At 42.4% G+C, this 104,181-nt stretch overlaps 10 protein-coding genes and 1 long non-coding RNA gene across 21 annotated transcripts; 4 read left to right on the top strand and 7 right to left on the bottom strand.

Annotated features, from left to right (window-relative positions):
• Positions 1 to 6,214: 6,214 nt before the first annotated feature.
• On the bottom strand, positions 6,215 to 19,653 carry mmp14b (matrix metallopeptidase 14b (membrane-inserted)). The gene is made up of 10 exons (XM_044220146.1): positions 19,039 to 19,653; positions 12,024 to 12,172; positions 11,764 to 11,886; positions 11,197 to 11,504; positions 10,570 to 10,731; positions 9,991 to 10,151; positions 9,770 to 9,908; positions 9,454 to 9,604; positions 8,203 to 8,318; positions 6,215 to 8,075 (listed from the first exon to the last, which is right to left on the bottom strand). Exons 1-10 carry the CDS (start codon positions 19,135 to 19,137, stop codon positions 7,603 to 7,605), a joined length of 1,881 nt encoding a protein of 626 aa, XP_044076081.1. The 5' UTR covers positions 19,138 to 19,653; the 3' UTR covers positions 6,215 to 7,602.
• Positions 19,654 to 22,366: 2,713 nt separating this feature from the next.
• sall2 (spalt-like transcription factor 2) lies at positions 22,367 to 32,337 on the bottom strand. Its single transcript, XM_044220142.1, has 4 exons — positions 31,795 to 32,337; positions 30,010 to 30,156; positions 24,192 to 28,066; positions 22,367 to 23,814 (listed from the first exon to the last, which is right to left on the bottom strand). The coding sequence occupies exons 2-4, from the start codon at positions 30,083 to 30,085 to the stop codon at positions 23,503 to 23,505; spliced, it is 4,263 nt and encodes a 1,420-aa protein (XP_044076077.1). The 5' UTR covers positions 30,086 to 30,156; positions 31,795 to 32,337; the 3' UTR covers positions 22,367 to 23,502.
• Positions 32,338 to 34,388: 2,051 nt separating this feature from the next.
• LOC122887186 (ovarian cancer G-protein coupled receptor 1-like) lies at positions 34,389 to 36,588 on the bottom strand. The gene is made up of 2 exons (XM_044220156.1): positions 36,577 to 36,588; positions 34,389 to 36,467 (listed from the first exon to the last, which is right to left on the bottom strand). Exon 2 carries the CDS (start codon positions 36,317 to 36,319, stop codon positions 35,366 to 35,368), a length of 954 nt encoding a protein of 317 aa, XP_044076091.1. The 5' UTR covers positions 36,320 to 36,467; positions 36,577 to 36,588; the 3' UTR covers positions 34,389 to 35,365.
• A 3,763-nt stretch (positions 36,589 to 40,351) lies between these two features.
• Positions 40,352 to 44,892, top strand: trim110 (tripartite motif containing 110). Its single transcript, XM_044220158.1, has 6 exons — positions 40,352 to 40,505; positions 41,205 to 41,755; positions 41,842 to 41,937; positions 42,188 to 42,421; positions 44,036 to 44,181; positions 44,758 to 44,892. The coding sequence occupies exons 2-5, from the start codon at positions 41,267 to 41,269 to the stop codon at positions 44,126 to 44,128; spliced, it is 912 nt and encodes a 303-aa protein (XP_044076093.1). The 5' UTR covers positions 40,352 to 40,505; positions 41,205 to 41,266; the 3' UTR covers positions 44,129 to 44,181; positions 44,758 to 44,892.
• Positions 44,893 to 46,322: 1,430 nt separating this feature from the next.
• Positions 46,323 to 50,110, top strand: cbln12 (cerebellin 12). The gene is made up of 4 exons (XM_044220159.1): positions 46,323 to 47,109; positions 47,850 to 48,504; positions 49,148 to 49,267; positions 49,354 to 50,110. Exons 2-4 carry the CDS (start codon positions 48,223 to 48,225, stop codon positions 49,549 to 49,551), a joined length of 600 nt encoding a protein of 199 aa, XP_044076094.1. The 5' UTR covers positions 46,323 to 47,109; positions 47,850 to 48,222; the 3' UTR covers positions 49,552 to 50,110.
• LOC122887189 lies at positions 49,864 to 51,735 on the bottom strand. The gene is made up of 2 exons (XR_006380485.1): positions 51,522 to 51,735; positions 49,864 to 50,620 (listed from the first exon to the last, which is right to left on the bottom strand). It is a non-coding gene; the product is annotated as an uncharacterized LOC122887189 (long non-coding RNA).
• Positions 51,736 to 51,869: 134 nt separating this feature from the next.
• On the top strand, positions 51,870 to 70,788 carry chd8 (chromodomain helicase DNA binding protein 8). Of its 4 annotated transcripts, XM_044220141.1 has the most exons (40): positions 51,870 to 52,017; positions 53,187 to 53,984; positions 54,069 to 54,236; positions 54,443 to 54,751; positions 56,021 to 56,134; positions 56,247 to 56,749; positions 56,909 to 57,020; positions 57,795 to 58,001; positions 58,187 to 58,255; positions 58,356 to 58,411; positions 58,516 to 58,633; positions 58,745 to 58,828; positions 59,015 to 59,152; positions 59,985 to 60,106; positions 60,390 to 60,633; positions 60,728 to 60,904; positions 61,045 to 61,188; positions 61,323 to 61,421; positions 61,532 to 61,691; positions 62,181 to 62,391; positions 62,516 to 62,711; positions 62,915 to 63,085; positions 63,222 to 63,512; positions 63,668 to 63,888; positions 64,012 to 64,214; positions 64,454 to 64,610; positions 64,710 to 64,799; positions 64,919 to 65,022; positions 65,261 to 65,384; positions 65,607 to 65,682; positions 65,813 to 66,084; positions 66,724 to 66,956; positions 67,273 to 67,932; positions 68,016 to 68,122; positions 68,212 to 68,433; positions 68,653 to 68,748; positions 68,865 to 68,978; positions 69,119 to 69,220; positions 69,316 to 69,420; positions 69,647 to 70,788. In XM_044220141.1, exons 2-40 carry the CDS (start codon positions 53,286 to 53,288, stop codon positions 70,013 to 70,015), a joined length of 7,647 nt encoding a protein of 2,548 aa, XP_044076076.1. In that variant the 5' UTR covers positions 51,870 to 52,017; positions 53,187 to 53,285; the 3' UTR covers positions 70,016 to 70,788. The 4 variants fall into 4 exon arrangements, with proteins under 4 accessions (XP_044076076.1, XP_044076074.1, XP_044076075.1 ...); XM_044220139.1 differs by having other exon boundaries at positions 53,187 to 54,236; positions 57,798 to 58,001; XM_044220140.1 differs by having other exon boundaries at positions 53,187 to 54,236; positions 68,019 to 68,122.
• Positions 70,789 to 73,359: 2,571 nt separating this feature from the next.
• Positions 73,360 to 78,697, top strand: tox4a (TOX high mobility group box family member 4 a). Of its 2 annotated transcripts, none has more exons than XM_044220145.1 (9): positions 73,360 to 73,882; positions 73,985 to 74,050; positions 74,177 to 74,467; positions 74,589 to 74,834; positions 74,989 to 75,327; positions 75,464 to 75,544; positions 75,653 to 76,372; positions 77,571 to 77,713; positions 77,796 to 78,697. In XM_044220145.1, the coding sequence occupies exons 1-9, from the start codon at positions 73,778 to 73,780 to the stop codon at positions 77,851 to 77,853; spliced, it is 2,049 nt and encodes a 682-aa protein (XP_044076080.1). In that variant the 5' UTR covers positions 73,360 to 73,777; the 3' UTR covers positions 77,854 to 78,697. The 2 variants fall into 2 exon arrangements, with proteins under 2 accessions (XP_044076080.1, XP_044076079.1); XM_044220144.1 differs by having other exon boundaries at positions 73,361 to 73,882; positions 74,174 to 74,467.
• A 422-nt stretch (positions 78,698 to 79,119) lies between these two features.
• LOC122887185 (E3 ubiquitin/ISG15 ligase TRIM25-like) lies at positions 79,120 to 86,178 on the bottom strand. Of its 6 annotated transcripts, none has more exons than XM_044220155.1 (10): positions 85,793 to 86,178; positions 85,291 to 85,381; positions 85,008 to 85,119; positions 84,584 to 84,834; positions 84,083 to 84,400; positions 83,414 to 83,506; positions 83,238 to 83,313; positions 83,063 to 83,152; positions 81,723 to 81,779; positions 79,120 to 80,158 (listed from the first exon to the last, which is right to left on the bottom strand). In XM_044220155.1, the coding sequence occupies exons 4-10, from the start codon at positions 84,821 to 84,823 to the stop codon at positions 79,626 to 79,628; spliced, it is 1,407 nt and encodes a 468-aa protein (XP_044076090.1). In that variant the 5' UTR covers positions 84,824 to 84,834; positions 85,008 to 85,119; positions 85,291 to 85,381; positions 85,793 to 86,178; the 3' UTR covers positions 79,120 to 79,625. The 6 variants fall into 6 exon arrangements, with proteins under 6 accessions (XP_044076090.1, XP_044076087.1, XP_044076085.1 ...); XM_044220152.1 differs by having other exon boundaries at positions 84,083 to 84,403; positions 84,566 to 84,834; positions 85,008 to 85,152; positions 85,793 to 86,177; XM_044220150.1 differs by having other exon boundaries at positions 84,083 to 84,403; positions 84,566 to 84,834; positions 85,793 to 86,177.
• Positions 86,179 to 86,420: 242 nt separating this feature from the next.
• On the bottom strand, positions 86,421 to 91,753 carry si:rp71-1g18.1 (uncharacterized protein LOC559922 homolog). Of its 2 annotated transcripts, none has more exons than XM_044220148.1 (4): positions 91,323 to 91,753; positions 90,837 to 91,009; positions 90,608 to 90,701; positions 86,421 to 88,395 (listed from the first exon to the last, which is right to left on the bottom strand). In XM_044220148.1, the coding sequence occupies exons 1-4, from the start codon at positions 91,579 to 91,581 to the stop codon at positions 87,437 to 87,439; spliced, it is 1,485 nt and encodes a 494-aa protein (XP_044076083.1). In that variant the 5' UTR covers positions 91,582 to 91,753; the 3' UTR covers positions 86,421 to 87,436. The 2 variants fall into 2 exon arrangements, with proteins under 2 accessions (XP_044076083.1, XP_044076084.1); XM_044220149.1 differs by having other exon boundaries at positions 90,855 to 91,009; positions 91,323 to 91,749.
• A 1,210-nt stretch (positions 91,754 to 92,963) lies between these two features.
• Positions 92,964 to 103,032, bottom strand: casq1a (calsequestrin 1a). Its single transcript, XM_044220206.1, has 11 exons — positions 102,590 to 103,032; positions 98,752 to 98,845; positions 98,366 to 98,466; positions 98,064 to 98,175; positions 97,719 to 97,792; positions 96,132 to 96,262; positions 95,980 to 96,025; positions 95,774 to 95,828; positions 95,350 to 95,450; positions 95,100 to 95,174; positions 92,964 to 94,009 (listed from the first exon to the last, which is right to left on the bottom strand). The coding sequence occupies exons 1-11, from the start codon at positions 102,824 to 102,826 to the stop codon at positions 93,671 to 93,673; spliced, it is 1,365 nt and encodes a 454-aa protein (XP_044076141.1). The 5' UTR covers positions 102,827 to 103,032; the 3' UTR covers positions 92,964 to 93,670.
• Between the last annotated feature and the right edge of the window lie 1,149 nt (positions 103,033 to 104,181).

Below are 104,181 nucleotides of genomic sequence, written 5' to 3'. Positions count from 1 at the left end.
GCAACTCTGTGTGTCTGGACTCTGTGAGGACCAGTGAATCCTTCACCCTGGCATCTCTGGCAGCCCAAGAACAAATTTCTAACTTAGGTAGCCTAGTTGGAATGAGATTGCTGGAGAACGATTTTGTCTTTTATCTGTAATGTTTATCTAGCATGCAGGGGATACTTTTGTTAGGAGAAAAGCATGTATGTGAGCATCTGTGTGTTGGTTTGTGCCAGGCAGTTTGAGCTTTTGAAGATAAGTTGAACTTAAGGGCAAAGTCATGTCCCAAACGGAAAGTTAGAAAAGAGAGTTTCTGGTGATATTGAGGATAGAGTGTGTTAAAGTTAAAAGCAACAATATTGAGGTAAGTTTTCTCAATGAAAATGACATTTGAGAATAATGGTCGAAAGGCCTGCCACATCTTATTCATTACACCCACCTTAAAGGCACAGTTCACTGAAACAGCTCACAACAAGGTCTGTGAATTATCTTGAGTAACCGGGTCATGATTTCTGGAAAGAGACATTGCTGTTGAGTTTTTCAAATGTGTTTTTTTGGCGCTTTGAGCACCACGAGCCGAGTGCCATATAGTCCCATTATTTTCCAAAAATGCAGACATCTCTGCGGCCGATATCTCCAAAACTCAGAAACTCACACCAAAACAATCTAGATGGATAAATAGCGCTACAGGTAAGAGGAAAAATATGTATTTTTGATTTTGGGGTGAGCTGTCCCTTTAAGGGTTGGATGGACGAACAACGTACTATATTGCTGCTAGGGAGGGGTTACGCATTTGAAGTTTGTTTTTGAGTGGGGGATTAGAGGAAAGGGCTTGGGGTTATTCAAATAAAAAAAAAAGCATTGTCCTCTTTAGAGAATGAATTTGTTCAGCAAATTTCATGGCTGTTAGATTGTGAGGTACCTTGTATAAAAGTTGACATAAAGGCTTAGGGTTGGCACTAATGGAGAAGCTCATGAAATGTCCAAACTAGAAATAGATCATCCTCTGGAGAGCATAAATGTACCTGAAAAATGATCATAGCAATATGCCAATTAGATTTTCATGTGTGTAAAAGAACACACTGTAGGAAGACTGGCTGAAACTTAGCAAAAACTGTCACACCACCACCTTTTTGCTCGCCATTCTTCTTTTGTTTATTTACTAATATGTGTCCCTAGGGTGACACACAAGTGAAGTCATCAGTCCAAATATCAAACATGTTTAAAAATAAATATGAGAACGACTGGCAGCGACTTGATCTGAAGACTTAAGATTAGACTCTTTACGTATCTCACACTATGTGATTTTATCTGCCGACTGTCGACACCAACTGACCCAGACTGCAACAGACCCGGTCCAACTTGGTCCCATCAGTCATCACGCCCAAATCATATTCATAATCTGCTCAACAGTCATCATGTGTGTCCCCGCCTTGACAGGAAATGACAAAATCTAATAGTCTCCAGGCACTACTAAGAAGAATTTTAGTTTGCTAATTCCACATTGTGAATACTGAAGTCCTAACATTTCAAAATGCAAAACAGCTTTAACCCAGGATGAGCAGAGTTCTCTCAGTTCAGCTCATGACCAGGAAGGGCAGTACCGGACCTGCCCAGCTCCGTGGAATACCAGATTTGGTAAAGATCCTTGATCCCAGCAAATCTAAAGTGGAACAGCTGGGCAGCACTGTGTCCACAGATGAAGAGATGACTCAAAACATTGTTTCTACAGTTGTGGGTCTTTTACAGAACCACTAGTGACAGCTGGAGGACCACAGCAGACCACCTGTGTCTGGTGTAGAGCTCAGGTAAAGGCCTCCATGACCAGCCAGTCAGCTGAGCAAGGCAACTCTTGAGCTGATGAGTGGGCAGTAAAAACAATATGTTTTCGCTCTGTAAGCAGCCGCCACCTCCTCCCCCCCTTCCTCCCAGCCCTCCCCTCTTCAGTGTAACCACATAGGTCTTTGTGTCCAGCACTGTTAGGAACTCAGCACAGAGGCCCGCTAAGCTCCACTTTCAAAGGCAACCTCTGATGTGGCCTTTCTGATCTCTGCATGTCTCACTGACTTTCCTCTTACTCCTGGCCTGGAGTTTTTCTTGCTCTGTCTGTATCAAATTTACCCATGGTTTCCATCACTGTTGCTCACATGCACCCTTGCTCTTATAGATTTCTTTTTAGTCTTTGACTGAAGGGAATCTGGCCGTGTAATGAAAACGTATGTGAGAAGAGTTTGGAGAGATGATGAAAGACAGCGACATCTTGACAGTCAGTCTTACCACTCCTTGAAGTTCAAACTTCCTTGATATATACCCCCTCAGTCCTCCCCTCTTTTCTGCCCCCTCCTCTTCTTTGCAATGACATGTATGTGCTTATGGAAACCAGATGTGCCCTGTTGCAATGGAAGAGGCGGTGAGAGAAAGAAATACCAAGCATGAGCTTGTATGATACTTCATTAACAGGCTGCAGGAGATGTGGGGAGGGTGAGGAGGAAGAATAAGGAGTTTTGGGGTCTCAAGAGTTCAGTCAGTGACTGTATATATATTTAGATGTCAGATGAAATGTGCAGATTATCCTGACCAGGCCCTGAGCGAAGCAGGGCGGCTTCCTTGCGGATATGGCTGGGTCAGGGCGAGAGTAGCTGGGCTTGGAGAGCCTGAATCAGCATCTCCTATGATGGAGGTGTTTTTCTGCAGGGCTTGGGAAACCACGCCATATGAGGCAGGGCGTTTGGAAAAAAAAAAAAAAAAAAAAAAAAAGCAACTTTAAGAAGTTGAATTGTTGATTGTTCAACTTCCTTGCACCTGTATTTTTTTCAACCACACAATACCTCCCTCCGACATTTAAAAGAAGCTGCTCCCACTGCACCACACCCGATTCAAAGTGCAGACATTGTGTTAAGTGTAACAAAAGCAGGCACATAGCTTTTAACTGATGGCTTTAAGCAGATTCAGCACTGAGTGGCAGACAATGGCAAAACTGCATGGCTAAGAAAACAGATCAGAAAACAAACAGTTGGTAAAATCCATGAAGAAACAGAGAAAATTGAAAAATTGAGATTGGGACATCTGGGGCACACAAAAGTTATGTTTAACTAATGGGGAAAGTTATTTTCCATGCAAAGCTCTGTGTAGCTAAATGGAATCATAAGATGCAGACATAACGGGAAAAAAGTATTAGGTATTGATCCCTCTTTCACTGGCAGTTTACACCACAAATAAACCCTGTGTGTGTGTGTGTGTGTGGTTGCAGCAACTATGAACAAGAAAGCACTTGAATAGAGAGCAAACCTCCACTGAGGCTCAATAGATCTTTTCACAACATTTTGACGTGTCATAGCAGGGAACGCACAGGTGTAATTAATAAATGGAATGGGGCGATCGTCAGTGTTGTTGGTTACACCTGTACTTCTGCTATGACATGTCAGAATATCTGCTGTGGAAACGGTCTATAATCTCTCCAGTAAGTCACTCTGTTCACTGTCATCACTGTATTGGGTCAGTATATCACAGCGATGCATATGATGTCCTATGAGAAGCACACATTTTCATATCAAATCAACTTTTCATGGCATAGCTAAGAAAATTGGTTAAACATATGTACTATAATGTGTCAAAGCACTTCAAAATTGCCACTACATCTATTTGGTAAGGTTTTTGAGTTTAGGTTGGGTCAAATAATTTGGGTAAAAGACACATTTTGTAATGTTTAGAATATTTGAATGCTCTATCATATACCAATTCAATACTTAAAACAAGAGTCTATAGCCAGGCTAGCGGCTCTGTGAGGCTGTACTTAGGCACAGTGGTGCTATGAGCTAAATGCTAACCCAGCAAGGACCCAGCCCTGTGCATGGTGCGGGCGCTCTACCAGGAGAGCCACCAGGGTGTCTGCCAGCAGACCGGTTTATTACTCATGACGGTCCTTCCCAGTTGTTCTTGGTCACAATCAAACAAAAGGCAACTACCTCACCTCTGCCCTTTGGTGGAGGAAGTGTACACTGCATCAAGCTCAAGCTCTTTTGTCTGCCTATCAGTGCATGTGTGTTTGGTTGTGTGAGAGAGTAAGAGACAGATACTCCAGAAAGAAACCCTCTGTTCCTGTTTGTTGTATTAGTGCTTGGTGCAGGATGTGGCAGAGCTTTAACTGATGCAAATGAAAACCATGTGTAACCTATATAGCTACTCACCAGTTCCCCTAAGAAATGCCCCTTTCCATCATCCCACGTCCTTGTTACCAGGCAGAGTGCAACACTAACCGTTCTCTGTTAATCATTCATTCTCATTTAATGGGAAATTTAAATTCTCTCTGAGAGTTGTCCTGCAATTACAGTATGATGTTCGGGTTGGCTATTATGAGACACAATAGCCAAGAGCGGGACTTCCCCTATTTGGAAGTTTCCATTCATCAGCCTGCAGGCTGCACACATGCCAACTGAAACAGGCACAGGAAGTGTCCAGCACAGTCAAAGACAGAAACATAAAAGGAGCTTGTTAATGACGTTTGTTGAGGAGAGTTTAATGTAGACAGAGATATTGAGATTAGTGGATGTGATGTGAGGAGTTTTTGTTTGTAGATTAGAAAGTGGACAGAAACACTGGAATCAGGACTAGAAATGACCTTTTCATTTATCTGGGTGAAATGTGAGAGCCAGAGGAGCGGAGATGGCTGGAAGAGGCTGGGGCACTGTGGTGTGGTCTTTTGTTGGGCTTTGTGAAAAAGAAGTGAGTCATTTCGCAGACAGTGAAGAAAAGCTCTCCAGTTACACAGAGAGAGGAGACAAGAGAGGACTGTGGGGAAGAATTATGCTGAGGCGAATCTTTTCTTCACTCTGCAGAATCAGCTGGGGAAGACAGAAAACATCAAATAGAGACCCACAGCTAAATGTCTGACTTGTGTGCAGGTCACGGAGATGCTTTGAGCAAGGAAAACATCATGCACAAATAAAGACACATACTGAAACCTGCTGAGGAGAAAGAAAAGTCCAAAAACACACGATTTTTTTCTTTACATATCCTTTATTGTGACCTTCATATAGTCAAAAGAGCCAATTAAACAAATCCAAACCAACTCCCATCCCCCATCCCTTCATTGCCGCGTCCTGCTGTGTGTCTGGCCTACATGATGCAGTTGGAATTCCAGATGTTGCTCATGGAATTCTGCTCCATCTCTGGCCTCCAAATGTGATTTAACCCTCCTCACTCCTCCTTCATCTCCTCCTCCTCCTCCTCCTCCTCCCTCCTCTCCCCAGGCCCAGCTCTTCAAAACACTGCAGCAAAGTGGAGACAAATGGGCGCCCTAAATCTTTTCGGCACAATAGGAAAATACCTCATCATTTTAATTCCATAAAGCCCCATTTCTGTAAGCATAACATATCATAGAGGCGCTGACCCCCACCCACTCTCTTTCTCTCGCAGTCAGTCTTATTTACAGTGAGACTAATGTGGCTGTATGGCAGTTGTTCATTAGCAGGATCGTTAAGGAGTGGGGAGACGCCTACGTTTGCTGTTTGAGCTTTTATTGGCTCATGGTGGATGGGAGCGCACACATACACAGTGCATAATGCACAAATAAAGCCATTTATAGCTGTGCAAAACATGCATGAGAGCATGTTCGTATTGCTATACGTGTGAGGACCTGCGTTGACCAAATTCACTCACTCATGAAATCTCTCTCGATAATCTCTTGTCGAACACTAAATCCAAATCTTAAACCTTGAAGAAAAGAATGTCCTCCACTTTGCATGATATACCTCATCTTCCTACTCTTGTGAAGGATTTTTGGCCCTCATAAGTATGGAAACACAAGAACACACACACCCTCTCTCTCTAGCTGTATAGCTGAGATATGTTTTCCTGCTGTGCAGCAACAGCTTCACACAATCGTCTTCATCCCTGTTTCTACTTAAGCTTTGGATCCACTCCGCGTTTTCCGACCCAGTTTCTGGCCTGCCATTTTCCGAGCCCCAGTAACGCAGAGTGGTGCAGTTGGGGAGCAAGAAACCTGGAGGTCCAGGAAGACTGGGGAAGACCAAACGGAGGAGCGATGTGATCGATATGAGAAGTAAAGGTGAAGAGTCCAGGTAAGAGCTGGATTACAGGAAAGCAGTTAGGCCTAAACTGAAATATAACTACATTAAAGGGAGTGAGTGGCTCCAGTTTCGCTAAAAGCAGTTCACAGAAAGATGGCATAAAGGGAGAAAGATTAAGTTAAGTGAAAATCAAAGCCCAGAAAGCCTTTTGAAATTACTTTATTTTGTAAGAAAAGCTTAAAAATATAAGTGAGTAAGAACACACACACAATCTCATTGAGAAAACTAGAGCATTATCATTATTATCATTATCACTAGTATCATTATCATTGTTGTTAAACTGCTTATAACCCCTGACTAATGTAGCACCATGATTTGAAAACTGTAAACAAGTACAATGACAAAAAGGAGTCATTTTCAGATCTTCAATTTATTTTCATTTGAGATGGTAAAAAAAAAAAAACAATCAAGTTTCAAGAATACATAACCCCCTTCCCCATTCACTGTCCCCACATATATAAAATTAAGGCCACTTTCAAAACTGTATGTCACTGTCCAGCAGGACTTTTTAATGACAATGTACAAAAACACATTCTTTACACAGAGGACAACAACAATAATAGTAATAGTCATAATAATAATGACAACATCATTTATAATAATAATCAGCACTAAAGACATTGATATAAAAAAGGAAAAGACACAGTTGTATTTATTGCTTTACTCTGATGAACATAACTGCCAACACTCCTGTTTTCCCGGGTTTCTCCCGTATTTCAAGGCCATCTCCCGGCGCCCTCCTGTTTTGTTGTTTCTCCCGGGAAACTCCCGTAATTTGCATGGCCCTCAAACTTTTTTATGAATACACAGATCAAAGGATGTTTGTCTGATGTCACCCAAGTTGCCAGATCGTCTATGAAACACATTGAGTCGTGTGCGCAGCTGCGCCCCCCCACACACACACAAAAAAACTCCCGTATTTTGAAACCGAAATGTTGGCAGGAATGCTGATGAGTGTATCTCGTGCTTCATGAGGACTTAAGCTATTGTTTTGTTTCACGTTTATGGTCCATACTGGCTCTGACATGTTACTTTACTGGAAGATAAAGAAACACAATGACTATGCCACTGTGGTTTCCAAATGTGTGTGTTAATGCGAGTGTGTGCGATCAAACACGCTCTTTGCTTACTCGAAGGAACATGCTAGAATGGGCGTCATGAAGATGCAGGTTTGAAGCGGAAATTCACAAGGACACAAACACTGACCACTGACAAAAACTAAAAATAAGACATTGAAAAAGGCTAAAACAAACAGCAATGAGCTGGCGTCAGTAACCACGAGGAGTGAGGCGGAGACAGAAGGGAGAGAGAAAAAATGGAAGGATGAAGTGGTTGAGAGATAGAGCAAAAGGAATCTGGCAGTGGTAAGAATATTTTAAAATGCAAGTCTGGTGCTTTTCCTTCTGCTCTTTCTCCAGTTTTATCTCTTTCTCTCCTGCTCTTATTTAATCCGTGTTCAACATTTCCTTCCACGTTTTTTTCTCGTTCTCTCCCTGTCTTTCTCTCCTCTCTCCCTCCCCTCTTCCCCCGTCTACACCTTGTCCAGTAAAGATCGTTGGCAGTAGAGGAGGCGGCGTGGGGTACCGTAGCGACGGAAAAACACCAAGGCTGCCAGCGTCGCAATCACACACACTAACAAGAACAATGGCACCACCACCGCCGCTGCTCCACTGCCACCACCTACCCTTTCCTCCTCATCCACTTCAATAATAATGACCTCAGTGTCCTCCTCTTTCTCTTTCTCTTTCTCCGTCTCCTTCTCCCTTTCTCTGTTCCTTTCTCTATCTCTAGTTCTGTCCTTATCCTCCCGCTCCTTGTCCTTCTCCTTCTCCCTCTCCTTGTCCCTGTCGTGTCCGCCTCCTCCTCTTCCTCCGTCAGTCTTGGGGTCTTCATTGGGGCAGCCCATCCAGTCCCGAAGGGCTGATTTGGGATATCCCGGCTCCACACGCATCACCTGATTGTTGAACTTCCAGTACTTGTTGGCTTTGTAGAAGTAGGTGTACGCTGAGGGGTGGAAGAAAGAAATGTGAGAAACAAAGCTGAACTGAAAAGAAGAGCAACTTCTACAAGTATTGGTCCACACTAAGATGTGAGAAATGAATCTAGGTAATATCATACACACCACCCTTACCTTGATCTTTGCTCATGAAGGCCGCCTTGATGTTGTCAGGCACTCCCTGCCACACACTAACAGATTTTGGATAGCCATCGTCAACGGTTTGTGATTCTTCGTTGAAACGGTAATACCTTAACAAAGAATGAGAGGAACAGGGAAAGAGAGGAACAGCTATGGTGAGTTAATGGTCACAGTTAGAGCCCCGAAAGACTTAAATATTAACTTGCACTTTGATTATAAAGACTTGTGACTTGGACTTGTCTCGAAATACTCATGACTTTTCTTGGACTTGTCCTAAAAGATTTGAGACTTGACTTGAGACTTGGACTTGTCTTGAATTACTCAAGACCTGACTTGGACTTGACCTAAAAGACATTTTAGACTTGACTTAAGACTTGTTTTGACACTCTTGCCCTAAAAGACTTAAGACATGATTTGAGACTTGTTCTGACAGACTTGACTTGGACTTGACTTGGTCACGAATGATTTGAGACTTTACTTTTGTTTGGCCTAAAGGATTTGGGACTTGACTTGGACCTGGCCTACAGGACTTGAGCTTTGCCTTAGACCTCCTCTGAAGGACTTGTGACTCGTTCTGACACACTTGAGACTTGACTTGGAGTTGTCTTGATTGACTTGAGACCTGACTTAGACTTGCCCTAAAGGATTTCAGATTTGACTGGCGACTTGTTCTGACAAAATTCAGATTCAGATTCAGCGTGTTTCTGCTGAACTAAACCACTAGGCAGACAAAATTTGTGTTGCTTCTGCAGAAATGTGGCAGATGGATTGGTGTTAATTCTTCCAACAGCCAGACTAGGGCTGAAAAAACTAAGACAAGGAAAAAAGGTGTTGTCTGGTCTTAGGGCATGTGCAATCTCACTTGTTGTTGTTTTTTAATAAAAGCATACACTTGTCATGGACTTTGCTTATGTAGGTAGCTGTCTGCACTGTAATCACTGGCTGCCACATTTTGCCCAACTTTTTTATAACTATGACTATGGTGTAAATATAGGGGGGCTTATCAAGCTTTAAAGTTCCTCAATGTTTGTTTTAATGTTTGAATGAGAAGCAGGTTTGTAATTCAGGTTACTGTAAGTGACTGACTTCAAGTGTTTAGACCTTATATGGTCAACATTATCATAACATATCTTTTGGTGGTGGTGACGCAAATGGATTTTCCTTGGAATCAGTAGTTTATAAAGTTCAGCACAGTTTCTTTGTGGGATATGATACACACAAACACACATGCAGAAGATTACTAACTTGTTTGCTCTGAAGAAAAATGTCTGTCCAGTGGGGGTGTAGTAGAGAGCAGCGTCTATTCGATCTTTCGGAATCCCAGTGCCCATTTCTTTTAGACTCTTAGGGTAACCAGAATCCAGAATTGATTCAGTGAACACCCAATACCTGTCCCCTGGAGAGAGAGAAAGGCAGAACGAGGCAGAGTGGGGACAGACAGACACAGAAACAGAGGACGAAAACATGTGAGATAACTGCAAGATGTTGCCTCTTTGATGACGACTGCTTTTAAAAGGGAAATCTTGTAAAACTTTTGTTAATATACTATAGCCAGATTTACCTTTAAAGAAAGCAAATTTCCCATCTTCCCTTTCAAAAGCGGCATTGACATGAGTGGGCAATCCCCTCCAAAAGTGTCCAATCGGCATGGGATATCCATCCAGAACATGGTTGTTACGTACCCTCCAGAACCATTTATCCTGAAAGAGAAAAGAGATTTATTAACAGCCTGCTAGACAAACCATGTCATATCAAAAGTCCAACAAGGTTGTGTGGGTTTACCTTGAACACAAACATTTCTCCTCTGAGGATGGCGATGGTGTCGAAGTGGCCATCACAGATGTTGGGGCCAAAGCGAGGCTTGTCTGGTGAATATGTGGGCTGGGGGTTGTGGTACGGTGTACGGGGTGTTACAGGAGGGGGCTGTGGGCCTGATCCAGACCCTATGTGAACAAGGTCATATGGAAATTATTGTCGTAGACCTAACCTTAACCTTGACGCAACATCTAATGCTGGTCATGTTAGATCAAATGAAACTCAGTGATCCCCCATGCAGAAAATAGGTTATTGTAGCAGCAGACGGCAGAGAGAAAACAAAAGTATCAAGGATTAATCAAACAAAAAATCAACAAAAAACAAAAGGGGTTTGGAGCAAAAGTTAGGTTTTGGACAAAGGTTTGATACATCATTGGAAAGATGCAACGTTTTGCATCTACTTTTCAAGTCTACAGATTTCTGGTGTTGTATCACTTAAGTTCTTTATGCTTCAAAAATTTGATAGTGAGAATTGCAACCATGAACTAAAGACAGAGCTCTTTCTTTTTTGACAGTGCTTTGGATCATGAACTGTCGATAACGCACCATAAAGTTGCTGTACGCCTCTGCGATCGTCGTCAGGAAGTTGGAAGTTCTCGGTGTCCATCCACTGGTAGAAGGGAGCCATGATGGCTGAAGGGTCATTGGAGTGCTCCAGACCCAGAGCATGGCCCAATTCATGCACCGCAACCAGGAATATATCATTACCTGAAACCAAAATGCCATTTAATATGATTTTTTTCCCCCAAATAAATGAAAGTAAAAAGGAGACATGAAAAAAGAGGAATCTCATCTTATGTTGATGAGATAATGAGTACTAAAGGAGAAGGAGTAAATGTTGCTGTTTCCTCATTGTGACTCAAACACACACAAATACTTATCACATCAGTAAATCAAAAATAAAATGATCTGCAGGTCATGTGAAGATGTGTCTGACTCAAACAGCTGAGAGCTGACAAAAATAAACACTTCTCCATTTCTGCAGTCTTCCCGTAGCCCAAGGCTTTCACTCCCTCAAATGTACTGACACAAGACCGAACCTGTTGATGCTTGTGTTTTGCTCACAACAGCAAAATTAAGAGCCCTGACTCCCAACATACTGAGTAACTCCGGTTTAAGGGAATCACTAAAGAAAAAAATGTCAGTTTCAACATTGATTCACCAGAGCCTCACCTAACAGATCCCTGTTTCCGATAGTCCATGGCTCAGCTGCATCAAAGTGGGTGTCCCCACCGATGCCATTCCCGGGGAAATAGGCATGTGCCAAGAAACCCCCCTCGCCATCGAACGGGCTGCTGTCACCATGGAAACCCTCGGCGAAGAAGATCATAATGTCGGCAAACTCCTCCACCTTGTCCCGTATGTAACTGTAGGGGATTTCCCGGAAACGAAGCGGGGTGACGCTCTCCCACACCTTGAAGGCCTTCCTGATGGCCTCGTGGGTCTCGTACTCACCCACCTTAGGGGTGTAGTTCTGTATACTGAAGAGTGTGTAATTGTGTGTGTGGGTGTGTGAGGGGGGAGGGTGGGAAAGGTAAGACATGGAGTTATTTACTCTTCATAGGAAAACCATTTCAGTTGCTCAGTAGTTACCTCATCAGTTTGGGTTTTCTCACATCAGTTAATTGGGTACAAAGATAAAATGAAGCCAAAAGAAATCATAGTGTAAAATAGCTTTAAATACTGTTCCATCATGCCTCTGCAAATGCAGCACATTCACTTGGAGCTTTGCTGACTTACGAGAAAGTGATGTCATTCTTGTTCCACTTTAGGCCCTGGATGGCATAGCGCTTCCTCCTCAGGTTGCTCTTCAGCTCGGCACCAAACTTATCTGGCACACCACAGCGTGGTCGCTTCATGGCCCTGCCAAAGACAAGACATAGTCCACTCAAAACACGGTAATAAATACTACTTTTAATTTGAATATTGACTTGCAGGTGACCCTGTTTGGATGTTGTACTTTTACTGCATGTAGAATAAAACTGTTTGAAGGTGCTCACTCAATGGTGTTGGCGTCAAAGGTGCCGGAGACAGTGAGGCCGTAGAACCTCTGCATGGCGGCGATGGCTGAGGAGACGGAGTGAGGGGAGCGGAGGGAGTGGGTCCTCATGTCCCCTGGGGGCAGGTAACCGTACTGCTGCAGCCATGACTTTAAAGCAAAGCAAAAATGGGGACAACAGTGTGACTCATGAGATATATTGCAAAATGAAAGCAAGGAAACTCCAGTCTCAGGGAAAGAAAAAGTGAAGTCACATTTATTTCGATAGCACATTTAAAACAACATGGATTGACCAAAGTGCTTTACAAACATCATTTAATTTAACATATAAAAAAGGTTAAATTAGACACAGAAACATATCATATCTCAGGTGATTTTGTTGTTGAACCAGGGTAAAGGAACTCTTTGGTATGATGTTGATTATGAGTTACAGGGACTACAAGTTCAGAATGTTTTTTATGCAATTGCAGCAAAAACACATTGCTCACTGACAGCGAAAATAAGCTCTTGAATAATGTCTTTCTGTGTTTTGGTATCTGGATATTTGGACAGCAACATCATTTTAAGCACCTGGCACATCTCCATTTAATGACTAAACACAAAAGCTATTCAAGCATCAACATTCGGCTCTCCAGTGAGGACCATAGTTAATTGAAACTATGGACAACATGACAGAATAACAGCAAGCTTAAGCCCAAAAAAAGCTTCAAACAAAGACAGTTCAGGTTTCAACTAAAACTCTACGAGCAACCCCCCTCAAAGTGTTAAAGATTAACTTCAGTTTCTACATTGAAGTTAATCTGTAGCTACTTGTTTGTGTTTCAGTGCAGATTGCGACACTCATCCCTGTTGTTGAGTTTGTACATGAGGAAAGTATTAGTTTAAAGCCCTTCAAGCACCTATTGTGATGATCACTGAGTTCTTCAGGCCTTCAGATCCCTCAGTCTCAGCTTAGCTTGACCTTACTTTCCCCTGGAAACCCATTTCACCGCGGTGCTGGTTTGACATCTGGACCTGTGCCAGCGGCTTTGCTCCGCACCTCTCCCACACAGCTTCTCCTCAACTCTTTCCCTCTAAAAACTAGAGCTGAAAAATAACACTGAGGCCATTGTGAGTGCAGTGAAAACCAAGACCACTGTGATATTCTGCTGTACACAGTCACTTTGTGAGCTTGTAATGCACTTTTAGGTTGTGTTTTATTGTTTGGATATAGTATGGGCTTGACTGATAAAGGTTACCTATCAAAAATACGCTAGGGCTTGATGTGACGTAATTTAATGTGATCTGTTGTTTTGGATAGTTTGGATTAAAAACTATAGGCATAGTGGGTGTTTGTGCAGAAAAGGGGAATGAGAGAGAGAAGAGAGAAAGATAGGGAGTGTCCCAGGGTGAGACTCAGGCCTTGGGCAACCTCAGCCGATGTCTCCAGTCGAGCAGCAGCGTCAGTCAGTAATTTAACTGGGAATTTCTTCCTTGTCGCATCCAAACCTCAAAGTCTAACTCTTCCCCCCACGTCCATGTCTCTGTCTTCGCCTCTTCACTCCACCCCTTCTCTCCTCTCCCTCATCCCTCTCTTATGGAAAAGCCAGGGACTTGAGGGTAAATACTTACGAACAACCACACCCAGAGCCACTCAATTATTGCTGTATATCTGCTGCTAAAAGTTGCTAAATACAATGAAGGCAAAACATGTTTAACTGTCTTGTTTCAGCATTTTTCCACTAATGACGTGCATTACAAAGCAAATGTGAATACGTGCTCAGGTCTAGGTTTATGTTTACGCAAGACTATACTGGTGTGAGTTTGGGAGGGAGTGACTAGCAGAATGGCATTTTGGAGGCCCTCGAAGGTCTAATCTCTCCCTCTCTGTCTGTCCTTGGGAGACATGGAGGTCTCGCTGTTTAGACTTCACCCTTGAATGAGCCCTTTCTGGTTGTGACTCACCCATGGAGCTCCAGTGGACACATAAAGACTCACTGTTTGCCACTGTTACAGCACATCCACATGAGCGGGAAAGTCAAACACAAACTTTAGCATCTCAGAATTGGATGTATTTCGCTGTGAATATAAGAAAAAGGGTGTTTAAGGCTTGATTTGACTGCTTTAAACCTTATTCTTCTCTTTTACGCATTCACTATGTTTTTGTTCTTTGCCCTCAGCTCAGTCAAAAGACTGCTGTTGAGTGACACTGAACATTTGTTGTAACTTTAAGGCACCCACACCTCTTTCATGGGTCCCTCAGGTGACTTGACAAAGTCTTATTCACGGTCGCACTCGGCTATTTTTGACCACACTAATGGGCTGAGTAACTAAAGCAGTAGCAGGAAGAGGAAATGGTCACTATTTACAGTGGCATAGGAGATGACAGCCCCAGCTAATACAGTCTTTTGATGTAGAGACGCGGTTCCCAACGTTACTGGTCAGTTGTACCCAGAATGCACCTTGGCCCAAAAACAAAACAACTCTTTCTCTATCTCTTATTGTTTCTTAATGTAGTACTTGATGCAGTTCAGCATATTTGATGACGTTGACTTGCATGATTCTTGCAATTTGGGGTTATAGCCACATGGTTGAATGCACTTATGGTAAGTCACTTTGGATAAAAGTGTCAGCTAAATAAATGTAATGTAATGTACCACCACAGCGCTGTCCAATGAACTCAAATAGCCTTTCATTGACAACCCATAATTTCAATTATTTATCCATTACTTTAAGCTAGCTATTTCTACTGTTTATTCATTACCATTAGCTATCTATTTTAACCATTTATTCATGACTATTAGCTATTTCACCATTTATCCATTACTTTTAGCTAACTATTTTAACCATTTATCCATTACCTTAAGCTAACTATTTTAACCATTTATCCATTACTTTAAGCTAACTATTTTAACCATTTATCCATTACTTTTAGCTAACTATTTTAACCATTTATCCATTACTTTAAGCTAACTATTTTAACCTGCTTGCTTGTTAACTAGTTTTCCAGTACTCTTAAAACCCAGTGTTCACATATTACAGCTGACTCTGAGGATTTTCTTTTTCATTCAAACCATTTCTTTTTTTTTATTAGTTGAGCTACTCCACAATCTTTCCCGGTTAGGAATTACCGATGCAGAATACTAAAAACTGCTGCATGGAAACATTATATAGTTAAAGTCACTCTGCATCCCTTGATTTTTAACAATGCAAAAACTTAGAGAAGCACAGAGCAAAGGTACTTTTTGGAAGCCAAATCTGGGATTTTGAGGTAATGGGTGCAGCTCGCTCCTATGCAGTGATGTGGGTTTATTGTTTAATGGAAGATCTACAAAAATCAAACAACGGTTGCTATGGATGTCAGGAGGAAGAGCGCTCATTTTGCATAGGATGAGAGAGGGAGAAGGAGGGATTGCATTTCAGAAAATAAAGAGAGTCAGTTGTTCCGTTTGATGAGGGCCAATGGAAAGAAACTCTGGTCAACAGCGATGGGAGTCCAACTGAAGCATGCTGGGTATATAGCACACACACACACACAGATCCTCATTACACATCCACTCAGTCTATCCAGAGAGCTGCAGTATTATGTCAGATGTCATAAACATATGAAATTATCGCTCCCACTTCACTTGCAACAGCTCATTATCGGCTGTTAGCGTGAACCCTGCTCATTTAGGAAGACAATTAGGAAGAGCTCCACCACACACAAGTAAAAAATGTCTTTAAATGTGTACGTGTCTATGTCCCCAGCTGCGTGTCTATGTCCCCAGCTGCGTGTCTATGTCCCCAGCTGCTGTCTATTAAAACAACCATTCTCCAGCCAACAACAATAAGACCAATGACAAATGAGTAGAAAAACACACATCTCTGAAAAACTAAGAAAAAAGCTTCCCCCGAAATTTGGCTCATTACTCACTTCCTTTATGAACAGGAAATTAGGTAATGACTTTGCATATTACCTTATTTCCTGTAACACGTCCTTCCTTTCCTCAGGAAGGCTGCCCTCAGGCCACCCACTGGTGATCTTTAGGATGTGGCTTTGTCTGAAAACTACGCACCTTCCTTCCTTCCTTTCTTCCTCTAAATGACTATTAAGACATCAAGATGGGACTGGTGTAAAGTTACCAGTTTAACCAATCTGAATTCTCTTAAATCAATGCTTGCTCTCATTCGGAGCAGAAGGAAAACGACATAAGATACAAAGCCTCTTCACAGCAATTAGTAGCCTGAATTATGTACATGCGATCTCTGCACCTAAGCACTTTGTGTATTTGGCATTCAGCTGTCTTCATCTGAAGTGAGCTCACATTTGTACTGTTTGTCCCTGTGATCTGTCTAAATTGTTGCATTATCTGATTATGTTTTTTTATGATGAATGTGTTTGTATATCTGGCTGCAACTACATTTCCCCTGTTGGAATAATAAAGTTTGCCTTGACTTATATTCATACAGGTTGTGTGCATGACAGCTATGATTTACATCCTGTCCTATTCATCTGGATAATTGCTTCATTTTCCATCTACACATTTCCCAGATTGCATCACTCCCATCACCACAATGCCTTCCTTTCTTGTCATCTACAGCCTCCTCACTGTCTTCTCTGCTTTGCTTTCATCATTTCATTTCATTTCATGTCCATTTATCTTCCTTTGTAGTGAATGACCTCAGCTTGTAGCCATTTCTGTGTGTGTGCGTTTGTTCATAAGAAAAGATCTGTGCACATATGGTGTGTGTGTGTGTCACAGACAGGTGGGTGCTGACACACCAAGGTATTTTAGTGGCGAAACAAAAACCCACTGCCCACGTCCTGTCTCTGCCACAGACCACAGGACATGACCTCTGCATCCTGAAGATCCCTGTCTGTTTATCTCACCAGCACACAACCGCTCACTTAATTAGACTTACTGTTAATTAAAACACAAACATCCTACTCAGTAGCAGAACTGTGCATTGATACTGGTGACTTGTGGGTTTGTGGAGGCAACATATGAGATCACACACATTCCCTTTTTGAATGAAGTAAATAAAGACACAGGAAGCAGTGGTTTTATAAAAACAGAGGAGGTGAATCACTAAATGAATTGGAACTTTTTGAACCAACACACTTTCCGGAGAACTTCAGGCAAAGCCTGTCCCTGCATTTTGGTGCAAATTTCCGCAGAAACTTGATAGTCTTTCTACTTGATCAACTCAAAACGAAAGGACCTATTTCCAAAGTAACAATTAACTTGCCGCTCATCTCCATGTTTCAGTTTCTACATTCAGTTCATGGTTGATAACTTTTACACTCTTGCTGCCTTCCACCCAGATCAATTGCAGGGAAAAAACCTAACTTGTGTGACTACCTTCTTTATTCTCTTAGGCTTAGATGTTGTTTTAAGTGCTTGATCTGCCTAGCATGTTCAGTCTCATCTAATTTATGTCGTTGTTTAGCGTAAGTTGCTTAGCATTACTTGCTACAATAAATATTTTGTGCTTGTCTCGCCATTTGTCAAATAACATCAAAAGGGAGTCGGAGCACCGCAAATTTAAGTGAAAGCATTATTTTGTTAATAGAATTTTAATAAAGTTTATTTAGTTTATTGCTGAAATACCTAATTCACTTGGATTTTGCTGTGATTCGTTTAGAAACACTGTTATTCTGGAAAAACATGCACTTTGTGTTGCGTCTTTTTTTCCACAATTAACCGACTGATTGTTGACACATCTAACAATCGATTGAGGAACTGCCTTGAACTTGCATTCCCCAGTATAGCTCCTGCAGCCACTAGCTACATATATACTCCTATGAACATATATCAAATAATAGAAATGACTCTAACATATGTCATTTAAGATTTTAATTTATAGAGAAAACAGTATATTGTTGTGTATTTCTTCATTGTTCTTCACCACACACACACACACACACAAACACACACACACACACACAGTATTTACTCATGGTACTGAAGGAAGCAGGTGTGTAGGGGTATCATAACAATGTCACTTCCTGCAACATTAACACAGAGCTTCCTAATGCTGCACTGGCTGTGGGGTTGGAGGACTGCTGATACCGCAGACCAGAACAGGAAAATCTCTGCTAAGTCTTCTCTGATCTACAACACTACCTGCTACCTCAGCTCAGTGGGTTATTGGAAGCCTTTAATGTACAGAACTAGAGTTCAAACTGTAGTATTTTTCCACAGCTGATCATGGCTGAGATGCTGCAGAACCTCTCAGATTGTAAACCCCCCCCCGCCCCCCAGTCCGCTGAGCCATAACTCAGCACAGATGTCAACAATTACATCTCCCCCATCCCTCTCAATATAACTGTACCCACAGCTATCAATCCCCCCCCCCTCCATTCCCACAAAAATTACCTCTGTCTCTGCCCCGACCACAATACAAGCTCATGCATTTCTCCTCATTTGCTTTTTCTCTTGCTCTCCTGATTTTGCCCTCTCAGCGCTTCTCGGTGTTTTCACGAGCGCTATCATCATTATGGGCTGCTTCCTCTAACTCAGGGTCAAAGCCCTTCCCATATCCCTGCGCCAACAACAGGCAACTGTTGAAATTACTACCCACCAGGGTGCAATGTGTTGACAATCAGATTTATTTATTTTTGTCAAATCAGTTATTGAAATTAGTAGCAGGAAAGATCCTTCACTCTTACATATGAGGATACTCGTGATTTAAACTAAACTCTCAATGTATTTCCTTATCCTAGCTTTCTTTATCTTATATTTCTCACATAATCATTTGTTTGCCTTTATTCCTCAACTCTAGATTTATTTATCAGGTTTTAATGATCTATTTTAGATATATTTATCTGGCTTATTCCTCTATTCTGCATTTATTTTTTCTGGCTTTATTGCTAGATTCTTGATTACTTTATATGGCTTTATTCCTTGATTCTGGATTTATTTATCTGGCTTTTTATTGCTAGACTCTGGATTAATGTATCTGGCATTACTCCTCTATTCTGGAATTATCCTTCACCTTTGGTTTACTCCTCACCTCTTCCTTTATTCCTCACCTCTGGCTTTATTCCTCACCTCTGGATTGATTTGTCGCTCCGTCGCTCCCTGTGCGCTCAGCTCCCACACCACCGCCAGCAGCAGCAGTCGGACAAGCGATTTGAGCTGTGTCGCCATCACTTGACTCTCCAAAAAACAATAAAAAAACGGACAGATTCGCGCGATCTTCACTTTGCTAGTTGTCAAAACATTATCTGTGAAAAAACGTATCCCATAAACGAATTTCCGGGATCGAGATCGACTTGGCGCAAAGCACAAAAAGAGTTTCCAGAAGATATGCAGCTGTGCGTCTCTGCAACTTACTTACTTACTTGAGTTACTTAAACCACGAGAGGTATTTGTCCAGTCTGTGCATTCTTCTCGCGTTTTGGTGAATTTTATTCCTGCTTTACTGGAAGCAGGAAATCTGAAGGGGGGGCTCTGGAGCTGCAGGCTGTGCGTATTTTATGTCCAAATTCAGCTTGCGCTTTGCTCCAGATGTTGCAGCCGACTTTGTTATCATGAAGCAGTCTTAACTCCTTGCTGTCCTCTCTTCCCTATCTTCCAGTCGGCTTATTTTGATCCCCTCTCCTCTTCCCTTCTCTCCCCGCTGCAGACGTGGTAGTTTGATACTCCCCGGAGACCTGTAGCTGGAAAGTAGAGGGCTGTGAACCTCCCCCTCCTAAATCAGCCCGCCCCACTGACATGGAGGCCTGGAATCAACTTGGTGACCCTCGCATCAGACTTGGCACGGTTTGCTCTTACCCTTAGGCTGTGATTAAATGCCTTTATGCTCCTTAAAATGTATGAGGCTGTTATTATCAACAGAGAAGAGATCACAAACACTGAGCTGAATGATAAATTGGTCAACAAATTACGCAACTAAAAACGATTTGGAACACAATGACCTCACGTGAAGTTTCTACAGCAATATTTTGAAGATGCGTCAGGGTGATTTATCAATACAGCCATCTGCTCCTATGATAGAAATATGGCTTCACCATAACATACAACTCAGCCATGTGTTAAGACATTTCTGCCACTATAAAAACTATTTTTTACCCTTAACCTTCTTTTCAAGCCCAAGGCAACAACCAGATCGTGTTAAGCTATTATTTTCATAATGTTATACTGTTTAGGTTTTAAACATGGGGAACATTTTATTACTGGCTGTCCTTACTGTAATGGGTTTTACAGATTAATACTCCTGTCTCACACTGATTCTTAATGGGTGCTGCACATAACATAGGCCCAAACATACTGTATACAATATGCAGCATTAAATTGTGTTTAAAAAGGGGAATTGCGCCCTCTAATGCACATGCTGCACATACATTTAAACAGTAACATGTCAGATGAAGTATATAACCTCCTACTATACATACATGCCTTACACTGACCTTGGATTATTTTGTCTTGCATGTTGCTTTCTGCTTTCTTTAAGAGGGAAATACTCTTAAAAATACTCCATTACAAGTAAAGTCCTGCATTGAAAAAGTATGTAAGTATTATCTGCAAAATGTACATAAAATATTACAAGTAAAAGTACTCCAGTTAGAAAAAATACTTTTGAATGTGTGAATACTTGTACTTTTACTTGTGAATACCTTTATATATTATATCATTAGATTATTATTACTCATGTATTAATGTGTATGCAGCATTTTACTGTTGTAGTTGGTTGAGGTGGAGCTAATTTTAAACTATTTTGTATAGGACTGCAACTAGTGATTATTTTTTAATCTGCTGATTATTTTCTCCATTAATCGATCGATTGTTTGGTTTGTAAAAATTCTGAAAATAGTGAGAAATGCCGTCACAATTACCCAGACACCTTCACAATGCTTGTTTTTGTCCAACCAATAGTACAAACCTCAAAATTATTCAAATGAATAAAATAATTAAAAGGAAAAGCATCAAATCCTCACATTTGAGAAGCTGGAACCATAAAATGTTTGGTATTTTTGAATGAAAAATGACAAACGATTATCAAAAATATTGGCAGTTAATTTTGATTGTTGATCGTCTGATTGATTGAGTAATTGTTTCAACTCTACTTGTAGTTTAATCTATAACAAAACAGCATATTTTATAAACTTTTCATATGTTTTGTATGGAAAAATCTTAATTTGTATAGTAACTAGTGACTAAAGCTGTCAAGTTAGTGAAGAAAAAAGTACATTAGTTTGCTCTGAATTGTTGTGGAGTAGACGTATAAAGTAGCATGAAAAAAAATGCTCAAGTAAAGCACAGGTACTTCAAAAATTGTACTTAAGTACAGTACTTGTGTAATTGTACTGAGTTACATTCCACCACTGCCAATTATCAACTGACGAAGTGTGCTCATTGCCATGCATGTGCCACAAGCACTAATTTGTTTAGTATATTTGTATAGATTTCACATCACATAGGATGGCTGCTGTGGGCATGATGCTTACTAGCAGGTATGTGTGCACATGCATACAGAGACAGTGGAGATTGTTGTGGATTACAGAAAGAGCCCAGCCCCACCCACCCCCATCACCGTGTGTGACTCCCCTGTAGACACTATAGAGTCCTTCCACTTCCTGGGCACCATCATCACCCAGGACCTCACCAAGAAAGCCCAGCAGAAGACCTACTTATTGCCGCAGCTGAAGAAATTCAACCTGCAAAGACAATGATGGTGCACTTCTACACCATCCATCCTCACCTACTCCATCACCACCTGGTACGCTGCTGCCACTGCCAAGGACAAAGGCAGACTGCAGTGTATCATTGATTGAAAGATTGTGGCTGACCCCTCCCACCCTGGACACAAACTGTTTCAGACACTCCCCTCTGGCAGGAGGCTGCAAAACCTCACGCCACAATTCTTTCTGTCTGCAGGTGGCCTCATCAACAAGGCCTGGGACCCCCACTGACACTGACTCTCATAACCCACCCCCACCCCCCATAGTACAGTATACTCATACTGTAAATGTTTGCACATTCCCATGTAAATATTTTCCACATTGCATAAACTGTCATTCTGATTCTGAAATGTATAAATGTATAAATACATACACACGTAGAGAAAATTGTTGAAGACTTGAGACACACACATTTCCTGTAACCTGCCTTATGTGCACACAGAAGAAAGACAGCTGGCCCCCTCCACTCCCCTTGTCCTCTGGGTTGATGTGACACAAGAGAGGGGAGCTTTGATTGTCTTGGCAGAGAGCAGAGATCAATGACGTGTGGCTGTAAGGGATCATGGACATTATAACTGAACACACAAATGCCTTCAAGCATGCATCCATGCTGTGTCTACAGAAAAAAACAAGTCAGTACACCAGTTACAACATATTTAATTGTGTAAAATTCTGTTAAACATGACTGAGCAAGATTTTGTTTTTCCAAATTGGTTTTTAATATGGAGATACTGAAAGTACAGCTTACAACAAACAGACATAGACTTTTGATATATATAGTAACTTAGAGTTTTAGTAACTGAGAAAGTGTTACAGATATTACTTTGGGACCAAACAACAATCATAATATTCACAAAGCTGAAGGTCAAAGGTCACACACAAGACCATGTCCTCACTGGGTTCACAAACACTGCAGCTGTGCTTCTGGTTTGACAGGACAATATAGTGAAAAGTAAACCACAATGACATGAGTGAGTAGTTTATCTGAACCACAAGATGGGGGACAAAAGACTTAATACACATTCAGTTTGTTGGACTTGCTTGCTCATGCAAAACAAAGTATTGCTTTGCAAAACAAAGTTAGGTAAATTAGGTAAGCAAAACAAGCAAAACTTTGTGTTGCTTACCTAATTTCCTCATTTATGTCAGTTCCCTCTGTAACCGAAGGGAAGAATCTTTTAGATATAAAACAGACCTAGGTCAGGAAGCATTTGCAAAGCAATCTTCTTTTGGTTAGCATGGGCCTCATTTGGTGCCAGTTGGATCAGATTTGGTATATGACACAACACGATGAGTCCCAAAATGTTTACATATATTTTAAACTATTCTTTTAGTGTAAATTGTGACTCACAAATTAGCTGATGATATTTAATTTGTTCAAATGTGGTAAACCTTACCTATCTGTGCCTGGTAAGTAAATAAATGACAAAAAAATATATACTGATAACTATTTGACCCAGGTCTGATATGAAACATTAACACAACAGGGATACTCTTTTTTTGTTAGAATTTGCATCAAACTATTAACAACTTCAGCCAGACAAAGGTAGTGTCACTTTTTATCAAATCCAGCAAAAACTGGACTCACTTTGTTACTTCTTGAATATTTTAACCTTTATTTGTATAATAGGTGTCTCTTTTTTTAACACAAGACCAAGCTGGTTGACTCACAACTTTCACATACAAACATTTTACTTTGACTATCAAACTGACAGGCTACTTGAAATGTGTTGAGGAAGCAGTACTACGCAAATGCCCATACAGTTTCACCAACAGGTAAACATTGATTGAAAACACCAGAATATTATCCAGCCAATCACGCTGACTCGAGTTATGACCCTTCACTAGACTCTTCCCTAGCTTCATCAGGGGTTCTTGGATCCATCTGAGATCGAACAGGTGATTTTGCAGACCGTGCCAACTCATTCTCTCCTTGGCTGCCAGCGGTTGGGTCATCAGTTGGCTCGTTACTGGTGTTGAGGAAGGCTTGGTACTGGTTCCAGAAGCCTGCTGAGCTCCTGGTGGCAGGAATGTTCAAGGAAGTCATAGATGTAGAAGAAGGAAGTTGGTCAGCAGAGGAACGACTACTCCGGGCTGCTGGACGTGTTGTTTTGGTTACCACGCCATGGTGCTTCATGTGCCCCTGGGAACATAAAGGGTTAGGGTTAGGCTAGGTATAACTATCAAACATACCCAGTATAATGCAGTGTAGAGTAAAATCCATGGGTAGTTTAGTCTGACATATGAGTGGAGCTTGCAGCTTTTCTGTTTATGGTCCACATGGACTAATTTCTTATGGACTAATATTTCAACACAGTGTGAGTCTTCTTCAGGTTTCCATGATGAAGATGCTCATTGTATTGAAATATTAGTCCCTTGCAAGATATAGTTCTGTACCAAAGAGGTAAAATATTGTTTAAACCTCCTGAAAGCTTTGTACTACAACAATTACTCTGCTAACATATCCATACATCTCATCAAAAGAAGTTATTTTTATATCAAATCATTTTTTTTCCTCACCTTCAGTCCACTGCGACTGGCATACTCTTTTCCACACTCAGCACAGCAATAGGTCTTCTTCTCAGGACGAGACATCGGAGATGGGAGGGTTGGGGCGAGGCTGATGGGAACAGAAGCATCCAGTGCTTCACCTGGAGCCAATCCACTAATCTTAACACCTTCCACCCGGTCTTCTTTCCCATACGAACCAAAATGAAAGCTCTGACGTGTCTCCCTTACAAAAGTGTCAGCTCTCTGTGATGCACCCCTTACCTCAGCACCAATAGTGTCAGCAGTCTCCAAAGTGGACGTAATTTTGGGGTCCTCATCAGGCACAGTTACTTGGTCTTGCTTTGGTGTTGCTGGTGGAGGAGACTGATCTTTGTCTTCTTCCATGGGTTCTGGTGATTGGGGCCTTGGGGAGACTGAGTCTGATTCCAAGGTTGGTGTTGCATTAACATTAAGAACATCTTGACTCAGGATGGGGTTAGAGGAGGTACTGGGACAGGTGTAAGCAAAGGGGGCACCAAGGGCAGGTGTACTTTGTAAGTCCTCCAGGTTTGATCTGGAGCCAAGGAAGGCATCAGCGGAGGTAGATGCTTCATCCTCTCCACAGTCCACTACCATAGCAATAGATGACACTGTGGTTTTAGTGGAGGAAATTGGTAAGGGGGTGGATTTAGGAAGATGAACATCAACAGTGGCTTGTTGTTCAACTTGGTTGTCTTTGCCAACTGGGGAAGCTTGATCTGACTGCTGGGAGGCTGGCAAGGGGGCACTGACACAAAGGACAGGGGGGTCTACACTGCCTGGTGGTGGAGTTTGTGTGGTGGGATTCATGAAGGGGTCAGGGCTAAGGTCAGAGGGGGGGATGAGGTCTGGGCTGGAGGACCCAGATTTGCTGGAAGTTTTGGTGAATTCAACTGATTTCATACTGCCAGAGACAGGGACCGAGCCAACTGCTGGAGTTTGAAATTGTGAGCTTGGGACTGGGCTCTTAGAGTGGCCTGCTAGAGGAGGTGTTTTACTAGATGCAGTATTTGGGTCAGTGGACTGGGATTGAGATTGTGACAAGGCATTGGCATTAGATTCAGCTGGCATCTCATGTGCAGAATCCTCAGTGCCATCTGTGGGCAACTGTCCACCAAGGTGCATACGGATGTGGTGCTGGAGCACTAGGGCATTAGTGAACTTACGCTGGCACAGGGGGCAAGAGTTCTGGACACGTGCATTGGGTGGTCGGGCATGATGGGTGGCCAGATGTGACCGCAAGCTGCCTTTGGTAGAGAAGGATCTGCCACATATCTTACACGGAAAAGGGCGTTCTCCAAGGTGTGTAGCCTGGTGCAGACGCAGTGCTCTGGGACAGCTCAGCACCCGTAGACACACCCCACACTGATTGGTTGTCAGGTTGCCAGCTGGACCTATGATGCTTAGTGATGGTAGCAAGCCCCCTGCCATGGCTCTAGCTCCATTGGCACTCATGCCGAGGGCAGCAACCATCTCACGGGTGAAGTTTGAAACAGAAGTGGAAACAAGAGTCGAAGATGGTGGGGACGCCATGACATATGTGGTAGAAGTGCTGGCATTTGTGAAACGACTGTTGGCTGGACTTGCTGAAGAGGTAGTGGTACTGCTAGCCAACATCTCCAGCATGGAAGAGGAAGTAGAGGAAGAAGTCCATGGAGAAGAGGAGCAGGGAGGCACCTTCTCTAGCTTCTCCAACAGCCTCTGCAGCTTGGAGGTTTCAGATGTAGGAGTGGAGGTTGCCATGGAGGAAGGCAGGGAGGATGGAGTGGTGGTGGGTAGACCTGGGACTTTGGGAAAGGAAGAGAAAGGGAACGAAAGCTGAGAATGGCTGGAAGGAGCAAGTTGGTGGGAGCCTGGAGTAGACGGTAGCGGGGTGCGTAGCAAGCCCAAGGCTGGATGGTTGTAGAGGGATGAGTGTGCAGCAGCAGTAGCGGAAGAAGTGGAGACAGATGGGAAAAGGAGCTTAGGCAGGTGGGCTAGCTGGGAGTAGGCTGCAGGTGAAAGCATTGGGGCATGAGGGGGAGTATTCTCATCAAAGTGCTGCTGCTTGGCACCCTTGAATAACTCTGTGATGGTGGAAGACGAAGACAAGGAAGGGTTGGAGAGGAGAGATGTAGCCAAAGAAGAGGTGGAGGCTGAAGAGGAGGAGGATGAGCCGGAGGTGATAGAGGCTGCAGCGGCTACAGCTGCAGCCCTATTGAGCTGCAGGAGAGAGTGGGAAATCAAAGCCAGATCCACACTAGGGGCCAGGGGTAGGGTAGAAGGGGTAGATCCTCCAGAGGCCCCCAGAGAAAAGCCAGTGCTGGCACCACCGACCTCCATATGATCTCCACATGTTTCATCCTCAGGCCTGCTTTTTGGCTTCTTCTGTATCATATTCATGCCACTCGTGCTGCCACCACTGCTCATGGTCTGTCCCATATCTGATCCCCCAGTGGCCCCTAATGCTACCCCAAACAAAGAAGGTGGCAGGAGTGAAAGTGAGAGCTCAGGGTTTTGCTCACGATGGCGTAGGAAGTGCACCTTGAGGTTGCCTCGTGTGGTGAAGCGGCTGAGGCACACAGGACACTGGTAGGGTCGTTCTCCTGTGTGTGAACGTAGATGTATCTGTAGGGAAGAGTCACTGCTGAACATTTTTCCACAAAAGCGGCAGGCATGTTGGAGGCGGCTACTAGTGGTGGAGCTGGATGCAGAGGAAGAGTCTGCTCCTCCAGAGACAGATTGCAGAGCATGTTGGGAGTTTGGGACCATAGATACTGATGTGGGGAGGGATGAGTTTAGGAAAGACCGGCCACTGTTTCCACTCACTGAAGTAGTATTTGGAGATTTCTCATGAAGATAGCGGTTGGGCAGAGCTAAAGACAGAGCTAGCGGATAAGTGGAGGAAGCCATGGAGATGGCAGCAGAGGAAGAGGTACAGGGAACTGAGGTTCGAGAACTCACCCTCAGATAACCATGAGCCCCTGCAGTCCCTCCTGTTCCTTCAATCTGGGGATTGTGGGGCTGCAGGATTTGAGACAGGGAACTGCTTGGCTTTGTGGTTTTGTTAGCTGCCTGAGAAGGGAGCAGGGAGGAGAAACATGCCAGGAGAGGAGCCACTGAAGTGGAAGGCTGAGGTGTAGTTGGCTGAGTAGTTGGGCTGGCTGCCCTTTTGCTGCCTTCCAGGCAGAGCTGAGGCAGAGGAGGGAGGAGATGCTGGGAAGGTGTGTCTATGGTATAGGAGGCTCCACCGAGGCGTAGCACCTGTCTACAGATCTCCTCTGTTATCTGCATCTGGTGGATCTGCCTTTGCTGCAGCACCCGCAGCTCCTCCAGGATCAGGGCAATGCTCAGTTGGGCCCTAGAAGGTGCAGCTGAGGCAGATGTCACTCCTGGGCTGGGAGTGGGAGTAACAGGACTTGGGGGGCCCTCAGGCACACGGCTGGGGCTTCCAGGGTGCGGTGGAGGACATAGGGAGGCAGAGGACGATGAGGAGGAAGAAGAGGTGGTGGTGGTGGCTGAAAGCCCCAACTTGGGAGAGGCCATGTGTGCGCTTCGGGAAGGGTGGATGAGGGCACTTGTAGAAGACGTAGGATTGCAATCAGACAGTTGAAGGGCAGGTGGATGTTGAGTTTGGGAAGAGAGAGAAGAATAAGGGAAATCAGGGGAGGGGGAGGGCTGTGGGTCTTTGACGGGCTGGTGGGAGGGCTGGCTTGGTGAGCAGGATAGCAGTGGACCCTCAGTGGGTAGCGAGGGGGTCTGAGAGCCCTTGAGAGATGAACGGAGTGCGAGGGGCGGCTCGGAGCTTTGAGGAGACGAGGATGGAGAGCACAATGGAGAATCCAGGATAAATGGAAAGGATTTTGACTTCACTGCCAAGTTGTCATCTATGGAAATTGAAAGAAGAAAATCTAAATGTAATTATATCATCATTATTGGTAAAAAAAAAAAAAAATCCCCCAAAAAATCACAGTTTTGGTCTACAATCTTTTATAAGACAGCTTTTTAAAAAACAAAATAAAATAAAGTAAAAATCCACATTTCAGGGCACTTAGAAACAACTTACAAAAACCAGCAGTGACATGTAAAGGATGTTATTAGGTGGTTACTTGATGTCTAGGAAATGGAAGAATTCAGTTGTCTATGAGGTGACTTTTAACCTCTGGGTTTAATTTCCACCACCTTGTCATCCACCACTGCTTTCTTTTCCTCTTTGTCCTGTCTATCCTCATCAACTGCAGCCTCCCCACCACTGTCGCCACACACACGAACACACACAGATTCCACTGATCTGCAAGAATACACTGCTCACCCATAGAGGAGCCTACCTTGTTTCCAGGGTAACACGCACAAGACAATGGACTTTACCTCACTCCCCCCCCCAATAAAGCCACATCCACACTCTAAGATACTCTTCCATCCCTGCCTCTCTCTCTCTCTTTCTTTCTTTGTTTTCTTCCTCCTCTATTCAATCAGCCTTTCTTTCATCTTCTTAAGAGCCCTTCCCCCAGTAGCCCAATGGGGTGCTAAGGGTTAGGTCCTGGTTGGGTACTGGACACTGTACTGAGTGCCTGATTGGCTGGCAGACTTGACCTTAAACACTCTGAGGTCGCATTCCTGATACGTTTTAGGACCAGGCAGAGGAAGAGAGGTGGTGTGCAAAGAAAACAAACAGCCCCGCAGACAGACATGATGACTCACAGACCATCAACAAGCTAACTTAGCCCAGAAAAGCACAGAGGGACAGAGGTGAAAGCACATACACATAGCATACCTGTAAATGCACAACACACAGACACACAAAAAGTGAACACGTTGTATGCACAGGGTTGCTCATGCACACGCAAACACATACAGAACTTACTGCTGTTTGCTTGAAAGCTACAATTTTATGACACAATGTGGGCCCTATTCCTGTAACTGGAGTGGATTGACAGACAAATACACACATTTGCGTACACACACACACACACACACACACACTGTCACATACACACTTCTTCATGGGTATGTTCATGCTTCACTGCCCAGCAACAAAGCTGAAAGGGGACAATGGGGTCTAATGCTATTGCAGTTAGAACACCTTATACAGTGCCTCACAAAGTTTCCTTTTCCTTGACCTTCTCATGCTCATCTCTTTGCTTCTACCAAACATGTATCTTGCTTTTCGTTATCATTTTCAAATTCCCAATATGTTCTTTTTCACCAATGTTTCTCTGGGGATTTACTGTATATCACCCTCTTCTGGGTGGTCTGTGTCTTTGAACGTGGCAGTGATGAGGAGTGAAGACATTTGGGTTTTACAGGGCAAAGAAAGCAGCTAATGGCTGCAACCACAGAGAATGAATTAAAGACTCTGTAGACCAATAATTCCAACAACCCTTCTTTTTCTTAGTGTGCAAGTATAACATGCACCTAAATATAGTCTACTTTTCAAATGCAAATTAAGCAAATTGAACTGTTTAATAATTATGTTAAGAACCCATTTATAAATTACGGTTGAGATGACATCTTAATCAACAAAATAAAAAACACGTCTTAACAGCCCCCTAAGTCCATAATAAAATTTCGGTTCAAACTCCAAAACTGCTATTTCCCATATGAGGTATATAAGTCATCCTAGGTCAAAAGTTACCTGTGTTAGAATGACACAGGATATACCATGAAATAATATGTCCACACTGTTACACTAATAACACTATGGACTATTAACTGGCACAATCTTTGCATGTTGAGGAAAAGTGAGTTTTGAAGTCTAAACTTCCCAACCAATGTCAATCCAATCCTACTGAAGAACCAGTATTGATTTGATATATTGTCTATTTCTCACCATGCTCAAGTATCCGACAGGCACCGAGGGTCAGGCTCATAAGTTGCTGGGGTCGTTTCTGTTTCCGACGGGACATGCTTCTGCAGGATGGGACCGACGCAGGGGCGCATTGGCCAACACACAACTTTTATTCTGTCTCCCTGCACACTGAAAAAAGTAGGTATCTAAATTACTTAAAGGGGAAAAAAATGGAAAAACTAAAGTATCATCTCCAAAAATGTGACAACGGATGCTCCAGGCTGATGAGTCTCAATAAAGCGTGTCCATGTAGGTGACATTGTGGTGCAGAGAAAGAAAAATAGAACTAAAGTGCCATGTGACAGTTTCTCTCGACAAGTCTTCCTTTTCTCCAAACTCACCGTTGGCCCTCCTTCTCTCCACGCACACACACACACACACGCACACACACACACACAGCTCACTTGTTCACCCACTACTTTGCATTCAAATGGCGTGTGAACACCCCTTCTTTTGAGCCAAGAGTCCACTGCCTCCCTTTAGTAACCCCTCATACATTGGCGCTCAAGTTAATAACATAATGGCCCTTGCCTGGGCTTCCATTACTGATACGAGTCTATAAAATCTAAACCTCACCGTGTGTGTCTTCACAGGCGGGCGTAAAAGCCAACGCCAGCTCTGTTAAAAGAATTCAGTTTTTTTGTTTTTGTTTGTACATTAAACCAAACATATTGTGTCACCGGCCACCGTGTCGCACACACACACACACACACACACACACACACACTATTCAAATCTATTCAAGGTTTGTGGTAGGCCTATGTGTGTGAGATTTCACGATGCCCTCGCCGCGTCTACACAGGCTCCTGTGTGAGCTCAGTAAACAGAGCGGCTGAAATGAGGTGGAATTTGCAACAATGGCGTTGAGGGAGCACAGCTGAGTGAACATCACCCTCTCAGAGCCTCTCCAACACATAAGGCCACTGACTGGAGGCACAATGCTCCCTTTTCACCCTCATCCCGACTGCTTACCACGTGGAGAGAGGTAATGAAAGAAAGACACAGCCGGGGTGAGGAGGAAAATCATTTTTCACCCGAGCCCTGTGGCACCCTCCTCAACACCCCCCCTCCGTCTCTTTGAGGCTTGGATAGAATAATAAAATGCATCCGATGTTTGATACAAAGTCTGGACGTTTTAGGTCCTCACAGTGAAATCAGGTAATGATTTGTGTCTGAATTATTTAAAACAGGCCTTCCTTTGTTGGACAGTGGAAGTCCTGTTCATTTAATATAATAGACAGTTTAACAGCGGGCTCATATCATTTCTGTGGGCCTACGGACACTTTTCTATGCAAACCCAGCAGTGATTTTCGAACAATATAAAAGGATTAAAAAGAAATAATTAGCTATAAACGTTTGCGTCACTGCGTAATCGATCAGATTTTGTCAAAGAGAAAGAAGTGATAACTCGAATAGTTATCAAACAATCGAAACAGAGAATAATATCATCGTTTTGAGAAAAGAACTCTATTGTGCCAACAACGCATTCGTATTTTTCGTGCCATCTTGCCAATATGTTCGCGTATACGACGGTCGGACGTTCTAACACCAATGTTTGGAAACAAGCGCAAAATACAGCGGTGAGATGCGCGTCCCCGCTACTGTACGGCGACCTGTTGCACGCCACGCGCGCTCCCACATCATAACAAGTTATGATTCATAAAATATTATGACTTCCACAAAAAATACAGTCCCGGATGTGCATTTCCCCCACAGGCCGCTCGTCGCCGACACAATCCCTTTAAATATAACACAAAAACAACTTACCATGTTTGAAACGATGATTTTTTGCAGCGATATTGTGTAATGACAAGGGGGGGGGGAGAAGCTCAGGAGCTTATGTTGGGTAAGATCGGCTCCGTCTCTCAGCCGGGACACTGGCGCAGCATTTCCCTATTCACTCCCAGGGATGCGCAGTCGGGCAGCCGCATTTTTTTCAATTATTTATCTCCGTCGCAAATCGCGTTTCTTTCTCTTATGACAAAGGGTTATTATGCCTGAATGTATTTACTCATAGTCCTCTGGCAGGAGGAGAAGCGGGGCGGTGCAGATAGCTGTAGGCTACTCGCTACAAGGGGAGGATTATTTTTCTTGGCCGTGCGTGCTGCTCTTCCTCCTCTCTTTGTATTTGTCGGGGCCTGCTCCTGTCAGTCCTGTCTGCGCTCTCTGCGGTACTGTCTGTCTGTCTGTCTGTCTGTCTGGTTAGCTGGCCAGCTGTCTGTCTCCCTGTCTCTTATAATTAATGGCCCTCGCCGGCAGACGGTCCTCTGGGAAACAGTGACCACGGTTACCTCCACACTGGCTCTCAGTGTGCATCTCACACTCACAGGAGTGCAGGCCCGGGCACACACACACACACACACACCTCTAACGCAGGGCTGAGTCAGTCAGATGGTGATTTAAGATTTGCACAGGTGTGCATGATTGCCCCCCCATAAAGAACGTCATAATTCATAGTTTTCATATATCAATAATCAATCATATATTTGGTCTCAGTGACAACAGAATTTGTTTTAAACGTTGGATTAGTGGCACTGCACATGTTATCCCTAAAGATGCAGTGGGTTCTCATTACAGTCTTTAATGGGCTATTTTGGGTCTTTGACTCACACTGTAGGAAGCACACATTATTTAAAAGCCAAAATGACCTTGTTTGTCACCCAATGCAACCATTTCCACAGACAAAGGCAGGTACTTGGACCTCTTCACCATCATATTTTGGTCATTTGGAGACAATATACTGAAAATATATAGAAGTGAATTTGAGCTAGGTTCCTCGGGGCGTCTGTTACAGGGCCTCCAGTATGCTTTGACACTAATTTTAAGCTCTGAAGACAAAAACATCTTATTTCAGGTTTTAGTTTTTTGGCTTGTATATATATATTCTTAACTTTATTTTGGGATAAAAATATCTAATTTCAAGGTTTAAACTGTCTTTCAATTTCAAATTTGTTTTTTTTAACCTGTCACGTGGATAACAGTAGTGCTTCAGATGATTTACGTCCCATTCAGTACAATGCAAAACTACAGTCTCAGAATAATCATTAGGCCTAACACCCTTCTCTGAGGATGAAAATAATATAAACCAGAATAGCACATATCGTCATCTACAGCAAGACAGATTATACATGTGCCGGGCACAGACAAAATGATGTAGACACTTGAAAAAGGACTTTGAAGTAACTCCATCATTACTGGCCAATGCTTAACATGCTAATATTTGTTAATTATTTGTTAATTAGTACCAAACTACAACTAACGCTGATGGGAATGTCATTAGATTTGCAGATATTTGGTCATAAACCAAAGTATTGGGCAAATTAAAATTTTGACCTGATGATGACCCACTGATTGACATTGTCATGGCCAGAGCTACAGCACCAGTACACAGTTGGCATGGTGGCTCAGTGGTTAGCACACGTCTCCTCACCTCTTAGGGTGAGTCTCTGTACAAGTGTTACCTGGTATAGGTTTGGATATCTAGAAACAAGAATAGGACTAATCTAATTTCAAGTAACTTGATCTTGCTTTAAGACTTCTGGTAGCTGGACATCCTGACTTATTTTAAGACATCTTATCAAGTGAAAATCACTTGCTGCACTCACAGCCAGATTTACTTGTTTCAAGCAAAAGAACGCTCATGTCTAAAATATTTTCACTTAAATTTGATAGGGCATTTTTTTCAGTGATCATACATTCATTCATTCATTCACTCAGCCTACTGAATATGTTGCTGAAAGGCTACTATCTGTGATGGCATGTTAATGTCTACAGATGACAATTTAGTCAAGATCATTCACCCACCTCCTCCTCTGCAGTACTGCTGAACTGTGTAAGAGGGTGCTAAAACACCATATGTGTCTGTCTTAGAGTTACGTGCAGGGCACACTATTGAATTTGTCAGCTAATGATGGTGCTGTGGCAGGACAGGCAGTCTGGTTAGTGAACACCTTCTTGGGCAATTTTCCAACTTGACACTTAAAAAAAAAAAAAATTACCATTATATTGACTGGACATGTTGTCTTATCAACTCACAACCATGTCTCATGGCACACTGTATCTGACAGCTGCTTTGTTTTTTGTCCTACATCAGTAAATCCACTAGGTGTCTCTCAAAGACAGAAATTAGAGGCATGATGCAATGAATTCATTTCAATTCAATTCAATTCAGTTTAATTTATGTAGCGCCAGTTCATAACAAGTTATCTCACAGCACTTTTCCTATAGAGCAGGTCTAGACCGTGCATGAGTACCTTTTATTTAAATGTTGCTAATGTTTCACGTGACTATTTTAATAATAACATTAAAGATGTGGAGATAATGCACATATTATATATATTTGTTAATCATTTAATGTATCACAGAAAAAATACTGTAAAAAGAGATAATAAGTAAATATATTTCTATTCTAATTTACAAATAACGTCCCTCTATAAAGACAGTTTCTTCAGCTTATGCTGACAGGAATGTTCAGTTGTTCAGACAATGTGTGTGTGTGTGTGTGTGTGTGTGTGTGTGTGTGTGTGTGTGTGTGTGTGTCTGAGTCTTAGTTTAAATGCACCCAAATAAACCCTGAAACTACTCTTTCTGAAGTTCACATTCCAGGTTTCCAGTTTTAAACTTGTTTTTATGGAGAACGTTCTAGCAAACAGTTCTCTATTTACATATCAGACACGGAGTAACATTTGCATTCAGCCTACTTGACAAATATAAGTCCAATGTTCACTTTCCTTTTAGCTCTGTTGGCCCTCCACCAACTCCTGAGAAAAATAGGTGCTCCTTTAGCTGCTAAATGCTCTAATATGCTCACCAGGTAGTTGCTAATTTTGTTTTCCTGCCGTTTGGTGCGATTTTTGCTAAAAACAGCTGCCTGCTACATCTAGAAACTACTCTAATGACAGCGGTGAGAGGGAACCAAAACAGCAAAGTTGTGAGCAGTAAAACCAAAACAATGGGCTGAAAGATGCTAAAACATTCCATAGAGCTGAGGGTAACTGCAGAGTCGGGTGCTAATTCTTTGTTGGTTTGTCACTATAAGCAACAACTTTCACATTACACATAGTTGATCTATTGTTCACAAAAATATTTATAGGTGCGGCTTTAATTTAACACACCTTTACTTGGTTTCACCTGTGTATAATAATCATTATTCCATTCGCTTATTCAGCTCTTTTACACTGGGGTAGACGATGAAGGGTTGAAACTTGTGCAGCATTATTACAGTGGTTTGGGGTTTCTTCAGGACATTTTCCAGCTGACTTATGATTCAGTCTAAGCCACAATACAAGGGGTGTGATTAAAAACTCCCTCTTAGATGCACTTCCCATTATTAAATTAATTATAAAGCCGTCTCTGTCTGGAAAGTGTCTGTTAGCCTGTCCTGAAACTCTTTGAGCTTCATCAGAGGCGTTTTGCAGCAGGGAAATGCTTCCACTGTGTCCCTTATGTCCCTCCTAATGAAAATATAGATTAAAGCGTCTATCAAAGGGCTAAGATAGACCAGAGCGCTGGTCAAAACACCAGACAAATCCCTGACCGAGTCCTCTGCGTCTGAGGCATCGTCACCTTTAAGAGAGTAGTAGAGGTTCCTGAAACTAAAGGGGAAGAAAAAAACTGTGAATGTCCCCAACACCAGACTCAGAACCCCCAAAACTCTTCTCCTGTTCTTCGTTTCATGTTTCATGGCCATACTCTTGTGGAGGGCTTTCCACGTGGCTATGAAGAGACTCAGAAGAAATGGGGCAGGGAGGAGGCAGATGATAGACAGTAGCAACAAGGAGAATCTGGTGTGGATCAAGAAGACATAATCCAAAGTGGAGTAGGCCAGTGAAAGGGTCCACATGCAAACTGAGATCAGGATGGATAACTTTGCACTGTTCTTTGTGTGGTACCACAGTGGCCAAGCCACCATTAAATACCTCTCTGCAGAAATCAGCAGCATGAAACCCAAATTGGAGGTCAGGCCCAAGCGAACAAACAGTCGTGCGATGCAGCGGGCCCTGATGAAGGGCTGGAAGGTGGCATCAAAAAACCTACTCACGATAAAGACTACTGTGATCCCGATTTGAATGAGATCTGACAGGAGCAGGTTTATGGCGAAGATCGGAGCTGCACTGTCCGTCTTGACTAGACACAGGAGAGCGTAGCAGGCCAGGCAGACTTCAGGTAGTCCAACGAGGAATATCACCCAGTCCACCACAATACCTATGGTATTTGTGTAATAGACAGGGTCTTTACCACAGAGAAGTGAAGCATTTTCATGTATCCCAGTCATCTTGCTGTTGTTGGACATCTGTAGAGTATTGACCTTGATGCTTTCAGCTCTGCAGTTTTTCACAGTGAAGTTGTATTTTTTGCTATTTCCCCTTCATCAGTGTCCACTCATGGTGAGAGAGCATGACCGGCAGATATTATACTGCGTGTCACTTTCTGCGAACATCCTGACATAAAAACAAATGTTTGATGAAGTGATACACTGATATTACAAACTTAGGAACTACCAAGACAATGTATCCGAAGAGGTTGAGTTTCTTTAATTGAATTACTTACCTTTGCATCCACCTCTGTTTCCTGCAGTGAAGTTATTTGCTGTCATTCAGTCAAGCAGTCAGAGGTTTTTATAACCTTATAAACTTTGATCCACCCATCTCATGGGAGAGGAATTATGCAAACCAGGAGTATCTGTCTTGAATAATATTACAATGTGAATATATATGGGGAAGTCTATGTGTAAACATACACAGTGGAGACATAACGCCTATCTCACTGTGATATGCAAAACAAGGCATAACAGGCGAGCAGGTGATGCAGAAAGACAGAGCTGCAGGTTGATTAGTAACAACATGTATTCATATCTCAATTAAAAAACACAAAGGACAACTTTTTATTTTGCATTTTAATTTGAGCAAATATTCAAAACTACACACATACAGTAAATACAGTGTACACACAAGCAATGAATGTAACCACATACATGCTTCCACACACAAATAAAGCATAATACATTGAAATCTTTGGCCAACAAGTCACACTTTCTGGTAAATCACAAAATATAGCTTTACATACCATATGTAGAGAAGTGTCAGAAATGCATAAATGTTTTTCTTTGTTGGATTAGCTAGAACAAGTTTTTTTTCCCCACATGTGGCTCATTGTACCATTTCGTTTCCATTTTTGAAAACAAGGGGGTGTAAATTTCCATTCCCTTAAATTTCCCGGAGGTGGATAGTTTAGCATAAAGACTGGAAGCAGTGTTACATGTTATATCTCTTTTGTTTAATCTGTACAAATACTGAACTGTAAAAATGACAAGTTGTGGTTTTACCAGGAATTATGTGCAAAACTATTTCTGGCCCGGTGGATTTTTCTTACCTTTGGACAGAGCCAGGCTAGCTGTTTTTCCCTGCTTCCAGTCTTCATGCTAAGCTAAGCTAAATGGTTGCACATGAGAGTGGTATCGATCTTCTCATCTAACTCTTATGAGAATAAGCATATTTCCCAAAATGTCAAACTATTCCTTTAAACTGAAGAAGACCAGTCTTCCTTAGTTACCCATGTTTGTCTGGACACACTTTCATACTTTGGACATTCACAAATTCAGATGCAATGAAACTTGTTATACTTTCATTAAACCAAAGATAAATGATACATTGTACAGTTTATATACAATATGAATAGATTAAGACTTAAAAATAACAGAATAATACACCCAGTTGCTCCGCTGCCCTGCGCTAAATCCTACCTCCATGAAGGTTACAATGATCAGTTTTTGCTGAAACTGTTTTAAAGAGGTGTTGATTCAACTTTATGGTCATTTTGGAGGCTGCAGTTTGTGATGCTGTTAAACTGTTACACATTTTAAACCAAAGTAATGGACAAATTTGAACATTTTTGACCTGATGATGGCGCTAGAGAAAAAGTCAGATCACCACCAAAGCTATTACAATTCATCCTAAGGGCTACATGAATGTCTGTACAAAATTCCATGACAATCCATTCAATAGTTGTGACATTTCACTCAAAACTACCAAAGTCAACCTTATGGTGGTGCTAGAGTAAAACTTCAAGGAATCTTCAAAATCATTCTGGGGACCACAAATATCTGCACAAATTTTGTGCCAAATTAGATGCTGCGATATCTCACAGGATGACTGGAAAACTTTGACCTGCTGCTGGCACTGGAAAAGTCGGGGGCTCATCAAAGCCATAGGCATTCATCCTCTGGGGACCATGAATGTCTGCACAAAATTTCACAGAAATCCATCCAATAGTTACTGAGATATTTTTGTCTGGACTAAAGTGGTGGCGACCGACTGACTAGCTAGCGTGGCTAAAAACATCACTGCAATAAGAAACTAAGAAAAACCAAGAGTTTTGAAATGTACCACTTTAAGTGAACATATTTTACGAAGAAATAAAATAACACAGTTACTATATGGGGGTTCAGATATGCTTCTGGCCTTCTCTTGCCTGACTAGTATCCTCCTAATCCTCTCTCCCTTTGCAAAAATCCTCAAACATCTGAACAAGAGACTACCGTGGTGGTGACATAGTCTCCACAAGGTCTGTCCCAGTTTCCTCTTCTTCCCACTTGTCTGTCTCACTTGCAGTAAGATGGAGGACGCTCTTCCACGCCACCATCCACTCAATCTTTTCAAGAAGTCTTGTGGCCTGTGCCGAATCATCGGCCTTGATGTTGAAGCTGTGGTACCTGTTGTTACCTTTCCTCAGCAGCAACTGGAGGGCGCTGCCTTCACTCTCTATGAACAGCTCCATAGTGGTTTCTCCCATGCTGTCACACCAGGTGAAGAGTACAAAAGTGTGTCTCCAAACATCAGGAGCCAGAAGGCTCATGTGCTCCCAGATGAACCTCAAGTGGGCCTTGGTGAAAGCAACAGTGGCGGAGACCACCAAGATGATGACGTGGGGCCCTTGAGTACAGAGAGAAACCCCTCTTGTTATCTCCTGCTTCACCATCTGGAGTGTCTTTGAGGGAGATGAACCATGACCAGCTGGGAGTTTCTACCAGTCGGACTGTCCATCGACCCACCTGGCTTTGTTTCGCCTCACTGTGGTGGGTTCTCCTCCTTTCTCCTAGCAGGATGCCCAGTATGGTGTCCCCTACCCAGGATTTCCCAGACAGGAACCAGCCGGCCAGAAGAAGCCTGATCTCTGCTAGATGATAAACCTCATCTGGCGATAAGAGATAAAGATAGAACAATCAAGAGCATCATCAATCAAGCATCACTTGGATGTGGGGAGAAACAGATCACTTCATAGCCTACCTTTGTAAGTTTCCCTGAGGGCATCTCGCTCAGCTTTGACACTCATCTCTCTCTCCTTTGTTTTCTCATTAACATCTTTCATTCTTCTCTCCACATCTTGTGCAACTGCAGCATCCGTTACAAACAGTTTTCCACTATTTGCAGCCACCATTTTCTCTTTTTTCTTACTTTTTCAAGCAGCGCTATTACCTGTGTTCTTGAACCTTTATTGTTATTGTTGAGGATGTGATATCTTCTCCCGCATTTCTCCACAATCTTACGAAGAACCTTCCCTCTCATTTCCATGTACTCTTTAATAGTGGTATACATCTCCTGCCAGACGCCATACTTCAGCAGAACCAGGGTGTGATTCCATACTCCATCTCCCAGAAGCTCCAGGTGCTCCTGTACTGACTTTCTGCTCTTCTCTTCCAGTATGCTATCCAAGTCAACAACCAGCAGGAGGGTGTGTGGTCCAGGGGCGCACAGGGACACGCTTTGGATCAACACCATCACTTTGGTGATCCGTTAACCATCATCAGGTCACATTTTCAATTTTTCCAACACTTTGGTTTATGACTAAATACCTGCAAAACTAATGACATTCCTATCAACCTCAGCTGTACTTTGTGTGCTCATTAGCAAATGTAAGAATGCAAACACACTAAAGTAAGATGGTAAACATTATCTCTGCTTACCATCAGCATTATCATTATGAGCATGTTAACGTTTAGCTCAAAGCACTGCTATGTCTAAGTACAGCCTCACAGATCTGCAAGCGTGGCTGTAGACACTTAGCAGGCATCAAGACAGCCCTGTGTTAAAACAATGTTACTTCAATGACACTGACACAGGATTTTACAGTTTATCACATCCCTTAAATGATCAAACACTGTGCAGTTAAGCTAACTCACCATTTTCTTCTTCAGTACTCGCGCTTTTCATTTCTCCTGGGTGTCGCCCAAAAACAACAGCAAAAATGTTACCTTGGCAAAACTTAGATTCAAGTTTCCCCATGCCCCCCTCCCACCTCAGGGTCATGTGACCTCTCTGAGTCTGGTGCCATGGTTGAAGCAGACAGTGTGTGTGTGTGTGTGTGTGTGTGTGTGTGTGGGGTGAATCTGTTGGGATTAGCCTCCACAGTCAACATACTGACCGCACATAACACATATGCTCACCGATGGCCACAGGCTGCAAACACCAGGACACCAACAGGTAAGAAATCCCATTTTTGCTCTACACATTTATTTAAAATTCTCATTAAATTCATCTGAGATGTAAATGTATGAGTCGGTGGAAAAACATGTAAAAGCAGAGCACATGTAGAGTAAATCAGGCCAACAAGCTGTCAAGGATGATCTCCTGATCCCCTGTGCTTGGGTCTGAGTCGAGTTAATGCTCATCTAGGGTCCGTGTTACAACCCTTTACTCTTACCGTGATAACCTGCAAGTCATATTTTTTGATCATCTACTGTTTTATTGTTGTGTATCCCCTTACATTAGGTTATGCAGTGTTTCTGTTATTTTTGTCCACCCTCTGTCCATTTTCCAAGTAACAGTGGTTACATTGTTAAGTACTCTATTCATAGAGCACAGTAGGCAAAAGCCCAGTAGACAGGATTACTGGTCTGAGTGCACAGTTGGAGTGAAACAAGTACTTCCTCTGCTCAATACTAGCTGTGTCTTATTACTCGTCACGGCATTAGCACTTCTTACATGTAACAGCGGCACGTAACTTGTGCAAATGCTGTCTTTCATTTGGTACTGCAGGGGCCCACAACATGATATCTGGTTACATTTTCTCAGCATGTACAATCACTGACCGCAATCCAAATCATCTGTGCATTTTGTTAGGAGGTTTTGTATGCGTATGTAATTTAATCAGTGTGTTTTTGATTTCTCTATTGTGTATAGATCAACTGTTTAGTTAGTAGCCTTGAGTGACACACACATCAGGGACCCTTCATCCACTCACTATGGCATCCCTGGAGGAAGAGCTGACCTGCTCTATGTGCCGAGACTTTTTCAGCCAAGCCCACCCCCTGCCCTGTGGTCACAGCTTCTGCTCCGCCTGCATCCGCGAGGCCTGGGGCAGCCAGGTTGAGGGCAAAAGTCGCTTTACCTGCCCCCAATGTCAGGAGGAGCATGGTGAAGTGCTGTGTGACTGCTGCCCTCCCGAGGCAGCAGAAGGACAGCCATCGTTGGCTATCAAGACCTGCCTGAGGTGTGAAGTGTCGCTGTGTGCCGAACACCTCCAACCCCATCTGGAGAGACCGGCGTTTAGCACCCACCTGTTGGTGGATCCGCTGGGGGACCTCTCCCAGCGAAGGTGCCCAACACACACAGAGATATTGCGCTACTACTGTGCCGATGAGAGGGTGTACGTGTGTGGTGACTGTCTGCTGGAGGGAGGCCATGCTCAGCACAAAGTGAAGGCGCTGAGAAAGGTGGAAGAGGATCTGAAGGTCAGCTGGAAGACTCTACAGTATGTGTGTTTTTATGTTTGTTTGTGCATGAGTGTGTGGTTGCTCATATATGTGTGACTCCACAGGTCATTCTCCAGACCCTGTTCAGAAAAGCAGAGGAGAAGCTGAAAGATGGAGAGCGAATCCTCAGAGAACATGAGAATATTGATTCCACCATGGCGGTGAGTAAAAATATTTAAACTGCAGGGGAAATGCCACATAGAAGTAGTAATCTCTCAGTAGAAGATGTTCTGTACACCCTGTACTGCCCACGTTATGACCTACAAGGGATCACAAATTTAAATACTTTCCATGTTTAACCCTCAGACTGGCCTTGTACTACTGATACATTTTTTCAAATGATCAGATGGTTTGATTATGTCTCAATCACTGATCTGGCACCAACCACCAATCTGTCATGACTGGGTGTAGGACTCTCTGAAGCAGGATGACATCCAGGTGGAGCGGCTGGGCTCAGACCTGCAGGTCCAGGTGAAGAAGCTGGTGGTCGCTTTGAGGGAGATAACCAAGAGGGAGAGACAGCAGGTCATAGAGCGTATGCATGAAGACTGCTCCAAGGTGAGAGACGACATGAGCCAGACACTAAGCATCCAGCACTACCTGGCCTCGCTGCTGGCAGAGAAGGACCCCTTCCTGCTCATCTGGGTAAGACTTGGTGCTGAACAGACACTCTGCTGTACATTGCCAGATTTGTTGAGAGCTAGGTCATAGAAATGCATACAATTCTGATTATGATTGGAATCGTATTATTGTATGAGTAGAGTAGCTGCTGTGAATAATGATGATACAATCCTCTCAGTTGTGGAAATGAAACACTGATACAGTTAAGCTTCTGGTGTACTAAGCAAATTATCTCATCCCAGCTGAATCAGTCCAGCTAACCATTTTTAGCCATGCTAGTGGCATGGCTACAAGGAAGGCTACAATGTCGGTCGGTCCATCACTTTTGTCCAGACTACAGTATCTCAACAGCTATTGAATGGATTGCCATGGAATTTTGTACAGGCATCCATGTTCCCCTCAGGATAAATTGTAATTACTAGTGATTCCAACTTTTCCTCTAGTGCCGTCATCAGGTCAAACTTGACAATGTGTCCAGTACTTTCGTTTATGATCAAATACCTGTAAAACTGACATTCCCATCAGCCGTACTTTATGTTTAGTGCTTATTAACAAATGATAGCATGCTAACACGCTAAACTGAACATTACACCTGCTAAATATCAGTATGTTATTGTGAGCATGTTGCCATCTTAGCGTTAGCATTTAGCACAAACTGCTGTGCCTAAGTACAGTGCTGCTAGCCTGGCTGTAGATTCTTAGTCTTGTTTGGTTTCCCACCTGTGTCTTGGTAAATACTAAACAGACACAACTTGTTGGTATTTCCTATGTTGTCCTATGTGGCATATCTCACATCATCTCAACAGAGGACAATTCTGACAAGTTCTTCACATTGCAGTCAACAGGGGGAAAAGCCCCTGAAAACTTGTTTTTAGTATTTTTCAGTATTTCTCTGTAACATTAAATCTTAAAGACAGTTTAACACTCAAAAACCCTCATTAATCTGTTTCATCCGGACTGTATGGGTGTGGTTTGATCAGATTTGATTGACATCGGCAAACAACTCACTGTCATCAGATCCTGATTCAGATGTTGCTAAATCATGTTTAGTGCACTATGTGATGTCACCATTTTCCAACTGAGCCCAATCCAGTGAGAAGAGAACAGACACAATACAGCACAGACTGTAATCTCTGATGAGAAGAAACCAAAACTGGCAGGAAGTACAGTGTTAATGTAGGACCCTATCACTAGTGGTAAGATGCTGATGGAGAAAAAAGATTTTCAGGGCCTTGAAACTGTCTACTTTCTTATCCAGCTGGGCAGATTCACAGGGACATTTGTAATTCTTTCTGTAAATGATTTGTTTTATGCCATGTTTTTCTCAGCTGTCCTTGACACTTCTTTCCTCAGGCCTTTCAATCAGATGACACAAAGTAAGTCCAGAACAAGTCAATGACACTGTGTGATGTTAGGTCCTTAGGTGACCTTAGGCTATGTCCCTAGATGTGTTGATGTGTGTGTGTAGGTAGACAGTCTGTATATGTATGTGGGAGAAGACAGTGAGACATAAAGGGAGGAAAAAATGAACAGATTAATGCAATTATTTCATTACACAAGCCTTTGATCTATATGTGCTCATTTCTTAAAACAAGATCATTTTCCTCCTACAGTATGTGTTGTGCTCTTGCATTCTAGGTTACTAGCAGACCTGAACAGCCCACTTTTCATCCCCGATGCCGTCAGTCTAGACAGGAAACACATCTTGGAGGACATAGAGAGCAAGTATAGAGAGTTCATCACTGCCACCCTCCGCTGCCTCAGTGGACTCAAGAGGGAACTCTGTGAGTGGCAGATGGGCGACACACGCCTCTCCCATTTATTTAACTTTCTGAAAGGATGGTTTGAAATTTTGGATAATATACTTATTCTCTTTCTTTGCTGAAAGATAGATAAGAAGCTTGAAACCACTCTTATATCTGTCTGTTAAATGTGAAGCTACAGTCAGCAGTCGGTTAGCTTAGCTTAGCATAAATACTGGAAATGGGGAAACAGCTAGCCTGGCTCTGTCCAAAGTCCCGTACATAACCCTCCGTAAAACCACACCTTGTTTATTATTTTTACACTTCGTTTTTTGTATGAATTAAACAAACGAGATACAATGTTTTAATTAGTGAGCTTGTAGCCTTTATGCTAAGCTAAGCTAACTGTCTCCTGGCTTAGCTTCATATTTACGGTAATGACATGGGAGTGGTATTGATCTTATCATTTAACTTCCGAAAATGTCAAATGTCAAGGATGATAACATCATCTTTCAAATTTTGAAGAAAGAAAACTTTGTTGTTTTTCCATGATCATAACTGTAACTCAACTAAATATATGTTAATTTAACTTTATTGTTTTATTTCCCTCTGAAACAGTAAGCAGTCCCTTGACTCTGGACACTAACACGGCCCATCCTCTGTTGAGCATCTCTGATGACCTTCGCTCAGTGACACGGGTTAAAAGCCGCTTACCCTGCTCTGCTCACCCAGAGCGTTTCGACCACTGGCCGCAGGTCCTCGCCGTCCAGACCCTCTCCTCTGGGACTCACTACTGGGAGCTGGAGGCTGAGGGATTCTGGGACATCGGCGTCTGCTATAAAAGTATTGGACGGAAGGGGAAAGAGGGCAATGCTTTTGGGAACAACAAGGTATATATGCCACCTACAGTAGTTAGTTTGGTTGATACAGTAGCATTTATCCATTTAAAGGTGATATATGTCACATTTTTAGCATTAATTAGTTGTTTTTGTAAATAAATGAGGATGATAGGAGAAACTCGTTCATTTGCGCTCAACAACAGAACCCTCTTCCTGTGTTGTGCTCTAAAAGTATCTTCCTTCTGTGCCCTAAAACAACTCAACATTTTTACATCAAGTGCTATGGGGTGACACACAATGTAAGCTGCAGCACCATTGCTTGTGGAGACTGCCAGCCAAATAAGCACTTTCTGTCACTTATAGTAATGTTTCAAAATTGACATGGCGTGGAATTTGGAGAAAATCGGCAAAAGAAAATGTGAATGAATGTGCTTTTCCTTCCTCTACCGTTATGCAAAAATTGGGAGTTGGTTTGTCGAGATAAGCAGCTGGTGATGCTAATTTTCCAGTGGGGTTAAACCATTGCTGAAAAGAAGAGGGTGCAACAAGATAGAAAAAATTACTTAAACAACTAACAACTTGTTGCCGATTCATTTTCCATTCATGCCAATCAAGTAATCGACAATTTTTTTCAGCTCTAGTTTCAGCCAAAAGGAAAACATGTTCCTTGATTAAAATGCCTTTGTTAAATTTCCAGGTATCATGGAGCTTGACACAGCAGCATGACAGGAAGCTGGCTGCCTGGCACAACCGCAGGAAGACCCGCCTCACGAACCAAATGACTGGCAACCGCGTTGCCGTCGCTGTGGACTACGGCGCAGGCACCATCACCTTCTCCGAGGTGGAACCATCTAGTAACCTGACCCACCTCCACACTTTCTCAACCACGTTCACTCAGCCGGTGTGCTTGGGCTTTGGACTCTACAAAGCTGAGCTCAACAGCTGCATCACTATCATCAAAGTCTGAGGTGGAGAAAAGGGAAAGGAGAACAGAGAAAATAACGCTGATGGGCACTTGGCTGGTTCAACTTAGACAAAGCCATGCCAAAATAAAGTGGTGTTGATTTATTTCCCCAAGTCTGGAAACACGCAACCATTTGATGAAACCTTCGCCATGAGCCTCTCTGATGTTTCTCTCCCCTCAGAGCTCAGGCTGAGATCAGGTGATATTGAAAGTGAGAATGGAGCATTTGATGAGTGACTATGAATGGATCCTAGCGGGACAGCGGATGAAGAGGCACCATTGAAAGATTGTTATGTGCTTTTCATTCCACGGTGATAAGAAATGCAGATGACTGGTGATTTAAAGATATTACAATAATGTAAAAGAAGGTTGTAAATGTTGGTAACTTTTAATGCCAGAAATTATTTTGTCAGATGTTTTTGAAACTGGACACAACTCATCCCATCCTTTCAAGTATCTCCGATGGTCTACCTCAGTTTGACTGAAAGCTACATTGTATTGAATACCAAAATATGTGTGTCTAGACGTTAGGTGTATCTTCATCAGGCTGGTTTATGTGTTCATATGCTCAAAACAGAACACAAAAACTGAGGAAGAAGGAAAAAGAGGAATTAGCACTTAAATCCTGTTTATCCAGTCTGATATCTGCTTTAATGTCTTAAAAAAGAAGCTACCCAGCTACATAAAGCATTGGAGGTGTAAATGTTTTCACATGAAAGTACACAAGCAACAAAAGCAGGAGCATTTGATCCTTTTTAACTCAGAATGAAGACACACAAGAAGGAATCATTGATTTGATTGGATATTAAAGAAAAAAGGAAAACAACTGCCACTTAATCGCTAGCTTTGCTCTTTGAAGCAGCTCAGATGCACCAATTATCTTCCCATTTTCTTTATTTCACTGTAAAGGTGAGTGGGCGGATGTAACATAGAGGGTGAGAAAGAAGCAGACGGAAAGGGGGGTTGGCTGAGAGAGAGAGAGAAAGACAGAGAAAGAGAGAGAGAGATCAGAGCATACTCTGGCTTGGTTACGATCAGACTGACTGCCGTGCTGTGAGATCATGTGAGCAGGTGAGCAGGATTTTTGACCATATTTTGATACTCCAGCCGGGAGGAAACAACAGTTTTCACCTGATATGGAATACAAGATTGTTCAGACGGAAACAGGTGATCATCTATTTTTTTTATTCTCTTCAAATATTAGGATTGTACTGCACAGCGACAATAGTTGGGTCATTTTAGAACACTTATTCACTAAGGTGAATAATTGATCATTTTGCAATAATGTGAATCCTTCTCCAACCAAAAAGTAACTGTGTTTGTGAGTGATGAAATAAGTTTCGTTAAAGCTAGAGAGAGATGTTTTCAGACATGCATGCTTGGTCAAAGATAAATGAATGGTATTTAAAAATGTACTGTTTGATACTTAATGGCGCTAATCCCCAACTTGATGTTTAATTTCTATGAGTTAAACAACAGAAAGGCTGTTGAATTTGGAGAGAAAATAAAATAAAAACGCAAAAAGTGACATCTTTTTTTTTATGTATAGCTACTATATGTGTGAAACAAAAGCACAAGTGAGAGAGAGAGAGTGTGTGTCGTGTGAGCGGTGTGTGGGGGAGGGGGGGTAACATGTAAAAGACAGATGGTCACTCAGTGGAGTTGTTCCCCCACTCCCTCTCTCTTTCTCACTCCCTTCTGGGTCCTACATCTTTTCCCTGTCACCTCTCCAGAACCTTACCTCATCTGTTTTTTTCCCCTTCACCTCTCCTCAGCATCTTTTATCATCTCATCCCTCTCTCCATCAGTTAAAGTCTGAACTTGGATCTTCACTCACTGTGCTGCACCTTATCTTTTCAACCCCTTTCTTCCCTTTGCCAGCTACTTCTCTTCTGCCCTCTTGTCAGGTTTTTTGCTGAAGAAATCAACTTGAAAATACCAAGAGATTTTGTTGTGATTCTGGCCCCTGCTGACACAGCACGTAGGCCACTGAAGAGATTTGGGATTTGTGAGGGCAAACAAGCAAACAGAAAGGGAGTGATTGACAGCTATGGCCCATGAACAATTCTGAGTTTTTTCTGAATATTATTTGGTTCTGAGGTGCATATTAATGTACGTTAGCTGCTACAAGCCAAAACTACATAGAGATTAAAGTCAAATTTTCACAAAGACAATTTGTTTCACCATAGCATGTTTGCTTTCATTTCAAGTTGTCCAAAGTGACACTTCTATATAGTAGAATCAATCAGAGATATTCGACTAAACATCCCAGGTTCAGTCATGCATCCCAGGTCAGTCACCTTCGACCTCCCCATACTGTTGGGTGTGCTCCTGTTTTGGGGACCTATGGAGTCTAGGGGCCAGAATGACACAGAGCCCATCATCCTTGAGGGGAAATGCTTGGTCGTATGTGACTCCACTCCTTCGTCCGAGCCCGCCGGTAACGCCCTGGGCATGTCGGTCCGCTCCGGCTCCGGCCGGGTGGCCTTCTCCGCCAGCCGCCAGACCAACCACGAGCCCACGGACATGAGCAACCGCACCATGATCATCTACTTTGATAATGTGAGTATGTCAAATAAAGCCCATTCTTGACATGAGAGGACAAATTCCTTTGAAGTATTGTCTATAATTCAGAGATCACAATAGGTCAAACTGTGTTTCAACAAAGTTCTCCACTGTAGTTTCATCTAAGACCTCTCTCTATTTCACAGAATAGGATCTTTTTACAGTGCCATGATAAAACAACGTTCATCAGTTTTCCCCACACAGCATCTGTAAGCTGTATTCCCAGTATTATGTAGTCAGAAGTCTGCCAATAAGATGCACATGTGATTAGAGTTCTGACAGTGAGGAAAAATGCTAATGAGGTAAACACTCAACTTTTAGACTCACAGTGCAGCCTGCATGGGCTGCATTTACATGGACATTTTGGGCTTTTTTGGAAATGGAAATGTAAAAATATGACTCAGTATTTTGGGAGAAGTCTGAGATCTAACTGCATGGACAATGACCATGACTCTGGAGTGAGCAGGTACATATGCAGTTAGGGGAGACATCTTTTGACAATAGCCCCACTGTTTTTCATCACTGGTTTTCCAACATTTTTTATTCTCTGCCATACCTCGTAAACCCTTTATAGTTTCATGTGTATATCACATATCATCTTGCCTTCCTCCCTTTCCTCCCTCCCTTGCTGTTGCATCAGATTTTGGTGAATGTGGGCACTCATTTTGACCAAGAGAGCAGTGTTTTCCTGGCACCAAGAAGAGGCGTGTACAGCTTCAACTTCCATGTTGTAAAGGCCTACAATAGACAAACTATCCAGGTACAATACCTCAACTATGGCACTTATAATTTTCATTGCAGTGAATCAACATGCTCTCTCTGAAGCCTTTATTTGCTCTCTCTTAGGTCAGCTTAATGCTGAACGGCTGGCCAATGATTTCAGCTTTTGCCGGGGACCAGGACGTGACCAGAGAAGCTGCCACTAACGCCGGCCTGGTGATTATGGAGAAGGGGGACAAGGCCTACCTCAGACTGGAGAGAGGCAACCTGATGGGAGGCTGGAAGTACTCCACCTTCTCTGGGTTCCTGGTTTTTCCCTTGTGAGAAAGGCGGAGGGAGAGCAGGTTGAGGTGTTGGAAGGGTGATAGAGCAGTAGTGACAACGAGTGAGAGAAAAATGAAAAGTGGTAGGAGAAAAGGAAGGCTTCAATCTTTAACTCTTTATACAGTGCATGAAAGGATGTGTTTTGTGCAAAGGTGAGATGAAGATTGTGCAAATTAAGATAATTCTCACATGAAACCAAAAGAAAAGGACGGGAAAACATTCAGCAAACATGATGTCTGTGGATTTAATTTGCTCTGTTTCTGTGTAGAAATATTTATTGGGTTTGTATAAGAGATATTTTAATTGTGACAAAACTATCAAGTAGCCATGTGCAATGTGGGCTTCTGTGCTAAGAGTAGATTTTTTTTTTCATTCAAAATGTTTGAAAAACACTGCTATGCTCCACATGGCATCCTGTCTAGCTAACAAACTTGCCCTTTATTCTGCAGTGTCGTATGACTGATGCTCCTCTATATGCCTGTTAGTCTCCTGCAACAAATGTTTATTTACACAGAAATTTCTATTGAGGAGAAAATATTAAAATATTATCAAATAAAAATGGCTCAGTCGCTTTTATTAAGTGTACAGGAATGCATGCATTGTCAAATATACCTTTCCACAAACATTTTATGAATCAGTGCTAGACTAACATACAGAAATAACTGAGCTGATATTGTAATGTATTAGGAGTGTGACAGTTTAACCTGCTCATGCAAAACAGTGTTTCTCTCCCCTCTCATGGTACTCTACCCAGTGCCACGGCAGCTGTTTGTAAATATAGCTCTCACCAGCAGAGTTGGCGTTGGCGTGGACCAAGCAGACCAGCATGGGGCAGAGTGTAAGTGTGGTGAATAGCGGATACTCCTCGCAGGGCCGCAGACAGATGGAGGCTTTGGCGAGCAGGCAGGCTCTTCTCTACAGGGCTGCCATGGATAAAGTGTGGTGTGCTGTCACATGTAGTCACTTACGCTTCCCTGGTTCATGACCACCATCTCTCTCTCTTTCTCTGTCTGTCGGTCTTATGTCAGGATTACACTCTCAGGATTTTAGGACAGGCCAGTAACTATTCCTGGAAATGGAGAACCAAGACATTAATTCATGGTGTCACATTAATGCACTGACTGAAGAAGCGTTAATGGTAATAGATGGGAGACTTTGTGGACATACTGTATACTCATCATAGTGACCTCAGTTCCTATGCAGAAAATGAGGGCCTCTCCTGATTTTTTTTTATAGCTCATACATCATTGTGACATTTTAAGCTGAGGAGAATAGAAATGGTAAATATGATATAAAAATCAAGGTTGGATTACCAACCGCGCAAAAAGGGGGAACTTGCTCAGGGGCCCCAGACTGCGAGGGACTTGCAAAAGCTGCAGGTTCCCTGTGCGGTAACTGGTCTGTGGTAATATCATTAATTGTAACGTTGTTTGGGAATTTGCTCTACTAAAATACAACATCATCTGACATGAGAAGGGCCTTCACGTGGGCTTTATTACCTGGTCTTGAGGCCCTGTCTTTAAGAGAGGCCCTGTATCTAGTTGTGAGATTTTCATTATTTCAGCTTATTTTGTGCTTACATGGTGCATATTCCATTGCCAAACAACAAACCTGCTGGTACCATACACAATGCACAAAAAGTAGAGGGAACAGTGGGTTAATAGGGGCCCATTCTTGCCCAGGTGCCCCCCTAGCAGGATAATCTGGCCATTCTATAAATAAAAACTGAGAATCTCAAAAATAAAACAGCCAAAACGGATTATAATCATATTTCAGTCGGTGGGCACTAGAGAGCGCCAAAACCCCAATCACACAGAACTGAATCACTTATGCAAGCACACAAGTCATCACATTGGTACCTAGAAGAAAGCTGTTTGTACCTCAAAATGTAATAATAATCAACAAAAATCGATCAATGTGCCTATGGGGTCTGGGTGTATATTTTTTAGAAAGTAATAAAGCAATATCACCAGACGAAGATGATTCCTGAGCTGTAGCCAATAAAACCCTAAAAAAAAACTGACAGTGTCATTCACAAACAGGCCTGTTGGGTTGTGCACTCCATTAACCCTTTGAGATGATTAAAACACCGTCTATTTTTCTCCAGTCAGCTCTAAAAGGCGTGCGCTTTCTAATGTGAGCATCTATGGCAGTAAAAACAGCAATGTTGAAGATCACTCAGTCAAATGATCCCAGCTAGGCCGCATTTATTGTTTTCTCAACCTAACTATGGCTCTCATCCCGCCCAGACGCGGCCGTATATATAAGGGATAGCTCGTTCAGCCAATGAAATAGCCGTATGGTGCCGGCTTGGAAGAAAACGGACCAATCATCGTTTGATAAAGTCCGAGGGGAACGCTTTCTACGCTTTCTCTGGCAAGAATGTTAGTTCCTGCTCTTCCCTGGCCGTTTCCTGTAATCGTACAGTGTTGTGAGACGGAGAAAGCCATGTGTGTCGATGCAAAGGTAAATTTAGCACCCCGAAATTATTACTGTGAGAGTTAGAACAGTGGTTATGATGGTTATTTTCAGGTATTTTTGCCGAAAAATAGACGCAGACCAATCGAAACAGTATTGCGGCCTAACCCGTGTCTGAACGTTGACGGGCAATGGTTATTGTGGCACGTTGCTTTGGTTTGGTCCGGTTTGTTGATGAGATTGAAGGAGTCCGGTAGACTGAATGGTTAGTAGTAAATGACAGAGAAGAGAGGTAACGTTTCCAAACATACAATACACCGTGTTTATAAACCTGAATATGTTTTCGGTGCCACACGCTTTTGTAATAGGCACATCTTCGTCGCGGTACAAGCTAATGCTAGCCGACGGTTTTATGAGAAAGACCGCAACATACGACCAGAGAGGAAAGCATCCTACCTCTTCAGCATCAGTACCCTCCTCGTCTGACTTCACTACCAACTATTTTCACTCACTGAATCTTCCCTGGGTAGTCTAGCTTTGTATGTTACTATTGAAAGTGCCTATTTGTATTTGTATTTTTTTTTCTAAACCTTTAATATCACACTGAACCCGTTTTTTGGACAAGGTGGCCACCAGTTAGATGTTATATTCAGAAACTATTTTTTATTATCCAGTGGCAGTCATTAACGTTAGTTTACTGGGCGTTATATGACCTTTTAAACTTTTTGTTTTACTCAATATTTGTTAAATGAATTAGTGGGGTGATGCACTTAACTCACAATGGAGTAAACTGAAAGTAATCATTTCAGTCACAGCTCTTAAGTATATAAATGTAAGTGTGTTCATATGGAAGTTTTCTGTGATCTCGTAAACTATGCACGTTCTTTCCGTGGAATAGGAATCAAACTTAAAATTAATGATGATGGTAAGCATCAAAGAAACAGAGAAACATATTTTGGAGCTGAGAAAGAAACAAGGACCTGAAGTTACAGGATTGCCTTTTGCCACATAGGGCCACCTTTGCCAAGCTCCTGTCTGCTCCTTGCTATTTTTGTACACTTAAACACACTTGTACTAACCATTGAATGAAGCCCACCAAATTTCAGTTGTTGTATACAGGTTTGAGCTATGTAATAAGCAGTACAGCATTTGTTTAATAATGTCAAAGTCATTAACTTGTGCTTCAATGACATCAGTGTTTCTCCTCTTTTTACCAGCTGTTTACTTAAAAGCTGAGAAGAACTGGTCTGCGACTATTTAACTTCTTCTAGAGTCTTTTTATCATTGTGCCCGTCTCCCTGTGTGGAGTGGGCAAGATGGCAGACCCCATCATGGACCTCTTTGAGGACACACCCCTGTTTAACCTGGATGCCCTACCAGATGATTCCTTCTCTCAGGGCTCCTCAGATCCTGTGGAGGAGGCCCTTAAGCTGGCGTTGGGCCAAGTGGATCCGCCAGCCGAGCCTGAGCTCACAGTCAACGCGGGCCTTAATGTTCCTGTAGCAGCTCCTGCCATTCCAGACCCTGCCCCCATTCAAGTTCCTACACAGCAGCCAGTGGCGACTGCTCAGACTGTTTCCATAGCTGCAGCTCCCACTGTAGCCCCGGCTCCTGCCCCTGTTGATACTGTACCTCAAATTCAGGCCCAGACCACCATACCCATTTCCAGCAACACCAGCGGGGCCACCAGTAGCACTGTCCTGCTGAGCTCACCTCTGACTGTTTCCAGCTCCCCGGCCACCACCACCGCCACCACACAGCAGCTCACACAGATAACTCACCAGCTCACTCCACAGCAGTTAGCTGCCATCACACAGCAGGCGGGTGGAAAAATTGTCATTCTCAAAGGTCCCCAGGGTCAAGCCCAGGTGCTGCAGACTGTATCAGGAGCCACAGGTCAGACCAGTGGAAAGGTCATCCGTGTGTTGTCTGGCACTCCTCTTAAACCTGGCATGTCCATACTGCAGGGGGGGACAGTCTTGAATCAGGCGAGCCCAGGACAAGCTCAAGTCAAGGTGGGTGCTGCAGGGGTGCAGAGGCTGCTGCAGTCTCCCAATGGGCCAGTGAAACAGATGCTCCTGACCTCCATGCCTCAGCAGGTGCAGCAGACGCAAGGCCAGGCGATTCAGGTGCAGATCCCAGCCCAAGCACAGATGGCTCAAGGCCAGACTCAAGTCCAAGTCCAGCCCCAGGCCCAGGCTGCCCAGATCCAGGTCCAGGCTCAGGGCCAGGTGCAGCTCCAGCCAGCCATGCAGGCCCAAACACAGGTAAGCACCACCTCTTCTGCTACAGCAGGCAGACCGCAAAGTGTCACCCTTACAGCTGTACCACAGCAGGTGACACTTGGACTAGTTTTTTATATGTATATGCTATGCGGGTTGTTGCAGATTTTCCAAAGCTGTATTTTTAGGTCAGTCGTTTTCCTGAGTGTCATAATGTCATAATGAGTTTCATTCTGTGTATCTGATTCTAGGGTGGCGAAGCAAAGCGGATCACTCTGGTTCTCCAGCAGCCCTCTCAAGCTGGCTCTGCTGTCCCAGCAGGTCAAGCTGTTACACCCCAGCAGCAGGTCACACAAGTCCAGCAGGTTCAGACAGCCCAAGGGGGGCAGCAGCCCCAAACCCCAGCTAGACTAGTGCTGGGTCAGCTTCCCGGAGGCAAACTGGTGATCCAGGGAAGCCAGCTAGCAGCCCTGACCCAGGCTCGCACTGGAGGGCAGCCCAAAGTCCTCACAATTCAGCTGCAGGTGCAGCAGCAGCCCAACCAACAAGGAGGAGTTAAGGTGAGGATTGTTGGAAGTACGTGTTTGTTTAAGCAGATTAGGGTTTTCCTATTGTACATGTAGTGTCTTGTCACTCTTGTTTTTCCTCTTTTCTTCACCTGTTTGTGTTTTGTGATAAAGTGTTGCACGTGTTGAAGGTCTTGAATGTTACTGATAAATATCAGTATATGAATTTTCCCACTACTCAATATTGATATTAGTCAATTATTTCAAATGGTATATTCTGAAATCTGACCCCCCTTTGCCATACAGCTGCCTGGCAAAATGCCCCCAGCTACCACAACAAATGTGTTCTGTGTGACTAATATTTTAGTTTGCTAACATTTGTGTTGGACCAGAGCAAACTTGTGCATGTGCAAACTTACTATTCCATGACAAAAGAACAATAGCTACTTTTGTGTAGCTGAGTGAGATCAGTCCAAATGATGATCATTCCCACATTGGCTCTGCTAACTTGTAACCATTAGCATTTAATGTTAACGCTGGCTTCTTTTATTATCCATATAAGGACATTCGTTGTTTTGAATGACACCTTGTATCAAGACACTGTAGCCAGTGAATATAAAGAAAACAGTAGGAATTGTATATCAGATTTCCCCTTGCCCTTGTTACATAAGACTGAATGGCTTCAGGTTAAAAGTCTGAAATCTGGCTTTTGTATATCGAGCAGTAGAGTCAAATTGATTGTTGGCTCTTGAAAGTTACATATCCTCCAAACAATGTTTCACGTAACTTTTCCACATAGCCATTAATTGTAATGAAGTTGCTAAATTATCACAACATCATTCAGGATATAAATATGCATCATACATACGCTGGGTGTTTTTTCTGTTTAGTTTATTGCTGTTTTATACTGTCATAGCTGTATTTGTAACCACCTTAAAGCAACATGGTAGCATTTTTGGAAATATGTTTGTTTGCTGTCTTATTCAGAGTTGAAAATAACTGAGATTGGTCCAGGATGTGTTTATCCTAGCTTAGCACAAAGTTTGAAAGCAGAGGGAAACAGTTAGCCTAACTCTGTCAAAGATGTCTTTCACTACTCAAAAGCTGTCAAGCCTAAAAACACCCTGGACTGATATCTGTGCTAGAGAACAAAGATGAAATTGCTACTGCTCTTATCTGTCTGTTGATAAGATGCCAAACAAGCAGATCATATACTGTAACTGTTTTACTGTGTTGCATCTAACCTGACATTTTGTAATCTACTTCTTTGGTTATTTAGAAAACAGACTGTGACTTGACCTGTCTCTTCTTTCGCTCTCACAGTACCAGCTGGTCTCAGGAGCTGGCAATACTGGCAGCCCACAGGTGTTGCAGATCTCACAGGGACAAGGAGGACAGAGAGTTGCGGTGCCACTCAAAATGCTTCTGCAGCCACAGGTAGACTTCCAGATGTGCATAGACATTATCTTATTTTTTTTCTTATAAGAAAAAATAAATAAAAGTGGAAGAAAACTCAAACTTTTCTGCACAAACATTCTCCTTCACACAGACAAGCTCAGCATCCTCGTCTGGCGGCACAGTCTCTGTGGTGAAGGTCATCAACACGTCCACTGCAGGCCCCTCCACTACAACCACCACTCCGTCCCAGGCCATCCGCATCACCAAGGCCCCTGGCGAGCCTGCCTCTGTGCGACGAGTGGAGATCCTGTGCAAGCAGGAGAAAGCAAACCGCATTGTGGCTGAAGCTATAGCCCGGGCCAAAGCACGTGGTGAGAAGAACCTGCCCAGAGTCCTGAACCAGGATGAGCTTCCATCCACACAGACCTCCCCAGAAACAGGGGGCACTCTGACTGTGGTGTCTGCTGCTAAGAAAAAGACCAGCGGAGGAGGAAGCAAGAAGAAAAGTCCTGTAGCTGGAGGAACAACGCCCAAAACCGCAGGAGGGGCCGACAAAAAGAGCAAAGCGAAAACACCAGGAGGGACAACTGGAGTGGCTGGAGGCACAGTAATACCTGGGGCTGGAAACAAGAGCAAAAGCAAGACTAAGACAAAGTAAGTGATATGTATGTGAGGAGCAGGTGAGGGAGGTAATCATTTGAATGTAACATATCTCTGTATGTTTGGAAATGTTGCCTTGTATAAAACAATATTTACTACTGTTTTTTTTGTATTCTGTCTTTGTCTTTCTTCTCTTCCCCCACCTTCCTGCAGCACTATTACTCTAGTGGGAGCAAATAAAAGAAAGAGAAATGTGTCCTCAGACCACTCTGATGGGGAATTGAGCCCTGCCTCACCTGCTGCGCTGGAGGATGACTTGATTATGGTACAAACACATACATGGTCACGTAAATAAGATCAGCGCACTCTTGGAAATCCCCCAAATCTTAAGAATAGCCAACACAACCAATAACGGAGCATACAGCTCTGTTATTGCTTAAGTGTGAAAGCTGCAAAATCCAGGAAGTTAAGTGTCATTAAAGCTCATCCTTTGTTAAAACATGACAAGCTTCAATGTTTTTGCAAAGCCGTACTTTATTTCTGGTTGTACTAATTAGCCATGCATGTATTCTGACATTTGCGACAGCAAAACATTTTTAGCTCAACAAAAAGAAAGGAGCAAGAAGGTTGTGTGGACAAGTTTTCCAGTTTTGCCTTTGTTATGCACAGACCAATTTGGCTGTTTGGGCAGCAGCAGGGTCGCAGCCTTGTTGTCTCCCCGTGAGAGGGTTGGCACATGATACAACAAGCCAAAATGTCACACTTGCCAATGTTAAAAAGTAGATTAATGGTCAGGTAAAGTGAACATACCTCTGATGAACCTAGTGATGCTTGGTCTGCATGCAGTACTTCAGTATTCTTGTGGGAGAATTCAATGGTGACTGTAATTAGTTTACATTCTGAATGCTCTAAAGGATGATATTGTCTCAAATGACGAAGCTGATTTGTAGTGAAACCTGTTTTATCTGGGGTAGATCTACACAATTTACAAAGCATGCTTCTGGTGTGCCCATGTGGATTTGTGTTTTCATCAGCTTGAAGTTTTTGCTTGACCTTTTTTTTTAAAAAGACTCAATTTACACCTTTGTCCTCTGGCCAGAAGAGGCGCTCCAATCGTGTGGTGAAGAGAAAGAAGTACACAGAGGACCTGGATATCAAGATAACCGATGATGAGGATGAGCAAGAAGATGTAGATGTTACTACAACCGCGGCAGCTGTGGCTTCCATCAGTGGGGGGACAGCAGCGCAGCTTAAACAGGAAATGGAGCTCGATGTTGACGGACAGCCTAGCATGCAGTTCTTTGTGGTGAGTGTGGAACTATTGTAACAAAGTTATTTCTTCTCTGGTGAGATTGAAAGGATCGTCATAAAAAGATGGACGCTGATTGAAATGGGGTGGGTTTGTTGATTTATACATAATGTGTATTTGAAATGTTGGATGTAAATATGTAGGTCAACAGTCTTCAGTGTATTACTCTTTTATTTTTACAGGAAAACCCAAGTGAGGAAGATGCTGCCATTGTAGACAAAGTTCTGTCTATGAGGTTAACAAAGAAGGAAGTATGTATATTCCATTTATTACATTCCTGTACAATCCTTTAATTAATTTAATCTAATTTTGAGAATCATAAAACACCAAAAACCTGTTCTTCTCTTCAAGGTGTCCCAGGGCCAGTACACTAATGTTGAGGAATTCTTTGTGAAATACAAGAACTAGTAAGTTTCAATATCTCAATGAATAAGTTTGGCCTGAGGACTAGACTATTTTTGTTTCTTGAGGAGACATCCAAATGAGTAAAACTTGACTCTCTTGTTCTCAGTTCATATTTACACTGTGAGTGGGCCACTTTGGAGCAGCTGGAGAGAGATAAGAGGATTCATCAAAAGATCAAGAGGTTCAAGACCAAGCACGCACAGATGAGGCACCTCTTCCAGGAGGTGAGAGGGAAGCACATGCTGAAACTTCTTATTTTAGGCGGTTTTATGTGGTTCAGCTGCTTAAACTATAACTTACATTTCTACTGTTTCTGACCCTGTGGTTCTCTTCAGGATGAGGAGTCTTTTAACCCAGACTATGTAGAGGTGGACAGGATCCTAGACGTTTCCCACAGTGTGGACAAGGACAATGGCGAGGTGAGAGACCAGGCCTTGTCAAGAAATCACTTTCACAGCTGTTCAAAAGAGATTAACTGTTTCTCTCTTGACTGTGTAGCTGAACTCTTGTGATGTTTTTTTCTTTCAGAAATATGATAGTTTCTTCTTTTTATGAAGTAGCATGTTTGCAATAGTTAAATACTTGCTTTCACTCTTTCTCTGTAGCCCGTTATCTACTACTTGGTGAAGTGGTGCTCTCTGCCTTATGAAGACGCCACTTGGGAACTGAAGGAGGACGTGGACGAGGGCAAGGTTGAAGAGTTCAGTAAAATCCAAAACCGACAACCTCGCCTGAAGAGAACGGTGAGCAGTCAAGTGGAGGATAGCCAGAAGCCATTTTTAACTTAAGTTTATTTCTAATCCCCTGTTTCTATGCACATTATGAATTTGCTCATAACAAAAAAACTGAGAAAAAGGCAAAGACTTGACACTTGTCTCAAGTGGAAAGCGTGGTGCATCAATAAAGAGAAGATGCAATGAATATGGATGGAAAAGATCTTTTCGAATACAAAAAGTATGCTGCAGTACCAGCTTGTTTCTATTGAAAGCAAGGCATCGATGTCCAAGACCAAAAAGTAAAGCGTTCAGGTGGCCGTGGAGTCCCCTGTTCAGATCTAGCTGTCATCCCCTTCTGTCGCGATCTGTCCCATCATTGTTTTTGTGAACTGTCCAACAAAAAAAACTATACAGCAAAATGCCAACAAAATAATCTTTAAAAAAGAATCCACCACAAGATGGACAGGTGGACAGAAACAATACATTAATTACAATGACTAAAATACCATATTGCCCCCCTGTTGACACATACAGACTCAAACACTGGAGATGTAACAGGCTGCCATTCATTGTGAGTTGAACCTGGGAAACTCGAGATCCGTCCAGTGGCAGAATCTGGAGAGGTGGACAAAGATTCAACTGGCTTAAACAACTTTTAGCAGATTTCCTTCCTTCCAACTTAGGACACATTGATTTAAAAAAAAAAAAAAAATAATAATAATAATAATAACTTGGTTACATATGTCAGAAACCTGTGTAACGTGAAAAACATAGGTATGTTTCTTGTCGTCATGCCTTTTTTTTTTCTTTTTTTTTTTTTCTTTTTTTTTCTCATTAATTTTTCCTTCTCTCCCTTAAGCCACGGCCATCTGCCAGTTCATGGAAGAAGTTGGAGGAGTCCAGAGAGTACACAAATGGCAACACACTCAGAGAGTACCAGCTTGAAGGAGTCAACTGGCTGCTCTTCAACTGGTACAACAGGTATTGATCACACGCAGGCACATACTACACTCCATGGTCACCTGTAGCGAAGTGCATTTTGAAGTCTCAGTCAAACTGGATTAGTTTTACTGGGTAAGGTGCTGTAATTAAAGTAGTAGCAGGTGCAACTTTAGTATTATGATTGTATTAGAGCATAATTTGAAGGGACAATGTGATGTAGCATTGTGTCATCTATATTCTGGAAAAAGTTAGTCCATTTGGAATGATTCTTGTTAATTGCTTCTTCTTCTTCACTAATTACTCCCTGTTTTTTGTCTCTCAGACAGAACTGTATCCTGGCAGATGAGATGGGTCTGGGGAAGACCATCCAGTCCATCGCACTGCTGTCCGAGATTTACGCTGCTGGCATCCAAGGCCCTTTCCTGGTCATTGCTCCCCTCTCCACCATCACCAACTGGGAGAGGGAGTTCTCCACATGGACTCACATGAACGCCATCGTCTACCACGGCAGCCTGGCCAGCCGACAGATGATCCAGCAGTATGAGATGTACTGCAAGGATGACAAGGTAGAGTTATTGTTTCTGATTTATTTTATTTTTTATTTTTTTAATTAACTTTACTGATGTTAAACGTGTCTAATGAACACCCTTCTGTCTACAGGAGCACTTGATCCCAGGTGCATACAAGTTTGACGCCCTCATCACAACCTTTGAGATGGTGTTATCTGACTGCCCAGAGCTGAGGGAGATCTCCTGGCGTTGTGTGATCATCGATGAGGCTCACCGCCTCAAGAATCGCAACTGCAAGCTGTTGGACAGCTTGAAGATGCTGGATGTGGTAAGTGGGCCATAGACTAATGTGGATTTTGGAACAAAACCAATGGTTAAATGTTGCACTTAGGAAATACATGCAGTTTGCCTCTCCTTCCTCTGTACTTCTCTACCTATGTTCTATTTGTGTTCTGTGGTTTCTCTCAGGAACACAAGGTGTTGTTGACGGGCACTCCTCTCCAGAACACTGTGGAGGAACTCTTCAGTCTGCTTCATTTCCTGGAGCCTGCTCAGTTCCCTTCCGAGACTGAATTCCTCAGAGACTTTGGAGACCTCAAAACAGAGGAACAGGTGTGAAATATACAGTGGCACTGACACTCATATTCAGACACACACACACACACCTATCAATGTTCTTTCTTATTGGTATTGTATAGGTGACACTGAGCAAATCTTTTTTTTTTTTTTTTTTTTTGGGTCCATAGGTTCAGAAGCTGCAGGCCATCTTGAAACCCATGATGTTACGAAGGCTCAAAGAGGACGTTGAGAAGAACTTGGCGCCCAAACAGGAGACCATCATTGAGGTTAGTGTAAATAGAGCACATTCGATGAAAACTCTGTGCTGTGTTAGAAGATCTGAATGACACAAATAAACAAGGCAACAATTTGATTCTTTGACTGTGCTTTCTCTCAGGTTGAGTTGACTGATGTCCAGAAGAAGTACTACCGGGCCATCCTGGAGAGGAACTTCAGTTTCCTCAGTTTAGGGGCAAACAGTAACAGCAATGTCCCCAACCTGCTCAACACTATGATGGAGCTACGCAAGTGCTGCAACCACCCCTACCTCATCAATGGTACTGCATCACAATTTTATCTCAGTCTTCTGCAGGCAAAGTCATTGCATAATATATGCTGTGTGAACAAGAAATGTAAATTAAATGATGAAAAACGCAATTAGCATTTATTTTTTTAAATAGATTAATTTATTTTTGGAAATTTAAAAGGCTTCCTTCATGATTGACCTTCACAGTTGTAATATGATTGCACCTTGAAAAGTCAGAGACCATATAAAATCTAACTTTGTGGGAAAACAAAGGCTAAAGTTATTGCAAAGTGATTCCTCTAGTGATCACATGTAGAAAGCCTAATCCAGACATTTTACAGTCGTGAATTATTCAGGGAAAATTGAAATTTCATGCACATGAGTCTTTTGTTTTTGTTTGGTTAACATTCAGCGTGACTGCTGGTGACTTAACCAAGTTGATGATGATGCCATTCCACTTGTGAAAAACTAGCATAATTGAATAGCGTAGTAAAATGTAATCTGTCTCTGTCTTGTCCAGGCGCGGAGGAGAAGATCGTAGCAGAGTTACGGGAGGTGTATGACCCCCTGGCTCCCGACTTCCATTTGCAGGCCCTGATTCGGTCAGCCGGCAAGCTGGTGCTACTGGACAAGCTGCTGCCACGCCTCAAGGCTGGTGGCCACAAAGTGCTCATCTTCTCCCAGATGGTGCGCTGCTTAGACATTCTGGAGGACTACCTCATCAACAAGAGGTAAGAGGGCCAGAGTGTATTTAAATGCATCTGATGATTTTTAAAAACTTAGAAAAATGTTCAAAGTATTTTGAGGGCTTATGTGATCTGTTAATGTAAGGTATGTTAACTTATTTTTTTACAGATACCTTTATGAGCGAATTGATGGCAGAGTGCGTGGGAACTTACGACAGGCTGCCATCGATCGCTTCAGCAAGCCTGACTCGGACCGCTTTGTCTTCCTGCTGTGTACCCGTGCTGGCGGCCTGGGTATTAACCTCACTGCTGCTGACACCTGTGTTATATTTGACTCTGACTGGAACCCTCAAAATGACCTGCAGGTACAAGATTGTGCTTTACTATACTGGTATAAAATTACAGACTACAAGAACAACAAACCATCTTTACATTTATTTCTTTGTTCACAGACTGTTTTATATGTATGTTTTTACGTTTTATGTTCAGAACTTGTAACCATTTTCATCTTTTTATGTCAGCAGCTGCATATGATGCTCTTTTGACCCTTCTGTCATTCTTCCATCAGGCCCAAGCACGGTGTCATCGTATTGGCCAGTCTAAGGCGGTCAAGGTCTACCGTCTGATCACTAGGAACTCCTATGAGAGGGAGATGCTGGATAAAGCAAGTCTGAAGCTTGGCCTGGACCGTGCCGTCCTGCAGAGCATGAGTGGCAACAAAGACAGCAACGTCAACGGGGTGAGAAAAACTTACCGGTCATTAAATCAGTTTTCATTTTTAGGTTGGTCAGCTGTATTACTTATTTTGAAAAATGAGTTTGTTTCATCCAGTTTGGGCCACTTGTGTAAATGACTTTCTGCGTTTCCTTTAACAGATCCAGCAGTTTTCCAAGAAGGAGATTGAAGACCTGCTGAGGAAGGGAGCCTACGCTGCCATCATGGATGAGAATGATGAAGGCAGTCGCTTCTGCGAGGAGGACATCGACCAGATCCTTCAGCGAAGAGCCACCACCATCACCATCGAGAGCGAGGGCAAGGGCTCCACGTTCTCCAAGGCCAGCTTTGTGGCCTCTGAGAACCGCAATGACATTGCCCTCGATGACCCTGAATTCTGGCAGAAGTGGGCCAAGAAAGCCGACATAGACATGGACTCCCTCAACCGAAAGGTAAGTGCAAGATCAACCAAGGCTTACAATGGTGATTACCACAGCATGTAAAGTGCTGTAGATTTGATCTAGTTGTATTCTTGTTTATAGGCTTGTATATTGCTTGGAGTAATATGTAATTGACTTGAATTGAAAAGTTACTTCTCCCCCTACAGAACACCCTGGTGATCGACACTCCCAGAGTCCGCAAGCAGACCCGCCAGTACTCCAGTTTACGAGGTGAAGGTGGAGACCTGTCTGAACTGGACAGCGACGATGAGTATCCACCTGCTAATTCCAGACAGTCGCGTGCCTCCCGACGCTCCGACCGCCACAGTGGAGGGGGTTACGGCCGCACTGACTGTTTCCGGGTGGAGAAACACCTGCTTGTCTATGGGTACATAGACGTCGCTAATAGTTTTCTGTGCTTGATAGAATTTTTCAAATATCAATTTGTCAATTTATACTCTTTATTCTTGTCCCTTGTTCTCACTCTATTACCGGTTTTCTTCTTCTCCAGTTGGGGTCGCTGGCGGGACATCTTATCCCATGCTAGATGTAAGCGTCGTCTGAGTGAACGCGACGTGGAGACGATCTGCCGTGTCATCCTGGTTTTTTGTCTGCTCCACTACCGTGGCGATGAGAACATCAAGAGTTTCATCTGGGAGCTCATCACTCCGCCAGAGAACGGACGTGAACCCCAAACACTACTCAACCACTCTGGTATGAGCTGCACACAGATTCACTCTCAAAATGTTTTAAATGGGAGGTCAATTTTCTCAAACTGAAAAAGAGGATAAATGAGTTTCTTTGGAGGAGAAAAAACACATTCCTACTTAATCCATAACCTCTCTCATATAGTAAGCGCTGGTGCATGCTGAAGACATTTCCTTGTTTTAAGTTGTCTGTTGAAATGTCTATTATTGAAATGTTTATTAACTGTATATTTTTTCCCTGCTTAGGCCTGTCTATTCCTGTTCCAAGAGGCAGGAAGGGTAAGAGGGTAAAGGCCCAGAGCACATTTGATGTTCAGAAGGTGGAGTGGATCCGCAAGTACAACCCTGACACCCTGCTTCTGGACGACAGCTACCGCAAACACCTCAAGCACCAGTGCAACAAGTCAGTGAAGCCCAGTCAGCTGTGTTTTGCTGCATGTGTACGTGTGAAAGCATTGTCATCCATGTTCAAACACTTAAAACCTCTCTTCTCCCACTTCAGGGTGTTGCTGAGGGTGCGTATGCTCTACTATCTGAAACAGGAGGTGATTGGAGAACATGCCGACTCTGTCCTGAAGGGGGCTGACATCAGGTATCTAATAATGCGCTTTGTACATTAAGCCAAATGCAGACACACACACAGGCTTAATTACTGAAGTTCACTGTCATACACTTAAACACAATATGCCATGCATTCATTTTTTTCCCCAGGGATGTTGATATCTGGATGCCTGAAATGGAGCAGCAGGAGGTACCTGCAGGATGGTGGGATGGTGAGGCAGATCGCTCACTGCTTGCTGGTGTATTTAAACATGGTAGGTGTTCTCTTATATAAGCTCATAACATTTAGGAGAAGGGCGTGAGGATTTGTTACGTCTTAAATACAAAATCGTGTCTTGCTCAGTGGTGGTCATGTTCACCATTATCGTAACGTCTCAAGCTGTTCCAGTTGCCTCAGATCTGGAACTTGTCAATGCACAATCTGTCAAGATTTATTTTTTAAATTTATTTTTTTTATTCATTTAACAACCATGACTGTGTCTCTGTTGCCAGGTTATGAGATGTACACCACTATGCGTGCTGATCCCTGCTTCTGCTTCCTGGAGCGAGCTGGTCGGCCTGATGACAAGGCCATTGATGCCGAGCAGCATACTGGTGACGCCGAGCTGGGAGACGAGTGAGTAATCCAGGGCCAATTAAAACGTATTTGTCTATAGATTTATAGCAGACTTACACGTTAAGTGGACATTGAAACTGACATAAATGTCTACAAAGTTTCAGTGTCATAGCTTTAATTAAAATGGTCAGAGTCTTATGTATTGGAAAGGGGTACCCCTTGACTGGACACATGTCTCGCCCTTTTCCTACTTAATGGTGCTTTATTGTTTGTGTTGTACAGTGCTGACTATGATAAGTACTCAGAGGATCCGGAGTTCAAGCCTGCATCAAGACACGCCAAAGATCTTTTTGAAGAGGTACGAATCTGAGCCATGACATTGAAGTGGTTCTGTCTGCACTAGTCGATTTGCAAAGACTTGGTTGAATATTTTGGAACTGAGCAATATTGAACAATTGAATGAGTCTTTATTTGATCTTGTCCTCCAGCCTGACTCCATGAACGTGGACGATGAGATTTCTGTGGAAGACAAGGTGGGGCCGGTGATCACAGAAAGCTTATCCAGTCACAGCGGTGCGTGTGACTGGCCCTCCAGCTCATCACTTACAGCGCGGTTGCGGCGGCTGATCACAGCTTACCAACGCACCTACAGGCAGGAGCAGCTGAAGATTGAAGCGGAGGCTAAGGGTGACCGCAGGCGCAGGCGGTGTGAACAGGCCAGCAAGCTGAAGGAGATTGCGCGGCAGGAACGCCAGCAGAGGTACGCTGGTGGTAAATTATTTTCTGTCCCCAGTGGCTCAGGAAAATTATGATTTTATACTTTAACCTATAATTAAGTTTTCCACAGGCTAATTATTGTCTCAATTCAAGGCTTTTACTATTGTAAGAGTGTGTAGCAGTCATAGTAATTTTGGCTTTAATTTGTTGATTCAGGCTATCAATTCTGGCTATTTCCTCTTTCTATTCTGTCATATACATTTGTTCACATGTAATTCTTACTTTGTCAATGGTACTTAATGGTGTGCACAGTGGAGTTTTCTTGTAAACAAACAAGTTATGTTTTGTATCCTTGAGGTCTAACAAACATAAATGCATTTCTCATTTCCTCACAAAACATTTGCAAAGCCAATTTTTCTCAAATTTGAAACCTGTATTGTTTAACATTTAAGTTTACTAGCAAGCAGTCTTCGTCTCCCCTGCCTTTGTTGACACATTGCTACATATCTTGACGTGTTACAGTCACCTGTAGATCAGTGGAATAATGGGAAATTATTGGCAGGAATGTGTGTAGCGTCACCCCCGTGTGTGTTCATTTTTTTTATTTTTTTTTAAGTGGATACAAATATTCAATATTTTTCTTCCCATCCTTCACTTCACTCGCCTTCTGTCTTTCTCCCAGGTGGACACGTAGGGAAGAATGTGACTTCTACCGTGTGGTATCGACTTTTGGTGTGGAAAAGATAAAAAAGGAGGCAGGTCTTCCCGAGGGCGGAGACCCTGATTTTGACTGGAATCGCTTCCGTACCTTTGCTCGTCTGGATAAAAAAACCGATGAGAGCCTCAGCCGATACTTCCGCTCTTTTGTTGCCATGTGCCGGAGAGTTTGCCACCTGCGCCCAGGCCGTGGTGAAGGTAACTACTGCTACACATGCTGTCAAAATAGACTCGACTTAGCTACTCGAGCAGCAGTTAAAGTGTTGGATGCTTACTTTTTGTGGGGGGTCACAATGGTCAATCCAGCACCATGTAATTAGGCTACAGTATTAAACTCTTCCCTTGGTTTAAAGTATATATTTTAACGAGTGACTTCAATATTTATGAACAGGCCATTTTTGATAAATCCAGGCTTTTATACTCTTATGTTAAAGTTTTCCTTTTGTTTTCTAAAAGCAGAGAGCAGAGTTTACAGTCACATAACAGTAAATATCTCTTCTCTCATCCTGCTCAGAACCCTCAGAGCTTTCCCAGACTGTTGCCCCCATCACTGAGGAGCGTGCTTCCCGTACCCTTTACCGTATTAGCCTCCTGCGTCGCCTCCGTGAGCGAGTCCTGCCCCACCCCTCCCTGGAGGAGCGTCTGCCTCTGGCTCCGCCCAGCTCCGAGCTGCCAGCTTGGTGGAATATAGGTGACCACGATCGTCAGCTGATGCTGGGCGCTGCACTGCATGGTGTCAGCCGCACTGAGCTCTCCATCTTTTCAGATCCACAGTTCACCTTCAGTCAGGCTCGAGAAGAGTTCATCCAGAACCAGCAGGCCCCACCCCCTCCCCCTCCACCTCAGGCACCGTCCATCATGCCCCTTAGCCAGCCGAAGACTGAGGAGGACGTGCCTGGTGTAAAGGAGGAGGGAGCTGAAGACCATGCCCGGTTGCTTGGAGGTGAAATCGGTGCCAACCTACAGAGTACGCCCTTGAGTCACCATGACAGCAAGGCACAAGGGCAGGGCTGGAGCTTGAAGAGGAGCAGGGGGAGGGTCGGAAAAACAGGAGGAGGACGGAAGGGAGAGGGAGGGTCGGATTCGGATTCCGATTCCGATTCGGGTTCATCGTCATCCGAGCGATCAGGCAGCAGTGACGAAAGTGGAGAGAGTGAGGAAGAGGTGGAAGGAGGTAAGTTGGTCATTAAAGAGAAAAATGTTTAATGCTGCAAGAATAAAGATAACAAATTGAACTATTTTCCCTTTTTTTCTTAGCAGGCATGAAGCTGTGTGACGTGGATGAAGATAATAGTTTACTCTCTATGACTCCATCTCAGGATGGCATTCCTCCTCCTGATCCTCTCAGAGTTGATTGGCCCAAGGTAATTAATGTACAGTTTACTAAATGTACTTCTAACCTTGATTCAAATTTCAGGAATAAACCACGTGTTTATTTTCCTCTCTCTCTCAGGACCGTGTGTTGATCAACCGTCTGGATAGTTTGTGTACGCTGGTGCTGACTGGTCAGTGGCCCTCGGGGCGGCGCTACGTGTCTGAGGCTCAGCTCAACCCGAGCTCGGAGCTGGCGGGAGACGAGATGGCCTACACAAGGGTGAGCCGTAAACCCACTGGCACGCCTGGTGGCCCTGGGACAGATGGAGATGATGGAGAGTTCACTGTCAAGCTCCTTAAGGTGAGAATGCAGTGGAGGATGAGATAATATTTGACGCATAGGCAGGCATTTGAAAATATGAAAAAAAACTAACATTCTGTTGCTTTTTGTTTGCTATTAAAGTCATTTCACATGTATGAATCTGAGAGGTTTTAAGTGCAAAAATGGACACTACAAGGTGCAGCTGTGATGTGTAGTTCATGGCTAAATTAGAGGCCTCTCTGTCTGTCACCCTGTCAGGAGGAGGGGCTGAAGCTGACCTTCTCTAAGCAGGCCCTGATGCCCAATGGGTCTGGGGGAGAGAGCAGCAGCCGCAAGAGGCGCAAGGACCAAGAGGTACATGTATCAGGTTTACATGTGTTCCCCTATAGTACAGGACGAGTTGGATGCAAAAACTGCTTTGGATTTAGTTCGACAACTTTTTTTTAAATTTTATTTTTTGTCTCTTTTAGTTATCAGACCCAGATGGACTCCATGATCCACTGGAGCGTACTCCTCGGCGCAGGGACCCTCCCACCTGGTTGAAGGAGAACCCAGATTATGAGGTGGAGGGCGACATGCTGGAGGTACATTTGTGACACTTATCAGTTATAGAACAAGACGAACTGTTTCGTCAATTCATATTGCCCTGCTTTTAATAAGGCCCTGAAACAAAATGTCTATACCATGTTTCTGCTTTATCACGTAATTTGTCGCATTTCCGCAGCTTCTTGTGAACAGGAGCAAGAGGAAGAGGAGGAGGAGGGCAGATAAAGCCCTGTCAGGCAGTGAGAAGGTCAAAGTCATTAACATGAGGACAGGAAAGAAGGTGAGACATATTGTAATTGGTTTCATACACTTGATTTGTTGGCTGTGTGTTATCTCTTGCTAACAGACAAACATCCAAATGGTTCTCCTCTGTAGGTTGGAGCTGCTTTCTGTCCGAATCTGCAAGACCTGAGGGAATATCTGGAGGAGAATCCTGATAATGCTGTAGCACCTGAGTGGTCTGAAACTGTTAAGAACTCTGTACGTACTCAAGTTATTATATTTTTACAATGCAGTGTTGTTTAGAAAGGTGACTTTATTCATTAAACAGTTTTCTCTCTGATACTCTATTTACTAAAAGTTTTTCTCCCTGATTGGTAAATTTTGCCCTTTTAAGACTGTGGAAACACTGAAAATACATCCTGCACTCTTGTTTTTTTCATAATAGACTTTCCAATGTGTCTAATAATATTTATTCTCCTCACAGGGCTTCCTGCCCGAGACCCTCTACCACCGACTGCTGACCGAGCACTCAGAGATCCCGAAGAAAAGCCGCCGCCACCACCACCACCACCACCACCACCACCATCATCACCACACTCAGCCCACCCCTGAAGACCCCAACCTGGACGGCGCTGAAGAGGAGACTCTGGTCTCAGACGGAGCCTACATGATGGATGAGGAAGACCTGGAGACCTCCCATCACTTCCTCACCAGTCCAGACTTTGACGTTAAAATGGAGGGCGGCGACAGCCTTTCCCAAGGGGACTATGACAGCTCAGATCAAGAGGCGTTATTGGACGATGTCATCATAGCACAGAAGGACTCTGATTCCTCATCAAGCTCAGAGGATTGACTGAACCCCCCTCTCCGAACACATCTGACTTAGTCCCCTTCTCAACAATGAATCATGTTATTCCTCATTTATTTTTACCATATTATGTATCAAATTATGGATGAATGTGTTTGTTTTTTTTGTTGCTACTTTTATTCATTTATTTTATATAGGGATTTTTTCCATGAAAAGAGCAGGTTTGCACCCATCTGTTTTCTTTTTCATCATCACAATTGTGTTCATCTTTGTCTCCTCGATCCTCCTCTCTAACCTGTGACAAAATGGCAAAAAGCTGAGCTTTCTTACTTCTCGACTCGTCATCCTCCTCCTCTTCCACCAAGCCCATTCTTTCCCATCACATTCCCAGCCATGACCAAAAGGGGACCCCTGCTGTACAGATACCCTTTTCTTATCTAAGAACCTCAATGCTGGTCCTCTAGCGCTACATGAAACTGGACATGTGTACTGAGCAGAGCCTGGATCCAGATCCCATAATCCCTTGATCTCGTTTGGTCATATCTCCTGTGTCCAGACGAGTCTGTGAACTAAAAGGGGATCCAGTGTGTGGATGTACTGTTATTGTTTTCACTCTATGGGAGGGGTGGGGGTTGGGAGGGAGGGAGGGGAAAGTGACGTATTAGTTACTAAAGCAGTGCTAGGAGGATTGGGTGTATTGTACAATGTAGAGCTGGTCAATTGTGTACTATGGTGCAAAGATGACGGCAATGAGTTACTATTCTTGTTTTATGATCTGAGTGTATCTGTGAAATGAATAACAGCAATCTACAGTGAAAGCAAGTTTGTGTGTATTATTGTGACTTTCACCAAGCAGAAGCAGTAAGCTTTACTGTTTGTACAAGCTTTCTTATTTCCATTTCTTAACAGATAATATAGCATAGCATGTTAAATGATTCCCCTTCATTATGAACTACAAATTAGTCATGACAGTCATGTCTACATACACTGCATTCTTCAGACCTATGAAGTACTTAATAGTACTAGATAGGAACAGTACTACATCAAATTATTTAGAATAAAGCAGATGTCCTGCCCTACATAGCCACTGTTCATCACTTGATTTTATTTTATTTTTTATTGATTGATCTTTCTGAAACATGGTAGCTGAGATATGTTCAAAACAAAATGAGGTACGTATATACAGTATTAAATCTGAAAATAACGATGGCAACAAGCTTAGAATATGTGTAGAATACCACTATATCAACAAAAATTGGAAAGAAGGCTACACTGTTGAACACAGGGCAGGACTTGAGCTTTCATTAGAGACAGGATTTCTCCTGAATCCAAGGGATGGGCCATGATTGGGATTAGTAACGAGGCGGTGTTCGGGTACCAGTCATCCTGAGAAGAGGACCGTCCTGCAGCCTGAAAGGCTTGACTCGGGGCAGCAAAGTTCCACAACCCCGATGTGGTAGACTTGATGAATTAAAAGCCATTAGAAGTGGAATGATACAACTCACTAAACTGACGATGGAGGTAAGACTTCTTTGTCTTTTATATTGTCCGCATACTTGAAGGCGCGTCTGAATGTGTAGAATAGACAGGTGTAGCACAGTTTCTATAGCATAGTCAAATCTGAAACTTGCGTGCAAATAATATCACAGCAGAATAAAAAATATGAGTTAATCGAGGACGTTTAAACCTGCAACAAGCTCCGCTGCTGCTGACTGTCTAAAATATTAAACATACAGGCTTAACACGTACTACTTTGTGGTGTTGTATTCCACGTGTTATTAATGATGCGTCATTTCAGATTCTGAGCCTATTTTTCTCTTGGTTTTGGACTATTTAAAGTAAATGTATATGTTTTTGTTTTCTGTGCCATTAATTTGCTATGGCCGGTTGCGTTTAGCAGCTCATCTAAACTTTCAGCTGGGGTGCATGGCAATATACTCAGGTAGAAAACCATACATATGTTGTTATCCGTCAATTTTACCATGTTTCATACTTGAATCACAACGGAATAATTCATCCACAAGCACTTGAACAGAAACTGTTAAAATAATTTTCATCAGATTATTTAAAAAGGTAAAATTATATTTCCGGTGTTTGACCCCCCACTTGCGCTAAACTAATGCAATAAAGTAGACCTCCTCCAATCAGAGACCAGTGAGCTGGTGCCGTCCATTGGCTGAGTGACTCAGCTCTTTGTGCAGGGATAGGTTGATCACAGAATACAGTAAATGTAGGTTTTTGCTGTTGTTTTGTGTTATGTTGTAATAAAAGAAGAAAGAAGGAAAGTTCAAGAACTCATCTATTCTTTAATTGAATTTCCAGACTCTCCCTGATAAATGGGGTAACAACTTGATCTCTCTAAAAATGATTAGATTATAGACTGTACACATTCCTGTGTCTACATTTCAGTACGTGCCTGTTATATTAATAGAATTAGTATTACTAACAGGTACGGCCTACATAATAGGAGTACAGTAGGCTATATGCAACTCATCTTTCAAGAATCAGTATCAGCTGTGACAGGCTGTAGCTGAAATGAGATAAGTGCTAATGCACGATGGGTGTCCTGGTATAAGAATGCCAAACAATGAAGCACAGAAGATAAAGGAGCGGAGCAGGTTGGAATATTTCTTCAGTCCTGCATACATTAGGCCAAAATGAAGACTGCAGATGCAACATGCATCCCTGCTGCTGTTTAATCAAAGGACTTTATACACTCCACAAACAGTTGCGAATGATAATGTGAAAAAGTGTCCCACAAAAAAAAAAAAGATATAACCTTAAAGAGACAGCAAGGTTTGGCAGTTTCGTGTAGATTTACAATATACACACAATATGATAGAAATGTACTGTTTTCCATTGAATCACCATGAACAACTTTGTAACAAAGTACATTTACTCAAGCACTGTACTTAAGTACTATTTTGAGGTACTTGTACTTTGCTTTAGTATTTCCATTTTCTGATATTTTATCTGTTTGTTGACGTCTAATAAACTTTTCAACCACATAGCCTACCTGCTGGCTTTTGCTTAAAGATATATTACTTCCATTCAACTATTTTAACTGGCATTTACCATTCAACTAAAGGGGAATTAAAGTCATTTTAAGTAATGTATGCAATTGAAGCCTCGGGGCTTTTCGTTTGCTCGTACATGGAAACCTGCTGTTTCATTTTAGACTTCAAACGAAAATGGGGTGCATCTGACCTTTACCTGGCTGTTTCAATTGGCCAAGCAAAACGTTGAGCAAACAAAAATAGTTGTAAATACCAGTTTTACCTTCGTTGGTTAAGAAAGCTACCGTGCTATTTGTTCCTTAAACGTCACATCTCAGCAAGTCACAAGCTAGCGGAAAGTTAGGTTTACAAATACTTTAGTTGTGTTTCAAGTAAAAATCGCACATTTTCCGACATCCCGTGAATCCAACACAATGCGTCCGGCTCGGACTGGGCGGTAGCATCACTCCAGCATATGAATGGGTTTGTGTTGGGCCTCCAGTAAGCTTTGCGCCCCGGGGAGCTGATATGTAGTATTTTGACAACAGTGTGATTATTTGGCAGTGAACAGCCTCAAATCACTCCCTTGTCCCAGTTCTCCCTAGGGCTTCAAAGCTAAGTTAGCTTAGCATCATCTCCTCGACCTTAACGTTATGCTAACGCAGTGATTAGCCAGCTAGCTAGCTAGCTGCTAGCAGCTTTAGTTAATGTAGGGATAGTTGATATAAATGGGTAGGAAATTAAGAAATTCGGTTTGTCAACAAAGAATTCAATCTGTGTAATAGTTTTTTTTAGAGTAAATAATTTCAAAATGGACCTAAATTTTTACTCTGACCTGTCGGATGGTTGTGCTCAAAGTGTTGATTCGGAGTTTTTGGACACCCAGGCATATGGTGGATACTCCGAGGAAAATAAGGTAACCTAACGTTAAGCAGTGTTTAATTTGAAAGGTAAGCTTTGGCTAATGGATATGTTGAAGTTGCACGTTAGTTTGTTAAATGCTAACTGTGTGTTTCAGTTCCCAGAAGGCAGCGACAGTTATCTCACCATCAGTGGAGCGGGCCACCCTTTTTTGTCCGCTGAGGTCAGTGAGTTAATACAAACAACATAGTAGTGCGGTGTAAAAAAACCGTCTTCATTGTATTGATCGTTACACACGTGTCTCAGTTCAATAAGGACTAACCCATTATTCTTTCTCCACATATAGCAGACATTTCATACCCCCAGCCTCGGGGATGAGGTTTTTGAGATTCCCCCCATCTCCCTTGATCCAGACCCAACTCTGAGCATCAGTGATGCTGTGTCCCATTTTGAACTGACAGATGGGTCAGACGGCACCAGGGGACCTTCAGGCTCCCGTAGCCTTGTTAGCAACCTGGTGGTCGAGGCCAATGACCCTTCCTTCGCTTCCACCTTTGTGAACTCTCAAGGCCTGGAGCAGCTGAACCTTGGGGCAATGGGCCAGGCTGGAGGAGGAGCCCTGCTGAGCTCTTCTGCATTGGTGAGTGCTTAATCTGTGGACCCTCACACACAATGCTGTTTGGTGTGTTTAAATGTTGTTAATGAATGCAGTTAAGATGGGGTTTATATTAGCATTTTTTTGTATTCTAATCCCTCTGCAGGAACTGGGGAATTCCAGTGGTTCACATTTCAGCAGTTCATCCCCCATGACCATTGATGTCCAACTTGGTGACATCGGTCATGGTCTTTTGGGAAGCAGTCAGCTGTCCACTATTAACCAGTCTGAGCTGGCACTGGGTCTTGGGGGTGAAAACATCAGGCATCATTCAGAGACACCTGAGCAGCCGCTGTCTGCAACACCATCTCCAGCTGGCTCCCTGCAGGATGAGGACATGGATGACTTCAAGGTGAGGGGTTACACCTGCAAAGGCCTACATCGGTGTTTGCTTGCATGCATTCGTGCGGTCTTGTATAAATGTGTTTTGGATTCCATGCTATGCTTTACATCCTGCAGCTAATACGTCCTCTCCCGTCTCTTCCGCTTTTCCTCTCCCTACTCAGAGGAGTGTGCTGGTAGACTCCCCCATGTCTTTCTCCTCTTCGTCTGCCCTCTCCCACATGTCCTCCCACCAAACTCCTACATCTTCTGTGTCCCTGGCTACAGCCAGGAGGGGCGGGGGGAAGCCGACCACGCTGGCCTCAGTAGCTGGGGCGGTGGGCACTAAGAAAGGAAGGAAGAAGAAAGACCCAAATGAACCACAGAAGCCCGTTTCAGCGTACGCCCTGTTCTTCAGAGACACCCAGGCAGCCATTAAAGGCCAGAACCCCAACGCGTCTTTTGGGGAGGTATCAAAGATAGTGGCTTCCATGTGGGACAGCCTGGCTGAGGAACAGAAACAGGTATAAGAACACATGCTTATACACAGTATATTAATATCCTGTGTCAGTCTTGGGGGTGAAAAAAATGTTTGGTGGTGGTAATGTACAGACAAAATACATAAATTTACAACAGTGGTACTCGTTTTGTCTCCACTAGGTGTATAAGAGAAAGACAGAAGCAGCCAAAAAGGAGTATTTGAAAGCACTGGCAGCTTATAGAGCCAACCAGCTCTCACAGGTAAGATCATGTTGTCCTCTACAGGAAAACCTGTTGATTGCTGTATGGGATTTTAATTCGTATGACTTTTCTGATTTATTTATTTTTTTTAATCCGTCTTCACCACAGCCTGCCATTGAGGAGATGGAGACCGCCCCTTCGCCACCTCCACCGGTGGTCAACCCGCCACATGCAGCCCTTCCCTCTGCTGGTCACCAGGCCATCCGCCTGGCTAACAACATCAACCTGGAAGAGAACACCATCACCAACATTTGTGCCTCCAACATCATCCTGGACGTCCCGGAGATGACCACACGTTCCCGCACGGGGGCAAACAAAGCCTCCCCTCCAGCAGCTGTAGTACCCCCGGCCCAGACCATAACCAAGATCATAATCCCAAAGCACATTTTGCAGGCGGGTGGCCAGGTGGTGACCGTGTTACCCGGAGGGGTCCGCGCTTTGCAGCCTACACTGGTGGTGTCGGGTGCCTCTCGTCAGCCACCTCCACTGCAGCAGATGCAAAACGCACCGCCTCCGCCACGGCTCCAGCAGATGGCACCAGCACCTCCACCCTTACAGGCCAAGCCCCGCGAGGGAAGCACCACGCCAGTTCTCCCTGTGTCTATCATGGCTACACCTCCACCTCCGCTCCAGATAAAAATAGTCCCAACTTCCTTGCAGGGCAAAGAGGCCCTGCCAATTATTGTCCCTAATACAGCAGCTGCGTCATCTACTCCGACTACATCTGTCCAATCTGCACCCATGGTGTCAGTGCAGGTGGTGAACTCGACTGATACGCCAAGCAATACAGACGACGATGAAGTTACAGAAGTGCTACCTTCAGAAGAGGTAAATGTTCTTCTTAATTCATTACTATTGTTTTTGTGTGAGACTGGGACCTTGTTTATCCACAGACAACTCTGTTTGATTTTGATTGTTCATGATTTGACCAAATGTTTTGATATTTCAGTTTGAAGCGCCAAGCTGCTGTCATAGCAACAGATTCATAACTTTCAGGAGCGCAGACTATTCAGATTTAACTTGGTCAAAGTTTTAAAGTAACTGCCAAAGTCAGAAGATGTTACATTTTATCCCCCCTACTTACTGTTACAATAGTGCCTATAAATCCTGGACTTTTTATGATTATTTTGTTTGTTCGTTTTACAGCATTGAATACAAAGCCCACATGAAATTATTATAGAAGTATTCGCCACAAGTACTTATTATGACACAACTAAATTAGAACCGGTACAGCCAAAGGTTTTTAGGAGGTTGAATGGAAATCATCTGTGGTTTTTAGGTTCAGACACCTGTATCTGAAAGGTCCAACATCTGGTCGGTTCATTTCCAGTCAGAAACAACACTATGAAGACAAAGGAACAATCCTAAAAATCTAGTAGCGAGACCACCAACAGGCTTACGGCAGCTCTGAAGTAGCTTCATGTTTCATGAGATGGGTTGCCTGGGTGTTTTACTAGTTTCATAGCAGAGTGGCAAAGAGAAAGCCACAGCTGAAGACACTCGCATGACATCGGGGTAGTGAAAATTGCCCTTCACTCAATCCATGCAAACTGACACAGCTGGAGCAGTTTCACACAGACGATTGGGGGGGGGAAATGCACTTTCCAGATGTACATAGATGATACAGACCTATTTACATAGACCCAAAGCTGTAACTGCTGTCAAAGGTGCCTCTACTAAACATTAACTTGAAGAGGGTGGATACTTATGCCATCAGTTCTTTTGTGTTTTATATCTGTTGACTTTGACATGAAATCTTTTACTCTTGGTTAGTGCAAAAAATCCCATTTACATCCACTGTGATTCAAAGTTCTAAAACAATAATACCTAAAGTCCAAGAGGGTGAATATTTATATAGGCATCATATTTATTTGTATTCACACATTTGCTTTCACTGTGTCATACGATGTTGTGGAGAAAATGACACCGGTGTAATATGATCACCTACTGTGCCTAGGTCAGTGTGCAGAAAGTACCGGGTACCAATATTAATGATGCTCTTCCAAATCTTTCCTCCTATTTTCAGGATGAGATGGAGGTGAATGGGTCCACTGATGCTGCAACTATGAAGAGTGTGTGTGTGAGGGTGGGCTGTAACAACCCAGTCGTAGAGAGTGAAGACTGGGACAAGGAATACTGCAGCAACGAATGTGTGGCCACTCACTGCAGGTGTGTAGAGGTTTGAAACATGCACTTGTTTCATTGTGGTTTCCAGCAGACCTTCTGAACTCCAATATTTTCTGTTTTTCAGAGATATTTTCAGGTCGTGGTGCTCGATCAGGAATCAGACCATGGGAACAGTGAAATAAAGAGCAGCTGCTACCAATCACATCAGCAGAATACTTGTTTTTCACTAAGAGCGAGTGTTCATAGTTGAAGGACGGATGCAGAACTGGTACTGTACAGAAAGGTCAAAAATGTATTTCACCGCAGTGTCATAGTCCTCTCATTGTTTTGTACATGTACTTTAGGTTTGACAGTTGCTGTTCAGGACAATAAACAAGTAGTATTGCTAAATGGCACTAAATTAAGACAGTGATTCCATGTTGGTATTTTTGGCACACAGACTATTCTAATGAAATGTCTGCAGTGTGGATAATGTTATGTTTTATTATGTATACAGCTTTTAGCCAGGCATCAAGGGACTTCAAGGCAGCTAGAGAAAAGATCAGCACAATGAAGTATGTAAGTTGGTCAAGACGACGGTATTCTGTCTTTTTTTTTTTTTTTTAAAGCCTACACCGGTCAGTTTATACTTGTTAACTGTAAATTGTTGGGAAAATCTGTTTCTCAAAACACTGACAAAGAGGATCAACATTTCATTTTTACAGCAGTTTGAGACATGATTGTACAGTGCTCACTGTCTGATTTGATATACATGCTCTGAAATGTCTTGGTGTTTCATGCCTCGTGCCATAAGCAAAAGAACCAATTCTAATTCTTTCTTTTCTTAGCTGAAATATGCCTTAGTTTGAGTGGGAAAACAGTTTGTATCACTAAATACCTTTTTTTTTGTACTGTGGCACTACAGAGACCTTCTAGGTTTATTATTGCCTTCATTTTTTTTTTTTGGTAAAACATTCTGTTCAGATCATTGTCAGTTGTTAAAAAATGCTCGACTTTAATGTTTTCTTAATAAATGAGCAAAATTGATCAATCTAGTGATTTTTCTCTTTTTGCTGTGTCTCTTAAAGTGATACTTTTGTAAGTAAAACAGGCCTTTGCTCACTTCAGTACACACAGGGGTTTTAACTGCTACAGCCTGACTGGTCTGGTATGACCAGTAGCTTATGGTGGCTAATGTTAGCAACCTTTAGATAGTAATGTCAGTTACGACTTTCTGACTCTACTTACATAACTGTAAAGCTATATTTTGGCAATTACCATTATCCTGTACTTGTCACTTGTACCTAAAATGGCTGTTCAGCAAAAGTTACATAAACTGAGATTGTTTTCAGTTCCTTTATCTCTTAGACTGGAATAGAGAAGCTCAAATTCTATTAACTCCACATTGAATCATTAAATGTAGACTCAAGAAGCTGAACATGTTTGCTCCAAAAAAAAACAAACAAGGAAAAGTTGTATGTATATAATATACATTTGTATCTTTGTTCTTTTGAAATATATTACAAGGATAGTTTTTTAAATATTGAGTTAATATCTTTGTTTTTGGTGTGGTAAGACTGATTTCATCAGTTAAAAGGCCCCCAACAGAGAGATGTAATAAAACCTTTTCTAGTCTTACAGTATATCATAGCCCTTTGTCACATTCTATTACAAAAAGCCAATCAGAGAGCCCATCCTTATAAACATTGCGTATAAAATACTGTACATTGCAGGTACATTTATACTGAAATAAAAGATCCACAATAAAAGCATCAATCAGTTAATCACACATACCTTAAAACACCTTGCTATATTAAAATATATTATTGAGGCAAATGTTCTATTTTTTTTGGCTTTGGCTTAGTCAGGTCTCCACTTTTAGTACAAGTCACCCTTAGTTCTCCTTGATTACAGCTGGATTTAAGTCAGTGTGGATCCAGTGTTGGCTGAATATTGTGACAGTTTGTAGGATTATTCACAAAGCTTTGACAATAGATGCTCTACTGGGTGGATTCACATGGTAAAGCCCCAAACCCAGGCACACTGGCTGCGTCAGTTTAGCTTTGAACGCATGCAGGCGTGTGAACGTAGACTCCACAGCACCGAATGTGATGCTGCCGTTCTTAAAATTAACTATCACTGCTATTCGGCCGCTGTGCAATGTTCCAGAGAGAACAGTTTTTCTTTTATTATGGTAGGCAGACAGCTTGCCTTTGCCATTGTGGGTAAGGCTCCAGGACTCTACGTTGTTTCCGAAGGCGCTGCTGAACTTGCTCTTACGTTGGATGCTCTTGTAGGACACGGCGATGTCCCAGTATCCCTCAGCCTCCACCATCCAGCTGTGGGTACCAGTGGAGAAGCACTGCGCGGAGAGGACCTGTGGGGCTTTATCGAAGCGGCTGTTACTGTTGGGATAGTCCAGCTTGGTTTTCACTCGCTCTACTGTTTGGAGGTCTGCGGAGACTCCAAGGAAAGGACTGGCTGTGCCCCGATCCAACATAAGACATCCTGAGAGACAGACAGACCACTTGGATTTACATACTCAATTTTTATGCTACCCCAATTTATAATACATGCCCATGGAAATTAAAGTGGTAGTTAGCAAGACCATTACTACTTGGATTTTAGGGGATTCAATTGCTGCGGTGTCCCCTGACATGTCTGCTGTGTCATTTTACTGTCTTTGTACTTGAATTTTTGGTTGATTACATGTGACTCAATGGAACAAATATTACCTTTATAAACCACATAGGCTTTCATTGACAACTGTGTCAGAGTATCTCCATATGCATTATAGTGTAAGATGTGCAAATTTAAAGTGTAACTTCAGAAAGAAGAAATAAATTTCTTTTACAAATGAAAAGTTAATCAAAGATAAGCAATATGCTCAATTTAATACACTCAGGGGTTTTGCTGCTGCTGCCTAACTCAGTCTGGTATGACTAGTAGTTTATGGTATATTGCTCTGTAGCTAATACTATTCAGCCAGTTTCTTTACGAATCGTCTTTTACTTCTGCCACTGTTACGTTATGTTTTAGCATTTATCATTATCCTGTAATTGTCACTTGTTTTGCTTTTCAGCATAAGTTACATAGTCTCACTTTGAAATCATAATGCTCAGTATTTGTGTAGTATATGTGTGTGCTGTCCTTCATATCACATATTTTCTGTGCATTTTCAGAATGTTTGAGACTCTGGGCAGTACAACAATCAGTGCGTTTTAAATGCACACTAGTATCCCTGTTATGATCGGGTTTTTGGAGTGTCCGATTATGTGTTTGTGCATGTAAACACCATATTCTGGTTTCAGAAACCTAGAGCTGTAAATCCTTATCCCAGTTTTGAGATACCTGGATATGCAAGCTGGATGTAAACAATGTAATGTTTGTAATGTAAACACTTCATCCAGGTTTCTGATCATTTTTTGCCATGCTCACAGGTAGTAAGTAAGTCAGTAAAGCAAAAACAATAAGATGATTAACAATGTAATGATGGCGTACATAGTGAAATAAAGGTGAAAGTATAACAATAGTGATGCAAATTATACATTTATTGTTGCTCTCATCTTCCATTACTGAAGATTAGATGAAGCTAAATCCAGAGTGGTAAATGCAGCCAGAGTCCAGGCAGCCAGAACCCAAACTGAGTTCATCCTCAATTATTAAGGCATCTTAGTTGGTACAGAAACGATGCAGACGATTAGAAACCTGGATAATAGAGAGACCTGGTTATTCATATCACTGTTAACATGACTATGTTCCATGTTAACATCATAATCCGAATAGGATCAAAACCAGGATAAAACTCAAAAACCTGCATATTAATGTGCATGTAAACATACTCATTGTCTGCCTGTCTGTCTTTAATATGACATTAGAGACAAATCAATGACTTTCTACATTGTCAGCATCACACTAACAGTAGACAGGGTTCTCTCACTTTAAAATCTTAAATTATATCCATCAGTCTAGTCAGTGTGATCCAACACAAATAAGAGAATGGTAGTTCTCTGATTTATTTTAATTAACATTTCCATTCTAATCCCATGTTTCAACACTCATTTTTTTGTACCTCGATCTTCTCTCTCTGGAGGTATGTGGCTCTTCATTGGATGATCAACCAAGAGTTCTATGTAGGGATAAAAAAAATAAGTTAAAAAATCAGATTAGATAGATAGAGTTATAGTTATGGATTTTCATTGAAAGAAACAGTGAAAGATTATAAGGATTATACAGGTTGGCTCCTGTAGGAGTTCCTAAGGAGTTTGCCCTAAGTGGAGCATCAGATCAGAGAATAGTGCTGTTGACATCAAACTTGTGTCCTTGAGAAAGTGTCTGAACACCCACGTGCTCCAGATGCACCTTCATTTTTTAAACTCAACCTCCTTGTGAAACCATGGAAGGATTATATTAACAAATCAACAAAAGTGGGGCTCTCAACTCTATTTGATATTACTATTTAAATGTTTTAAACAACCTGATGCAGATATCTCTGTGGATTGAAATGTTTTGCGGAGCAGGGGAACTTTCTTTCTTGTACACATTTTGGCTCAGGACCAAGAATGGAGATGGTGAATTTCTACCATATGTACTACCATTAGGCTATTAAAGAAGTAGTTTGACATTTTGGGAAATAAATGCTGTCTTGCCACGAGTTAGATGAGAAGAACAAAGCCATTCTCAAGTCGAGTACGATGCTGTAAATATGAAGGTACAGCCACCAGCTTAGCTCTTAGCTTAGCTTAGCATAAAGACTGAAAGCAGGGGGAAACAGCTAACCTGGCAATCAGCAAAGACTCACAGGAAGTCACTGTGCCTGACCGAGAAATGGTCCAACTAATAATCCCCTGTAAAACCACTACTTGTTTTTACACTTAGTTTTTGTATGGATTAAACAAACAAGGTGTGTGTTAATTAGTGAGATTTAGAGGTGTTGGTAGGTGGATTTTGTTACTTTCAGACAGAACCAGGCCAGCTGTTTCCCCCTGCTTCCAGTCTTCATGCTAAGCTAAGCTAACATCTGCTGGCAGTAGCTTCATATTTAACGGAAAAATATGAGAGTGGGTTTTCTCTTCTCAACTAGCTAGCGAATGGACGTGTTTCCCAAAATGTTGACCTATTCCTTTAACATCGTAGAAAAGGTTTCAGTCGTAGTCATCTGGACACTGTTTTCAGAATCAAGACGTTTCGGCTCCCATTAGGGAAGTCATTCTCAATTGTGAAAATAAATTCCTTTAACACCCATATTCACACATCCATTAGCAAACGTTGAGATGTGCTGAACACAATAGACAAAGACTGTGAGCCAAAGTGTGTTATCATGGGTTTATCATTAAACCAAATATTGTTGAATTCCCTGTTTTTGTTGCAGTCATGTGAGCAGCAGTGGGGATCCGAGGCCTCCCTTCTTACCTGCAATGGTGGAATAAATGTGATGCATGCTGTGCTGCTGCTTGTCCAGCGCGTCTGTTAACGTCTGGTTCTCCACAGAGTAGTTGTAGGCTGGTTGGAAACAGACATAGACATCAGTGAGCTCATGTCCACACATACAAGACAAACACGATAGTAGGGTTTTGCATTGTCTTACCATAATACAGAACAATGAACCACAGACAGAGCAGCACCACTGTGACACTGTTGAGGGAAGGGTTGACTTTGTGTTTCTGTCAGGAGGAAAATACATATTACATTTGAAAAGTGTTGGAAACAAACTGTAAACCCTTTAAAATCACAGATATTGAGAATTTAGATAATACAGCTTACTTCACGTTGGAGGTCTTCTTGCAGTTTTTTTACGGACTCATTGGATTCCTTAATTTGCTTCGTGAGTATTTTGAAGTGCTGGTCCATGTACTCCTGTTGAATGCACACACAGTTATACTACTACACAGTTAAACCCCTTAACATCCAGTTTTGTCCTTTTATTTTCCCTTAGGTAGCTGAAAAAAAAATCTTCTTATTCTACATCATATATATTCTGCATCAGCTTTTTACAGCTCTTCATTAAAGCTATGATGTTTTCACTAAGTGAAATATTTAAACTCAAGACAATAATATAAAATATTCTGGATGTTTTGGGCACAATTTTATACATATTTTCCAAAAGTTCAGCCTGACATATTTGGTATCTTTGGACACTCGGGGATCCCCACTAGAATTTAAAATAAAGTTCTGTGGGTTTGCGCACTGTGAACGTTTTCTGCACAGCCTGAATTTGTATTGACTGATCCATGGGGTTTAAAAGGTGAATGAATGAGGTGGAGTTAGGATGGTAGGTAAAAGTCTTTCCGATTCTCAGGGACCAGAAAATCCTGTTTCTCAGCAACACAGTCAGCAACAGGAATTTCCTCCCTCATGTTTTCTTATTGACATAATGATGCAAACATTTTCCCTGCGTAATATAGTGTAAAAAGAGTGTTATTCAAAACTCACAGTGAGCTGTCTCCGCAGGACGTTCGAGGCCTCAGTGGCCAGGTTGTCCCGCTTGCTCTCCAGGGCGCACACGTTGCAGATGTAGCGTCTGGACGTGTTGCAGTAGTACCTCAGCACCTCATCATCGTGCTGCGGGCATCGCCTCTCCAGGAGGTCGCTCAGAGGCCTGACCAAGGGGTGTCCCGTGAACACTGGCAGCTCCAGGTGGTCCTTGGCGTGCTCTTTGCACAGCAACACCTCACACTTCAGACAAGTTTTAAAGGCCAGAGTTTTTTTCTCCGGGCAAAAGTCGCAGTACACACTTTTTGTCAGCTCGTCCTGCTTACAAAAATCAGATATTGAGATGTGAGAAAAGGTGTGTTAGACATTTGTCCACTTTTGAGGATTAGTTTTAACATTCCACAACTATTAGTTTATTCTCTACATCTTTTAAGTGGCACGATTAAAGAGATTGTAGGTGAAAAAAGTGCTTATAGCAGATACCTTCCTCCTCTTGTTCACCTTGAAGTCCTCTGCGATGCTGGCCAGTGCGTAGCTCTTCTGTATCCTAATGATCTGTCCAAAATATTCCCTACAGACTGGGCAAGGGAAGGGTGTGTCTAAAGAGTGATCCATCATGTTTTCCAGACAGCCCATACACATGCTGTGTCCACAGGGCAGCTGCCGAGGATCCTTAAAGATGTCCCGGCACACTGGGCACGTCAGCATCTCCTCAAGCTTTGTTTTCTCAGTTTCTTCCATTCTTGAGCCCTCTTTTTCAAAGAGTGCCAGCGAGCATGAAAAGAGGAGACAGGAGGGCGTTAACTGCAGAGTTTGTACAGCACTCGGCTGCTGCCTTTGTAAACAGTTCCTATTTCGTTTGTTATGAATAACCCATGAGCTTAAGCACAAGAGCAGGGATGCTAATTAGTAAAATGATTCCTACCTTTAAAGTTAAAGCTAAGTAAAGACCTCAGTATCGCTTGTCTTCTGTACACACATTGCTGAAAGTGAAAGCACTGCTGAGTTTATATTTGTTCTTCCTGGTGGGGCGTGGCCTAAGAGGAAGCGGATCGAGAGTAACGTGGCCTCTAAATATGAGATATCAATTTAAAAGTTTAATACAGGATTATATTATCCAAATATCGTTATTAGACATTACAAAATAGGACACTAATTGTTAAAACTGCTCATTTTTTTATTCATAAAGAGTGTTGTGGGCTGATTACCTCCTCCGAGGCTGACCTTGGTTGTAGCTAGTTTGAGAATTTGTTCAGGTCACCGACCTCTGTAGTCCTTTTCCCACAGAGGACGTCTGGGCTAGTCAAATACATATGAAATGATTAACAAAGTCTCTGTTCAATTAAAGTGTTCAAAGTCCAGTCGTGCTATTTGTGCATGGCACAACTAACTAAATGGTACAGAGCCATTAGTTATTGTTCCCACTAGTGGGGTTCCAATGTAACTGAAAACACCCGTGTAGGAGCTTTACAACAATCTTAAACTGTAAATAATGTCATGTAATGCAACCTTCTGGTGAATAGGTATAAAATACTGTATTTGTTTTTTCTGCTTCGCCCCACTAAAGACCCCCGTGAGCTTGAAACTGGTCGACATTTTAAACCCTTAATCCTTTTCTGAGTGACGAAAATTTGCGTCAGAAGTCGCACCCCGTCTTCTCGCGACATAACGTTGTCATGACATAAAATTAAAACATAATATGTTACTTACTTAACGCTTTCTTTCCGTTTCTCCCGTGTCCAGCGAGATTAAACGTTCACAAATCCGCTCAGAAGTCAGATAAAAAGACGCTCCTTATAACAACAGGTCTTGCCTCAGCATAACTATAAGTAGTTAATCCCGTGATCGTTATCTATTAGTTAGCTATATCCATGGTTACAAGGCAAACAGGACCTGCTAATAGCTCATTTAGCATGACTTTCCATGACGTAGATTCACCAAAATGTAGATATGAGGTAAAAATAATAAAACGCGGCACAGGTATTATAATTGATGTATTACATAGCTACTGTGTAAATTAATGCATCTCTTCATGTAGCCCAGATCTAACTTCTAACTCCATGGCAACATTACACTTCCTGTTTACATCACCCAAAGCATGACGGGAACCCTGGCGGCAAAAATATATTCATCCCAAATGGGCTAAAAAGAAAAACGATAGGATTAGAAATTAGGTTTTTGTTTTACACTATCGGTGAAACGAAGATTGACAGTAACAAGGCGCATAATGTCCCTGGACCCATGACACTCTTCTCTATCTATTTATTGACATTTATTGGCTTTCTGTACACTTCCTGTAGACATCCAGGGTTCACGCAACAAAATAAAGTAAATCGTGTGCCACAAAAATGTATTTTTTTTATTAATACACAAGAAAAACTTGCAAACATCAGAAGTTTAAAAAGATGAAAACAGACATTTGTATCGAGGGATATAAAAACAATTTTTTTAAACAATATTTAAAAAGAGAGCATGAGATCACATTTGTTTGACCATATGTACACTTATCATAGTATGATTATCATTCCAGTTTTAACATTGTGTTAACATTAAAACCAGATTTTTTTATAAAGTCAGCATGGATACTCTTAGACATCTTGGTCATCAAAAGAAACAAGTCTACATACATTCAGTAATAACATGAATACAAAACCAAACACTTTTTGATAAGAGACATGAGTGTAAAGTAAAAAAAAAAAAAAAAAAAAAGTATAATATAAAAAGAATATAGACATCAAAAACAAACATCAGTGGAAGTACTTCATATATATATCTTTGACACAGGAAAGGTTGGCCGGTGAGGATCTGTATTTTGCCCAACCAAGCAATAACCAGATATCTTCTAGCTGTACCCATAAAAGCATAAACTTTTACTGATGCAGTCCAACCCATTTACACGACAACAATCTCCAAGGAGCAGCAGAGTACTTCAGCACGTATGTAGTATACCTGGGGATTCTTTGCAGACTAATCGTGTGTTTCTCAGAGGTCTGATGCTAAAAAGTGTCAAGTACTTGTACAACTCTTGCACACTGTTTCAGTCCCACAATCACAGGAGGCAGAAATATGGCAAGGAATAAGAAACAAAGAAATGTAAAGACAAAACCATCAGTAGTATAAGTTTCTAGAAAATGTCCCCATCACACATCAACCCACTCTCATTTGTCATTAAAATATAACCTTTCTGGACTGTCCGTCAGGAACGAGTCTGGATCATGGTTTCAGTTTCTTTCGTAGCTTTGACTTTTCTCATCTCACCTTTACATGACAGTCTTCTACAAATGCGATACAGTGTCTTCAGTCTGAGGTAGAAAATGGCGCAACCACCACCACAACCGGCCACTTTTTCCACAGCTACAAGCCAGCAATCGTCCTGAATGAGGGAACAAAGAATCCACACTGGTGTTTCTCCAGATTCTTCATGATCCTGAACATCTTACCACAAGTGGAACAGCTGAAAGGCTTCTCTCCAGTGTGAAACCTCAGGTGTGCTTTCAGATTGTCTCGCAGACGGAAGCTTTTGCTGCACTGCGTGCAGGTGTGCGGCCTCTCCCCCGTGTGGAACCTCAAGTGGCGGCGGAGGCTCTTCCTCAGTGCAAACGTCTTTGAGCACACCGAACACGAGTATGGTTTCTCTCCAGTGTGAAAGCGCTCGTGCCGCCGGAGAATCTTCCTCCGCTTGAACGTCTTCCCGCAGATGCTGCAAGCGTATCCATCACGGGAGTGGGTGACCACCTTCTGAAGCCGCCAAACGCCGTTTCCACAGGGGGTGAAGCAGCAGAGGCGATGGCCTGTGTGAAGACCTTGGTGGCGGCGGAGGTCTTTGGGCAGAGGCCAGCCAGTTTTGTTGTTAGCGTCATGCCCTTTAGCATCATCCTGGAGCTTCATCTCTGACTCAGGCACTGTGAGCACGTTCACCAGTTGTACCGCACAGGGACGCATCAGCTTTTGGTCTGGAGAGGTCAGTTTCAGCGTCATGTGGAGATTGTTCTTCATCTCCTTTGGCGTGTGGATCCGTTCCCAAACCCCAACCTGAGCAGGAGTCACAGCTCCATCAGAGGGGGACGGACTGTAGGCAGTGCCCTTGGCGGTGCTGACACAGGCTGGCTGAGGCTCGGCTTGAACGGGCTTCTCTGTGCTGTCGGGTTTGGGAGCTGGAGACTCTGGCTTAAGGATCAACGGGCAAACAAACTTAATCTTCTCCCCAGAAATGATATTACGCGTATCTGGTTGGATCACCAGAGGCTTCTGTTTAGTTGGAGAGCTTTGTGTAGATCCATGTCTTAACGTCTCTGTCCTTGTTTCTGCAGAGACTGAAAAAGATTAAGACGCATTTTTTATTATGTTGCACATTCCCTCCACCCTTTCTCCAGAAAGCTTCTTGTTCAGCTGTGATCTGACTGAATATAATTAAGCCCTTTTCAGACATGGAATACGTAACATTCATCACTCTGTTAAAGTGATGGCTTTTTGTCATTCAGACGTGGGTGACTTTTACATTAACGTGGATTATGTGATTATGTCTGTGGGTAGTACAAGTGTTTTTTTTGTTGTTGTTGTTTTTTTTTTTAACCTCTTTTGCCCCGGTTGCACTGCAAAGAGAGAAATAGTTTTTACAGACTGATCTAAGAAGAATCTTCCACAACTGAAAACTGTCTCTTTCAGTGATTCCTGGCTTCTTCAACTGATTTTCCTTTGCTTTGTGCATATGAGACGTGCATTTCTCTCTCCCTCTCTGCATGTTTTATCTTTTGTTTGATCTGACGGCATTCAGTTCAGACTGCGTTGAAAGCAATACAGAAATGTTACCAGGTCTGACCTAGAAAGATTGCCGTTGTGACTTTAACGTCAAAGTGACCAGGGAGCCTCTACAGCCATGAGACCAATATGTTAAATTTCCATCAGATTAACGCAAAGGAGTGCATGTCTGAAAGGGACTAAAGTTGTGCAGCGATGCAGTGAAAGGTCTAAGTAGTGCACAGAGGTATTGCTGCCATAAGATTTGATGTGTTCCCTCTTGAGCTTCAGAACATTTTCAATACTAATGCAAAGTTAGCATTTTACCTGTTGCAACAGGTGTAGCCAAAATCAGCTGTATAAGCTTAAGTTGTTTATGAGGCGTAACTGCATTGCAGTCCAGTGATATTCTCATCGTGCCTTGTCTTGCTGTCTGTGTCTATCTGCTAAACTGCTATCAGTTTATACAAAAAAATGAATCTATATAGACAAAACCTTTAATGTAACTGCCTATTTTACTGTTAGCTCGGACAGTGTGGCTTCACCTCGCCTGACTACTACTCTGTGGTGGAACTGTGGATACTTGTGTGCAGTGTAGAAAGGTTGGTTAGACGCACTGATATGATATGCAGCCTCATATCTCTGAAGTACCGCATCAGTTAACTAACAGCTGCTAAGTTTGATATTTATGAGAAAAATCTGAGTGTAGAATTTGCTTTCAGTAAACCTCAGGGATTGTGGACCGAGATGTAGTTTCCCCACAGCTGCCACCAGGTGTTAGTAAAACGCCATATTTTACTGATAGCGCCTTCAAGTGGGACAATTTGTGACACTTGTCTCTGTGAAATAACTAGTAATCCAAGTATTCATTGGAATATAATGTTTATCCGTCCATACTTCATTTTTCTAAAGTGCTTATCCTGTTCAGGGTTGCTGGGGAGTGGAGCCTATCCCAGCATGCACTGGGACACTTTATTAGTGGGCCAGTTTATCAGAGGGGTATGTTATGTTCATTGTTGCCTGTTTTTCTTTGACCGCACAATGCACATTTGAGGAAAAAGCTTATAATTATTAGTAGTATAGCATAATTATTGGTAGTATGACAAATATTACATCCTCAGCTCTTGAAATAAAAGATCTAACAAGTATATAAAGATTGGACTGAAAAGCGGTCCAATGTTGCTTTATTATGGAAGCAAATAAGGGTCATTAATATTTTGAGCTTGTTGCAACATGCTGATTGGCTAGTCAGCTGAGGCGTAAAAACAGGGTCAAAATTCATGCTTGTAACTTCAGTGTAATTTAAATTAATATTTGTGTGTATGTGTAATTTGAATTACATGTACACAAAATATTTATACAGAACTACAAAACCTTTTTTTTTTTTTTTTTTTTTTTTTTTTACATGCAAATTATCTGTGTGCACAAAATTTTCACACATGCACAAAATATTTCTGCAGCTGCAAAACTTTATTACACATTCACAAACATTTTTTTTTTTTTTACAAATTCACACAAATACATGCATGCAATTTTTTCATGCGCACACAAAATGGTGATATACAACTGCAGGCTGCAAGTTCAAAACATTAATGACCCTTATTTGCTTCCATACACATTGGAAATGTATCTTGTTCCTGGCAACAATTTAAATCCTCCACAGATAAAAAAAACCCAAAACTATTAGTCTGATTTGCATAATGTGTGTCATGTTCATGCTTCCACGCTGTTTGTCAGTGTGTTTTCAGCCCCTGCATTTCAACTCACTGTCACGGTGCTTTTCCTTACCATGCAAAACAACTTCTGTTTGAGGATCACCGTCAGCTGGAGACTCTGCGGCAAACCTGCTCAACTCCACCATGCCCACAGTCTGCGTCACAACCTGGTAGAAGAAGAAATGTAACAAATGTGCACGCCTGCAGCACAGTATGTGTCATGAGAACAGCTAAGATCCACCTTGGGGCAACGCATTCTATTAAAAGCCCATTCCTCCCCATTCCAAGTGAGACTTACAAACCTGTAAATTCTCACTGACCTGTTCCTTCCCAGGCGACCATTTGGGGTCAACTTGACCATCATCTTCAGCCAGGAGGATTTCTGGAAAGAGACACCCCTCCTCCTCCTCCTCTTCCTCCTCCTCCTCCTCCTCTACCTCCCTCAAACAATCACCATCTGAGAGGAGAGGGGGGCCTGTGTAGAAGAGGGGGGAGGGGTTAAGACAGAGGCACATACATTCCTTTAGACTGGGTTTGCAACCCTGCAGGAGTTCAGTGCAACAATTACAAACAAGCATAGTGTGCAAGAACTAAATGCACATATGTTGGTCCCGTTGATTAACTTACATACAAAATCTGCTAGACCATGTGTCTGATCTTTTCACGCAGTACATTTTTTTGTTTTTTTTGGAGCAACTAGTCTGCACTCTCCTCATGCATCTATCCCTGCAACCTAGCCGTGCACGTAAACAGGAAGCCATAGCATTGGAAGCTCCAAAAACACACACCACAAAGCTCCAACGGCGGACTAATGTCCTCGTCCACTTGCACTCCGATGCTGCGTTTTGTGTCCCCAGTCGACAAACTATCCAGTGTCTCCAAGGTTTCATTTTGATTTTTGTCCTCAGTGCGGCCCACGTCCACATCCAGCGCCGTGGCTCGATACCTGCTCTCGAACAGTTTGGTTAGCTCCACCGTGGCCGCTTTGACGAGCGCTCCCAGCACCGACTCCACCTGCGCCTGGAGGTTCACGACGCCCGCCGACATTTTGGCTGCTCCGACTGTGTAGAAGTCAGCGTTTGTACAAAACAAATCAGAGTAAAATGGAAGTTAAAAATTAGCATAGATCTTTATTTACCAACGACAGCCACATGGCTTGCAGAAAGAAGGGGCGTGTCTCTACTGGCGCAGGCGCGCCAGTTACATCACGAGATGAGAGGGGCGGAGCCAAAAGATAACAGAGTGCTTTTATGTTTTTTCATAGAAAAAAAAATCTTTTGCGTTTCATGTTCTCTGATTTTTAGCCATAATCCCCTGTCTCCATTTCTGTGTATTTGTATTTGTCTTTGTTTTAAGAGTCCTTTATCTTAATAAAAAAAAATAAAGTCTGGCACAAGAATGCAATCTTTTGTCCGTTTTGGAGGGCACTTAGCGTTAAGTGTTAATAGCAAAACAGTAAGTGTACAACAATAACAATAAACAATAATGTGTCTATGAAAAATAAACAATGTAATTAGTGGAAGTCACACTGGAACATTATGTCATTATATATGATAACTTTTAAAAGTGGACCAGTGGTTACAGGCATGTTGGAGGAAAAAAAGACTACACAAACACATCACTGCATCAACGTGAGATGTTAAACCAGTGGAGGTTAGCAAAAACTCCAACTGTTTTTGCAAAATGCATGATGCTACCATAGTTTGTTTTATCACGTCCAACCCTGAATCACTGGGGATGTCCTGGAAATGGATCTAATGATGCACACAGTGTATAGCGACAGTATTTGCAGGTTAGCAGGCAGGTATTGGAAGTTCACCTCTGCACTGACCTCACTCGACTTTCAGTGGCTCAGCTCTCTGAAATTCACCCAGAGCAGTCAACCTGAAATTCTGCAGCACAAACTTACAGCCTTTACATTCAGCAAGTCAGGTGTCACTTTAGCACCCAGAATACTTTACAGAAAACACTCATTCCATTTCTGATTCACCTTGTGCTCCTAAAGCTTCATTTTAAAGCTGCTCTGTATAGAATTTTATTTTAATTTGATAATAGCATCTTTCAACTCTTCTGATACCATAAGGCTTTGCATGTAGACAAATGAGCCAATCCAGTGAGAAGTGTTGAAATATCAGCATGCACTGCTGTCTGCCGTGGTGTCCCGTCTTTGATACTACCACCAGGGGGTGCCAAAGCCAAAAATGTTCAGATCTTGCACACAGTAGCTTTAAGTGTGTACTAACATTTTTGGGACTGTTTTGTGTCCACCTCTTTATCCCATTTAGCCTTTACCAAGGTATAGGTAATAGGTATTGCATATAATAAATATGCAATAAATTCCCAGATAATTATGTCTTCAAAATCAAGATGTATTTTCTATTATTTAGGATTCAGACAAACATACACACCTTTAAAAAAATATACAGTAATGGGGTTTCTGTCCAAGCTGTCATTTATTTAAGACTTTACAGTAAGTTAAATTTCTCTTGTTACAAAAATAGAATATGGCTGTTGTCATATTTCATCATCGTAGAAAACATCCATATGATGTACAGCACTTTCAGTGTACAGCGTTACATTGATTTCACAGAGTAGGCTGGTGATACTTAAAACCCGTCAGAAAAGCCTGCTAGCACCTTCAGATCTGACTTCAGTTGTTTCGATACTGGGGCAAACAAGAAAATAAGTGAACAAATAAAACACATTCAAACTGCAACAGACTCCACAGATGGACTCAGACATAATGCATACAACATTGCAACCCCTCCAGTACTTTGGAAAATAAAAACTTTAATAATCTGAAAATCAATAGCAGTAGATGGCAAGGTTTTGAAAGAATTTCTTTTTTTATTGTACCAGACAGTGTTACATGTGGGAATAAAGACACTGTGGGATCTTAGAAGGTACTTTGTTACATGGAGGATTAGTGAATATGAAGGGGAGAGGGATAAACCAGTAATGGAATATTGTTCTGGTGAGATGCAGAGAGAGGATGATGAAAAGATGTGATATCAAAATGAACTGACAAGTTCAACATAAGAACTAGATACAAAAGAGGATGATTTGACAGAGTTAATGATGTTGACTCTTGAAACTGCATTGGTCAGACTTAAAGAGTAAATTATGACATCATGATTTAATAATCATCATCGTCATCATCATCATCGTCGTCGTCGTCATCATCGTCGTCATCATCGTCATCATCGTCGTCGTCATCATCGTCGTCATCATCATCGTCATCATCGTCGTCGTCGTCATCATCGTCGTCATCATCATCGTCATCGTCGTCGTCGTCGTCATCATCGTCGTCATCGTCGTCGTCGTCATCATCGTCGTCGTCGTCATCATCGTCATCATCATCATCATCATCATCTGGATCGATTTCACCTGACAGAGCATCCTCAATCCAGTCCTCCAGCTCGTCTACAGATGGCAAGTCATCATCATCATCCAAGTCCATCCACACACTGTCAGCCTGCGGAGTGAAGAAGAACAAATAAAACCATCTCAGCAGCGGATTCTCTGACGAGGCGAAAGCCTCAAAGGTACCTTGTGGAGTTTTTGACTACTAGTAGCTTCATGGACCCATGTTTTGTTTGTCTTGTGCACAGAACACACGTTGCACAAGCACACGGGGAAGGCAATGCACATTCCTGCCGCAAGTAAGAAACATAGCAATGCACCCACAAAGGCAGTGAAGAAGAAAATTGCAAGCTATCAAAACATGGATGTAAACCATGTACGATTTAAAATACACAAAAAAAATCTGCTTTACAAATGTTTTATGAGGAAGGAAATGCATTTAACACATTTGTTAGACATCAAGGATACACGCATTGAGTTTTTTGGGGGGGGGACTGAATGTGCACATAACCTTGTTTCTTTACAAATTAACTCCACAGGGCACCTTTAAAGTGACAGTTTTTATGAGGGGTTGCTGCCTTTGAGGTAGATTCTGTATATCCAAAACAAACATGTAGATACAGTGTGGACTTACCCATATACATATATGGGGCCGGATAAACCTGCTTGGGGGCACAAAACCTACTTATGGGCCCCTATTGAGCCTCCACACATGCACATTCCCCCAAACAATTTTACCCAAAGTTTCAGAAACGAACCAAACTATTTACACTGGGATACTACTCTGCCTCAGGTTTGCTGTATGTCAGTTATTTTGTGATAATCTGATTAAACACAAATTTATGTAAGGATAGTCACCATGTAAACATGATAGAGGATACATTTTGACACAGGGCCCCTAAAAGACAAGGCCACATGATTGGGTAAAAATGCGGGAACTACTTTAAGGCCCTAACCATTTCAGTTTTAATTGTGCTTCAGTAGTGTATATTACCAATCAAATGTATAATTAATCAAATTACAACAATGTGATTGCACCAGAGATAACCTGGGGTCTTCAGGGCCCCTGTAGGACTGGGGTCCCAGGGCAGTGGCCCACTCTGCCTGGTTGGTAAGCCAGCCTTGTTTATAAATGTATAACAGAGTCAACAAAATACACAAATGCACAGGCACAGGAATAAAGTACCAAAAATATTACTCACATCATCAGCATCAACAACACCAATCTGTGGGGAGGACAGGTCAATCCCAAAAGTCTTCTCCCAGTGTGGCAGAAGCTGCAGGGAGAATTCCTTATGATTAATCCTGCTATTATCACCCAGCATCAATCAAATGAATGTGACATTTGTGAAGAATATGTTTCAGTGTGCTTAGCCATTCAATCTCAGTTCTCAGTTGACTGTGAGTTCCTCTGGTTTCTAGTACGCATATTGCACTGTGTTATAGTCTTACCAGGGGGAAGTCGTCAGGATCAATCCAGACAATGCTGAGGTCAGGGTTGTCTGTGTTATCCTTGGCAACTTGCTTCAGGATCTCAAGGAACTCAAAACCGTCTAAGGGGTGGAGAGGACAACAGTGAAACTAAGACTGAACTATTATAGGGGCGAATCAACAGGATGGCAAAATGGTGGTAATGGGTATTTGCGGATCCTTTTATTGCTCCTCCTTTATACACCTGCAGAAATACTACATAGCTTTATGGGACAGTCTGATTAAATTTGGCATCACGTCATTAACATGCAAAAACCTCCTTCAGCCCTTTCGCTGCCCCATGCAACACTTTCTAGATTTGCTATTGGTGACTGGTTATAATTGTATCACAATCTGGTGGTGTTTCTGTCAGCAATGTTATACAATTAATACAGGGTTCCTTTACCTGGGTCAGCCTCCTCTGCAAAAGCAATGATATGTTCACCATCAACATCGTCATCCTGTGGAAAGAATAAAGACAAAGTGAACTTGTTGAAGTTACCATTTCAGGAAATTCTGAAACTGTAGTTTTTATCTCATCAAAGCCTCTTCATGGAGGAATGGTTGAACAAAAATAGACCTTTGGTCTGTTGTAGTGTTGACAGTTCTTACCCAGATCTCGTACATGTTGTGTGGTTGCAGCTTCCTCAGGGTTGGTCTTGAAAAGCACAGAGGAATAAGAGTTTATGCGCTTTGTTTTTCAATATGGAAGGTTAAGCTTTTACCTCATGAGCTCATTGTAGTATAGCATTTACGGAACTTACCTGTCATTATCTTCAATGAATTTCACCAGCTCATCCTCAGAGTAAGGTTTTCCTGGGATGACCACTGGATCATCAATGAAGGGTTCATAGAAGTCCACCTCGTTAAGCTTCAGCTCCAGAGCCTTGGCAACCTGCAACACACAATCAAATGATTAGAACCAACAACTGAGCATAAAGGACCTGGGAACCATAAAAAACATTAATGGTTTATAACAAAAAAGTTTTCAGTTTGTAGCAATAAACGCAAACTATTGGTCGTAAGTCATTTTGACTGTTTGACAACATTTATGTTTTGAAATTTGAACTAAGGAAGATAAAGAGTATAGCAGTTTCGAAAGAAAGCTGTCTTGTAGTAGGTGTGTTAAATGAGAGAATGAGCGATAAAACTTTTAACAGACACTTGAGTTCATGTTTTTCAGTGCACCATCAAAGGTGTATTGAATGTTCAGCCTCCAGAATTGGCCAATCTGCAGACACATATTTGTCAAAGGTTTTGCTAGCGCACTTTTTACTCTTCTTGACAGTACATGCACTATTACTTATTACTTATATTATTACATTGTATTATTACACCGTACATACTTATCATCAACCGGTAAATCCACTTTGTACTTTACACTTATTTTAATTTTATACTTATATCCACTTTGTACTTAATTTATCTTGCCTTTATTATAGTGTATTATATTCTGATTTGCTTAGTACTTCTATTCCTGTGTGCACTGACGTGATAGTGAGCAGCTGTAACAAAAGATTTTCCCCTCAGGGATCAATAAAGTATTTCTGATTCAGATTCTGTATAAGGACAAGGAAAAAGTCCTTGAAAGGGAAAAATCCCTGAAGGGAGCAAACATTTTTATCAGTGAGGACTTCTGGGAAGCAGTCTGACAGAAGAAAGAAGAACGTTTCAGCTAAGAACTTAGTGTTTTAAAGGGCAACATTGCTCACCTCAGACGTGATAATTGTATACCCACCCTGTCCAAGTCAAGCATCTTTTCCTGAGTGCGTCAGAGTACCCAACCGTAACATGATTATGAGGCATGTCTATGAGTTCAAATTTAATTCAACCTTGATTCTCAATCCTTAGGATCTGAATTATGAAAACATACTGTAGGGAAATATGATGGCTGTTTTGATCCTTATAGGAACTACATCAACTTTAGCAACCCAAAATAATCATTTTACATATCATATAACAACAAATTTTTCAGAAGCCTTTCGTTTGGCGGACTATTATAATATAGAATATATATAGTTCGTTATAAGTTTTAAATACATGGAATAAAGGATGTTGTTCTAAAATGGTTTGTTAGCTGCATAATTCACATAGAGCATTTTGTGTTCATCACTGGCCAAATGTCAAAGAGCTATGGAGTTCCCCAAGGATCGATTTTTGGCCCACTGCTTTAAAAAAAATTATGATAATGTATGTTTTACTTACATTGATGATCTACCTGCAGTTATGCTAAAGCTGCACTAATCAATATTTTTATATCAACAATGGATGTGTAATGTAATGTGTTTTAATACTTTTCATATAACTCTATGTGTCTGATCAAACTTAAGATAATAATCATTATTACTCACCTTGGGACTGAATGTGGCAAAGAACTTGATGTGAGGATGGAACTCTTCGGCAGCATCAGCAAAAGCCTCAAAATCTGAAATTTTATAGGCATCCATCAAGTTGTTTCAGTAGATCAGCCCCTGTATGAAATATCTAAGAATGTAGACTTGTTGCTCTCATCATTAATGTAGCTGCTAGTGTGCTGACTTCGAAAATCGCATTAAAAATCAAATCAGTCTGCAGCTCAAAGTTAGATCAAGCAATCTGAGCCGGGTCTCTGTTGCATTTGCTTGATATGCAATTATGAGCAATTATGTTGAAAAGCAAGCAACAGGTTATCATGCCATCACAGTACAGATTCTTACGTTCTGACTTGTGACTCTTAAAGTAGCCCACCAATTTGATGTCCTCTTCGATGTTTTCAAAGCCTTTCAGTTCCCTACTATTGTCAATAATTTCCACGGGGTCCTCAAGAACCTATGAAGGAAAATGAGGGTCATGGAGGTGAAAAGGGGGGAGACAATGGAGTTGGAGGTGACAGAGAAAAGAAGAACGCAGAGTCAGATTCTGTGGGTCATCTTTGAAGAAAGCAAACTGGGATTTAGAGACTTTTTTTTGTGCTAAAATAAGGCAGGGAGATTAACTGGGAGATTATATCCTCACGAACATCATAGATGAACTCCACAAGAGTGTCTGCTGCAAACTCGCCATCATATTCTATGACTTCATCGTCTGTGAAGATGTAGACGCTGTCAGACTCATCAAGGCCTGGGGAAAAGAGAAGAATTATTAAGTGTCGGCCTCATCCTTCCCACATGTTTTATATTTATCTTCCATAAGAACAGGAAACATTAAAGTGAAGGAGGCCATATGTCTCTGAGAGCTACATTATCTCTAGTTAGACAGGTTTGTTCAAATTATTAGCTTTTATAGTTTAATAGTTCAACTCTGGCTGAGTAAATGGCTTAGATACTGACACTGGCTGGTCTCATTTTGCATAATGACCTAAGTTATAAGTGTCTGCAGCTGCTGTTTATTATATGGCGCGTTTACCTAATTTCTTTGCAACCACTTTGTCGAGCTTTGCATCAATGAGGCCGACTCCAACATCCTCATCATCAAACTCATCCAGGACCTGGGCTGCAAGCTGTAAAACAAAGACACTGTCATGGAACTGAAGACATGATTTGTCAGTTTAGTGTAAGTCTATAAAACACGGGAACACATGCCTGTTTGCATGTGCAGTCAAATTTGTGTTTCTGTCCATATCTCATGCACATTTACACCTTTTTGACAAAGTTGTCTCACTCAGTAGTTTCATTACCATAAAAGCATGCTTTTCAGAGCGCTGCTTATGCACTTTCTAAATCTGTATGAAACTTGAACCTCATGACTGACAGTTGGTTCCACCAATGGCAGTGCCACATCCAGAGCCTGACTGCATTGAGGAAGTGGTTTGAGGGTTGTCTCAGTGTGTTTGGAGGGTAAAAAGCACACACACACACACACACACACACGCACACGCACTGGTGTCAGAGATCTTGAGCAGCTGCTTTTACTGGCATAAATAGTTTGACTAATCAGAGTGTCCTGCAGGTTGCAAATAATTCTTGGCATTTCTTTTAATTTGATTGGAGTTGCAGATGGGTGGGGCACGGTGGAGAGTTTGTAGTTTAGCAGCAGGTAAGTTAGAAAATTATATTTTTCTAAATTATATATAATGTAGAAGTATATACAATTTGAATTATATACATTTTGTAAAAGCAAATTAAGTCTTTAAGTACAGTATTTTGATTTCGCCGTGACATTCGCTTTTTTTGCATTGCACTATATTTTGTTGCAGACCCCACCCTTTTGGCATTTAAGCAGGCTAAAATAAACTTTTAAAGGGCAAGTGATTGAGGTGAGTAAGGCTTGATACCATCCAAGAAACTGAAGAAGGATACATTTGAGGATAAACTGCAATAAACAGATATGAAAAACCACTGGTGTTACCTAATTTTCTAATTCTTTTCCATTTTCACTTTAACAAAACTAACAAATTACAAATCTGCAAGTGAGAGGTAAATTAGAGATAAATATGTGTATTTGCATAGATACATTAGAGGTTGTTTATCTTGATTTGAATATGTAACATAAATACATTTAATTTCTCTCTAGTTATCTGGTGAAATCTTTTATTCTGTAGTTGTTGTTCTGTAGGGAAATTATTTTATCATTTTATATTTGCTTGTCCTCCAAATATAAAACATGCAAAGTTGTCTTTGGCCCTTGGTGTTCAGAATGTGTATCTGCAGTAATGTGGCCGATATCATTACAACTACATGTAAAGTTAAACCAATAGCCTCAGTATTTGGCATGGGATTTCATAGCTTGATGTCTGCATGTTTTCCAACTACACAACATGCAAAATGCACTGCAGATGCACACTTTTAAAACTGTCATTTTGTACCTTTTTACTGAGACATACGTATGTGGCAACAGCATAAACACAACATATGATAAAATGTAAATTCCTTCCTCTTATTACTGCTGTGGATCAAAAATGATTTCTCCTCCCATTGGACCGTGCAGAGTCATCCCATTTTGATATTCTAAGTGCCCAAGGAGGAACTATGTACATCCACGTGTACTTATCTGTTTTCATGGACAGTGAGCAATTTAAAAGTACAATGCATTTAGTCTGGAGAATGCAGGCCCTCTAATGGAAACATGGCAGCATTAGGTCTAAGGCACATTCCTAAACAACCTCTATCACAGTGTTTAGGCCACCTTAATAATCAAATCAGTTTTCTTTGACCAAGGGAGAAAACACTTAATTATGACTTCCTTCATCATGTTATACTCCATTTACCTTTCACTAGCCCCCACAGAGTGCCTTGACCTCTGAGATTTTGAGCCTTTTGCTGTTGTCTGTTACTAATAATAAAACCTCATCAAATGTAAATCATAATACATTCATAAGGAGAAACACAAGCCTTCAGGAAGCTCGACCCACCACAAAAGCAGCTCCGGATAAATATAGCGCCAGAAGCCACACCAGCCCAGGGACTATTTTGGTGAGGGGGGCAGTGATGCTCAGCGCTCTGGGATCCGCTGACAAGTACAGTACTGCAAGTGTCAATCACAGCACAGAGCTGAGCCGGCACTACTGGAGCCAGAACCTCCAGTGCTGGCCTCCAGCCCCGAGACCGAGCCCTAACGCTCCCATACAGAGACACCAGAGGCTGCTGAGATGATGTGATATGCTGAGGAGAGCAGCGTCTCTCTCTCTCTCTCTCTCTCTCTCTCTCTCTCTCTCTCTATCTATCTATCTCGGTCTCTCTCTGTTTTGGTTATTAATGTTTTCCTTTCTATAATTATCTATTACTGTTATTTCCCTCCCCTTTCATTTATTCTGTTGACTTTACATGACAGATAGATCCTCCCAAACTCCTTCTATATTAATTTGCACAAAACAAACTTGTTTTTTTTTTCAGTTTTACTGGCTGATGTATTTGCACATTAAAGTGCTGGCATGATCACAGCTGTCAATAATGAGTCCGAGAACGAGCTTGAATGTTTTGTACGGACTGTTGAGTGTTGATTACACTTAGTGTCATCCCACTGACTGCATGCCCAAATCTGCTTTTGAATTTGGTTGTAATTGCCAAGACTGTTTTTTTTTGTGCCTGTTTTGCATGTCAGTTCTAAAAGGAGCTGCCAGGAATTTTCAGCTCCTCTGAAAATATAATAATGCATCAGGTGTATAAGGTAGCAGCCTTTACTGTACACTATAGTGGCCATGCCAAATGCTGTAAAATATGGTTGCCACATAATCCAGTGTATATATTCCATAAATCAGTCATCAGCCCAATCATGTTTGTATAGAACTGCAACTTTCACAGCAGATATTAGTCCAGTGTTTCTTCAAACGAAATCAAGTCCGTCTAAAATGCTGTTTGGTTATATTGTGTGTGATGGCACAGTTGTAACTTTCATTTTGCTCTCTGTTTTTGGTCCAATTTAAAATGGCTGCTGTATTTCCAGGCGACAATGAACCTGGAATCAACTTCAAATTGACAAGGACAAGAAACGCAAATATAACTTTTCCTGGAAAATTCGGTTTGATATTGAATATTTTCTGAGGTAACCTGAGAACCGACCCGGGTCCTGAAACCTGAAAGCTTTGTACTGAATGATGATGTAATGTCTCTCTGTGAGGAATGTGATGAAACTGCTGAGTATCCAGGCTGACAGGAGGCCTGAGATTGGGATTGGGATACTGATAGAGGTGTCTTAAGTGCATTAGCCCCACACACACACACACAATGTACACAAGCTAAGCCATTGCCAGAATAAATGATATCTTGGATCCTCACAGCTCAGCTCTTTGCCTCGGGTGGACAACACTGACGACACACCGCAGGCTTGTGACACATTTTTGGGACTTCACTAATCAGCAATTCTGAATCCAGCAAAGCTATTTTCCACCTTGTAGCATCACTTTCCCATGACAACTCTCTGTGTTCAATTTCACATTTAACACATTTAAAAAAATATACCTGTCTCCATTGCCAAATATTCTCGTTCCTTTCCTTGTAACCACACAATTACACATTTACTTTAAATAAGAATCTCTTTTTACATTTTTCATTTGTATCTTTAGCTTGTCAAATCCCTCAACCGACAGTGTTCTGTCACACACTTCACATCGGCATGATTTGAAATCTGTGCAACCAAGTCAAATTAAACTAAATCAAAACACAAACTCTACTAGAACCTCCAACCAAACTCTTTATAGCGACTTTCAGTTCAAGACATTTGCATTATGAATCCAGCACAAGTCATACTGCTTCCTCATCAGCAAGCTACTCTCTTTATTCTACCCATAGTTCCCATCTCAACCCACCTCAAGGGCCAACTCCTCAATCTCAAACTGTCTCTGGGCGACGCGGCTGGATCCGGGATGGTCATGGTAGTACACCACCATAACATCGTACTTCTTCATCACAGACTTATAGTTCTTGGCGTTGAGGTCGTGCACACGGTCCTTTCCATCGTACTCTGGGAAGTCCAAGCTCTCCTTGCCCAATGATAGCCCCCCAAAGGACAGCAAGACTGCCACAAGCACCCAGGTCCACTTCATGGCTCCTCTCTAAGATAATGTAGTTGTATTTGCAGTTTCAGAAAGTAAACAAAGGCGGGGGTGGGGGGGGGACAAAAACAAAACAAAATAGTTTGTTAAAAGTATGGAGAACCCCTTCCAATCCGCGTCACCCAGAAGAGAGCAAGACCAACTCCTGCATCCACCTTATTAAAAACCTCACATGGACAACTGGCAGTGGGGCACAGGGTACAAGAGGGGCTGGGCTAAGTTTGACATAGGTGTGAGTGTGTGTCTGTGAGGGGTGTTACCGAGCATGGAGAAGATGAGGCAGGGGGCCGTTGTGGTTGCTGGGGTGACAGCTTTGTGTGTGTGTGTGTGTGTGTGTGTGTGTGTGTGTGTGTGTGTGTGTGTGTGTGTGTGTGTGTGTGTGTGCGCGCTTGAGTGTGTGTTGCAGACCTGTCAAAGTGGGTGGAGCGAAAAGATGATGCTCTCTTTCTCTCTCTATCCAGACTGAGAACAGGGGAAGACAGTGATGGAGGTGGAGGGAGATGGTGCATAAGCAAGGAATAAAGAGATAAAGAAGGAGGAGGTGTTTGTGTGTGTGTGTGTGTGTGTGTGTGTGTTCGTGCTGGGCCTGTCTGCTTTGCGCCAAATGAAGAAAGAATGATATGATGGATTTAGAGGTGGCTGTGAATATGAGGCACTCTTTTCCCATATTAAGTGTAGATGGAGGCTTGGATCCCAGCTAAAAATAATGGATGTAGGACACAGAAGTACATATCAGGAGGGGGTGCTGGTGTCTTATTTGCTGCTGCTGGCAGCAGCGCAGCGCTAGAATGTAGCACTGGGTCACTCAGGGACATGGAGGGAGTTAGGAGAGGAGAGGGTGGTGCACCTGCTGAGGATTCAGTGCATAGGTGTCACTTAGCCCTGACTCAAGAAGAAAGTGAAACATAGAGTTTACCGGGGGGGTGGGGGTGGGGGTGCATGTGGACATTTTTTGGATCTTTTTGAGTCTGATCCATCTGTGCATACAGTACACGTGTGTCCTGTGCAATGTGTGCTTGAGATGATCGCATTTGATATTACTTTACAAATTGAAAGGGAAGAGGTAAGCTATAAATAAATACATGGTATCGTAATACTCCTTTTGACCCCCCAACACACACGTATACGACACACCCCTCTTTTCTGTAGCAGGACATGCAGCAGTATTAAAGCGGGGAGATTTCGTTTGAAGGGAATAGCTTGAAAGATGCACTGTCTGTATGAGTGCGTGGTAGAGATGGTAGAGGAGCTGTTATGTGTGGTGTCAGTGATTATGAAAAATAAAGCTAAACTATGGCTCACTGTGTTACTGTAAACATATAATATAAATCTGTTGCATTGCAATT

The sequence above is a fragment of the Siniperca chuatsi genome, linkage group LG13, assembly GCF_020085105.1.
Source record: "Siniperca chuatsi isolate FFG_IHB_CAS linkage group LG13, ASM2008510v1, whole genome shotgun sequence".
In the NCBI taxonomy this organism is placed as follows: domain Eukaryota; kingdom Metazoa; phylum Chordata; class Actinopteri; order Centrarchiformes; family Sinipercidae; genus Siniperca; species Siniperca chuatsi.
The sequence above is the reverse complement of the archived record's forward strand: the minus strand, read 5'-3'. Positions and strand labels throughout refer to the sequence as shown.

Coding starts and splice junctions, on each gene's coding strand:
- mmp14b (XM_044220146.1), bottom strand. CDS start 19,137: ATGGCGACACAGCTCAAATCGCTTGTCCGACTGCTGCTGCTGGCGGTG. Junction 10,152..10,569: donor AGGCGTACAGCAACTTTATG/GTGCGTTATCGA, acceptor TTGTTCACATAG/GGTCTGGATCAGGCCCACAG. Junction 9,605..9,769: donor GAAATTTGCTTTCTTTAAAG/GTAAATCTGGCT, acceptor CTCTCTCTCCAG/GGGACAGGTATTGGGTGTTC.
- sall2 (XM_044220142.1), bottom strand. CDS start 30,085: ATGTCCCGTCGGAAACAGAAACGACCCCAGCAACTTATGAGCCTGACC. Junction 28,067..30,009: donor CTGTCGGATACTTGAGCATG/GTGAGAAATAGA, acceptor CAATTTCCATAG/ATGACAACTTGGCAGTGAAG. Junction 23,815..24,191: donor CCAGTCGCAGTGGACTGAAG/GTGAGGAAAAAA, acceptor TTATGTTCCCAG/GGGCACATGAAGCACCATGG.
- LOC122887186 (XM_044220156.1), bottom strand. CDS start 36,319: ATGTCCAACAACAGCAAGATGACTGGGATACATGAAAATGCTTCACTT.
- trim110 (XM_044220158.1), top strand. CDS start 41,267: ATGGCATCCCTGGAGGAAGAGCTGACCTGCTCTATGTGCCGAGACTTT. Junction 41,756..41,841: donor AGGTGGAAGAGGATCTGAAG/GTCAGCTGGAAG, acceptor GTGACTCCACAG/GTCATTCTCCAGACCCTGTT. Junction 42,422..44,035: donor ACCCCTTCCTGCTCATCTGG/GTAAGACTTGGT, acceptor CTTGCATTCTAG/GTTACTAGCAGACCTGAACA.
- cbln12 (XM_044220159.1), top strand. CDS start 48,223: ATGCATCCCAGGTCAGTCACCTTCGACCTCCCCATACTGTTGGGTGTG. Junction 48,505..49,147: donor TGATCATCTACTTTGATAAT/GTGAGTATGTCA, acceptor CTGTTGCATCAG/ATTTTGGTGAATGTGGGCAC. Junction 49,268..49,353: donor ACAATAGACAAACTATCCAG/GTACAATACCTC, acceptor GCTCTCTCTTAG/GTCAGCTTAATGCTGAACGG.
- chd8 (XM_044220138.1), top strand. CDS start 53,286: ATGGCAGACCCCATCATGGACCTCTTTGAGGACACACCCCTGTTTAAC. Junction 59,153..59,984: donor AACCTCGCCTGAAGAGAACG/GTGAGCAGTCAA, acceptor CTCTCCCTTAAG/CCACGGCCATCTGCCAGTTC. Junction 61,189..61,322: donor ACCTCAAAACAGAGGAACAG/GTGTGAAATATA, acceptor TTGGGTCCATAG/GTTCAGAAGCTGCAGGCCAT.
- tox4a (XM_044220144.1), top strand. CDS start 73,778: ATGGACCTAAATTTTTACTCTGACCTGTCGGATGGTTGTGCTCAAAGT. Junction 73,883..73,984: donor GATACTCCGAGGAAAATAAG/GTAACCTAACGT, acceptor TGTGTGTTTCAG/TTCCCAGAAGGCAGCGACAG. Junction 75,328..75,463: donor TGGCTGAGGAACAGAAACAG/GTATAAGAACAC, acceptor TGTCTCCACTAG/GTGTATAAGAGAAAGACAGA.
- LOC122887185 (XM_044220152.1), bottom strand. CDS start 84,823: ATGGAAGAAACTGAGAAAACAAAGCTTGAGGAGATGCTGACGTGCCCA. Junction 83,507..84,082: donor TCCTGCGGAGACAGCTCACT/GTGAGTTTTGAA, acceptor TGCATTCAACAG/GAGTACATGGACCAGCACTT. Junction 83,153..83,237: donor GTTCATTGTTCTGTATTATG/GTAAGACAATGC, acceptor GTTTCCAACCAG/CCTACAACTACTCTGTGGAG.
- si:rp71-1g18.1 (XM_044220148.1), bottom strand. CDS start 91,581: ATGTCGGCGGGCGTCGTGAACCTCCAGGCGCAGGTGGAGTCGGTGCTG. Junction 91,010..91,322: donor TCCGCCGTTGGAGCTTTGTG/GTGTGTGTTTTT, acceptor TCTTCTACACAG/GCCCCCCTCTCCTCTCAGAT. Junction 88,396..90,607: donor AACAGAAGTTGTTTTGCATG/GTAAGGAAAAGC, acceptor AATCTTTTTCAG/TCTCTGCAGAAACAAGGACA.
- casq1a (XM_044220206.1), bottom strand. CDS start 102,826: ATGAAGTGGACCTGGGTGCTTGTGGCAGTCTTGCTGTCCTTTGGGGGG. Junction 98,467..98,751: donor AGTGGTTGCAAAGAAATTAG/GTAAACGCGCCA, acceptor TCTTTTCCCCAG/GCCTTGATGAGTCTGACAGC. Junction 96,026..96,131: donor TTCATTGAAGATAATGACAG/GTAAGTTCCGTA, acceptor GTGCTTTTCAAG/ACCAACCCTGAGGAAGCTGC.